This window comes from Saccopteryx bilineata, chromosome 2, assembly GCF_036850765.1.
Source record: "Saccopteryx bilineata isolate mSacBil1 chromosome 2, mSacBil1_pri_phased_curated, whole genome shotgun sequence".
Classification (NCBI taxonomy): Eukaryota; Metazoa; Chordata; class Mammalia; order Chiroptera; family Emballonuridae; genus Saccopteryx; species Saccopteryx bilineata.
The window spans coordinates 347,259,027-347,381,060 of record NC_089491.1 but is presented as its reverse complement, the minus strand read 5'-3'; the positions used below and the strand labels follow the sequence as shown (position 1 = coordinate 347,381,060).

Sequence of the window (122,034 nt, the reverse complement as noted above, 5' to 3'; positions counted from 1 at the left end):
TGAAAAGTTCAGACCAAAGCCTTCAACCGGTCATGGTGGCAACACCGGCTGTGTCACTCCCAGAAGTACAGTCTCAGGGGTTTTGAGAGAATTGCTTTTCAACGGGAAGGCTGCTTCTGATGGGCATTTTCTGCCCCCTAGTGGCTTTGTGGCTAATGACAAGGGCAGGGAATGGACAGAGTTCACTCAGCAGGTGAAAGACCCCTCCTTCCCGCCCCCTCCCAGACTCCAGGGAGGGCGGGCACAGGAGGGCTGGAATTTTAGCAATCCAATAAGCCGGAAAGGCACAAGTTATGGCAGTAAGAAAGAGGCTACCAAGCGCTGCAGTGTATTGACTCAGGGGCTCAAAGACTCACAAGATAAATCCCCCATTCAAGGAGTTTGGTCACATGATGAGAAAAAAGACTAGGCCCTGGCAGCCTTGCTCAGTGACTAGAGCATCAGCATGGTATGTGGATGTTCTGGGTTCAATCCCGGGTCAGGGCACAGAGGAGAAGCAACCATCTGCTTCTCTTCCCCACCCTCTCTTCCTTCTCTTTCTACCCCTCCCAAAGCCAGTGGCTCGATTGGCTTCAGCGTGGTCCACAAGTGCTGAGGATAGCTCAATGGTCTGAACAAAAACCTCAGGTGCCAAAAATAGCTCAGCTGATTCTAGCATCGGCCCCTGACAGGGGTTTACCAGATGAATCCCAATCGGGGCGCATGCGGGAGTCTGTCTATGGTCCTTCCCTCACTTAAAAAAATGTTATTATATGTTGTTTTACTTCATAGACAAAAATATGTGTTTCATACAATTTGGGCAGATGACAGTAACATGTCTGGATTAGGTATAAATATACTTTAATTCTTTTTAGACAGATATACTTTTTATTATGGAAATCTTCCAACACATGACAAGCGTAAAGAGAAGAGGGTATAATGGACTCCAGTCTCCTCCCACCCAAGTTCAAGGTATCCATGCCTAGTTCATGTAGTTTCATCCAGCCCCACCCTTGAGTCCAGTACCATAGACCATGCTTGAGCAAATCCCAGAGATCTGAAAAGGTAAAGGTTCTTTCCTTAGCATAAGCACAATAACTGAAGTCCAAGTAAGAATTAATAATTTTGTATTGCCTGACCAGGCAGTGGCACAGTGGATAGAGCATCAGACTGGGACATGGAGGACCCAAGTTCGAAACCTCAAGATCACTGGTTTTAACATAGGCTCATCCAGCTTGAGTGCAGGCTCACTAGCTTGAACGTGGGATCATAGATATGACCCCATGGTCGCTGGCTTGAGCCCAAAGGTCACTGGCTTGAAGCCCAAGGTCGCTGGCTTGAGCCCAAGGTTGCTGGCTTGAGCAAGGGGTCACTCATTCTGCTGTAGCCCCCCGGTAAATGCACATATGAGAAAGCAATCAATGAACAACTAAGGAGCCGCAACAAAGTATTGGTGCTTCTCATCTCTCTCCCTTCCTGTCTGTCTGTCCCCCTATCTGTCTGTCTCTGTCAAATAATAATAATAAAAATAATTTTGTATTAGCAATCATCTACTAAGTGTCCAAACTCCCCCATCACGTCTTCATTTTGAGGATCTGCTTACAGACGGTGCCCCTAGCTTTCACCACAGTAGCTCTACACCCTCTCTTATCCTGCCCGCGGCTCAGCCAGCACCTCCGGCTTTCTGGCTTCAGGCCTCCTCCCTTGTAGAATGTATTAGGTTTTTGTTGTTGTTGTTGTTTTGTATTTTTTCAAAGTGAGAAGTGGGGGCAGCAAATAGATGGACTCCTGCATGCACCCGACCGGGATCCACCCGGCATGCCCACCAGGGGGCAATGCTCGGCCCATCTGGGGCATAGCTTCACTGCAACCAGAACCATTCTAGCGCCTAAGGCGGAGGCTATAGAGCCATCCTCAGCACCCAGGGCAACTTCGCTCCCATGGAGCCTTGGCTGCTGGAGGGGAAGAGAGAGATAGAGAGGAAGGAGAGGGGGATGGGGTGGAGAACCAGGCACTTCTCCTGTGTACCCTGGCTGGGAATCAAACCCCGGAGTTCCACATGCCAGGCCGACACTCTACCACTGAGCCAACCAGCCAGGGCTATTTTAGGTTTTTTAATGAGCAAACTTTCATTACTAGATTTTTGGCTACTTCTCTTTAAAGAGTTACTCTATATTTCCTCCTATTTCCTCTTGAAACCCAGAAGAAGAAAAAAAACACATGTCGAATTTCTTTGCCTCCAATTTTCTCTTTTCCTCTGTTATTGCCATCGAACTTCTTTCCATTCCTAAGGGAATAATTTATTTATACAAGTCAGCTTTTTCCTACTGACTTCCATAAGGCATTCTGAAAATGATTCTATTTATACCTCCCACAAATATTTACTGGCCATCTGCATGGTCCTTTAGTACACTTTAATATAAAGGTGGCAGGCAGGCCACAGGGTGTGGGAGAACTGCCCTATTACAGTCACTGGACACCAGTTCTCCAAGTGTGCACTAGAGAGCACTACTCCACCACTGCCATTGGTTACAAAAGGTCTTGAGTGACTCATGCAGCCCTTTCAAGTTCTCTTTTTTTTTCTAATAAATAAATTTGATATGGAATGTTGTATAAATGTAAGTGGTGCAACACATTATTTTGAGACATTTGATATATTGTGACATGCTTGTCCAGACTCACTGGCCGCATCAGCTGTGCTGAGAAAATGGAACTCTGTCTGAGGGACGCCGTATAAGGACAGTGACCAATCACGCCAGCATCTGCCTCGGGGGCTCCACATGGGAGAAGACAGAGAGAGGGGTCCAGAGGGCAGGTGGTGAGGAAGCCAAGGGCAGTGTCAGGAAAGAGAAGAGCGGGCATAAGCCCCGAGACATCAGCACTCTGCGTTGACAGGCCATGGGAAGTCCACGGCCAACGGGTCCTGCTTCCTTGCAAGAGGCATGCTGCTCCTTGGGGTCAAAGACAGAGCGCTCCCAGTGCCTAGAACTCCATACAGCCCGTTCTTCCTCAAGGAGCCCCACACCAGTCTCCCCCAGTGATTTCTGGGAGTGCTGGTTTGCTGTGGCAGTCAACTGTCCCCTCCATCTCTGAGTGCCTCTCAGACCCCCATGTGCACAGTCCTGCCACCTGTCTTCAGAGCCCTTTCTGCCCCACCGGTGGACACAGTCCCCACTGCTCCTATAAATAGGATATCTGGAACCCTCATGCTTTAAACTCAGTCTCAGGGACACTGCCTGTCCCCTAGCAGGTTTCCATATGCGGGGGGGGGGGGACCAGCTCAGCCTGTCACAGGGGGGCCCTGGCCCCAGGCACTCCACCTAACATCAGCCTTTTAGAAATGATCGTTGTCAAACACAACAGCTAGCATGCTGGTCTGAATCATTTGCATTTGAAACGCCTTCCAAGTCCAAGGCTGGTTGGAGAGTTACTAAGAATACTGGTGGGTGTCTGTCTGACGCTGGTTTAACAGCAAGGTGGAGATGACCTTCCAGAAACAAGGAGGGTGTGTTCCGAGGTGACTTTCTGTCTCTGCGGCTAGAAACAGCAGTTCTCCAGCCTAAAGGTAAAAACAAACTCCGCTCCAGGTCTCAGAGCGTCTGCTGAAGAGGATGGTCACAGGACCAGCATGGGGAGCAGGGGAGGGGGCAACCAGCTGCACGTGGGGGCTGCCTGAGGCCTTGGACACAGCCCGTCACTGGCCTACGTGTCTCTGCTCGCCACTACCCGAGGGAGCCCACACAAGCAGCCAGGTCTGTAGAATGTCAGACCTGAGAGAAACCTCAGAGCACCGGCGGTCTACACAGCTCACTGCATGATAGGAGAACTGGGCTCCCAAGGGTCAGGACCTTGGCCAAACCCACACAGTCAGGCTAAACCCCAACCCTTGACCCCGAACTAGATTCTGTGCCTGATCTCCAGTTGGCCAGTTGACAGAGGCCTTAGAGCAGCAGGAGGGGGGCTGCCACATGGCACTTAGGTCCCCTCGCCTGGCCTCTCCCAGTGGAGATGGAGACAGAGATGGAGATGCTGTGGCTGTGACGGCAGACCGCTGACCCTGGGCTGTGCTTTGCATTCGCACAGTTCATGCAAATGCGTGCGTGTGACTGCACAACTGCGTGAGGTAGGAGCAGGGCCATTTTCCCGTGTCCATCCGGCGAGGTACGTGACTGGCCGAGACCTCCCAGTGGAGCTGGTCTTGCAATGTGAGGGCTCTTTCCCCCTACCTCTCCAGGATCGATCGGAATCACTGGAAGGATCTCAGCAGGTCTGGGCTTACTGTGGGCTGAGCAAGCCATTGAGGTTACTTCCAGGGGCACCCTCATATCTGTTTTCCAGCTCCAAACAGCAGTCATTACCCAGTGTTGGGGGTGGGGGCTAAGCTGATTAATTGCTGTGCCTCTTGAGCTGGGCTTCCTACAGCCTTTGGACATCATGTTACCCTGAATGTAACCCCTCAAGAAATGACGAAGGTGGATGGAGGCCACGGCCCATTCCCAGCTGAGCCCCACATGACCACTCCTGACATCAACTGGTGTAAACAGAACATTTATTCCACTCGGTCAGCCCCGGTGGGTGTCAGAGACCTCCATCCAGCCTGAGTGACCACTGATGCAGAGTCTTGCACAGCCTTGGGGGTCCCCTCCCATCCCACCGCCCCAAGTACAGATGGGACTTGAGGTCTCGTATGGCCCTTATTGCCCCAGGGGCCAGCCCATAGCCCAGGAAAATGCACCCACTAGTGAACTCACATGCCTTCTCCCCTTTCACACCTCCCATCACCAGCCCCCCATGGCCACGAGTGCTGGGCCCTTCAGCCAATCAGCAAGTATGTGCTCAGTGCCAGAACCTCTTGAGGTTCAAGAAAAAAAAAAAGACATGTCCCTTGCCTTCAGAGAGCTCAGTCTTGTTGGAGATTTAAGATACACGTGCATACGTACACACAAACATACACATGCGCACACGGGAAGCTGGAGTGTAAGACGGTACGCATTACCCGAGGGTGAGCCGGTGTGTTCACATAGACATGGTTCAGAGGAGTGACAGAGGCTGGGCTGGGTGGGCTGGGAAGCCTGTGCTGGTGGAGGAGAGGGCTTAGCAGGGTGGAGGGAAGGCAAGTCCAGGGGAGTCAGAGGCAGGAAGGAAGACACACAGTCACGGGTTGGGGGCGGGATGAGCTGACAGAGAGGAAGGGGTGAGTCCATGAGGTTCCCTCCACGTTGGCCAAGAATCAGGGGGAGCAGAGGCTCTGGGCACCCTGAGTGCTTGCGCTTTCTCTGACCCCCCCAGAGACATGAGTCATCCTAGGACAAGGCACGTGGCCAAGAGGTCTCCCAACAACCCTGACCCACCCCAGCCCAGCCCTGGGACCCCCGCACCCCTCACCTACAGCCAACACCTATGTGCCCCCCCACAACTTACCTCACTGGACTTTGATCTAAATTCCACAACTAAAGGCCTGTACTCACCCCAAAGAGTTTCTCTAATTATGACCAGCTTTGTGAAGTCTGGTTATCATCAAAAACCTACTCAGCTAAGGCTGAATGCCTGGGCGTGGCTGCTGGACGTAGGATTCCTTCTCCCTGGTGCTAAAGCAGCCCAAACTTCTGCTTCGCCCAGCGTCCACGGGAGGTCTGGCTCTCTCCACCTCCTTCACAGCAAGAGCAGAGCCCAGGCCAGGAGCCCAGGGCTGTGCCCGAAGCCAGCAGCCCAATAGCCAGAGCCAGCAACCCCAAACCAGGGAAGAGTGCGGCCAGCCCAGGGCGCCTCCAGCAATGTCTGGGGAAGGACCGAGGTTCCAGAAGGCGGGCACACTGTTCCTTAGGTCTGAAAGAAGAGAGTGACTAACAGGGGCCCCTCCTCAGAATTCTTTATTCCTGAACGAGGGAAGGAGGGCTGGCAGGGCAAGGAGGAATGCTGCCATGTGGTGGACCCTCTGGGTTGGGTAAGGACAAGGTGGCGGGTTGGGTCCCGGAGCTGAGGTTCCAGCCTGGAGTCCGGGAGCTCCTGGGGTTGCTGGCAGATTCTTGCATCTACGTGAGTATATATGTTTTCCAGGGGAGAAGGTTCATAACCGTTTTCAGCTTTTCTAAGGGCTTCATGTCCCCAGGCATGGTAAGAACCTCCGCTGAAAGGCAAGTGAAGCCCACACGTATGGTTGACACCCGGGGAGGTTGCGCCTCAAGAGTCAGGTCTGCTGGCAACATGCCGTGTAGACCAGTCACTTCCCATCACTAGAGGCCCAAGCAGGAGCGGAGACACGGGCTCTCCACACGGGCATGGTCCCTGCTGTCACACGAGAGCGGAGGTCCATGGCCAGGTGGCCAGGTGGCCAGGCATCCAGGATAAGCTGTTCCCGAGTCGTGACTCCCAGCAGGTGTGGGGAGTCTTTCCACCAGGGAGTGGAACCTGCTTCCGGTTCTGAGCTCCACCTGCTGTCACTGCGGGGCATCTCCCGAGGTAGATCTTCTTCAGTTATGTGTTATGCCGCAGTACAGGCCCCAGGGTCCTCATTACTAGTTTCGGTGCTCAGATGTTCCTTATACACTGCCCAGAGGTCCTGCCCACTCCACATCTGTTCACAGAGACAGAGAGACCAGGGTCGGGTCTGGGGCAATGATGTGGCTCTGCCCAGGCCCCCCTTTGCGGCAAGGAGAGGGCAGTCCGCTAGGCCACCCTGTACCTGTCCAGGACTCAGGGGTTACTAATCAATTCACAGAGGGGATGACTTGGCTTCCAGACATTTTGGTGACTGGCCCCAGATGTCCCAGGTCCCAGTTTAATCTCCTAATCTCTGCCACTAAGTACTATACCACATTACCATAGCCACCTGGGGGTGGGGAGCGGAGGGCAGTGGGTCCTAGAGGAGCCAGGAAGTGCTAAGGAAGGGTAGAGGGCAGGGCCAGGTCTCCAGCACCAAGCACAGCACTGGGCACGGAGCCAGGGCTCTGTGAGTGCAGGTCCTGTCCAAGCACCAGGGCCTTCCTCCCAACCCACCACTGTGGATACCACGTCTCCCTCAGGCACTCACACACCCAGTGACTCCCCTGCCCAGGTTCCTGCCACATGGTCCCTGGTCACATTCCCGCATCCTTGCAGCTCCATTTTCCCACCAGGGCAGCCTCTCTAAGGACGGTGTGGTGAGATTAAAGGTTTTGCGGTCCAAAACCCAAAATAGGGCTCAGGCTTGCACTATTGTCCCCTGAAAGTACTAAGTGGTTCGGGACAAGCTTCGATAAGCCTGTTTCCTCATCTGCCCAATGGCTGAAGAAGCCCATGTCTCAGAGCACCAACGTGGATGCAGGGGACCCAGGGCAAGTCCTGGCTCTGCCCTTTCTCACAGCATGACCTTGGTCAAGCCCCTTAGCTCAGGGCCTCATTGTCTCTTCCTCAGATGAGCCCAGAACCCTCCAGGCTCCTGCTCGTCCCACTGTGATGTGTCCTCACAGGGTCTCCAGTTCTTGAATTGCATGTCTGAAGTCACTGTGCTCTTTTTTGGTGTCCCCTCTCCCTGGCCACAGACTCCTCCGCAGGGCAGATTTGAGCCTCCACTATCAGACTTCCACCTCCTTCAACACTGCTCTCCCTAGGGTACCCAGTTAAAACCAACAAAAGGTCCTGGGGGATGCCCATTACTGCCTGCCCCCTGCCAGCTCTTTACAGTTTAGGATAGCCATCCATTACCTTGTGTGAGCACCAGGTGTGGCACCTCATGGGACAAGGCCCGCGTCTGTGCCTCCTCTGGAGAACCCAGCCCAGATCAGCACAGTGCCTGGCACACAGGGGTATTCAAAAGTGGTTCTGGACCAGCAACATCACCCTCTCTTACCAACCATTGCTCACAAAAATTAGGGGATCAGGGAACGTGCAGACCGACAGTATGTGCAGTACTGTCGGCCTTTTGTCTAGTGCATTTTCACTAACGAAATAAAGGTTGGTTTTGCATCTCATTTGCATAATAAAACAACTTTCTTTGACTCATCGTTTGCTTTTCTGATGTTCTTGTTTAACAAAAAAAAATCAAATGCTTCTTTTTTTTATTACTTCATATTCATTTTGAAATATCCCCTAATTTTTTTTTTTTTTTTTTGTATTTTTCTGAAGCTGGAAATGGGGAGGCAGTCAGACAGACTCCCGCATGTGCGCGACCGGGATCCACCCGGCATGCCCACCAGGGGGCGATGCTCTGCCCATCCGGGGCGTCGCTCTATCGCCACTAGAGCCATTCCAGCACCTGGGGCAGAGACCAAGGAGCCATACCCAGCGCCCGGGCCATCTTTTGCTCCAATGGAGCCTCGGCTGCCAGAGGGGAAGAGAGAGACAGAGAGGAAGGAGAGGGGGAGGGGTGGAGAAGCAGATGGGCGCCTCTCCTGTGTGCCCTGGCCGGGAATGGAACCCAGGACTTCCGCACGCCAGGCCGACGCTCTACCACTGAACCAACCGGCCAGGGCCATCCCCTAATTTTTGTGAGCAGTATAGTAAGGGCAGTTATGACCTTCATAATAGCCCTCATTTTTAGCCCCAACTTACAGACGAGCAAACTGAGACATGAAATGAAATGAGTTCTCAAGGATGCCAGGCGGTGAGGGCTGGAGGGGGCCCTGGGCCAGGGGCTTGTGCAGAGGGGTCCTCTCCAGGGTGCTTTCCACTCTGACATTCTAGGAATGAAGATGTAGTGAGACACTGGTCACAGGGAGACCCACACCAACGGCCCAGCATGCCCCGGCACCCCCCACCGCCTTCCCCTAAAGCCTGAGGGCGGCCCTGTCCCTGGGGTCTCACCTGCTTGCTCTAGGCCTGGTGAGCCTGAGGAGGAAAACCATCACAGGGGCCCAAAGCAGCCAAGGGCAGCCAGCCAGAGGGTTCTGGGAGAGGAGCAAAAGGAGGCCACAGAGCAGGACGGAGGCCCACTCCTCCCAAACCCCCAGCCAGCCCTCCTCATCTCTCGGGGTCCTATCCAGAGGGGGATACGCGGCCCCGTGCCACATCCAGGGCTCACGGACGCAGCAGCTCAGGGGCAGGAAACAGCCCGCGGCCAGCCCTGCGGGCATCATAGCACGCGGCCTAAATGGGCCGCAGGGCCCTCGGGCCCGTGGCCGTGGCTGCGCTGGTGGGTCTTGAGCGAGCCCTCGCGCGCAAAGCTCTTGCCGCAACGGGCGCAGAAGTAGGGCCGCCGCTCCCCGAAGACGCCGGGGCGGCGCGGGTGCGGCGCTGGCATGCGCGCGTGGGTGCGCTGGTGGTTTAGCAGAAAGCGGGGCTCGCGGAAGCAGCGGCCACACTGCGCGCACTGGTGCGGCTTCTCGCCGCTGTGGATGCGCTGGTGCGTGAGCAGGTTCTGCTTGAGGCTGAAACACCGCCCGCACTCGGGGCAGGGGAAGGGCCGCTCGCCGGTATGGGTGCGCTGATGCACCTCGAGGTTGTGCTTGACGCTGAAGGCCTTGCCGCACTCGGGGCACACGAAGGCGGCCGCGCGGCCCGCCCCGGCGTGCGCTTTCTGGTGCCGTACCAGGCTGGGCTGTTGCGAGAAGGTTTGGCCACACAGTGGGCAGCGGTGGGGCTGCTCCTCCGCGGGGTGGTGGATCACCAGGCCTCGCTCGTCCCCCAGACCCTCTTCCCCGTCCCCCGTAGGGGACCCGCCCCCGGAGGATGCCAGCTCCGTCATGGGCACTTCCAGCTGCAGTCACCAGCCCCTGGGGAGGCAGAAGCAGAGAGAGGTGTCAGGGGGGACAGGAGGATTAGCCAGCCCCAGCCTCAGGAAGGACACTCCACTGTCCTCACACAACTTCCAGCATCAGCCCCTTTACAGTCTTGTTGAAGCCAGCGTTCCTCTACTACATGCCCATCACATCCTGCCCCTCCTTCAGGGCCTTCTGGAGTGCCACCTCCTCCTGGAAGCTTTCCATGACCCCACGTGGCCCAACCCTATGACCCTCACTGATCACATGCATGCGAGTCAGTCCTGGCACCTTAGGGACAGAGCTGCCTCCATCTTTAATCTCAGCACCAAGCACTGTGCCTGCTGTACAAGGCACTGAACAAATGCTGATGACTAATATTTGGGGGCTCCCAGTGTTGCAAGTTATCCTGCACCTGGATATGTCTCATTTCTCCAACCCGCTTCTCAAGGAGGGGGTGGGGAGGCGCGGCCCCAATCTGGAGGGAAGGGTTGAGGGTGGTCTAAAGACATTTTTGCAAAGCTTAAAAGAAACAAAACAAAAACCCTTAAACTTGCAAGAAGCCCCAGTTAAACACTCAAGACAGGAGCTCTTTGCTTATCAAAACAAGGCATGCTTATAAGAGGTTTGTTTGCAAGTCACTGAACCGAAGTGTGAGCTCCCAGGTGCATCTCAGCTCCGTTCCTCACGGCATCCCCACAGCAAAGCCTGGCCCAGGCTGAGCAGCACTCAGTACCCACAAGCACCCCCAGGTTCAGCTCTGCCCATTCACGCTGTTTCTCCTAGGAACCCTCTTCCCCAGGGCACTGTGTTCCTCTTAAATTGTTTCCCATTGTCCTTACAACAGCCTTGAGGAAAGGGCAGGGTTCACTGAACCCCAGTTCATAGATGGGGATACTGAGGCTCCATGAGGTCAACTTACTTCCCCAAGGTCAGGCAGCAAGGTGAGCCAGGACTAGGCCCTCGTTTCCTGACTCACTGTTGAGAGCTCTTCTCACTGTACTAGCTACTGTTCAACAACTAAATTCCCCTCAATATGCACATACCACATGGCCATCACCAACAGCCAGCCACTGTGGCACCACTGAGACCCCCAGGGCCACTGCTCCTACAGGGCACTGTTTGCTGCCACCACCTCGTGCCCCCAAAAACCTTCGGCTCCTGCTCCTGTGGACCACTGAGGCCTGCTCCAGGGCAGCTGCACTGGCCACTGCCCTGCCTTCCCCCACCCCCATGAGGGAAGCTTGCTAGCCTTTCTCCTGGACCTCCATGCAGGCCTCCTCCACACTTCCAGGTCTCACTCCTTACTGCAACCTCAGTCAATCTGCACCCCCTACCTCCCCAGCCCCCCAGGCCAGGATGGAACACACACTCATCCGGGAGAGGAGGACAAGCACTACTTGCAATAGACCCACCCCACCCACAAGTGTCTGCCCAGGCAGCTGCATTGATATATTTGCAAAGACAGATCATCATAGTCCCCTTGGCCAGTCTCAGCCCGGCCTTATCACTGAGTAGCCTTCCCACCCCCACCCCCCAGTTATACTTCTAACAAAGACCCGCCTGCCGACAGGGTCCAAGGCTACGGCCAACCCTCTCTCCCCCAAGTTTCTGCAACCCATCCCACCACACTCACAGCCCAGGCTGCGCCCCTGTTCCTCCGGCCTCCAGCAGTGGCTCTTTCCTCTCAAATCTTCACTGCCCAACGCAAATACGGTAACTCTCCCGCAGCGACTCCCGCGCTTCTTCTCCCTCGCCCCCATAAAGACGGCCCACCTCCTACAGCCACCGCTGTTATTATCAAATAACTGTATTAATCAGAAGAGCTGACCCCACCTCCTGAGCCCTCGCCCGCCCCCACCATCCCGCGCACAACCTTGCCAACTCTTGGGGCTAGAGTGACCCTGGAGAAATATGGTAAACTCTGCGTCGCAACCCCACCCCTATGGAAAGACGTAGGCCTCGCACCCTGCTACCGCAACCCATCCCACGCCGCTGCAAGTCCTGGTTCCCTTCGGGAATGAATTCAACCCACCCTGCACCCCACTCCCGCAGCGCTCCTGGGGGAATCACGCAACCCAGGATAAATACGTAATTAAGTCGCAGAGCTCCTTACTCCGGAAAGGGTCTGCGCAGCTCCCAGCAAATACGGTAGCGCGCCCGCAGTGACCCGCCCCCAAGGGTCCGGCACTGGCCTAGATAAATACGGTAATCTCCAGCCGCGGCCCCAGCCCCGGCCGGCCCGGGACTCACATGGCGCGGCCTCCGGAGCCCTCCGTCTCCGCCGCAGCGCCGCAGTCGCCAACGTCGCTGCTGCCGCACAGCAGCCCCGTGAGGCTGGGAGGTCTAACTAGCCAATAGCCCGGCTGGCGGAAAAAGGAGGGCTGCGAGCCCTGCACTCGCCGCGCAGGAGAGGGAACCAGGTTGGGGCCGCTTCTGGGCGGGTCACCCCAAGTCCCCCGGGCCCCCTGCCCCAGCCATTTCCATTTCTGGATTCCTGAGGCTCCGATCCAGCAGGTAACGCCTCGTCCTGAAGCCCCAGCGCCTAGGAAACAGGGTCCAGAGGCTGGAGATACAAAGCCTTCCCTTGCAGGCGAAAGAACCGGGTGAAGGCAGGAACCCCCGCTACGTAGCCTTTAGGGTGGGAGCCGCGGTGGTGGGAGAGACTGAATCAGAGCTGCCCCAGAGGACAGCTTTGCCAAAGCCAACCGTCCTGTATGTCCTGGTTATGGCACTAGGGTGACTAAGGGAGTGGAAGAAATTACACCCCTATGGTCCCTTCATTCTCAGAGGTGAACCCACAGCTGTCTCATCAAAGACCGGGTATAACACCCAAGGGAAGCAGCTGGTGTGGACAGGGCCAGACTGAATTCCAGCTTCCAACTGTCATTTTATAATAACACACCTTACCCATACATGACTTGCCTTTTTACAAAGCACTTTCCCATATGTTCCCGTGGGAGCCTTTAATAACCATGTGCCATCTAGGCTATGTAGGTGTTATTATCCCATTTTATAGATGGGAAAATAAAATCAAATGGAAGCACAGAGTGGCTTCCCCACAGCTGAGACCCACAGCTCTGAGTGGCAGAGGCCCAGGTGGGAAGGTAGGCCCACCACCCAGCAGACTCTTCCCCAACCACTTCTGGTAGCTAGACCCCCAAACAGAAACCTGCTGTGATGACCAGGATCAGAAGTAAAACTCTCCTTCAGAGTGAGAAAATGCCTCAGAATTTGCATGTTATAGATAAAGAAACTGAGCCCAGAAGGGAAAGTGGCTTTTTAAAGTTAAAAGTGCTACAGGGGCATGGACTAGCCTTTTCCTCCGTGGCCCCTTGGTAGCTGCCAGGTACAGGAGCAGTTAGGATTCCGCAGGCCCGGGCAGTTGGGATTCCGCCAGGCAGGGCTCCCATAGCAGACAGTGAGGTGGCAGAGCAGGCGGCACTATTCCTGCCTCTGAGAGCCCGGGGAACTGAAGGGTTCCAGGTGGGGTCCACCAGGCAGTAAAATCAATCTCTACTCCCAACACCAGACCAGAAGGTCAGCATTCACAGCTCACTCTGTGGACTGTCTATCCCAGAAGGTCAACCCCAGGTCATTGTCAGCCTCTCAAAGACCTGGACCCCCACCCATGTGTTCCAGAGGCACAGGACTGAGGTATGTGGGACTTCATGAGTTAGACATCACAAGGAGATTAGTATTTCAGATAAACAATAGGAGGCCTGACCTAGCGCAGTGGATAGAGCATTGGACTGGGACGTGGAGGACCCAGGTTCAAGACCCCGAGGTTGCCAGCTTAAGCATGGGCTCATCTGGCTTGAGCAAGGCTCACCAGCTTGAGCCCAAGGTCTCTGGCTTGACCAAGGGGTCCCTCAGTCTGCTGTAGCCCCACCCACCCTGGTCAAGGCACATATGAGAAAGCAATCAATGAACAACTAAGGTGCCACAGTGAAGAATTGATGCTTCTCATCTCTCTCCCTCCTGTCTGCCTATCCCTATCTGTCCCTCTCTGCTTTTTTTTTTCTCTTCACAAAAAAGAAAAAAACAATAGGGAGGGAATTCTTGGAAGCCCTAAGAAATGAATCCAGCAGAATACATGGCACCCTGGACCAAGGGTAGAGTCCCTATGGCATTGACAACAGGACCCCTAACTACTGATGCCACCCCATACCCACCCTCCACCCAGGTGCTGGAGCTCTGCTCATGAGACAGCCACACTTCCCTGTTCCAGCTCCTGCTGCAAAACTAGTCACCTGCCAGAGCCATCAGCTGTCATCTCTTCTCCAGGCTACAGGAAAAAGGGAAACTTATAAATGACCAGGTTTTCAAAAGCAAAATAGATTATATACCTGAGGATGTCACCCATATTTTTAGCAGCATTTTCTAGGTAAGTTATGCCAAAATAAAAAGGAAAGGAATTAAAAAAAAGAAAAGAAAGGAAAGGAAAGGAATGGCAGCTAAGTGAGAGGTAGTGGCTAACAAGACACCGGGAACTCATCCGGTCTCAGTGGGTATGCCCGGGGCCCAGGGCTCCTGGAGGCCTCCGTGCTCTGCATCGCCAGTGCCTGATTTCCACTGCTTCTGTGGTCTCATCCACAGATACCCCCGCCCACATCTCCCCTCTGCCTGTTCACGTGCTGCGGTGAACACAATAGAGCGGCGATGTGGAAACATTCTGCACACGCAGCCATGCTTCTTCCCGTGGGTAGAATCCGGTGTGATGATCACCACCTCTCTGCAAGCCTCATGCAACAGCTGGACTCTGGTCCCTCACAAAGGCGTTGGCGGCTCACAGCCTCAGGGTCCCAAAGAACAGATGGCCCGGGGCCCTGCACTGTATCGGCACCCCACCCCAGGGGCACACTAGATGGCAGGCCATCACCCTATGTGCTCCCCTGGACAGCCCCAGACCACTGCTCTCACAGATACCAGCCTGGCTGCCCTGTCCCAGCTCCTGCTACGTGCACCCCCAAGGCTTCCTTCAGCTGGGCAGCCACCTCCTGTGCCCAGCTCCTCCCATCTCCCCAGATTGGATGGTGATCACTACCATCCTTCTCCAAAGCACCTCGTGCTGACTTCGGATTGGGAGTCAGCACGCCTTTGTTTTTCCACCAGGTTGCGAGTTTCAAAGGGCCTGGGCTATGTTTTCAGCATCTCTGGATCCCAAGTGCCCAGGATACAAGAGGTCCTCAGTCTGTGTCTGATTGAACAAATGAATGGATGTCTGCAAGCGACATCTGAGAGCTGTGGTGGTCAGCCAGGGTGCTGATGCAACGTAAAAAATGATGAGCGGCAGGAAAAACTACACTCAGCTGCAGCTCACGGTGCTTGCCAGGGCACAACCATTTTCCAAGGTCCTAAGTCATTTTTTATTTTAGCTCCCAGCCTGCTCCTAACAATGGAACACAAGAAGGACGTAGGCAATTCTAGGACCCCAGCTCCACCACGCTCCTGTGGCCTGCTGGAAGCTAGGCTGAGGGTCCCCCTGCACACCTGCACTGACCTGGCCAGGGACAGGATATAAGATTTTGATTTCTTTACTCCTGGTAGTTTTCTGTTCCCCTTTGGCCACTCTACTCTCAGCATGCTCCTGAGCAGTCCAAATCATAAACAAGTGGACCCCAAACCCCGGGCCGCGGATCGTACCGGTCCGTGGGCCATTTGGTACTAGTCCGCAGAGAAAGAATAAGTAACTTACATTATTTCCGTTTTATTTATATTTAAGACTGAACGATGTTTTATTTTTAAAAAATGACCAGATTCCCTCAGTTACATCCATCTAAGACTCACTCTTGACGCTTGTCTCGGTCACGTGATATATTTATCCATCCCACCCTAAAGGCCAGTCTGTGAAAATATTTTCTGACATTAAACCGGTCCATGGCCCAAAAAAAGGTTGGGAACTACTGTTATAAACCACTAGTTCGGTCTGACCTTCTTGTCCTTGATTTTATGCTGTGCCTCTTCCTAAATGCTCCCTGACCTAGTTTTATTATGTTAAAATGAAAGGGAATGGAAGTTGAAGTTGACAATGCCCTGCTGCCCTTGGAGAAGCCTGTGATTGTGACCATGGAAGAGGCTTAGGCTAACAGGAGGCCTGGGACCCGCCGTTTATTTTGCAACATGACCTGATGGACTCCCGCGGTCCCCATCCACCTTTCCTATATGACTGTCTGCCTAGGTCACTGGATTGTGGTGAGACTGGACGAGACAAACAGGAAAGCCTCCCTAAGAGAACCGTGACCAGGACAGCTTGTTCAAGAGCTGACCGTATAGATTGTTCCAAGCTGTGTGTATACTAGAGTGATTTTCTGTGAATGTCCACGAGCTCCTCCAGGACAGAGACTGTGATTGCTATTAACTGAATTGGAAATCCATTGAAGCCCCCCACCTTGTGATGGCATTTGGAGACAGGGCTTTGAGACAGGGCAGTTAGGTACAGATGAAGTGGTGTGGCATGCTTCTGATGAGATTAGTGTCTCTATAAGAGGAAGAAACCAGAGCACTGGAGGTTCTTTCTCCCCAGCCCACCCCCAGGTGAAGACACTAGGGAAAAGGTGGCTGTCTACGAGGCAGGAAGCAAGCCCTCACCAGGAACCGCATCTGCCAGCACCTTGCTCTTGGACTCCCCAGCCTCCAGACTGCAGTGTTTAAGCCCCAGTGGTGTTCTGTGATGGCAGCCGGAGCCGGCTACCACAGTGGCTTAGTCACCCCAGCATCCCTGAAGTCAGACACCATGCCTTTCACACAGTAGGCTTGGTTAGTGGGTCTATGCTGTGCCATCCCGACCTGGTCAGTAGTTCTTCACTCTGTTCCCGTTGTGACCCAAAGCAGCCATTTGTGAATCTGTCACGTGGGTCAGTGAACAGGCATTCTCATGACTTTGCTCAAAGGGCAAAGCTGTAGTTAGGCCTCATTGACCCCGAGTCCTACCAACACAGCTGTCTGATCACTGAACATGGGGCACTTGAGGGGAGATAACATAAGCTATGGTACAGAAACGGCCCTTCTGTCTCTGCAGCATCTGCCTGCCCTCCCGTCTGGCACCGGATTCCACAGGCTCCAGTGTTTCTGCAGGTCCGTCCTCGCAGACAGTGGCTTTCTAAATCATGCATGGTATTCCGGGGTGCCTTCTTGGAGGGGGTCGGCTTGCTCGAGTTGCCCTCAGGATTTGCTAAGTGGCAAAGAAGAAGAAGTAAATGACTCTTGAGCCTTCCCCATGATTAAAGTAGGTTTCAATGAGATCCCAGGCCCTTGGCCTCCCTGAGCAGGGCAGGCTGCGGGAGGAGCCAGGTTGGCATTACCGGGAGAGGGGGAGCACCTGGGCCGGTGTGGGTCAGAGAGGGGGCCTAGGAAAAACCCTTCTGATTTGGCTTCCAGCTGGTCCTGAGAGTTGAGTGCTCTGATGGGCACACGTTGCCCATTTGTGAGATTTTGCACAGCATGGTTTGTGATCCAAGACCCGGACCACAAGTAGAGAAACCCTGGCTGAACACTAACCAGTACCAGCGCTGTGTTCCTCAGGTAAGCTGAGTCATCACCCACCCAGCTGTTTCTGTGATGCTAGTTAGAGCTCCTGCTAGATGAAAGGGAGTCAACACGACCTGAAAAGGGGGATGACCAGAACCCAGGGTGAACACAGCAGCTCCTGGAGAAGAAAGCACATCTCTGAGTTCAGAGACCTCCACCTGCCAACTCAAGCCCGGGGGAGGCAGGCAAGCACAGTCATCCTCCTATAAAACCAGGTAGGTCCCCCATTTTCCTCCCACACATCCAACCCTGGTACCCCCACACCCACCCCTCTCTTCAGTTCACTCCCCTCCTATGGGGAGACATAACCCAAGGCCACAGCTGGGCTGGAGCCCTGGGCTCTCTGTCAGCACCAGAGCTCCAACCGAGCCCAGTTCGGAAAAGCAGGAGTGGCCTTTGGGGTCTAGGGGTTGAGGGGGTATGAGGGAAGACACTGAACTGTATTGAAGAGGGGGAAAGAGAACTGGGCACGGGGCGGGCATTGCCATGCTCGTGGCCAGAGCTCCCTGCCCTGCTCCTGGGGCAAATGGAGCCCTCAGCACACACAGACCCCGGAGTTCAGGATGGGGAACTTAAAAAAGACAACGAGACCATGTGAGATCGTCAATCCTTCATTTGTCTCTTCTGCAACCCTGCCATTGGTAAGGAGCCAAGTCAGTGACTGTCAGCCATCATGAGTGCCCCAGACCCATGGAGTAGGAGCAGCATGTTGGCTCTTCCCTGCTGCAGGTCCCTCCCCAAGCCACCAAACCTCAGCTGAGACCACCCACCCTGTGCCCCAGCCCCTAATCATCACACACATACCAGTCCTACGGTCAGGCCAGGCCGGCCACTTGAGGTTGAGAAGAGCCATAAAACCATTCACTCCTTCCAAAACTATGTACTGAAGGGACATTCAGTGCTGGCCACTGCTCTCAACCCTCGGGATATACTTGTCCCTCCCTAAACATGGCTTCTAGCTTCAATCCTCAGTATCACAGTCCACTGAGCCTCGCACAGGGACAACCCCAGCCATTCTGAAGCACAGCCTCAGTGTGACAGGATGATGCTACAGCTGACCAGCCCAAACCTGGACCACTTCACACCAGGGAGCCTCTCCCAGAGCCCCAACAAGCCTCACTCTGCCTGTGGGCTGGGGTCCCACCTCTAAGGAGATATACAACTGGCCCTCAATCCAACAGGGACACCTCCCGGCTCCAGGATGAGGAATGTCTGACCTCACCGCATCCCTCAGCCTACAGGGGCCTTTTGTGGTCCCCCTTTGAGATGTTTCTGAAATTCTGTTCTCAGACCTTTAGTGCCTTTTGACAGGGTCTTACCCCCTGGGGTTCTAAAAGCCACCATTCTGGCCATTCCCCAAAGGAACTCCTGCAAACATCCCCACCAATCAGCTTGGGTCCAGGTGCGCTAAAGCGCCTCGTTCTTGACACTGGATGTGGGTGCCAGGGTCCCTCGGTGCACGCGCTGGTGCTTGAGCAGGTGCTGCTTCTGGGTGAAGCCGCGGCCGCAGGCAGCGCACAGGTAGGGCCGTTCGCCTGTGTGGTTGCGCCGGTGCCGCGTCAGGTTGGGCTTCTGGCTGAAGCGGCGGCCGCACTCCGGGCACGGGTAGGGCCGCTCGCCCGTGTGGATGCGCCGGTGGATGGTGAGCGCCGACCACCACGAGAAACTCTTGCCGCACTCGCTGCAGATGAACTGGCGCTGCTCGCCTGGCCCGGCCAGGCCCGCCGGCGCGCCGCCCCACCTCACATCTCCGGGTCCCCGGGCCGCTGGGGGGCTGCGCGGTAGCGCCGACCGGCCTGGGGGGACCTGGGTCTGCGGCTCAGCGCCCAGCACGGCGGTACCGGGGCGCAGCAGCGGGGCAGTGGAGGCGCCAGCATGCACGCGCTGGTGGGCCCGCAGCGCCGCGCGGCTGGCGCAGTTCTGGCCACAGCTGGGGCAGCGCGCCGCCTGCGCACCTGACAGGTGCGTACGCTGGTGCTTGAGCAGGTGCTGCTTCTGGCGAAAGCTTCGGCCGCAGTGCGGGCAGGGGTGCGGGCGCTCGCCCGTGTGGTTGCGCAGGTGCCGCGTCAGGTTGGGCTTCTGGCTGAAGCGGCGCCCGCATTCCGGGCACGGGTAGGGCCGCTCGCCCGTGTGGATGCGCCGGTGGATGTTCAGCGACGACCACCACGTGAAACTCTTGCCGCACTCGCTGCAGATGAACTGGCGCTGCTCGCCTGGCCCCGCGGCGGCGGCGGCAGACACGGCGGCTTCAGTCCCTGCCTGGCGCCACCAGCCCTGGCAGAACCCCAGCCAGGCCCACTCGGGGCGCCCCCGCGGCAGCCCCGGGCGCAGACGACATCTCCGGCGGGCTGCGGCGTCCCTGAGCAGTTCCGACAGCCCAGCACGGGCACCCTGGCGGTCCCGGGCATGAGCGCGCTGGTGGATACGGAGACCCACCTGGTGGCGGAAGCAGCGCTCGCACTCGGGACAGGAGTGTGTGGCCGGCCGCGAGTGGGTCTTCTGGTGCTTGAGCAGGTGCTGCTTCTGGCTGAAGCGCCTGGCGCACTCGGGGCAGCAGAAGGGCCGCTCGCCCGTGTGTTGTTGCTGGTGGCGCGCCAGGTTGGGCTTCTGGCTAAAGCTCTTGCCGCACTTGCCGCACAGGTATGGCTTCTCCCCGGTGTGGGTGCGCTGGTGGATCTTAAGGGACGACCACCAGCTGAACCTCTTCCCGCAATCCAGGCACACGAAGTGACCCTGGGAGGCAGAAAGGGCAGGGCTCAGGGGGGTGGGAGCTGCCCCTGGAATGCGGCTGGCTAGCCCCTCATCGTGCTCAGTGGGAGGGGTCCACCTGGGACTCCCAGTCTCCTCCTGTACCCCCAAGGAGCGGGGCTTCCCCATGGTCTGGTGTGGCAGAAGGCCCCGGCGTTGCTGGAAAATGTTTTCCTTATCCTTAGAAAGCGCAGCTGGTGGCACCAGTGTCTGTAGCAGTGGCTCAGGCTTCTCTTGCTTGGTCTTCATCGCTGGGCCATCTGCCAGAGGCAAAGGCAGACAGGACGGGAACAGTCAGTCACTGCTCTGGGCGGGGAAGGAAAGGCTTGAGGGAGGGCAGAGCAGAGCAGAAAATAAGACAGGAGAGAAGAATGTAGAAAGCAGAAGTTTAAAAGGGTAGGGGAGGAAGTGGGGAGGAGAAAGAAGAGAGTAGGGAAAGGATAGGACAGTAAAGCAGGGGCAGGTTGGGGTCTGGAGAAGAGCAATCAATGGGAAAACTGCAAGAAAGAAAAGCTAAGTGAAGCCGCTGTGCCTGGGGCTCCTGGCTGCGCCGCTGCCCCACCCAGGGCCCAGGAGACACAGAATCGGTTCAAGACTCCAATCCAGTGAGGTCTTCCCACCCGGACAGCAAGCAGAACATGGCCAAGGGCAAACCTCTCGTTCTTTTTCTAAGGATTCATGTGCTGCAAGCTTGCTAAGAGAGTCTATGCCTAGTCTTTCAGTGGTTGGGTGACCAAGGCTCACAGCACCGCCAGATCCTCTCCAGGACAGCAGCTCACCTGCTTGACCTCAGCTGTTGGGCAACCTCACTTTTACTTCAACAAAACCAAGAGTAAGAAGGTTGGCCAGAAAGGTCTCAGGACCCAGGACAGGTGTCAGCTTGTCCTTGTACTAACCCTAGTCCCCTTGAGCCCCCCAGAGTCCCACACACAGGGCTGCTCAGGTCTATGGGGGCTCCATGTCTCCCTGGTTCATGGACACCTGCCTGGTGGAAAAGGCCTGCTGCAGACACTGAATACAGACTGTATGATTCCATTTATATAAAGTTCAAAAGCTGGCAACACTAACCGGCCCCATTATGGAGGGCACTGCAATTGGAAGGGGACAGGAGGGGACTTCTGGGGTTCTGACGATGGTCTGCTTCTTGATCTGGGTGCTGGTTCCATGGGCATGTTCCCTTCATAAGAATTCATAGAGCTCACCACCTATGCACTTTTCTGTGTGCTACACTTCCATAAAAAGTTTATGTTCAATAAAAAGTAGGTAAAATGAAACAGTTGTGACCAAAGAAGAGAAAGACTCACTAAACAACAGATTCCAATGTTAAAAACACAAGAAAATAAGCCCAAACGAGGTCAGAGGAAGGAATTTAAAAAGCAGAGATTAGACAATAAAGAGAACATAGAGATATTAAAAGGATTCTAAAACCCTAAAATACTGTTATATCAATTTGAAACATCTATATAAAATGGGTGGTTTTGTGGAAAAAAATATATAAATTAACAAAACTGACTCAAGGGGAAGTAGAAAGCACATCTATATAAACAATGAGAAGAGACTGAAAAGAAAGCTCAAGTTCAACCTTGAAAATGGGCGACAGGCCACTCTGCTGTGTGAACAACTTCCACTACAAGTTCAAGGGAAGGATTATTACCAGCTCACATAAACTGTGACAGTGACCAGGAGGAGAGGAAGGGAGGGAGCCTATGAGCTAGCAGGATCCAGGCTCCAAATAAAACAAGGGTGGGGTAGGAAGGGAAATTATAGGTTTATTGTTCTTTGAAAGCAGATGCAAAGAACAAAAAACACAAAATCGTTAGCAAAGCAGGTTCGGCAGTATGAAAAGAACAGGACATGTGACCTCACTGGGATCCCCCCCAGGAAAGCAGAGATGGCTTGATACAATTCATGACATTAAGTTTTAAAAGGTGGGAAAGCTTAGACTATCTTATTAGGTGCCAAAAGAGTCCTATGACAAAGTTCAACAGCATCTCCAGAGGGAGAAAAGGAAGAAGAGGTGGAGGGAGGAGGAAGGCAGGGAGGGGAGGGAGGGAGGAAGGGAGGGAGGGAGGAAGGGAGGGAGGGAGGGAGAGAAGGAGAGAGGGAGGGAAGGAGAGAGGGAGGGAAGGAGAGAGGCAGAAAGAGATTTCTTAGTCATCATAAAAAGGAACATTTTTAAATTACTCTAAATGGTAAATGGTTCAGGCAAAATTTAAGTTTTAAATGGAGAGCTATTGCTTAATGAGTATAGAGTTTCTAGATGACTTTAAAAAGTTGTGGAAATAGTGGTGATGACTGTACAACAATGTGAGTGCACTTAAATGTTGTTCTGTATATTTCACAATTTAAAAAAATTAACAAAAAAGGGGAGAACGGGCTTAAAAGAAGTAAGCTCTCAATTACCTCAAAACTTTGGCCATCTTGAGTCATTCATTCCCTAAGCCTGGCCAGCAGGCAGCAGGAGCCATGGAGGGCCAAGGCTGGCAAGGAAGGGTGGCTGCAGCCCAAGGGCGCTCCCAGTCAGTCTCCAAGAGCCTCCCTCCATGCCCCCAGAGTCTGGGCTGGTGCTTTCCTCCTCTTTCCTAAGACCACAGGGTGCCACAGAAGTTGCTGTAGGGAGGAGAGGGGGGCCTGGCAGGCTCTACCTTCCTGTATGAATTAGGATTCCACTTGGAGGTTACCTGGGGAAAAGGTCCTTCTGTTACAATGTTTGGAACTGTCTGCCCTAGATTTTACTGTAATTACAGTAATGTCTGCTTATGGGTGTGTCTCTCTCTCACATACACACCCAAGTGCACTCGGCAAAGTGACAGGCCTGCACAGTGTGGAGTGGGGATGGAGGCAGACTGGAAGTCTGATGCCTGCATCAGGACCCAGCCCCAGTGTGGTGTCCACAAAGTATGCTGCCCCCTCTTAAGCTGGCTGCTTTGTTTCTTTTTTGCCCTATTGCCTGATTTTTGTTTCTGTCCCAAGGTCCACTGAAAAGATTATCATGGGAGGAGAGGGGCTTCGGGGTTCCCAGAAGAACCCGATAAAGTCTGTGTCAGTGCCAAGAGGTAGGGTCCCTAGGGATGGGCCTTACGCCCTCTCCCAGCCAGAGCCACCCTGCTGCCGGGGTGGCCACACTGGCCAGGGCTATGCCGGAGAGCCGCCCTCAGGCGCCAGGGGCTGCCCCACCATAGAAGCCGTGACTGGAGAGGACACTTCCATTCTCAGCAGCACCTGTCAGGGAGATACACAATGGCAGCTGCACAGGGGGCTCTAACCTCTCAGCTGATACAGACCATGAACTCATGAGTGAGCCCAGCACCAAGTTTGTTTTAACCCCTCATCCTACCCAGAGTGCTGGTTCAGTGTTTGATTGGCATAGCCACTAGGAACACCCTGTCCTAGCACTCACCAAAGGCCTTGCTCTCCGCCTTGTGGGTGTATGTGCGCGCGCATGCGTGCACGTGTGTGCATTCCCTTCTCTGGTGAGTAATGAGCTGCTCTTTGTCATTTTCTTAGCTCCTGTAGCCTGTCTTTGTTCCATTCTTTGATGTGACCTTCAATGTCCTGCAATTTGACACCCTCTAAGCTACTGGTGAGGGCAGCAACTTGGCTGAGCTGCAGAGGGACATGAGACACGGAGCCGGGCGTGGGGAGGGGCTGCGGTTGGCTGGTAACACCCCATTTTTTGTCTTACCTGTGCTGCCGCCAGGCAGGCTGCTCTCCATCCCAGGGGCCCCACGGCATCGACAGGGCACCCCCAATTCCGTCTGTGGGGGGGTGGGAGCAAAGGAAACAGTTGGCCTGGGGGACAAGGACGAAAGTGTTTCCAAGTCTGTGCACTACCTCACAGAATGCATTCCTTCTTTTTCAAGAGCTTTTACATCTATGACCTCAGATGAAATGTGCAGGATTTTTTTTTTTTTTTTAGGATTTTTTAATTGTACCCACACCTGCTAGACGGTAAAACAGACATAATTCCCATTTTATGAAGAGGAGCCTAAGATCAGGCAGGGCCACTGACATCCCCAAGTCACAGAGGTGGCTGAATGGTGAGCAAAGCAAGATCCCAGGCCTTCTAGCTCCCAGACCACAGGCTCAGGGCCAGGTGCTCAACATCTGTGGGTCAGGGTGTGAAGGACGCTGCACGGAGAAACTCAAATGAGTTAGAAGCCAGAGAGGTTAAGCACACACCCTGGAAGGCAGAACTGTCCCTGCAAGTCACAGCCCACCTCTCTCTAAGCCCGTCTTTGTCCCAACACAAAACCTCCCAGAGAGTGCTCCATGCAAGAACACACAGGCTGACTGGGCTACCAGTCCACCAATCTGGGGCTCACCTTGTGTTTTAATGCTCAAGTTGTTAGAACATTTCCTGATGGGCTTACTTCCTGCCCAGAACATGAGTGGGAACAGGTCGTGCTGCTCTGGTGCCTCGGGCTTTGTGCTGGCCGCCCCTCTGCATGGGGTGCTCTGTCTCAGATCTCTGCACGGCCCCCCTCGCCTCTTTTAGGTGGCCTTCTCTGGCAACCCCAGGTAAAATCACAACCCTAACTCCATCTCCCACTCCTCTGTGACACTTTGCCACCTGACGTGGTGTTTACCTGCCTGCTTATTCCCTGTCATCTGGAGGACAGGAACTTCTTGTGCCCACTGAGGAATGCCCGGGACCTGGGACATAGCCCCCCCACAGAGAATACCTGACAGCGGTGTGTGGCACCCAGAGGAGGACTGTAGGCAGCCTGGGGTTCCCTTTCTCCACCCCAGCGACCCAGCGCCATGGACTGCCTCTGCTAAGGAGGGGATCTTGTTTCACGGGCCCGTACCCCCGCAGCCTCCACACTCCCCAAGAGGTCCAGGGAGGACCTGTGGCTCTCAGCTCGGCTCCAGCAACTGCCACCAAGGGGCTTTTCCAGCCGTCAGCTGCAGCCTCTCCCAGAGTGCCACCCTCACAAGGAGCTCCGTCATATCTTGCTCCCCATCTGGGGCCCCCGAGAGTCCCCCAGAGTCCCCATCCTAAGGATCCTCCCACCCCTCTCCCAGGTCCCCTTCTCAGGCTGGGAATCTGGATCCCACCGAGGGGTGAAGGGAGCGTGGGGGGGGTAAATACAAATCCAAAATGTGGAAGTCTTTTCCCCTAAGGCAGAAAAGAAAAGAGGGCCGTCCCCTTTCTTTTAGAGCATTTTCTTTGGAAAACTTCTCGTTGTAAGTTCTTTCCCTGTCTGAGATATATGTACATCATTTAAAAAGCAAAATAAGCCTATTGCTAGCTGTGCAGCCCAGGAGGGGTCTCTCTCAAGGACCTGGGAGCTATCTCTTTGAAATGTAAATATCAAGGGACCAAGGGCCCTCTCTCCCAGTCCCCAAGGGAGGGTGGCGGCCTAACCTGGGTGGACACCTGGCTCCAAGCTGCAAAACTACCTCCTGTCATAAAGATAGGAGAAGTGTGCCTTCCCTCTGGATAAGGGCAGTTAACAAACCCAGGTAATTGGCCACCCCAATTATCAGGTGAATCCAGGATGAACTCTGTAAGGTCGGTAGATAATGGGGGATGGTCACGTGGGGAACCCAGACCCACGAACTTTGGCTAGGACCGTCCACAACCAAGTGCGCCAAAAGAGAGTTCACAGGAACCCTTTGGAAAAAAGCGACCGTCTGCCAGCCAGTGAGATTTCACCACCACGTCATATTAGCTCAACTTCCCTAGAGGGACCCTTTAAATATCTCCCACGCGACTTTCCTGGCCTATATCTTTCTTTCTTCTGGGCCAGGGAACCTTGCCGGGCGGGATGCTTGCTCTGTACTCAATAAAGCCTTTTGTTATTCCACACTTGGTGGCTCTAGCCCCCTTCCTTCCTTCTTGGTGGGGAAAAATACCTTACAAACTCTGTGACAAATGGACAAGTCCACTGACCTGAGGACTGGTGACAGTTTATTTCGAGAACATGTATAACAACATGCACCTGCTGGGCTCTATAATGGGAGATTTCTCTCCGTCTTTGCAATCTCTTGGTGATTGCCTATGAAGCGCATCTCTCTGTGGTGTAATGCTTAGCCAATTAAAAAATAATAATAACTGTTGTTTCTCTCCTACTTTCATGAGGAGCTTTTCTGAGTTTAAGGGAAAAAGCCCTCCTGAACCAGGAAGCTTTTCTTCCTGTTGGAAAGAAGCTTCAAGGAAATTTTACGTTTTGGGCAAAGTGCTCAGAGCGACTCTGTGAAGGGCACCTTTGTAATTGTTGAAACTGTATGACTTGTACTGTTACTGTAATTTGTTTGTATGTACATCATTCCCTGCTCAGGAATGCCTGTGGTATGGATTGCAAAACGAGCAAAAGGGGTAGAATGTTAGCCAAGGAAGTTTGTAAAACATGATTTTTATGTCTGCTCGCTTCTAGTTTGCAATGGGGGCTGAGCATCCCCAGCTAAATGTGGTCTGTGAAATTGCAAATTACCTTCCTGCTTGGGAAGGGCCATTATTTTGCTAATGTAGAGGTATTCTCACCAGAAAGTTTTGAAGAGAGAAGGAAGGAGAAGCAAGGAGGAATGCAGGGGGAAGGAAGCCAGCAGGGGATTAACGGCTTCAGATGGTTCTCTGAAAAAGTGCATGGGATGGCCCTGGCCAGTTGGCTCAGCGGTAGAGCGTCGGCCTGGCATGCGGGGGACCCGGGTTCGATTCCCGGCCAGGGCACATAGGAGAAGCGCCCATTTGCTTCTCCACCCCCCCTCCTTCCTCTCTGTCTCTCTCTTCCCCTCCCGCAGCCAAGGCTCCATTGGAGCAAAGATGGCCCGGGATGGCTCCTTGGCCTCTGCCCCAGGCGCTAGAGTGGCTCTGGTCTCGGCAGAGTGCCCCCCCCCCCGGAGGGGCGCCCCCTGGTGGGCAGAGCGTTGCCCCTGGTGGGCGTGTCGGGAGCATGCGGGAGTCTGTCTGATTGTCTCTCCCGGTTTCCAGCTTCAGAAAAAAAATACAAAAAAAAAAAAAAGAAAAAGAAAAAGTGCATGGGACAACTTGCTACACAGAGAAAGGAAGATAGAACTTATCTGAAAACCCCTTCCTCTCTCCTTTTCTTAAAAGTTTTTAAGACCTTAACTTGCTATTTCCAACGCTTATTCTCTGACCTCATCTAAACTCACCACCCCCCATCCTGGAGTCATGAGAGTGACGTACACCTCAAGAAAAGGGATCATGAGCCCTTTGCATGAAAACCTGTGTTCTGTAAAGGGGATATAACTTGTAAGGAGATCAACTTCGGGGAACACGTGTCTTTGGAGCTACTAGCCCCAGATGCTCCACCGGCTTTTTAATAAATTCTCTTTTCCTCTAATAAAGTTATCTGAGTGTCTATCCTCCGTTGGGTCGCTTTCCTGCAACAAGTTGGCAGGTGATTTTGTTTGTAGTTTTTTTTTTTTAATGTTTTCTCCGTTTTTTTTTTTTTAACTTTTTTTTTAATTTATTCATTTTTTTAAAGAGAGAGAGAGAAGGGGGGAGGAGCAGGAAGCATCAACTCCCATCTGTGCCTTGACCAGGCAAGCCTAGAGTTTTGAACCAGCAACCTCAGCGTTCCAGGTCGCCGTTTGATCACTGCACCACCACAGGTCAGGCCTGTTTGTAGTTCTATTTCCCCAGCAGGGCCGGATCTGCACCCCTACTATGTTAGAGACATAAAGCCAGCCCGTGGTTCAGAGAAAGGGGAGCCTTGAGAAGAGGGGCAGAGAGGCCACTGTGGGGGCCTTGATGGGCTCTGTGTCCCACGCCTTGGGGAAGTCTCTCACCGACGTCCGCCTGAAGAGGCTCAGGGGGCTGGAGAACAGGGAAGCCACCTAAACGAGGGGGAACTCATACTCATTCAGGGCGCAGGAGCCACAATTCAGGGAGAGGCCAGAGGGCGGGGCTTGGCCTTATTCACAAAACCCCAACACAACACAGAGAGGCCCCTTGAGCCTAATCAAATCAAATCAGTCCTACTTGACCTATTCTGTCTTTCAAGAGGTATTAGGACCTAAAAAATAGCCTTGGGTGGCAGAGAGCCTTCAATTCTTGGTGAACAGTTCACAATAAATGACCAGGGCAGCCCGTCCCGCGTCACACGTCTGTCCCGCGTCCCTGGGTGCTTCTGTCTTGTCACACCTGGGCGCACAGGGGCGTGTGGTCTGAGCAAGACAGAAATAGACACAGAAGGAAGGGGACTGTCATGGGCCCTAGGGGAAGAAATAAGAACGAGAGGGAAGGGGTAGGAGGAGAGGCACGGAGATGGGGATGGGAGGCAGGCAGGACATGTCTTGTGTGCCCACCTCCACCTGTGTGCTCAGGTGGGACATCTGGAAAACAGGCCGGCAGGGGTCCTGACATAAACAAACCTAGCGAAGTCCCTCCTCATGGCCACGTCTCTCCAGGTCAGCCAGGCCACCAGGTACACCCTGCCCCGGGCTGTGCCCTTTCCATCCTTCTCTCTTATCTGCCACCCACCCGTCTCAGCCCACTTACCACATCACTCAGCTGACATAAGAGGTGCCCAGGAACCCACCCAGCAAGCTGCCTAGCAGCCAGAAAACAGAGGCAGAAGGGGTCGATCTGCCGCCACCCCCCCCCCAATGCCCCAGTGCCCACATCAAGTTTCTGAAGGCCCCCTGGCCCACACTCCGCTCTCTAACGACCCTTCCCCTGCCCATCCAGCAAGTTCTGTGCAGATTGGGTCTCAGGACAGGACCCTGATCACTGCCCCGGCTCCAGCCCAGCCGTCCACATGTGGGGTCAGAGTGCAGTCGGGATGAGAGCCCCCTTTACCAGAAGACCTCTGCGGGGGCAGCTGCCATGACAACTGCCAGACCGCACAAAGCAGGGATTGTGGCCTGCGGCAGGTGGTGAGATCTGGGGCAGCGGAAGGTAACAAAGGAGCTTCGGTCTTAGCAGAAACTTGGGGGCAGGAAGGGGGTGGATAGCAGCTGGGGTGAGGAGAAAGGCCACAGTGTGAGGACATGGCCAGGTCTCCCACATCCTCCCAAGCTCAGGGCCCAAAAACCTGTCCACCAGCCAAGCGTATCTTTCTTCACAGACTCAGGCCCCAAATGGGGAAGAAGTGGATGGAGCCTCATGCATCCTTTGTCACCAGTGGAGCAGGGACCAGCCACATGCCCTCCACCAGGAGCTGAAGCTTCGAGGGGCAGTATCTCCCTGAGCCCCAGCCAAAGGCCCAGCTCCTAGGCACTGCTCAGCCTTGAGCCCCCACCCAGTGCTGCATCCAGATCCGTGCTTCCTTACCTTCTCTTAACCATATCTTTCCCAACCCTCAGCCAGTTTAGCCCCACCTGGCCCTCAGTGCCTTGCCCGCCCCACCCAGAGGTCCCCAAACTTTTTACACAGGGGGCCAGTTCACTGTCCCTCAGACCGTTGGAGGGCCGAACTATAAAAAAACTATGAACAAATCCCTATGCACACTGCACATATCTTATTTTAAAGTAAAAAAACAAAACGGGAACAAATACAATATTTAAAATAAAGAACAAGTAAATTTAAATCAACAAACTGACCAGTATTTCAATGGGAACTATGGGCCTGCTTTTGGCTAATGAGATGGTCAATGTGCTCCTCTCACTGACCACCAATGAAAGAGGTGCCCCTTCCGGAAGTGCGGTGGGGGCCGGATAAATGGCCTGAGGGGGCCGCATGCAGCCCGCGGGCCGTAGTTTGGGGACCCCTGCTCTACCCTGTGCCACATGCTCTAGTCTGGCTGGCCCACTCTCAGCCTTATTTCCTCAGTGGTAACGGTTTCCCTTCTAGCAGGCCCCACTTGTCCTCTCCTGGCCCTCATCTATCATGTGAGCTCACGGATCAGACCCCCGAGGCGCGGGTCCAGACTGTGGCCAGGACCTATATGGGCGACCTGAGGGGGTATCTCAGATGCTCCCTGGGAATGGGAGTTCCGCTCTCCTACCTCATTTACCGAGGGGAGTGGGGCTTCCCTGAGCTCCCTGATGTTGAGCTGGCTATGGAAAGAGGCGGTGATCTGCCAAGACTCCAAGAGGGACAGGGAGAACCACCACCTGCTGAGCAGCAGCTATGTGCCAAGCACTAGCAAGCTTAGCTGTTTCATCCCTCACAGCCCTCGTGGTGAAGGACCATGGCTGTTTGCTCAAGGTCACACCATTGGTGAGGTGCTAGAGCCAGGGCTGAATGGGGCTCCTGCAAACTCGATTTTCAGGAGTTTGGTTTCTATTCCCCCGTGTGGTAATTTGAATTTATATAAGTTACAGTAAAAATTCAGATTCCCAGTCACACTGGCCACACTTCAAGTCCTCAGCAGCTACATGTGGTTAGAGCTACATGTCCACATTCATGAAGTTCTACTGGGTGGCCTTGCACCAGCCGTGCACTCCACAAGGTAGGGACCTTGCCCTACCCGATCCCTAATATGCAGAAGGTGCTCAGCTTATACTGAATGAATGAATCAATCAATCAATCAATCAAATGAACTGAAGAGGGCCAGGGCGGGGGGGGGGGGGGGGGGGGGGGGGGCCAGGGGGGAGGAGCTCAGGGTTCCCTGGCCCCAGTACTTTGTCACTAAAAACACACCTCTGCAGGAGTTGATGGTGAGCTCTGCCTAGGAAACCAACTCCAGTTAATATTTGCGGATGTTGCATTTAAAATAGACTATCACAGGCATGTGAAAAGAAATGCCACAGACACAAAATCACACATAAACACACCCAGGGATGTTCATACCTAACAGCTAGCACGCACAGCTAAGTAAACAAACATCAAAGATGCACAGATACAGAGGAACCCACACCTGAGAACAGCTCCACAACTGTGTATACAAAGTCCAAGAAACTGAGAACTCTAACAACCCACAGAGCCACAGACACAGAACGCCATGTGAGCCAGGGAAGCATAAATCCCTGCACAGTGCACTGGCGGAAAGAAATGCGAATCTACACTGACAAGGAGCTCTCACGGGGCCTTGACCATCGCAACCAGCCCACAGCTCCAAGGAACGAACTCAGGGAGACGGGAGATGGGAATGGAAGCGAAGCGCCCACAGTGAGCCAGGAAACTGCAAAAACTCAAAGCAGTTTTCCTAAAACTACAACTTGGACATTACTACTTTGCTTAAAAGACTTCAGTGGGTCCTCAACACGTTCCGGTTCAGCTAAAAATTTCTTGGCAAGAGCATTTTAAACTCTGGCCTCTGCTCTCCTTACTACACCCCAAGCTGCCTCACTGTCCCACGCTGCAGCCCCTGACCTGGCCATGTCGTGGCATGCCTGTGACCAGTCCTGGCATATTCTTGCCCAACTCTTCCCTGCCCAACCCAGATCAGGGATCACCGTTACCAGGAAGCTTTTCAGATGTGTCAGGCTCAGGTTACTGGCCCTTCTCAGTTTAACCTGTACACCCACCCAACCTCACAACAAGACTGTAAACATCTTAACACAGAAAGTGTTTCTCTCTCCCCAACACCCAGCTGTAAACCATTGGTAACAACTTTAATAAAGGAACATTTAAATAAAAGAAACAAGTCCAAAACGTTACAGAATCACAGAACCTTAAGAATCAAAAGGAGACTAATACCTTCTAATGTCTTCGTTTTACAGATGAACACAGGGACCCAAAAAAGAACAACCTAGAGGGTTCTGACCCCTCTGCTCCTCCTCTCTCCCCAACCCCCCAACCTCTGAGGCTTTGACCACACGCAACCTGGACTCTGGCTGGCCAAGACCCAACTCCAGGTTCCATCCTGCCCAAAGGGCTGCAGGGGCATCATCCCTAGCCCTCCACCTTTACAGGGGAAGAAGCCCTCAGCTCCTCCCTCACCCCCACTGAGATCTTGGCTCCTGTGCCCATTTTCCTGGAATGGGAAGACCCCAGGCTCTGGGTGCTTCGCTCTCATTGTTCTCACCCCAACCCTTATCCCCACTCCTGTAATGATTTATTAGGCACCCATGGGTCACTCTGCAGCGAGCACAGGGGCTCCTACCCTCCAGAAGGTCGGTCTTTCTGGGAGACTATCATAGCTCCTGACCGTCGGGACAGTACCTCCCCCCACACACACTCACCACCCGGTTCCTCCCCTTCTCACCGACCCCCTCCTGCTCTCTGCCCCTTCCTGCAGCCCCTCCCACGCACGACCCAGTCCCAGTCCCCACGGGTTGTGTGGGGGTGGGGAAAGTTCAGAGCCGGGGCGCGGGGGGCTCAGGAGACCCCGAGGCCCCCGAGGCCGCCTCGAGCCCGCGGCTGGGTGGAGGCAGCGCGGGAGGAGCGGGCTGGGCGCCGGCTCCACGCACAGTCCGTCCCTCCGCACGCCCCTCCCCGCCCTGATTCAGAAGGACTCGGAGGGAGGGGACGGGAATAAATACCTTTGACTTTGAGGCTAAGGTTAACGAGAACTGCCACCCCCGGGGCGACTTGGGCTCTGGGCACCCCGGCCCCTCCGGTCCCGGGGCAGGCGGGGCGGGCGTGCATCCGATTGGCTGGCGGGTCTGGCCATCCCCAGGGCCGCCCCGCCATCTGATTGGCTGTAGCTCTCAGATGACCAGTTCGGCCCTATCGGAGAAGCCCGTGGGGCGGCCCTTTGTTCTCTGGAGCCAATAGCCAGGGTGGGCGGGCTGACCTCGCCTCCAGCGGGGCACCGCTTGGTCCAGAACGGCTCTAACGCGTTAGCTGCCCGGCCCTGGACCCGGGTCCTGGGCTTCGAAGGAAGGAGGGGGGAGCGGGGCGGGGCCAGGCTGTAGCCAGCGACCCGATGGGCAGCCGCTTCTGGCCTCTCCCGGCTCTCCCGCCCGGCCCGGGCCCCGCAGACCCGCGCTCTGAAATCCATCCAGTCCATCCGGTGCCTAAGACACGCCCGCGCTGGGCGCCGCTCTGGGTTCGGGGATCCCACGCTCACACTCGAGTGTGCATGTGACATAGTGTGGTGCTCGGCACGACAGCACACCAGGTGTTAGAGTGAGACGTGCGTGCCTCGAGTGACAGGAGAAAAAAACCTCCCTGCGCACCGGCGCGGCCCCGCACGCCATGGGCGCGTGACGAGCGGTTCCGAGGTCTCCACGAGACTCAGACAAACAGCATTCGCCCCAACCCCTCGCCTTCTCGTCGAGGAAAAGCAGCCTGCGCAGGTCACGTTCCTGAATCTAGTGTCACTGCTGATGTAGAGGCAGGGTCCAGATGGCCAAGGAGGGTCTCCTGTTCCCAGAAACCTTCAGGAAGGAGAACTTCCTCTTCTGCCCACCCTGATTGGAAGGTAGCGCTCCTTTATGTCAATAAAACTCCTCACACGGCCACCCTACAGGGAGCTGGCTATGTCAGCTTCCATTGGCAGGATGCCCTCTGGAGCCGCTTAGAAACCGCCTTTGGAACAGGAGGTTGATACAAACAGAAGCTGGGCCTTATTCTAATGAACGCCAGCATTTGCCCTGGGCCCAGCGGCTGTTTAGCCTCTTCACACAGTAGAAACGGGGGACGGGGATTCTAGCAGTTCAACCACAAAGTTTTTGTGCACTTTTTACAAAAGGTACTTTCTGTATCTGGGCTTTGACATACTTGTCTGTAAAAGATTTGCATACGTACCTTACTGGACAATTGCGGGATCCTAATTGGTTCTATTGTCTGTAGCAGCCATTTTCAACCTTGTTCATCTCATGGCACGCACAAACTAATCGCTAAAGTTCTGTGGCGCACTGAGAAATATCCTTTTTTTATGATGTGACCAAAAAAACCACAACAGGTCTAGTTTTGATTGATTTACAAAAAAAAAAAATTAGTAATCTCTTACCCTTTTTGCTCCAAAGTGACTTTTTTAAAAAATCAGGTGCCTATACTTATATAATGCAGATTTCTGGTACCAAGAATTAACCAATCAGACACAACCTTATTATGTGATGTGACCAATAAGATGCAACTCTATTATGTGACCTATATATTTGTGGTTCAAGACACAGCATTCACACCAGACAGCTATTGTTGTGTTGACTGTCATGTTTTTTATTTGGAAAAGAGGTCAGTGCCCCTGACTAAATAGTCAGGTATTGCATGTTTTAAAAATTCTTGCGACACACTGGTTGAAAATTGTCAGTTTGTGGAAGCATTTGTAAAGTAACCCTACCCGGAAACCAGATGTCACTAAGCATCAACTCTTTAAAAGTCTGTCATCTATTTTTGTGTGTGTGACAGAGACAGAGAGAGGGACAGATGGGGACAGACAGACAGGGAGAGAGATGAGAAGCATCAATTCTTCATTGTGGCACTTTAGTTTCTCGTTGATTGCTTTCTCATATGTGTCTTGATGGGGGTGGGGGGGTACAGCAGACCGAGTGACCCCTTGCTCAAGCCAGTGACCTTGGGCTTAAGCTGGTGAGCCTTGCTCAAACCAGATGAGCCCACACTCAAGCTGGTGACCTCAGGGTTTCGAACCTGGGTCCTCTGTGTCCCAGTACCACACTCTATCCACTGTGCCACTGCCTGGTCAGGCTCAGTCATTTATTTTCTAGAGTACCTACCGGAGGCTCATGTTCTAGTTCCAGATTTGCCCCTGGTTTCAAGTGGGGAAGTCACTGTCCCTCTTTGGGCCTGTTTCCTCCTCCACAGAGTGAGACTTCCTCCAGATTGACAATTCATGACCAAGGTCATCTCAAGGGTGGAAAGAATGAAACATAGCTGGGATCCTATTTCCATAACATATAGAAGGTGTAGGTTATATATGCAGGTCTGAAAATGCATGGAAAAAACCATCTCTGGAAGGACACCACCCTCCGATTCCCCACATGGAGTAAAGAGAATCAATATGGGGGAGGGGAGGGACATGAAGGACTTCCACATTAAACTATACATCTTAGTGTATCTGCATTAATTTTGACAAGAAAATTTAATACTTATGTAATTATAGGGGGGAAAGCCCAGGGTTCTTCAGAACAGGGCAGCTGCTGTCAGCAGAACGCTAACCCATCCAACTTCAGGCTTAGTTTGTGCCATACTGAGTGAGCAAGGGCTTGGGACCCACGAGGCCCCCTGCGGCACTCAGGAACCATGGGCAAGTTCACTCTGTCCTGCCTTACCAGTCCCCTCAAGGCAACTTCTGTGGCTTTCCCTGAAACCTGGTCCTCTCCTCACCATCTCTACACCCAGAAGCAGTGGGCAGCACAGCAGTAGAGGACACTCAACACCTGCCTTCTGTCCATACCAGGCATTTAAATCCTTTAAAGGTGATTTTTCAAAGTTAGGACCCCTTGGTCAGATTCCTCCTCTCTCATCCTTCTCCCTGATCTCCCCCCACAATAGTAACCCTAGATGCCCGAGGACCCGTCTCCTGCTCCCTGACCATCAGTCCAATGTCTGCCTACTCTCATGATATACCTTCCCTGCTTCCCCAATAAAGCTTGGCTCTCTTGGACACATCTGAGTGAGGCATTCTTGACACGATGCCCCCAGGCTCTGAAAGCTAATTTGTCACCTACTGCACTGGCTTTTAAGAGGCTGCGTAATCCCACAAACCAATATGAAGCTTTGACGCTGCCTGCTTCCTTCCTACACACTTGGAGCCCCGTGTATCCCTGTCCATCTCCCTCTACTCATGATTTGTGGACACATATATCTGTCCACCCAGCTTAGGCCTCCTAAGGGGAAGGATTGGGCCTTATTTTTGTAAACCCCAGTTTCCATCCTGACATTGGGCACACAGAAGTCACTGAACACTCATCTTCACCATGGAGCAGTGCACACCATGGTGGCAGTCAAAAGCACAGGTTCCAGCCCTGGCCGGTTGGCTCAGTGGTAGAGCGTCAGCTGGCGTGCAGAAGTCCCGGTCCTGGGTTCAATTCCCAGCCAGGGCACACAGGAGAAGCGCCCATTTGCTTCTCCACCCCTCCCCCTCTCCTTCCTCTCTGTCTCTCTCTTCCCCTCCCGCAGCCGAGGCTCTATTGGAGCAAAGATGGCCCGGGCGCTGGGGATGGCTCCTTGGCCTCTGCCCCAGGCGCTCTGGTCGCAACAGAGCGACGCCCAGAGGGGCAGAGCATTGCCCCCTGGTGGGCGTGCCGGGTGGATCCCGGTCGGGCGCATGCGGGAGTCTGTCTGTCTCTCCCCGTTTCCAGCTTCAGAGAAATACAAACCCCCCCCCCAAAAAAAAAAAAAACAACACTGGTTCCAGGAGCCAGACAAACCTTTGGTCATTACCAGGGACATGACCTTGAACAAATGTATTCATCTATAAGAGTGCTTACAACACAAAGACTATGTGAGATAATTTAGGAAAACTTCTTTACAAGTTACCACTCACATAAACAATTCGTGGCTGTTATTATGCATCGGACTATGCCAGGTGCTGGTGACCTATGCAGAGATCACTAAAACTGGTAGGGGAAGGGTCTATTGAAACCCGTCAAAAATAGGCAGCGCGCTACTCCTCCCTCCAACACCACAGCTCCCTGGGAGAAAGGAACACTTCTCAGCCACCAGTTCTAAAACCAAATCTTTATTCTCTAATTTGAAAAGGAATGGGTAAGTGGTGGTTCTGTTTAGTTCCAGAGAACAGAACAAGGCCCAAAAGGTAGAAATGATAGGAGAGCTGATTTCACTCATTATAAGGAAGAACTTCTAAAGATTAGAAAGATCCTACAATAGAGCCAGGGCGCCAGGAGGTGGGGACTCCCTGTCACCTAAGTGTTCAAGTGGAGGCTGGGCATCCAAACACTAGAAATGCTGAAAAGGAAACTCACCCCTGTCTTCTTGTCAGCTGACCCTCCATTCTCAATGGGGCAGTCATTTCCACACATGTGGGGTTCTGTAAGGTGTGGAGGCTTGGGGTGTCCAGACAAAAGCCTAGACACAGGACTGCTGACAGCCAGGGGGTGCTCTAAGCACAGGGAGGGCGGTGGATAAAGCAAGTCAGACCAGGGGGAACACCCTTGGGCTGATATTCAGGGAGGAAGGAGAAGCCGAGACTCTCAGTAGACGGGTCTCCCCAAGTCTGGGTGCCAGTGAAGGGGCAGGCAGAAGGGACGGGGTGGGACAGGTCAGAGCAGCTCGGCTTCCCCTCCCAGGGCTGCCTAACAAGGCCAGCAGGTTCTCCCAGCTGTATCCAGCTGGTTGGCTTTACCTCCCAAGCACGCTTTACTAAGGACTGTACCATACCTACTTCCAAAACGAGCTAAAGGAGCTCATATTAAAAGACAAGGACATTAAGGCGTTAACACCAGAGAAGGGTCATCCTGCCCACTGGTGGCCCCTTCAGCGAGGACAGACACTAAGGGGTGGGTGCAGGTGCTATTGCTACTCTTCCAGAGCACAGGACAGCGAGGACAGTACCTTAGTGAACTCCAGCTGGAGGTCTAGTCCCCACACTCTGCAGGGGGTACCCTGGCCTGGGGTTGGGAGATCACTTCCCTCTCTAACAGGAACCAATCACTCCCTGCTTCTCCAGCCCTCGCTCCACCAGCAGCAGCCCAGGGCCCCCCCACCCCACAGCCCCACTGCAGTGCTCCCATGTGAATGCCAACCCGCCCTCAGACATCATGCTTCTTCTGATGGGCCAGGAGCTTCTCCTCGTCGTCAAAGGTCTGGCCACAGATGGCGCAGCAGAAGGCGCCATCCCGGATGTGGCTCTTGCGGTGGGTGATGAGGTTGGACTTCTGGCTGAAGCTCCTGTCACAGTCGGGGCAGGCATAGGGGCGCTCACCCGTGTGGATGCGTCGATGGGAAACCAGGTTGGACTTCTGGCTGAAGGCTTTGCCACAGTCGGGGCAGACGTAGGGCTTCTCACCGGTGTGGATGCGCCGGTGGGCAGCCAGGTAGGGCTTGTGGCGAAAGGCCTTGCCACAGTCTGGGCAGACGAAAGGCCGCTCGGGGGCGTGGTCACGCCGGTGCGCTGCCAGGTGGCTGCCCTGGGAGAAGCGGCGCCCGCACTCCTCGCAGGCGAAGGGCCGTTCCCCGGAGTGGACCCGCGAGTGGGCCACCAGGTGGGTCTTCTTGCCAAAGTTCTTCCCACACTCGGTACAGGTGAAGGGCCGCTCTCCAGTGTGCTGCCTCTGGTGGGCCCGCAGGAAGCGCTCCAGCCGGAAGCTCCTGCCACAGTCATCACAGCTGTAGAGGGATGGGGGGGCTTCTGCCTGGTCCCGGGGGGCTTCTTGGGGGGCCTCCAGCAGAGGCTCTGGGGCAGGCTCCTGGGCAGGTCTCAATGGGGCCTCTGGGGTAGGCTCTGCTGAGGGCTCCAGGGGGCCTGCTGAAAGCTGGGGGCTCGCTGAGCCCGGGGCACCCTGGGCAGACCCCTCAGACCGCTTGTGGATCTTGCTGTGGGACAGAAGGTTGGGTTTGTGGCGGAAGCGGCGCCCGCACTCAGTGCAGGGATAGGGCTTCTCGCCAGTGTGGATGCGCCGGTGGGAGGTCAGGTAGGGCTTGTTGGTGAAGCGCTTCCCGCACTCGGGGCACTGGTGGGGCCGCTCGCCGGTGTGCACGCGGCGGTGGGCGATCAGGTTGGGTTTGTGGCGGAAGCGCTTGCCACAGCAGGCACACTGGAAGGGCCTGTCCACAGCGTCTCCCCCGGGCCGGGGGGCAGCCACTGCTGGCCGGCCCCTGGGCCGAGGCCCAACAGCCTTGGCTGCTGCCTCCTCTAGGGCCTCAGCTATGTGAACCCGCTTGTGAGCAACCAGCTGGTCCCATTGGGCAAAGCTGCGGCCACAGTTGCCACATATGAAGGGCCGGGCCTCTGGGGCAGGAGGATGGCACCGCCGCACATGCACTTGAAGCTGTTTTCGTCGCCAGAAACGTCTCTCACATTCAGGGCAGGCGATGGGCCGCCTGGCAGCCGAGTGGGCCCGCAGATGCAGAACAAGGGCCACCCAGCCTTGGAAGCTCTGCCTGCAGAGGTGGCAGGTGAAGCCCAGGTCAGGGGTGGCAGCAGCATGGACCTGGCAGTGCAGTGCCAAGAAGGGCGCGTGTCGGAAGCGACGGTCACATTCTGGGCAGGCCAAGGGCAACCGCGCCTGGCAGTGTCGGGCATGAAGCCACAGGGTCACCCAACCCGGGAAGTGCCTTCGACAGTGGGCACAGCGATGGACCCGACCTGGAGCTTGGCTGCCTGACTGGGCCACTGAGGTGCCTTGTAACCTCTGCCCACGGGACTTCTTCTCCAGGGTCTGAGGCAACTCCTGGGAGGGCCCAGAAAGGAGCTGGGGTTGGGGCTGGGGCTGGGGCTGGGGTTGGGGCTGGGCCGGGCCCATGGCCAGGGGACCCCTGCAGCGACGTTCCAGCATGGGTCCTTCCTCTGCTGCGGGCAGAAAAGCACAGTCACACCAGATGTCCATTCACCCCGCCCCGTCCCTTTCCTGCCACCCCCCAGCCAAAGGAGCTCAGACTGCTGAACTCAAGAGCCCCTGAATCTAGGCTATTCTTCTGTATCAGTTCCGTCTTGGGCTCCTAGACATACATTTTAAGTGTATCTGTCATGAGTCCTTCTTGACTCTGACACTTCTTGGAATCCCCCTCCAGGCTGCCGTGGGTTCAGCACGGAGTCAACATTCAGTGTTGGCTGCACAAACATTCCTGCCTCGTCAGAAAATGCATCGCCTCTCCCTGTGGTGCTTCATGCTTTTTCCAAGAGCCGCCTTGCTGTCTTCTCCTGTCCCTACCATTTCCTGCTGCCACATCTGCACTTCACGGCAGCTCTGTGGGACTGGCCGAGCCAATGTCAGGCTCCCCATTTGATAGATGAAGCAACTGGAAGGCATAGGAGGTGACAGGACTCGCCAAGGGGACACAGTAAACCAACAGATGAACTGGGACTAGAGAACAGGTCCTCTGCACTCCCAGGCCAGCGTTCTTTCCTCTTACACAGCTGGGTTTATAAATCTCTCAAGAGATTTCTATAGCCTTTCATTCCTATTATCTTCACCCAGGCATTAACCACAGCCGGGGGACGGGGGTGGTGGTTCAGACTCCCTAACACAGTCTCTCAGGATAGAAGCCAGGAGAGTGAATGAGAACAGCCCCAGTAGATGCTACTCCCAGCACCAAGCCAGGCCACCGCCTGTCCAGACTGTGCCCACATTCTGCCCGCCTGCCCCCCTCCACCCACACATGCATGATTAGGACATCACAAGAAGGAAAGCAATCCCAGATCTAAAGGACACCCACAGCACACGGCCCTCAGGGGCCTGTGGCCCTGGCACTGCCTCCCTCTGCCTCCCTCGGGGTGGAAGGGATTAGTGGGGCAAGAGAAGGGGAGGAAAGAAGAGATTATGTCCGCCCCTCTCTGGTCTTGCCCCAACTTCGCCAGGGGCTGCCCCACATTCAGCAACTCTGAAGCCCCAGGGTGCCCAGATTCCCACAGGAGGGCCCTCACTAAAGGGTGGGTTGGCAGTTAAGACTTGTAAGGGACCCTCACTCCAGACACATTCTCAATTCCCTCTACTCTGCACTCCTCTGAGGAGCACAGATATGACTCATTCCCAACGGACGGACTGGACTGAACGCAGGGAAGGTTCCAGGATAAGAGAGTGGGGTCCTTCCCCACGGGTGCCTTCCTTCCCAGGGAAGGGGAGGCTTGAGCACTGGAATGGATTGCGAACCCAACAAAGAAGGCCAGACTCTACCCTGGAGGCTGTGGAGCTGGACACGAGGCCTCTTCCAGCTCCCTCGGGGGATGCTCCTGGGGATACTCCGGCGGCCGCAGCGCCTGCTTCGGTCCACACTCTGGTAGCCCCCAGACGTCAGAGAAAACTGCAGGAGTAAAGACACCCCTACCCCCATGGCAGAGCTCAGGCCTCCGGCTGCAGAGAGGCCAGCCTTACCTGTGGGGAGGGGAGAGAAAATAGGTATGAGGCTCTGCGCTCCTCCAGAGCAGTCATCTTTGTGTCCTCGTCAGCCACCACCCCCTCCCCCACCCAAGCCCCATACCGGCAGGCAGAGTGACCTTAACAGCTATTACATTAATAAGTAAATGTGTCCCCTGCACCAAGGAAGCACACAGCTGCGTTTGGGGGGTCATTTCCTCCACTGGTAAGGTCACAACACGAATTCTCCATGCTGATGGCCAAAGGCCAGACTCCGGCAGCAACTCTGGAATCCCCGCTGGCTCCCCTTCCCCCCACCCTCCTCCCAACAGGAATTCCAGGACCGTTTCCCAGAGGGCTGCGCAGGCGAGCTAGTGTGACCAGGTCTCGGTCAAAAGCTCCTTGCACGCCCTGGACGGCAAAGGGCCGTGGAGACCCCCACACCCCCCTCTTGTATTCGCTCGTGTCCCGCCTCCGTCCGCGGACGCACAGCTCTGCGCTCCTGGTTCCCCGAGTAGGCCCTTTCAGGTCCCGGCGCAGAGCGCACCTCGCGGAGCCTGTGCGCAGGTGCGTGCGTTCACCCCCCACTCGAGTCGGCATGTGCCCCCCACACGGTGCGCACACGGTCACGCGCCTGGCAGGTAGGGCCTCCCCCGCCGCGGGCCCGCATGGAACCCCGCGCCCTGCCCGGGACGAACCTCTCCGGCGGGGTGCGCGGAGGCGCGTCGCGCGTCCATGAGGCCGGAAAGCCGGAGCCGGTGGCTGCGCTCCCCACCCCGCCGGCCTTGGAGACAGCGACAGCGGCAGGTTCGAGTTCACCACTGCCAGGCCCGTGCCCAGCCCCCCCACCGGTTCCCAGCGCCACGTGACTACAGAAGCTGCCGAGGGTCAGTCACGGCTCCGGCCGGCAGCTGCGGCCAGCGAGGCGGGCCGGACAGTGGGGCCAGTGGAGCGAGGTCCCTAGCTGCCCCCAGCGCCCCCTCGCGGGCTGGGCTGGGGGAGACGGCGGAGGGCCCGACTCTGTTGCCATGGCGACCACAGCCCGGCTTTTCCGGCACAGGCCAGGCTCAAGTTTCCCAACCCTTTGTCCTTATGGAGGACGCCCGCGTCCCTGGGCGACCGCGTGGTCAGACTTGTCACTCGGCCAGACCCGACCTCGTGGGCTTCCTAAAGGCTCCAAGCTCGCCCGAGCCTTCTGAGAGGGCTCTCCATCCCCTGGGCCGTCTGTGGGCCGCACCCACCACTCTCTGGCCACTTTGACCTTGTCCGAGCTGCAGAATCAGTGCTGTGGGGTCAGAACCACGCTGACATCCACCGGCCGTGGGCAGCGTGCCGGACCCAAGAGTCCGGCTTCTGGTTCGCTCAGAAGTGGAGACAGAAGAGGTCCATCGCGTGACCTTTGCAAGGGGAATGACCTCGATTCCATAAATTAGCAAAGATGTCTGTCCACGGCCCCGGGGCATAGGGTAGTTCTCGCTCGGGGGCATTTTGCTTGGAAACGCGGCAGCCAGTTAGCGAGTGCGGAGGCAAGTGTGAGCCTGCGCCAGTGACTCACCCGCTAGCAGGTGGCCTTGACTTTACAAGTGAAACACTTCCTGGGCTTCCTAGGCTCATACAGTTTCATGTCGTTTTATGCTTTACAACAAAGGCCATTTTAAAACTGTACAAATATTTTTAAAACACTTTTAAAATCTATTCCATAAATATGAAGTAGAATATAAAAATCTCTCCTAGTTTTACCTCCTGGCATGAATTACATTTAATATTTTGGTGTGTGTCTTCCGATGTTTTTTCCTGTGCTAATCTATGCATATTGGATATAATGGGTATAATGCCTAGCAAAGATGTATTCTGCCCTTTTCACTTAACACTACTGTGAATTTTCCCGCATTTTATTAGATATTCTTTTACAACATGATTCTTAATGGCAGCCTAAGTGTACAAATGATTTGTTCCAATTTTTCTTTTTCTATATCATTATAGATTTACCTTTCCTGTCTCCAGAAATCCTCTGTGAAGATGCCCAAGTATTGTTTAGAAGCAACTCTGTATCTTCAAAAGGGAAAACTCCATCCATCTCTTACAGATAGACTGCCCCAGCCCCACCCCTTCCCCCAGCTCATACAGCCAACAAATATTTAATCAGTGTCCACCATCTGCCACTGTGCCAGGTGCTGGCCTGATCATGAGCCAGGCAGAAATGGTCCATGCTGTTTTTCCACAATGCCTCCTTACCCTGGTTTAGCGATGGCAATATCTCTTGGGTTAGGACTTAATATGAAATAAAACTCAATGCTTGTTAACCATTTATGAGTGGCTGGTTGTTGAACAACTGGAGGAGACTAGGGAGCAGAGAGAAGAAAGGAAAACATCATCCTAATAGAACTTTATGGTTAACTCCTGCTGCAGACAGCATCCTGAAGGCAGATGTGCAAAACTCAAGCTTCTTCTGTGCGTTTGCGGGCAGTGTGGGAAGGAGGCAGGAGGCGCATGCCCCACTCACCTTGATCTGCTCATCTGCTGGGAGGGACTCACACTGGCACAGTCACTGGCAACTGCTCACACAGCCCTGGTTTCATAAGCCCTCCAGCATCGGGACCTGGAGAGACAGCAGCTGAGGCCCATACTGAGCGAGGCCCTGACTGCCCAAGGCTAGCAGCTCAGGTGAGAGCAGTCTTGCTAGGTCATGTGGAAACTCTTCAGGAAAAACTACAGCTGCAGTTCTAAAAATACTCTTAAAGGCACAACACATGCAGAGTGCTTGGTGAGAACAGACAGTGTAAGAGCAGCCCTAGACTGGGATCGAATGTCACCCCTGACTCTGCGGCACCCGCACAGGATACTTTGCTTCTGCATATCATATCTAGTTCCAGGAGTCCATTTTTTCTAAAACAAAATGTAATTGGTCGAAAGGAAAGCAGGTGGGGATCTCAGCTATCCTGTGCGGGCACTAGGGCTGTGAGGCCCTGCTCAATCCTTCTCACCTCTCCCTATGGCACCGCCCACTAGCCTCTGCTCAGCCACCCTGGAGCCCAGTCTCCAGAGCCAGATTGACCCTTTTAAACATAGACCAGGTGGCACATGTTGAAAGCATCACGAACCACTGCCGCCGCCTCTCAGGCTCTCTCTGAGCTGACCACACCTGCCTCTCTAGCTCCATGTCAGCTGGGGTCCTGCTGGCCACTGCCCCAGCCAACACATCGTGCCTGCCCTTTGGAGCTGCTATTCTGTCTGCCTAGGAGGCTCTCCCTCCAGAACTGTATTGAGTCCCTCTTTCACTGTATTCACACTGGAGCCCGAGTATCCTCTCCTCAAAACACGCTTCCCCGTGGACCTCTCTGCACCTCCCACCTCTACACTCATTTACTCATTTATTCCTGCGGCTGCCGTGACAGATGCCCACAAACTTGCTCGCAGAAGACAATACACGTTCATTCCCTTGCGGTTCCAGAGGTCAGACAACCAAAATCAATTTCACTGGGCTGAAATCAAGGTGTAGGCAGGGCTGCGTTCCTTCCGGAGAGTCTAATGGAGACTCAGTCCCCTTGCCTTTTCCAGCCTCCAGAGCTGCATTCCCTGAAGGACCTGGCGCCCTGTGTCCCTCTTCAAAGCCAGCAGGGTAGCCACATCGCCTTTTGTCTCTGCTGCGCTCAAATCTCTGGCTGCCTCCCTCTTATCAGGACACCTGTGGTTACATCCAGGCACTGCCCAGATAATCCAGGACAGTTGTAAGGGCAAATCCCAATTAAAACTAACAAAGGTGAGCTTTCATTCTCCCTGGGGCAGAAAAGACACACTTTCCCCACAACCACCACCCTTTCCTTAGAAAACTGGCCATTGTGAATTTTTCTCTGTCTCTTTGAGATGTATGGGTAATTAAGCCTCTTGTTAGCTTTGCAGCCCAGGACAGTCTCTCTCAAGGACCTGGGAGCTATCTCTTTGAAATGTAAATATCAAGGGACTGAGGGCCCTGTCTCCCAGTCCCCAAGGGAGGGTGGCGGCCTAACCTGGGTGGACACCTGGCTGCAAGCTGCAAAACTATCTTCTGTCATATAGATAGGAAAAGTGTGTTTTCCTCTGGATGAGGGTAGTTAACAAACACAGGTAATTGGCTACCCCAATTACCAGGTGAATCCAGGGTGAATGAACTCTGTGTGATAATGGTCAAGTCCTCTGACCTAAGGATTGATGACAGTTTATCTCAGAACGTGTGTAACAGGACGCACCTGCTGGGCTCTATAACAGGAGATTTCTTTCTGTCTCTGCAATCTCATGGCGACTGCTTATGATGCGTATCTCATTCTGTTGAAATGCTTATTCAGTAAAACTGCTCTTTCTCTTCTACCTTTGTTGGGAGATTTTCTGGATGGGCAGAAGATTTTGTGTTTTTTTTTTAATTTTATTTCCCCAAGGTAATTTTCCCATCCCAAAATCCTTAGCTTAATTACATCTGCAGTCCCTTTTGCCATATAAGGTAACATTCACAGGTTCCAGGGATTAGGATGTGGGGAAGCCCACCTGCCCTGTCACCTTCAAGCCCCTCTACTTGGTCTTACTGTTCTTCATAGCCCTTATCATCTACTTGAAATTATGTAGGTTTTTATTCGTTTAGATGGCTTTCATCTAGATGCCTACTATAAAGCCAGTAGCCGCAGCCTGACCTGTGGTGGCGCAGTGGATAAAGCGTTGACCTGGAACGCTGAGGTCGCCAGTTCAAAACCCTGGGCTTGCCTGGTCAAGGCACATATGGGAAATAATGCTTCCTGCTCCTTCCCCTTTCTCTCTCTCTCTCTCTTCCTATCTCCTCTCTCTAAAAATTAATAAATAAATAAAAAATCTAAAGCCAGTAGCCGCAGCCACCATCACAGCCACCTGGCCCGTGCAGGTTCGCATTTGATTTGGACAGACAGTAATGAAAAAATAGAGCCAAGAACTGGTGGGCCATTACATTTAATCCTAGTTTGCACCAGGCTGGCAAGAAATACACACAGTGGAAAAACACTTCCCTTTTCATTCAGGGCTCCCAAAGGCACTGACTTATCCAAGTATTCCTAGAATCAAATGTTTCTACCTCACCAGCCTTATTCACCTCTGTTCCCCATCTCCTTCTCTCTGCACAAACTCTGCACAAACTGGCTTCTCCTTCAGCACTCAGCCATTTTGGCTGCTTCTCCTCTCCTCCACATGGCCTTCCTCTGCTCTCTCTCTCTAATGCTAATCTCAGGAACCGAGAGAGATCAAGCTCCTGGTCTGACCCATTTTATAGTGTAGAAATCAAAACCTTAAATCCAGTATACAAACAAGGAAGTCTCTGATACAAAATCACTTAGGGTGGGAAAGGCTTAGTCTTAAAACTAAGCCTTAGGGTATAACAACCCTGCCTGCTTACAGCCTGTCCCCCACACCCAATGCAAACTATAAGCGAGCAAACCTATATATCATATTTACAAACTTATTTGACCAACACCTACCACAACATAAGTCACACAAAGGCAGGGATTTGTCCTGTCTTTTTTTTTTTTTGTATTTTTCTGAAGTTGGAAACGGGGAGGCAGTCAGACAGAGTCCCGCATGCGCCTGACCAGGATCCACCCAGCACGCCCACCAGGGGGCGATGCTCTGCCCATCTGGGGCATCGCTCTGTTGCAACCAGAGCCATTCTAGCGCCTGAGGCAGAGGCCACAGAGCCATCCTCAGTGCCCGGGCCAACTTTGCTCCAATGGAGCCTTGGCTGCGGGAGGGGAAGAGAGAGAGAGAGAGGAAGGAGAGGGGGAGGGGTGGAGAAGCAGATGGACGCTTCTCCTGTGTGCCCTGGCCGGGAATCAAACCTGGGACTCCTGCACGCCAGGCCGACACTCTACCACTGAGCCAACCAGCCAAGGCTGTCCTGTCTTTTTAACCACCTCCTAGACAGCCCCTAGAAAGGTGTCAAACCCAAAGTAGGTGCTCAGTTAGTGTTTGTGGACCAAATGAGTGAGGACATGTAAAAGCCTGACGCCTTGGTTAAGCGAATTTGATTAGACCATGCTGAGGGTGAACTTGAACCTCTCTCCCTTTGCTACTGTTCATTGCGCAGGTGTTGGGAACCCAGCAGGACTTATTTTATTTATTTATTTTTTTTATTTATTCATTATAGAGAGGAGAGGGAGAGATAAAGAGAGGGACAGAGAGAGAGAGAGGAGAGACAGAAGGGGGGAGGAGCTGGAAGCATCAACTCCCATATGTGCCTTGACCAGGCAAGCCCAGGGTTTCGAACCGGTGACCTCAGCATTTCCAGGTTGATGCTTTATCCACTGCGCCACCACAGGTCAGGCCCAGCAGGACTTATAGTGAAAGAAAAATACCACTTTTTCTTATAGGAAAATTCAAATCAGTATGTGAGTGAGATAAAGAATGGAAACTCAAAAGAAAACTTGACTCTGTAACCCATTTGAAGAAGTCGTTGTTGGAGGCAGTGCCTTAAACGTATTCTTTTACATCTGGAACATTATCCTAGAATAAATGCAGTGCGGGCCCCTTCAGGGAACTGTGGTCCCTCCAGGGAAGCAGGATGCCCCGCTCCCTGGCCACCACGTCTACCACCCCCTTGGTGATGTGGTCTTAGGACCAGGCACTACCAGAAGACGCTGGAACATATCATCTTGGTGTCTCAGCCAGGAAACAAAAGTAATTGGCTTTACCTAGAAATCTACATGTCTGCCCTTTCAAGGTCAAATCCCATCTGTTGTTATAATGCTATACCTTTTTCTATTCCAGACTGGGATTGGATTCTATCTTCTTCAATTTAATTCAAAGGACAGGAGTCAGAAGTCAGTGTGTGTCCTTTCGTGGTTTAAAATCAACTAAAAAGCTCGAGCTCAATTTGGAAACATGAGGAAATTCTAAACAGAATCCCTGCAGTCTTTGCAGTCTAGCAGAAGCACGTGTATTTTCAGGTGCTTTGTTTCCTGTGAGCAGCATGTGCTGTTGTTTGAAAAAGCCACCTGTTCGTGCTCACCAATAACACAAAAGTGCTACTCTGACCTCAGCATGTTCCTACCTGGATGCCTCTCCAAGAAAACCATGGGTGACTTGGGGGGATCAGTGTGAACCTGGCTTCAGCTCTGTTCCTTCTAACCAGATTGGGGTCCTGGTTACATTGGGTGCCTTCAGCGTTGGCCAGTGAAGTCTCAGCTGTTGTCAGAACTGGTTTGCCTTCACTGTCTTAAAACATGGTTTCCGGTACAGCATTGGCCTGGCGTGCAGGAGTCCTGGGTTCGATTCCTGGCCAGGGCACACAGGAGAAGTACCCATCTGCTTCTCTACCCCTCCCCCTCTCCTTCCTCTCTGTCTCTCTCTCTTCCCCTCCAGCAGCCAAGGCTCCACTGGAACAAAGTTGGCCCGGGCGCTGAGGATGGCTCCATGGCCTCTGCCTCAGGTGCTAGAATGGCTCTGGTTGCAACAGAGCAATGCCCCAGATGGGCAGAGCATCGCCCCCTGGTGGGCATGCCAGGTGGATCCCAGTTGGGTGCATGCGGGAGTCTGTCTGACTGCTTCCCTGTTTCCAACTTCAGAAAAATACACACAAAAAAACCCCAAAACAGGCCCTGGCCGGTTGGCTCAGCGGTAGAGTATCGGCCTGGCGTGCGGGGGACCCGGGTTCGATTCCCGGCCAGGGCACATAGGAGAAGCGCCCATTTGCTTCTCCACCCACCCCCACCCCCTCCTTCCTCTCTGTCTCTCTCTTCCCCTCCCGCAGCCAAGGCTCCATTGGAGCAAAGATGGCCCAGGCGCTGGGGATGGCTCCTTGGCCTCTGCCCCAGGCGCTAGAGTGGCTCTGGTCACGGCAAAGCGACCCCCCGGAGGGGCAGAGCATCGCCCCCTGGTGGGCAGAGCGTCACCCCTGGTGGGCGTGCCAGGTGGATCCTGGTCGGGCGCATGCGGGAGTCTGTCTGACTGTCTCTCCCCGTTTCCAGCTTCAGAAAAAAATAAAAAAATAAAAATAAAAAAAAATAAAAAAAAAAACCCAAAACAAAAAACAAAACACATGGGTTTCCTCTGAACAGGATTTAAGGTTTATTTGTGGCTGTTATTAGAAATTGCAACAGCCCTGACTGGGTAACTCGGTTGGTTAGAGCATTATCCAGATACGCCAAGGTTGGGAGTTCAATCCCAGGTCAGGGCACATACAAGAATTAATCATGAGGAATCCATGAACAATGTGAACTGAGGAACGGAACAGAGGCAGAGGCAGGATCAAAGGGACCAGAGGGAAAGTGGTCAGAGGGAAGTGGAAGAGAAGATGGGATCAGAGAAGGGAAAGAGATTAGTGAAATTATATATACATAACTCAGCATTATAGAGAATAGGATAGCAAATCCTGGAGGGAAAGTGAGAATGCATTAGAAGAAGGGGCAAAGTAGGGGGGGTAAAGGGAACACAGGGAGGGGGAGATATATTCAGTGGGACACTTGAATCTATGTAAACACAATAAATTAAAATCATAAATAAAAAAGAGCAACTGTCTCTAAAAAAAAAGAATTAATGAATGCACACATAATTGTAACAACAAAACAGTGTTTCTCTTTCTCCCTTCCTCTCTCTCTAAAATCAATAAATTTTTAAAAATACAATATAGCATGTTGACTACATAGTAAGTCTATTAAACCGCTACATTCAACAAATAATATACTAGATAAAATTTTTTAAATCTTGAGAAGTATTTCATTTCATAGGCCCTCAGTGCCTTCTCCCAACGGGCTAAGGTGCCACAGGCTGAGGTGTCCTGTCTGCTGGTTTTCAGTTCTAACAAATATGCATCTGGGATATAAAACTGTTGCAACAAATTGGCATGAGTGACGGGTCTAATGGAGGTAAGATAAGTCCTTAGGGTAAAACCAGGAATTGGAAAAAAAAAAAAAAGATCAGACCACAAGGATGTATGAAAAAGCAATTACAAAGCCTTGTTATTTGAAAAAATAGGGAACTCCTAAATTTCAAAAAGCTAGATCTTGCTCACCGTCTCCATCTAGTGGTAGGTCCCTTGAGTGAGGTTTGATGAGTTTATAGGGGATCTACCTCACTTTCAGCCTGGTATCTGTCTGCCTCCTGGTCACTCTGATTTGGGAAAATATTTTTCACTCATGAAAGTGACTCTTTAAATCTATGTAATAAATGTGCAACTTTGTCTGGTTAGTTTGCTGAATTTCCCTGAAAGAGTAATTACAAGTTTGAAAATGTTAATGGCACATTATGAGATCCTTCAGGTGAGTCCACTGACTGAAATCCAAGTTCCGGTTTCTGCCACGCTAAAACATTAACAGTGGCATCCTGATTTCTTTCTTTCTTTTTTCTTTTCTTTTCTTTCCTTTTTTTTAAAGATAAATGATAGAGTTCATATGTTTATTCTCAATAAGGCAATTTTTTTGGCTTAGTCATCCTAACTTTATTCTTTTTTTTTTATAAGTAAATTTTTTTTTTAATTTATTCATTTTAGAGAGGAGATAGAGAGAGTCAGAGAGAGAGAGAGAGAGGAGAGAGAGACAGGGGGAAGGAGCTGGAAGCATCAACTCCCATATGTGCCTTGACCAGGCAAGCCCAGGGTTTCGAATGGCGACCTCAGCATTTCCAGGTCAATGCTTTATCCACTGCGCCACCACAGGTCAGGCCCCTAACTTTATTCTTTTGCTCACGAAGCACCTGATTACTTACTGCAGTGGTCCCTAACTTTTTTTGGGCCACGGACCGATTTAATGTCAGAAAATACTTTCACGGACTGGCTTTTAGGGTGGGACAGATAAATGTATCATGTGACCGAGACAAGCGTCAAGAGTGAGTCTTAGACAGATGTAACAGAGGGAATCTGGTCATTTTTAAAAAATAAAACATCGTTCAGACTTAAACATAAATAAAACAGAAATGATGCAAGTTATTTATTCTTTCTCTGCAGACCGGTACCAAATGGCCCACGGACCGGTACCGGTCCGCGGCCTGGGGGTTGGGGACCACTGACTTACTGTATCATACAGACAAAAACATGGCTTTTCAAATAAGCAGATTGAGTGTATAGCACCAGTCTTGGGAAAGGATTCCTTGTGTGAGTGTGAGTGTGTGTGTGTGTAAGTTTGCTAGGGCTGCCGTTACAAAGGATCACACACTGGGTAGCTTAAACAGAAACTTATTCTCTTACAATTTGGGGGGCCAGAGGTCAGTGAGGTTGGTCCTCCTGAGACCTTTCTCCTCAGCTTGTTAACTGTGGAGTTCTCCCTGTGATCTCCCGTGGTCTTCCCTCTGTGTCCTAATCTCTTCTTATAAGGACACCAGTCATGTTGGTTTGGGACCCATCCATAGGACCTTGTTTTATCTTAATTGCCTCTTTGAAGTCGATGGCTCTGAATGCAGTCACATTCTGAGATACTGGGGGTTGTTAGACTTCAACATATGGTTTTTCTTTTAAAGTAATTCACAGACTCTGATTAAATACACACATGCTTACCCCTACTCCCTTCCAAAACTCCATTAAAAGACAGTAAAAGCATGAAAAACTACACCTTCACAAGGAGAAAGAAGATGGGAGAGGAGACATTAGAGGGTGAGACACGTGACATGTTTTATCAGATGGAGCGGAAGGCACGGTGATCACTGACTGAGTGGAGTTCCTACGGGGGCGAGGGTGACCAGTGGGAGCAGGAGACTCAATCCTCTGAGCAGTGAGGAGGCTCTGGACCAGATGGCACTAGGGGCATGGGAGACAGGGATGAGGCTGGGGACACGGGAGGAACATCCCAGCCCTCCACCACCGCTGGAGTCCAGAGCCTTTATGGTGTGGAAGGGCATTCAGGTGACGGCACTGGCACAAAAGAAAGCATGAGGGTAAAGTCAAGGTCCCACGCTGATGTTATTCTCACGTGCACCCAGAACACAAGCAGCCACTTTCCATATATTCCCTCATTTCTTCCTCATGACAGGACAACCCCCTGGATAGGGTTTCCGATCCCCCGCTGCAAAGAAGGAAGCAAGAGTTTCAGGGGTTGGAAGTTCAATGAAGTCGTCTTTGTCCTGACATTAGGACAGGGCTGGGAGCAGACAAATGATCGCCTGGGGTACTGACAGGCAAAGTACCAGAGCTGGTTCAGATCTGCTCAAATGTGCAAGATTTGAACCAATGTTCTTCCAGAGTCCCTACTGACGCTATGAATTCCCCCACAGCATCCTGCCAGGCTCCCCACATCCCACGTGAGACCCTGTACTCTGGCCACCAAGGATAGGATATGCAGGATCAAGACTGGACTGGTGAGCTGGTGCTAGAGGTGGTCACACACCAGAGTCATTGCAAAAAAAGATGCCTTCCTTCCAAGTATGGTTTTAGGGATGGGAGGTGGGGAAGGGATCAAATGACATGAAATGGGTGTCTGAGGACTGGTAACCCAGAGGGGCCCCAAAGAAGGGCCGCACCATCTGGAGGCAGGGTATGGGGCAGGACAGTGACATTTGCTGCGGAGACGGGGAAGAAGAGGGACTTGGGCTCCTCTGGAGGTGAGAGGAGGGCAGCCTCACCACACTTCTTCCTAGGCTCCAGGACACCCAGCTCTCTGGCCCTGCCTGGGTGAGCGGCCAGGGTGAGGGTCAGGGTCAGGCGGCAGGACGGAGGGGGGCGGGAGGGGGGGACAGAAAGGCTCCAGGAGGGCACACTGCCCGGAGGCTGGTCCTAACGGGATGGGGCGGAGCCTCGGGCGGGCGCTGGGCGCTGGAGAGAGCCCAGGACCTGGGAATGGGAGGAGATGGGGCCAGCCCCTGGAGGGAGGGCGCGGCGGGGCAGGGGGCTGGAGGAGGCTGACTGCCTGGTAACCTCGCTGTGGGAAGCTAGGAGAGACCCCAAGGCGAAGAGAAGGTGAGGAGAGAGAGGGGGCTGGAGGCAGCTGGATGAGCTTGGGAAGGGGCAGGGAGGAGAGGGGCAGGCAGAGGGAGCTGCTCCAAGGGCCATGCTCCAAGGGCCAAACTTGTCACCTTGTACTCGAGCCCTTGCTTTAAAGCAACAACACCCTGGGGCTGGGAGAGGGGTGGTGTGGAAGGCCCGGAAAAAATGGCCAGGGAGGGAGGGTCTGCCTGAAGAAGACAGCCAAGTGTGTTTCCCAGGCGAGACCTCGTTTCTGGTTTAGGGGTGGAGCCATGGCAACAGGCAGCCAGTGCTGGGAGGGTTAAGCATCCTCCTTGGTTCCCACCCTGCCCTGGCCCCTCCATTGCTGACATCCTTCCAGCAATATCCAGCCCCCTTTTCATGCCCCAGTGTGCCCCCCACCCCGCCATTATCCTGGCGGGGATGGTGGTGGTAAGGGTCCTTGGAGGCTAGGACCTGGGAGCCAGAAGACCCAGGGTGGGAAGGGGAAGCGGAGAGGGGCTCTTGGGGCTGCTGGGGCTGCTGGGGCTGCTGGGGTAGAGGAGAGAGAGAAGAGCCAGAAACGGTGGGGAGGGAAGGACGGAGGGGGGAGCGCTCCTCTGGCTGTTGGCCAAGGACAAAAGCCGACTCAGCATCTACCCAGGACAGGGCCAAACCACACTAAGCTGGACCCAGGGAACAGCGGAAGGCAGGATGGGGAGGAGTGAAGAACAGGGGAATACCAGGGGGATTTCGGCCAAGGCCATTTCCTGTCCCTCTACCCCTGCCCAGAGCTCTGCCAGGCATGCCCCCCCCATCTCCCGAGAGCGGGGCCAAGGCGCTGGTGGCTCCACTGGCCAGTGTGAAAAACTGAGGATCACACACACGCTTTGCAGGACCAGGTGACAGAGGTGGAGTCATGTGGCGGTTGCTGATCCTGCTGGCCCTTTGGCTGGGCACAGTGGGCTTGGGCAGGGCGGAGCTCACAGCAGCCCAGCACCAGGGCCTGCGGGTGGCCCTGGAGGAATTCCACAAGCACCCGCGTGTGCAGTGGGCCTTCCAGAAGACCAGTGTGGACAATGCCACGGAGACGGTTAGTAGCATGACCAGTGGAAGGGAGGGCGTTAGGGCCACACTCCAGGCAACCAGCACATTTCCAGGAAGCAGGTGCAAAGTGCTTGGGCTCAGAGCACCCAGCTCTCTGGAGAAAGGCCACCACCCCAGCCGCCACTGGATGTGCTGTTTCACAGTGGGGAGGAGGGACTGGTCCCCTCCAGGAGTTGCTCTGCACACTCAACTGGCTGCTGGCCTTCCTGTGTGTGTGTGTGTGTGTGTGTGTGTCTGTGTCTGTGTGTCTGTCTGTCTGTCGATAGGTCTTCCCGAAGGGGACCTTTGTGAAGATAGAATTTAAGCTCCAGCAGACAGACTGCTGGAAGAAGGACTGGAAAAAAACCGAGTGCAAGGCCAAGCCCACTGGGGTGAGTACAGACACATGTGTGTGCCAGGCCTAGGGCACGCACTTGGGTGTCGGTGTATGGGATTGGGATTTGTCAGAGATCCAGCAAGAAGCCCTGAGGTCGGAGACCCCTCCCCTGTAGAGCCTGTGGTTATGACTGGGATGGAGGGGAGGGGTGGCCTGGGCCTGGACAGGCGGCCAAGAGAGGGGCCACTGGGACAACTTTCCATCCCTCTCCCAGGCTTCAGGTCACTGGTGGAAACCCATGGGGTGGGGTGGCTCTGGCCCCAGGCCTGGTGAATTCTGTTTTCTGAGTCTGCAAGTGGAGATGGCCCAGCCTAGGCTGATCCATAACAGGGCTTAACTGTAAACAGCCACCTTGGGGACAAAACCTGCTATGGGGGAGACCCCCGGGCTGGGAATGAAACCGTGCGGCTCTGGACCCGGCTCTGCCAAGCACCAGCCCTATGGCTCTGTAGGTTCTCTGAAGGCCTCAGTTCCCCAACATCTGTTCAAAGAGGGATTGCGTTGTACCCTTCGTTTTCCAGACTCTGCCAGAATCCTGGTGTTCAAATAAAATCTTACAAGAAAATGCAAATAAATATGAGATGATAATACATAAATAAAAGTTCCATGGTTTTGAAAACTGCAGGATGGTCTGAATTCTGGAATTCCCCAAGCCCAGGGTGGGCTGTGCCCGAGACAGGCTTTACTCCAGGGCCTGCAGGGGAAAGGACCCCATTGCGGGCAGCCCTCCCACCACAGCCTCCACCCCTGTGAGGCCACAGGCGTCCCCTCATCCCTTTCCTCCCCTGGCCCCACACCCCTCTCCCCAGAGGAAGCGGAAATGCCTGGCCTGCATCAAGCTGGACCCTGACTCTAAAGTCCTGGGACGGATGGTCCACTGTCCCTTAGAGACACAGGTTCAACAGGTAAGAGTGGGCAGAGGAAGCAGAGAGGTGGGGAGGTGGCTGGACCTGTCGGGGAGGTCTAGAGGCAGAAACCTGGATGGAGGAGGAGCAGGGAAGGAAAAGGCGCTGAGGGATGGAGGAAGAGTGAAGAGGGGTGAGGATGAGGAAGGGGTGAGACAGCTTGGAGTGGGGAGGAAAGGTGAGGTGAAGGGGGCGAGGAGGATAAGGAGGTATTCCCTAGGGGCTGAGAAGGTAGATGGGGGTGGGGAGCAAAGGGGGCAGAGGCAGACCCAGCGCATCTGTCCGGGCACTGCCCTGGCCCTGAGCAAAGCTGGCGCCAGCAGGAGTCCACGGAGCACCAGGAGACGCAGTGCAGCAGGGTGGCGCAGGCCGGCGAGGACCCGCACAGACCCTACTACCCAGGACAATTTGCCTTCCTCAGGTCCCCCTAGCTGAGGTGGACAGGTAGGTGGCCAGGGGCCGGGAGGCCTGTGGAGCAGGGACAGCCCTGGGTGAGGTCCGGGTGGAACAGAGGGCCCTTGCCAGGCTGCTGGTCTGGGGGTGGAGGCAGGCAGGGACTCGGGAACCTGGAAGGAAGCTGGGGCCAGGGCCGAACAGCCTCCTCACACCCGAACCTTGTTTCTTTTCCCTCTCCTCTAGAACCCCATTTGCTCTCTGCAGAGCGGTGTGAGGTAGCCAGGAGCGCCAGCCCTCGTTCCGGGGAACCCGGACTGATGACTCGTGATCCCCGAGCAAATAAAGCTGCTCTCAAAGCTGTGCTCTCCTCCATTGCTTCGCGCACTCCTCCCCTCACTGACTGTGGGGACCCCCAGCAAGGAAAGGCTGGGAAAGCCTCACAGGAGAAAGCAAAGCTCCGGGGGAGCAGAGCACCCAAGATAGGGGCCGGGGCCTCCCACATGCTCCTCCTCCCCACAGGGGAGGCCAGAGGGGGCAGGGACCCCGTCCTGCTCTCAGGAGCTCATGCTCACGTGAAATGACAAGCAGTGATGCAAATTAAAACACAAGTATTTAATGGGGATTAGTGTGGGTGGGAATGGGCAATAAAGGCTCCAGGGGGCTGGGGGCCAGGGCAGAGGGCCATCTGGACGGGCAGATCTGGAAGGGGGTCAACGCCGGCTTCCGTATTTCGCTCTGCTCATGTGCTCCTCCAGGATCACGGGCACAGGAGGCTTCCCGGCCTTGCCTTGGCCGCTGTCGCCTCAAGGAGAAGCCGCTCTCCCACTAAGTCTCAGCAGGGATGGCAGCCAAGGCGCAGGCCCCTTCCCCAGGCGCACGTCCTGGGCGGAGAACAGCCTCCCAGGGCCTGCTGCTCCTGGAGCATGCTCCCAAGGCCCTTGCACCTGGGAGCAGCTTCGCTGGGGAATGCAGAGCCAAGTTTGCTTGCGGTAGGAGTGGGCGGGAGCCTGCTCTCAGGAATGGAGATACACGAAGAGACAGTTTGGAGGGACAGTGACCGGCGTGATGAAACCACGAAGACAAGTGCAGAAGCAGGACGGGAGATGTGGGCAGCTGGGCCACAGACAGCCAACCCGGCAGCCATGTGCCCGGCAGCCATGTGCCCGGCAGCCCTGGGCCATGGGGTGCATTCAAAACACAAAGGACGACGCAGCGCCCATGGGGCTGAGCGCTTGCGCAGCCCGAGCCAGGCTGTCCCGGGCCTGCCGGTCCAGCTCATGGCACTCCTGCAGAGTGTCCTGGAACTGCCGGCAGGCCTCCTCCAGGATGGAGCTGCTCCGCACCGGCTGGGACTCCCAGTAGCCTGGCTCCACCCAGGGCTGGGCCTTGTGGGCACCAGGGCCTGCACTGGAGCTGGGGCCCAGGCTGGAGTTGGGCCACAGGGAGCGGTCCAGGTCACGGCACAGCTGGTAGAGCTCGCTGCCGCGGCCTGTCACACGCTCCCCGTCGATGACCTTCAGGCCAGGCAGCAGCTCAAGGACCGCAGCCCCGTAGGAGGGGCTGGCGCAGAGTGGGTTGCTGAGCCGGGCCAGAGGGTCACGGAGCCGCAGGTGCTCCAGGCTGCGCAGCCCACCCAGGCACTGCAGCTGGCTGGGCGTAGCCAGCAGGTTGCCAGCCACATTGAGACTCTGCAGGTTCTCACAGGCGGCCAGCGGCTCCAGCCCCCTCAGCCGGTTGTTGGCAACGTTGAGGACCGCCAGCTGGCGCAGAGAGGCCAGGGGGCCCAGCTGGGCAAGTGCATTGCCCGACAGGTCCAGCCACTCGAGGCCCAGGCACTGGCCCAGGCAGCCCAGGTCCACCAGCCCCAGGCCACGCAGCTTCAGCAACAGGATGGACTCCAGGGCGAACTCGCCCGAGCGCGACCTGAGCATCTGGGGTGTGACACGCACCCCTTCGGCCTCTGCTGGCTTCTCGCAGTCCGGCTCCATATGATGGAGTGGGGCCAGGTGACCTGGGATTGATTGTCTGTCGTAGGGACACGGGCAGCACTGGGGGCCAGCTGGCTGTTCACCCCAGAAGAGCCATCACTGACCCTGACTGGGCCGGTACCAGACGCCTGTTTCCAACACCACTGCTCACAGTCCAGCAGGTCCCTAAGGAGAAACAATTAGACAGTCAGCAGGCCTCTCCTACACCTCTGTGACCCTGAAGCAGGTGACAGTACAAAGTGCCACCCTGCCTCCACCACGAGGGCCAGACACCCAGGTGGCCCAGCAAGACCTTAGGACTAGGATGCAAGTCTAAGACGCAGGAGTACAAAAGGCCCCTCAGAGGAGGCGGGGTCAGGCCCAGACCCCACCCCAGAGGACTCTGGACAGAATTCAGGCCCAGTGTTGCCAATTCTTCCTATTTCCAAACCTGCACTGGGGGCAAGATCTCATCAGTTTATTTTTTTCACAACCACTCATGAGCTCTCTGTTTTACCCATCTAAATATATTTTGAATAGATAACAGGTCACCATATCACCAATCCCTTTTGTCCCCCCTGGAGAGCCTTGCACAGGTGACCACTAACAGGATCACCTGGGCCTGGCTATTCACTCAACGATGTTCTTGACATAATTTTTAAAAATTATTAGCAGTAAGCCCTGGCCGGTTGGCTCAGTGGTAGAGTGTCGGCCTGGCGTGCAGGAGTCCCAGGTTCGATTCCCGGCCAGGGCACACAGGAGAGGCGCCCATCTGCTTCTCCACCCCTCCCCCTCTCCTTCCTCTCTGTCTCTCTCTTCCCCTCCTGCAGCCAAGGCTCCATTGGAGCAAAGTTGGCCCGGGCGCTGAGGATGGCTCTGTGGCCTCTGCCTCAGGCGCTAGAATGGCTCTGGTTGCAACAGAGCAACGCCCCAGATGGGCAGAGCATCACCCCCTGGTGGCCGTGCCGGGTGGATCCCAGTCAGGTGCATGAGGGAGTCTGTCTTGACTGCCTCCCTATTTGCAACTTCAGAAAAATACAAAAAAATAAAAATAAAAATTATTAGCAGTAAATTCAAAATGGCTTCTAGATTAGATTAGGTGGGCCAGTTTGTAACCTCTGGTCCTTCAGGGGACTAGCCTTCCGTCCTAGAAGAGGAAACAGGCTGAAGGCGGGGACAAGGACACCTGGGGATAAGAGGCAGCACTGCCAGACCCCTCCCCCCCACACCAGGACTCTCCACCCCCTCCCCCACACCACCCATTCAAACTAGCTCTTCACTCTGGTGTCAACAGAACAGCCTCAACCACTGTTCCAGCTGCAAACATGATGTCATTTCTAAAGAAAGCAACTGGGCTGGAGAGGTGGGGACCATCCTGGAGGGAGGGGTAGGGTGACACCACAGTTGGTTCCAGGAAGGCAGGGGAGGGGCCTTTCAAATTACCAGTGGCTATGGGACAGCAGAAGCCCAAGTGCCAGTGCAGGACAGGACGAGCACGAGGGAGGTGGGAGGGTGGGAGGGTGGGAGGCTGCCGCCTAAAGGGGTCAATGTTTCCCCAGAGTGGAACACAAGAAGGCACCTCTGCTCCAAGTGGCAGCGTCCCAACTCTGCAGACTGGTCAGGCCCGGGCCAGGCGGGGTGACGCCTGCAAAGAACCATGGGACTATTCACTGCTGTTGACAAAACCTGGGACTCCAGAGTGTCGGCAGTCCCAAGTCCAAGCCTGCATTTCCATAATCAAGGCCACTTTGTACTCCCCCCCCCCCAGGAAACCAGGCCAAGAAACTCCTCCCACGCCCCTTACAGGAGAACTGGGGAGGCTGCTTACAGCTCAACCCCAGCCCCATCTCTGAGAAGGGGGTCCCTATGTCTCTATCTAGCTCCCACGTGGTCTGCAACAGTCCAGCAATTTCTCGTTTAGATCTCATTTCTTTCCAAGAGACTGGAGGCATCTAAGTCTGGGTCACTATGTGAATAAAGCTACTAGGGTCAGTCAGCGGGGATTGGGGCAGTCCCCTGTACATCTAGTTAAAACTGCTCTGGCCCGGGGGGGTGGCAAAGGGCACTAGACACCTGCTACAAATGCACTAGCAGACAAGGACCCCACCGAGGGCAATGGAGTGATGCAGAGGGAGGAGAGTCTAGAACAACGTGCAGGGACCTGGCCATGTGACTGCATGAAGATGCTCCCTTCTCTAACAGTTGGGACACAGATGGGACAAGCTGGGGAGCAAGACCTCCAGTTTGAGGTGGTCCTGTGGCGTCAAGCTTAGGAGACAGATGACATTCTAAGCTGAAGGGATCCAGGCATGGCCTGCAGAGGTGCCTGGTGAAAGCGTGTGGCACAACAGCCCAGAGTTTTGGGGGACACAGAGCTCTTTCATTATCTGTAGGCCTCTCGGCAGGAATATGCATATCCTCCCCAGAAAGGCACTATTTGAGGGTGAAAGTGGCCACTATCTGAGTGGTGTACAGTGGAAAGGTCAAAGGTGGAAGTCAGGAAAACACAACCTTGACAAGGCTGAATGAGGATATGGCTGAGCAGCCAGAGGGGGAAGTTGTGATCTATAAGGAGAACTATCAGCACTGTGTTCAAATGCCCCGCTGGGCTCAGGGGCACTCTCAGGTGAAGGGGAGGCTGCAGCAGCCCATGAGGGTGAGGGCCCAATGCCCTGAGGAGCTGGGTGACTGTTTAGATGGACATGTTAGCTGTGAAGAGTGGGAGAGATTAAGGGGAGCAGGCAGAGCAAAGGAGCAACGGAGAGAACCTTGAGAACTGTGTGTGCTCCCCACTTGAAAGCTAGGAGGAACTCCTTTTGCAAAAAAGGAAACAGTGGAGCCCTGGCCGGTTGGCTCAGTGGTGGAGCGTTGGCCTGGCATGCAGGAGTCCTGGGTTCAATTCCCGGCCAGGGCACACAGGAGAAGCGCCCATCTGCTTCTCCACCCCTCCCCCTCTCCTTCCTCTCTGTCTCTCTCTTCCCCTCCCACAGCCAAGGCTCCATTGGAGCAAAGTTGGCCAGGGCGTTGAGGATGGCTCCATGGCCTCTGCCTCAGGCGCTAGAATGGCTCTGGTTGCTGCAGAGCAACGCCCCAGATGGGCAGAGCATCGCCCCCTGGTGGGCATGCCGGGTGGATCCCGGTCGCGCACATGCAGGAGGCTGTCTGACTGCCTCCCCGTTTCCAACTTCAGAAAAATACAAAAAAAAAAAAAAAAGAAAAAAAAAAGAAAATGAAACAGTAGAGAAGAGAGATCACGAGGAAGCTGAAACCAGGCCCTCCAAGCCCGAGGTCCCATGCTCTCCAGCAGCCGTGGGTCTCGTGCCCTCGCCTGCAGTTACATGAACAGCACCACGTAGTCTTGGAGGCAAAATGCTGAACCTCCTGTGCAACAATGACCTCCGCTCTTCTCATGGTCCCGTCTCACCACAAAGCCATACACCTCAACCAGGCAGGTCTGGGCACAGCCTGTGCCCACCCACCCATGCAAACACACCTACTGTAACGCACAGGCCAGGAGTGGGCTCTGCGTGATGAGAGAATGGCTCATCCTCATCCACACCCACATGTCAGCATTTCTCTAAAAATAGGAGTCTTCCTGGTCCTGTTATGCAAATGAGCCGACAGAGACTAATGGCCCAAAGTGTGAGTTTGAGACAAGGACTTGGTTGCATAGATGAGACAGTGACTATGACACAGTGGACACTTGGGTGTCAGGAAGGCTCATGTGTCCTGTGCATTCACCCTTTGCTGACTGTCAGTTTACCTGTGGAGGAAGTGGGCCGAAAACAATGCCCAGGAGTCAACCAGTAAAAAGTTTACTGTGACACTTCTCACAACAGATGACAAATGCACATTTGAGGACAACTACCAGATGGAGACCCTTGGGCTACACCCTGGGGGGCAGTCAAAAAGGCACCAGTGGGCTCACATTGACAGGCACGGCACTGGGAAGCAAGAGGTAAGGAGGGCTGGAGCAAGTGACAAGTGGGGGCAGCAGATACTTGCAGTGTCGGGAGTAGGTGGAAAGGGCTGAGCTTTGGGATGGGAGGGAAAAGGCTGGGCTGTGTCTCTAAACAGAGAAACAGGTGCAGCGGGAAGAAGGGTAAGGTACAAACACAGGAGAGAGACGGATGGCAGGACCTTCCGGAGGGAAGGGTGCCAGAGCACCTGTGGTGGGCAGGTTTATCCCCAAAGATGAGAAAGAATCTATCATATTTCCCCATGTATAAGACACACCCTTTTTCAAGAAACTCAGGGTCTAAAAACTGGGTGCGTCTTATACAGTGGTTGTGGCATTTCAAATGCTATAGATCGGTGTTTCTCAACGTGGGGCCCACGCCCCACAGGGGGGCAATTCCATAGTTAAAGGGGGCAATTTGAAAATGGACTCGACACGACTTTAACTCTTTCGCCCCGGGCCATTTAAATGCAATGCTAGATATTGGTGCCAAATTTAACAAAAAATGCAATTCTTAAATAATTGTGGTAAATAACTATTAAGTATAATTTCATTTGACGAGACCAAAATATCAACTGGGTGATTGGCGTCGTCAAGTAAACTTCGTCCTGGGTTCACTGCGGAGCGTGCCGTCTGCCGCGGGGAACCCTGGACGTTTTAAAAACTCGCTAAACAACGCAGTTAATCTCACCTAATTGGCCCATCGCAACTTCTGTAGTGTTTCACATCATTCAGTTGGTGTTAATTTGAAATAAGTGTCAGTCATAACTGTTGTAAAAGCTCGTTGATTTAATAAATATACATATATATATAGTATAGATATAATTGGTAAGTATTTGATTTTATTTTTATCAATATTAAACTCTTTATTAAGTATTTCTTGCATCGGGGCTAGAAAGCACTAATATTTTATAAATATTATTGGGGCTATAATAGTGCATGCACGACAATTTTAATTTTAGAAGCATAACTTTCCAGAAAATTTTGTCAAGTGGAAAAAATATAGATACCTTTTGATTTGCAGTGGTAGTGTAGTAAATGTGTTATATACATTTAAATAAATATGAATTTTTAGTATATGTTTACTCTGTCACATTGAATATATTTTAAGACATATTTTAATATTAGTTTTTAATTGATCTTATTTTTATTTCTTATAGCCCATAGTAAAATGAGTGGTGCAAGCAAGAAAAAACCTCGTCAATATTCGGAGGAATATTTAAAATTTGGGTTCATACCCGCTGTTCACGATGAGCGGATTTCTTTTTGTCTTTTATGCCAGCAATGCTTGACCAACGAATCAATGAAACGAGGTCGTCTTGAGGTGCATTTGAGGGCGAAACATAGTGCTCATATTAATTCAGATTTGAGTTACTTTAAAACTTTAAAGAAAAATTTTGAAAAAAGAACATTAAAGTCTCTATTTATTGCTCATACTTCAACTAATAATCGTGTTCTTGAGGCTAGTTATCAAATTTCTTTATTCATCGCTAAAACTGGAGAAAATCACACTATAGGAGAGAATTTAATAAAACCGTCAATATCAGCATTTCTTAAAACGGTTCTTGAAAAAGATGACAAAGATGTAAAAGCTATGCCACTCAGTGACAATACTGTTAGCAGAAGAATAGACGAAATGAGTGAGGATATTGAAAAACAACTTATTGAAAAGCTGAAAACAAGAAAATTCTCCTTGCAAATGGATGAATCAACTTTGTGAGACAGTGAGGCAGTATTGATAACTTTAGTAAGATATATTGATAAAGGACATTTTGCTGAAGAAATGTTGTTCTGTAAAAGATTAGAAAGCACCACTACCTCCAAAGATATATATAATAAGCTAAAAAACTACTTAGATGTCAATGATATACCAATGAAAAATAGAACATCTTGTGCTGCAGATGGTGCTCCCAATATGATGGGCAAGAAAAATGGCTGCTTAAAATTGATGAAAAATGCGAATCCAGAAATGATTCTTGTGCATTGTTATTCATAGGAAAAACTTGGTAGCTAAAAACATCTCGCCTGTTCTGAATGAAGTATGACATACAGTAATAAAGTGTGTTAATGCTATTAAAGCTAGTGCCAAATGTGAGCGTCTTTTCAAGCTATTTTGTGAAGAACAAAATGAAGACCATGTGAGACTTTTACTTCATACTGAAGTAAGATGGCTATCTAAAGGAAACTGTTTGAAAAGATTTATGGAACTGTTTGATGCTCTTAGTGATTTTTTAAGCTACAAACCTGAAATGAAGTATCTGTTAACAATAGATGGTAAAGCATTTGTGAGTTATTTAGCCGATATCTTTGAAAAACTAAATATATTAAATAAGCAACTTCAAGGAACAAATAAAATTCTTGTCGATGCAAAAGCAAAGATATTTGGTTTCATTACCAATATTGAGTTATGTCAGAAACATATTAACAACAAAAACTTTAAACAGTTTCATTGGCTCCAAAAATGTGAAGTAACTGATACCGCTTTACTTGTTATTGTCAATCATTTGAATATTCTATCGGCTGATTTAAAAGAAAGATTTTCTGATTTAAAACAAATTGATTTCCCAACATGGATGATGCAGCCAATGTTAGTGGATTTGTCTGATATATCAAATATGCAGTATCAAGAAGAACTCACAGAATTGCAAAATGATGAGTCAGTTAAAGCTTTATTTAATATCAAAGGAGCGCCTGACCTGTGGTGGCGCAGTGGATAAAGCATCAACCTAGAAACACTGAGGTTGCCGGTTCAAAACCCTGGGCTTGCCTGGTCAAGGCACATATGGGAGTTGATGCTTCCTGCTCCTCCCCCTTCTCTCTCTCTCTCTCTCTCTCTCTCTCAATCTCTCTCAATCTCTCTCTCTCTATCTATCTTCCCCCTCCTCTCTAAAATGAATAAATAAATAAAAATTAAAAAAAAAAAAAGAAAGATTCACAGATAAGGAAAATGAGTTAATATCAAAGGAGCGATGGCATGGCTTTGTGAGGAAACAGAAATCAAATACCCAAATTCAACCAAATGTGCAAGAAAACTATTGCTACCGTTTCCATCTTCATTTTTAGCTGAATGTGGATTTAGTGCTGTAAATGATTTACTGGTAAAAAAAAGAAATCGGCTGGATATAACACAACGTGGAGACTTGAGACTAAAGCTAACCAAATTGGAACCTAATATAAAATCTCTGTGCAGCAAGCATCAAGCACAAGGATCACACTAAATTAAAATAATAAATTAATATAGAAAAATCTGTATTAAAATTATTTGGAATTTAAATTTGTTTTTCATTATATGTTTTGAAATTTTACTTACTGTGTTTTGTTAACAATTTCATAGTGATTTCTTCCTAGAACCTATCATTTATGTTTATTAAGTGAACAAATCAATTTTTTAATGTTAAAAATTATGTATGTTACATAGGGGGGACATAAAAATTTTAGAAAGGTTAAGGTGGGGCATGGCACAAAAAAGGTTGGGAAACACTGCTATAGATGGAACTGAGGACGAGGCAATATACAAAGACAGTAATTCATCATCAGACACAGATGAGGACAAACTAATGGATGGGAGTTTTGACAGCATTGAGGACTTGTATCAATTTTATGATGAATAAAACTTGAGTTCAATAACTTTATGTAATTTTTTTTTCAAATTTCGCGCCCCAAAACTTAGGTGTGTCTTATACATGGGGAAATACGGTATTTCTTCTGATAGAGCAAAGAGGGAAGGATGCCTGTGGTGGCAGCAAGTCCTTGGGCGTGGACAGAAGGAACTGAGGCACTTTATGGGCAGGAGCCTAGATTCCCAAGGGGAAACCATGTGCTCACAGAGGCACCAACCTGCTGGCTGAGCCCCGGACTGGGGGGCAGGACGAGGCGGGGCGGGGGGGGGGGGGGGCGGGACTCAGCGCTTCACCATGTGCTGGCTCCGAGGATTAGAGACTTCCAACCACCATTACCAGGACTTTCCCACGTGCATGGCCAGAAGGAAAAGGGCCACTTTTCCATTTTCTTGTGCCTGCTGCACCCCAGGGGCCTCGTGCAGAGCTCAGCCCGCCCTGGGCATTTGGTAAGTATGATCGACCTCTCTCTGGGTCTTCACTCGGGCCAGTCCCACTGGCCGCCTCTTCTCTCAGCTCCTGAGCTGGGGGAAAGGCAGGTGTCTGTCCCGCAGGCCCTAGGAGATTTCAAAGCAGTAACCAGGCCCTCAAACCTTCGGGGTCTCATCCCCCACCCACTCACCTGTGAGGAGATGGACAGGTGCTGAGGAAAAGGACGGGAGAAATGTGTGGGAGAGCAGAGCAAGCCACTGCATATTTTTGGGTTTTGTCCCACATGCAAATGTGGCTACGTGCAAATCCTAAGAAAGATGTTTCAAATAATCGTGCTTTAGATTTCACATTATGCAAAAGTGACATAAAATGAGATCCGTTTTAAAACTGCACACCAGCAAGAAGAATCCTTTGCTCTCTCCTGCAGCCTTTCTTTCCCTAACGGGTTAAGAGCGGGAAGTCCAGAGCCAGCCCACGTGTCCAGAGCCAGCTCACGTGGGTCTAAAGCCTGGCTGCTATACCCATCAGCTATGACCGTGCACGCGTGTGCTTGGGTTTCCTTAAGCAGCTCCCCCCCCCCCCCGCCCCAGGTTTGCTAAGGACTGAGTTCATGTACATAACAGAGTGATTAATGGACATGGGTACATTCTGGCCTCACCTGGCGTTTGTTTTAGGCACCGGGAAGGGGTGGCCAGCCTGAGAGGGGGACACCTGGGCAAGCTGCCTCCGCCCTCCCCAGCCCCGCCTCAGCGTCCACTTCTGTGAAGCAGGACCACCACGCCCTGTCCCCGGCTTACCTAAAGCCAGAGGTCCGGGATCTGGCCAGCCGCCCGCTAAAACTAGGCTGGCGAAACTATATAGCCGGGCGCAGCTCCCACAGTAGCCACCCCGAACCTAGTGGCGAGCCGCCAGCGAAGCCCAACAACGCCTAGGCAACCGCAGAAGCCACCGGAAACGCCCAGCAGAACCTGAGGGAGCTTCCACTTCCGGGCGCGCAAGGGCCTACTTCCGGGATCAACAGCCCCTGCCTGACCCCGCCTGCGGTTGGTGAAATTTCTCAGCCCGGCTCGCACCGAATGCGCAGGCGAGGGCGATTGAAGCCGGAAATGATGGGGAATCTCACCGTCTCCTCGCAGGAAGTCGTGTCCTGCTCTATTACCCGGATTGTTTCTTACTATTAAGGTGACCAACTTTTTTCCAATGAAAAAGAGGACAAAAATAAATTGAAGAAGACAATATCCTAAATAAAAGAAACATTTTATTCATTGCACCAATAATACACTGTAATATGATAAATGCATAATAAAAACATTTGTAATATTTTATATTGTAATTATGCTTACATGTCCATTAATTTTTAATAATAATTGTAAGAAAAAAGTACTTATTTAGATACAAATACATCACATCACACACAATGGATCAGCTCTGCATGGATCAAGTACATTTACAGATTTGTCTTCCAATATCAAAAAGGAGGACATGTAGGAGGACATTTTTTGAGGGAGAACGGAACTTACAAAAGAAGAACTATTCTCCCTAAAGGAGGAGGATTGGTTAACTTATATAAGTTACTACTTCCGTACTGCTAGTTAGCAGTATGGCCTTGGAGAATGCAGTCACACGTGCTCCTGGCTAATGGTGGCCTAGTCTTCCCCATCTGCTAAGCAGTCCCCAGCTCCTTCGACTCGAAGCTCTCTGCACCGCAAACCTACGGAGCGCAACCCCGGTCTTGTGCGCATGTGCAGGCATATAATCTCAAGAACGATGGTGATAGGCATTGTCTGGGTCTCTTCTTGGCATGAGGATTTACTCAGGATGTCAGGAAACCTACCCAGTATCTCGGGACAAATTCCCATGCCTAGCGATGCCCTGAAGGCCAAATGTGAATGTATGTGATCATGACCACTGAGCACTCCAGCACCTTCCCACATTGTACCGTCCAGGGGCCAAAGAGCTGCCTCAGGTGGCCAGATGGAAAGTGCTCTCACTCCCACTGTGGTCCTAACTAGGCACCACGGTGCCCGACTGTCTCACAGGCTACCCTGAGCTGCTTTCTAGAGTCAGACAAATTCTAGGACCTTCGCCAGTCAGCTGTGTTCTTTAGCAAGCGTGGTCTGTTTTTTACCGTCTCCTTCCAGTGCTCCTTCTCTGTTCTCAAGTAAATCAACTCTAGGTCTAACCCTTCAGCTTAGGCTAAAACTAGGACCCCTGCAACAAAAGTATACATCTTTACACTTTATCCAAGTTATTTTATATATTACTTTAATTTCTCTATGCCTCAGAGATGGGTGTATTGGTTTCTCTGACATATAGATGAGGACACAGTCGCATGGCATGTTGAAAGGAGGAGATGGAAGGAGCACACATTTTTTAATTGTGTTGGTACATAGCGGTCCATACAGAATGGACTCAGAGCTGGTCTTTTTGCAGTGTTAACCCACAGGCACTCTAAAACCAGGGGTGATTTGATTGCAGAGCTAGGATAGAATTTAGTAAGTTGGCTGGGTTTAATAGTAATATATAGAAATCAAAATCTTCCACATATGAAAAAGCAATATAAAGGAAGGAAAGATTACATTTTATTAGCAATTTTAAAAAAGATTAAACATCATGGAAAAAACTTAACAAGAAATGCAAAAAATCGGTGTTTAAAAAAAATCTTTAGACCTCACTAAGGACTGCCTGACCAGGTGGCAGCACAGTGGATAGAGTGTCAGACTGGGACGCGGAGGACCCAGGTTCAAAACCCCGAGGTTGCCAGCTTGAGCACGGGCTTATCTGGTTTGAGCAAGGCTCACCAGCTTGAGCCCAAGGTCATTAATGTGAGCAAGGGGTCACTTGCCCTGCTGTAGCTCGCCAGTCAAAGCACATATGAGAAAGCAATCAATGAACAACTAAGGTGCTGCAACAAAGAATTGATGCTTCTCATCTCCCTTCCTGTCTGTCTGTCTCTCCCTATCTGTCCCTCTCTCTGTCTCTGTCTAAAACAAAAAACAAAAACAAAATAAAAAAAACCCTCACTAAGGACTATAGAAAGAATACCCGAACATATAAGGCATATAATGTTCAGGGTTATCTTACCACAATTTTTTTATTTTTATTTTACAGAGACAGAGAGAGAGTCAGAGAAAGGGATAGATAGGGACAGACAGACAGAACCGAAGAGATGAGAAACATCAATTATTAGTTTTTTCGTTGCGACACCTTAGTTGTTCATTGACTGCTTTCTCATATGTGCCTTGACCGTGGGCCTTCAGCAGACCGAGCAACCCATTGCTTGAGCCAGCGACCTTGGGTCCAAGCTGGTGAGCTTTGCTCAAACCAGACAAGCCCACGCTCAAGCTGGAGACCTCGAGGTCTCGAACCCGGGTCCTTCCACATCCCAGTCCGACGCTCTACCCACTGCGCCACCGCCTGGTCAGGCAAATGTTCAGGGTTAGATTTAACATTGTAAAGATATCAGTTCTCTCTAAAATAATCTACAAATTTGAGTAAATCCCAATAAAAATTCTAACAAGTTTTTTTGAACAGACTAGGCAATTCCAAAGTTCAAAAGGAAAAATAAACAAGAAAAGGCAAAAAAAAAAAAAAAAGCCAAGATCCTGGCAGAATGAAAGTGGCATAGAATTGAAGAGTTAATATGTAAAAGTAATGTGATTAATAGCTGGCATTTATTGACAAGCCAGGCACTTTAATCCATTCTCTCAGCTCATACTCGCCACCTCTAAGACATGGGCGTTACTATTCTACCAACTCGGCAATAAAGCTGAAGCTCAGAAAATATTAAGTAACTTTCACTCAACTACTCATCAGTGGAGCTGGAATTTGAACCCAAGCAGCTCAATTCTCAGTTCTGCAGCTCAGTTCCGAAGCTAAGCTGAGCTGCTCAGGCAAGGCAAACGGCTTTGGGAAGCTGGGAGAAAGACAGAAGAGACAAATATGTTTACCAAATCAATTGCTGTGGACCAAGTGCACAGCTGTAGCAGCTGGTATCACAACCGGTCAAGGTTGCAGCCTCTGCAGGGGTTCATCAGGGCCATGCACCCCTGCTGCATGAGACACAGAATGAGCAGGGAAGGAAAAACACCATCCTAACGTCTTCCAGTTCTTTGTCAGGGGGGCAAAAGGCTGATCTTTTCAGCAGGGAGGAAAAACTTTGCTGCCATCATGGTCCCTGATCCTGAGGTTAGGAAGTTGAGGTAGGGGTTCTGTGGCTTTCTGATAACATCCATCCCAGCCATACCCACTGCCCCTTTTCAGGGAAGATGCCTGCAGGGTAAGCTCAAGGTACTACTGGGCTAGGTGTGACGCCAGAGCTCCCTCCCTCACCTGGTCTCCAATGAGCTTCCAGCTTATTGCTGGACCAGATGGTGCTGGGATTAAAGAACATTCAGACACCCAATAATCTTCTAAAGCACGGGCACTTCCATCTCTCCAGGACGTGGCCCAGGTCAGAAGGCTTCATGCCTGCTGGGGAAGGTTCACAGGGCACCCTGGCACTCAGGATACCAACTCTCACCAAGGTTTCCTAATCTCTTTTGCAGGAGTGCTGGGTTGATAAACTGATTAAATTTTTAGCAATCACTTGAGAGGTCAAATCTAGAGTAGTAATTCCCCATGTTGAAGGGGACCTGGCCCCTCAGGGAACACTTTTCAATGGCTGGAGACCTATATGGTTGTCACAGGTGGGAGCAGAGAGAACAGTTCTATTGGCATCTGGTGACTAGAGGTGTGGGCGCTGCTAAACATCTTACAATGCACAGGACAGTGCCCGAGCCCCCAACAAAGAATTATGCAGCCTAAAGTGTCCAGTGCCCAGGCTGGTAAACCCTGTCTAGAGGGTTTCAGCTAGCATAAAAACCCTGAGGACACTTGTTTAAGTTGCAAAACCTTGAGTCCCAACTGTGACATGCTGATCCAGCAGGGTCTGGAGTGGGCCCCAGGAATCTGCATTTTTATGCACTCCAGGTAATTCTAGTGTAGGTGGACCATAGTCCTCCCTGAGAAATTCCACTTCTTGATTTCAAAACTCTGGTCCCTGGACCTGTGCCGGCCTAATATCACCTAGAGCACTTGTGAAAAGTCTGGGACTTGGACCTGGCCGGTTGGCTCAGTAGTAGAGCACTGGTCCGGCGTGTGGAAGTCCCAGGTTCAATTCCTGGCCAGGGCACACAGGAGAAGCACCCATCTACTTCTCCACCCTTCCCTCTCTCCTTTCTCTCTATCCCTTTCTTCCCTTCCCACAGCCAAGGCTCCACTGGAGCAAAGTTGGCCTGGGTGCTGAGGATGGCTGCATGGCCTCTGCCTCAGGTGCTAGAATGGCTCCAGCCACAACAGAGCATCTCCCCCTGGTGGGCATGCTGGGTGGATCCCAGTTGGGCGTATGCAGGAGTCTGTCTGACTGCTTCCTGGCTTCTAACTTCAGAAAAATACAAAAAAAAAAAAGTCTGGGACTCTTGCTCCAACCCTAGAGAGGCTATCGTAATTGACCTGGCCCCAGCATTCTGTGGGTCTATTTAGTTCCAAGTGATTCACATGCTGGTTTGTTAACACACACACAGGGTGGGCTGTTAGTGTAGACACTTTGGTCATCTGCCCTCACTTTTCAGGTGTCACAAGTCTAGCAAAATTGTGGTGGTCATCAACTGTTTTCATTCCTGGAAACCCCAAGGTTTATAAACAAAGGTCACTTCCAGCCCATAGAGGTGATTATCAGGAGCAACCATAACCACCCCCAGGCTCCACGCCCCCTTCTCACACTCTCATTTTATCAAGGATCCTATTTCTGTTTGAAGCAACAGACATGCATCAAGAGGCCTTGCTTTAGGGGCTTCATCAAGTAGGGTGATGTCGTGGTGTTCAGTCATCTGTATGTACCTCCCCTACCCCACTGAGAGTCTGGGCTAGTTGATCTATCAGGATGTTGAGGAGAATGTCAGAGATTGTTGGGAAGCCTGGCATCAGAGCAAGAAGTTGGCAAGGCACCTTATCTCTTTGCCCTTTGGAGTCGCCAGGCAGTGCCTGGCACCTGGTAACGGCTTGGTAAGTATTAGCCATGGTGATTGTTGTTACATATGGAATCATCTGAGAACTGACCCTGCTTCCCGCTAAGAGCTGCACCCTAAAGCCACTAGGGCAACCCGACCTAACATCATGCTTCCCTGGTGGCACTGCATCAACGGGTCTCTGGAGGTCTCCACCCTGTTTGAGTACTGCCCTCTGTTGTCCACCCTGTGTGTGTGCAGCTTAGCTTGTAGCCTTTGTCTTTTCCTGGGTCCACTGCCCAGAGCTGGCCCCATCCATCCTAGCCTCTTTCTCTCCCACAACCGACACACTAATCACCTTAGCTCCTATGAAGACCTTCAATCCGCCCACTTGTCATCACCACCCGTGACCTGGGGCCCTATCACCAGGCTCCTGTTTATTCTTCAACCTGTAAAGTTCATCCTAGAAATCAAATTGGGTCATGTCCGTCTCTGGCTTTCAAGCCCTTTTGTGATTTCACATTGCCCTTTGGATCAACCCAAGTTCTCCAGCCGTGGTCAGGCCCTCTGAGGTCTGGTCCCTCCTCTATGCACCTCCCCACCCTAACCTTCTTGCAGCTGGCTCCTCCCTGACCTTGAAGTGCCAGCTCCTTGTGCTGGCTGTCCCCCTGCCCCACGCAGGACATGGATCCTTGCCTGGGCCAAGTCAGGCGTGCAGCAGGTAGATTCGGGCCCACAGGTATTCAGGAATGAGGCAGGCTACGCTCCAAGAAGGTTGGGGACCAGCTTTATTGCACAGCCCGTGAGCTGCTCACTGTGTAATCAGGGGCCCAGGTGACTGGTGGTCCACATTCCACTCGAGCAAGTTCTCCACTCCTCCTTCTCCTGCCAGGCTGGTTCTGGCAGGATCCCGAACAGCTGCATGGCCCTTCAGGCTCAGGAAAATGTAGTTCAGTGTTCAGGTCCCAGAGCTGCAGCTTCAAGCAGCTGCCAGTCCCCTTTCCTGTCCCCCAAACCCCCAGCTGAGGACATAGGAATCCAGTGGGCAGGGGGGAGAAAGCCAGCTAATGTGGACCGAGCCAAGCCTCTGCCACCAAACAGTGATTTCCTGCCATTCATGAGTCACTAGACACAGATTGGGTTTTCTGTACAACAGACATACAACACTCCCACTCCGGGAGGGCCATAGAGGTCAGACGGGAAGGGAATTTGAAAGAGGGGAAGTGGGATGTCACAGAGACCCTAGCCTGAGCCCTGAGCAACAGGCCAAGCCCAGACCAAGAAATCTGGGTCCAACGCCTCACATTCTACCACCGATCAGTCCAAAAACGACACCCACCAAGTGGAAGGAAGGCCAATCAAACAAATAACCAATAAATACACGAGATTGGCTTCTTCCTCCAGGGAGGCAATGCAGCCGAGAGGGGACCCCGATTAGCTCTAGAACTGAGGTCAAGTGTCTGAGATCTCAGCCTCAGCTCTCCTGCAAGGTGAGGGCATGGACAGGGGGTCCCGGGACCCCTCTAGTCTGCTGCCTGCACAGCCAGTTAGGCCGATATCCCTCCGTCCCCCACCATCCCAGCCCACCCGGGGCACACAGGTTGGTGCTGGCCCCAGGAGCCCACAGTGCCTCCCAGACCTTACCGACACCTGTCTTCTTTCACTGTCCCAGCTCAGGTGACCTAGAAGCCGCTGGGAGGGGCTCTGAAATCTGCCCTCGCTGTGGCTGAATGAGGCAGAGTCCAGAGCCCAGCCAGGAGCTGCCTCCTCTGCGCCTCTGGGGAGGAGGGTGCTATCCACACGGGGAGGGGCAGGTATGGAAGCAGAGTGGAACAGGCGATTTTGAGGAGGACCAACTTTTTGAGCAGGCCAATTTAAGTGACTTAATAACTATAAAGGATGCTAAACATACAAGTTTCAGTCTGGACCCAAATTGCTATGGGTTTTTTGTTTTGTTTTGTTTTTTGGGGGAGGTTGGTGTGAATGTTTTCCCTTTACTTCAACATTTTCAGAAATTTCACATCTAAATGTGTCAGAAAATAAAATTCCAAGAAAGGCCTTGGCTGCTCCCCAATGAGCCCCTCCCTCTACTTCCCGGGTGACGGGGCCCTGGAGGCAGAGGCGCTTCCTAGGTCCCATGGCAGGACGGGGACAGAGCTTTCACTGCCCCCAACTCCCACCCGGCTCGGAGCTCCCCGGGCTAGTTGCCCTTCTTCCCGGGACACAGGGTCTTCTTGGGCTGCCCCGCTGGCAAAGGCCAATCGCAGCCTTGCCCACTCCCGCCCAGGTTCTGCTTGGGAAGCGGCGGTGGGAACATGAGGGTGGATCTCTCCGGCTCCAGCCTGACTCTGAGCTCAGGCTGACGGGCTGGGGATGGGGGTACCTCCGGGAACCGGGCAGGCCCTGAGGGAGGGAAACAGAGGGACCAGGACACAGCGGTGGAAGTGGCGACGAAGGGGTCTCCAGGGACAGCTGAGCCAAGGTCCTCCAGAGAGCTGAGGCACCTGAAAAGCACATCAAATGAAGGGTCACCCCCTCGCTGTGGAGACCCCTCTCTATCACCCCCTCCTCGCCTCTGCCCATGCCACAGGGCTTATCTCAACCCTTCCTCTGTCCAGTTCTGCCTCGACACTCCTGGGCCCCAGGCCCCCTCTCAGGACAGATTCTGTGTCCCCGGCCACCCCTTACAGGGCCCCCTGGGGAAGCACCCGAGGACCTTGGTTAGCTGCCTATCCTGGTGCCCAGCACAGCACAAGGTGGGCAGAGAGAAGGTGCTCAGCACTTTTTTTTTTCCTAAATAAATGAACACCTGGATCCAAAAGTGAACTCTCACCATGGCCCTGCCTCTTCTCTGCCTCCAGGCAGAGAAAACCCACAGCCTCACCCACAGCCCGAGCCCCAGTACCTGGGCTGAAGTGGAGCGGTCACTCCCACAGGAAGCGCACGTACCAGATGGTCTCGTTCTTCAGCTGTGGCCCAAACAGGGGGTTCAGCTGGGCCAGGATGGCGATGAGCCAGCTGCCAGGGACAGTAGAGTGGGGTGAGCCTGGACACAGCAGGCACCTACCCAGTGTGCCTCATGCCAGGCTTGTGGTCACATGGCCAACCTAGCAGCCCACCGCCAGGCCTGTGTTCCAGAGTGAGGGGCCCACAGAGCCACCCACACTCCAACCAGCAGATGGGCTGGGCCTGGGGTTTGTGGGTTTTGGTTTGATGTTCTGTAGATTTATAAGGTCCCTGAGTTGAGGCTGGACCCTAGGATGATGGGAGAGGTAAGATAGTCTCCTGGGGCACAATGGGAGCAACTCCCAGCTGTGCCCACATACATCCCTGGTCTGAGCCATCCCAGTCTACACCTGGAAGCAGGACAAGGCTGGTCTGATGACAGCATGTCAGAATTGCACCCTTTTAGGAGCAAGATGATGGAACTAGCACAATATAAGGAAGTGATGACCAGAACGCCCCACTCCCAGGACAGCTGGGATAGGACAGTGCCTGTCCTTCAGGCCAGTGAGCACCCCAGGACCATTGGCAGGCTACACATGTCTGTGGGGAGGATCAAGCCCTGTCATCATGACTTCGTTTGCCCAGAGAAGCAGGCCCCCAAAGACCCAAGAGGTGCACAACTTTGTGTGCCTCAAATGACGGTACCAACGATGCTCTGTCTGGTTCTGGTGGAAGGTTCCAGCACTTCTGCCTCTGAATGCCCATAGCCGCCAGTCACCTGCCTGATGCCCAGGGCGCTGTCAGAAATCACTGCTACTACCCCGAGGTTATGTGTCAGTCTGGTGTTTGTAATTACCCACATCCTGCCTGTACTCTGTCTCCCCTATGTTCCCAGTCACCATTCTCTACCCTATCCCTGAGCCTTCAAACCCAAGCCCCTCAGAGGCCCTGCCTGGGAGAGATGAGGACATCTGTAAAGCCCTGAAAGAACAAGAAACAGCACAGAGAAAGGACCTTAGAGATGCTCTGTGCAGGGAGAATTCTGAAAAATCATATGCTCCATGAATTTAAACTAACAACTGAGAGTCATCATTATTAACAAGTTTTATTTTTTTATTTGTTATGTGAGAGGAGAGACAGTGAGATAGACCCCTGCATGTGCCCCAACCAGGATCCACCTGCTAACCCTGTCTGGGGCTGATGCTCAAGTACAGAGCTATTTTTAGCACCTGAGGCTGATGCTTGGACCAACCAAGCCATCCTCAGCACCCAGGGCCAAGCTCGAATCAACTGAACCACTGGCTGCAGGAGGGGAAGAGGGAGTGAAGGGGGAGAGGGAGGGAAAGAAAGGTAGACAGTCGCTTCTCCTGTGTGCCCTGAACAGGAACCAAACCTGAGACTTTCATATGCCAGGCCAACACTATCCACTGAGCCACTGGCCAGGGACCAAGTTTTATTTTTTTGTTAATAGGAGGTGAAATATTAAACATCATATAAAGTAAAATTACAACTGATCTATAGGAATAAATAGCTCATGATATAATTAGATAAGACAGGTTCTAACTATGTAACCAGTTCCACATCTGAAGTCAATCATGCAAATTTTTTTGAATGTAGATATTATCCTATGTCTTTAAAAAATTTGGCAGTCCTGAGAAATATTCCAGGTACTTAAAAAAAATCTATTAACTTTTAAAGAATTGGTATTTCTTCATGTTACCTGTCCTATTTTGATTGTTCTGAAATCACAACGCCCAACTATGCCAAACTTAACCCATAAAAATGGTGTATGAGACCCAGGAAAATAAAATGGGAAGCCATATAGACCTCGCATGGCTTGATTGATCCTGGGAGAGGCCACCCTCAACACCGGAAGGTAGACTTACCCCTCAGTTTGGCAGCCAGGATGATTTAAACATAGAACAATAAAACAGAAAAACTGAGGATGAATCGAGGGGTGGGGTGCCTTTTTTATTTTTAAAGAGGGAAGGGCTATCATGAATGGCAGTTTTAGAAAGACACCATCTAGATGTTGAGGACCTCAAAATTGACTCCCTTGCTCTGTCTAGGTCAGGGGTCTCAAACTCAACTCAGCATGTGGGCCGCAGAGCAAGATCACAGCCGTTCGGCGGGCCGCACTAGGTCTACAAAAGGCAACTGTTACGCAACACTTTTCTCACTGCAGTTGAAAACAAAAAAAAATCAGTACAACAAGCACAATTGTACATGCAGTTTACTCAGTGTCACAAAACGACCAGAAACTGTAGTTCACATCACAACTGCTGTTAACTAAGCTAATATCTAGCAAGGATGCTAGAGAAATGAAAAATACAAGTAGGCCCCTAGGCTTACTTAATTTTATCCAAAATATTTTGAACTTTGTGGATTAGTCTGTGGGCCGCACAAAATTGTTCGGCGGGCCGCGAGTTTGAAACCCCTGGTCTAGGTTCTCAAATCCCTCAGAATGCCCTTCTGTGTCTCCAGGGCCCCCTTGCCAAGTTTAGAGACTGCCCGACATGTGGCTCTAGCTGGCTACCTCACAACGACCCAGGGGGTATGTGCTATAAACACAAATTCCCGAGTGCAAACCTTGAGCACTGTGATTTCGTGGGTTGAGAGTGCAGCTCTCAAAGCTGTACAGTACTGCATTGTGACGCCAAATCACGCATGAAAAGCACTGAGCTGGCCTAACTCACTCACTGCACAGATGAGAGAGCTGCAGCCTGGAGACATTACAAAGCTTGTCTGGGTGACATGTTTAGAACCAGAAGAGGAATTCATGCTTTCGAGCCCATTGCTCTCTTTGCTATTCCAAACCGTCTCCACTCCTGTGTTCTACAGACTTAACCTTTCATGAACTGAACCTGTCACTGTGGGGACAGAAGAGAGGGCAGGGCGAGAGAGAGGAGGGAGGAAAGGAGGAAGGGAGAAGAAAGGCACTCACTGATTTTGAGCTGGGGAGAGAGGTACTTACAAGAGGTAACAGCAGACGGCAGTGGCTACCAGCATGGTGATGATCACTCTGCAATGGAAGAGGATGTCAGGTCAGTACCATGGGTGGAACCAGGCCAGGGCCGGAGAAAGAGCTCCTGGAGTCAGCCCCTTTCTATTGGTCTTCCCAGTGCCACTAAAACACAGGAGACGGAGTTCTTCTCAGATGGAAAATAAAAGGGCTAAGTGTCACCTTATAGGAAGGCCTACCTTGACCATACCCAAGTCATGTTATGATTCCTTCCCTTCATCTCCTCTCTCACCCCCACAACATCTCCATCTTCATGCAGCCATGCTGGGAAAAGATACCCACAGAGCTGCATTTGCAGCAACCCACTGTGGAGGGGGTCTCCAGAATTCAAAATTCACTGGGCAAAAAGAAGGAGAGGAGAAGACACGACAAGAAGCAAGGAGACTGTGAGCCATCTCTGAGGCAGAATGAGCAGCTCTAAAGAGCACAGAGAACAAAACAAAAAGGCAACCAACTGAATCGGAGATGATGTTTGCAAACAACAGCTCCAACATGGGGTTAATATCCAAAATACTTAAATAATTCATATAACTCAACACCGAACAAACAAACAATCCAATTAAAAGATGGGTAGAGGACCTGAACAGGTACTTATACCAAGAAGACATACAAATGGCCAACGGATATATGAAAAGATGCTCAACTCATTAGCTATGAGGGAAATGCAAATCAAAACCACAATGAGCCTGACCAGGCGGTGGCGCAGTAGATAGAGCATCGGACTGGGATGCTGAGGACCCAGGTTCGAGACCCCAAGGTCGCCAGCTTGAGTGTGGGCTCATCTGGCTTGAGCAAAAGCTCACCAGCTTGGACCCAAGGTCGCTGGTTCAAGCAAGGGGTTACTCGGTTTGCTGAAGGCCCACGGTCAAGGCACATATGAGAAAGCAATCAATGAACAACTAAGGTGTCGCAATGCACAACGAAAAACTAATGATTGATGCTTCTCATCTCTCTCCGTTCCTGTCTGTCCCTGTCTATCCCTCTCTCTGACTCTCTCTCTGTCTCTGTAAAAAATAATAATAATAAATAAATAATTTTTAAAAAACCACAATGAGAGACTACCTTATACCTGTTAGATTGGCTATTACCAACAAGACAGGTAATAACAAGTGTTGGAGAGGTTGTGGAGAAAAAGGAACCCTCATTCATTGCTGGTAGGAATGTAAACTCATAAAGCCATTGTGGAAAACAGCATGGCAGTTCCTCAAAAAATTAAGACTAGAGTTACCATATGACCCAGCAATCCCTCTTTTGAGTATCTACCCAAAAAACTCAATAACATTTATTTGCAAAGATATATGCACCCTTCTGTTCATTGCAGCATTATTCACAGTGGCCAAGACCTGGACAACCATAGATAGATGTCCTTTGATAGATGATTGGATAAAGAAGGTGTGTGTGTGTGTGTGTGTGTGTGTGTGTGTGTGTATAATGGAATACTACTCAGCCATAAGAAAAAGTACTGCCATTTGCAACAACATGGATGGACCTTGAGAATATTATGCTAAGTGAAAGAAGTCAGTCAGAAAAAGCTAAGAACCATATGATTTCACTTATATGTGGGATATAAAACTGAATCTCAGTCACAGACAACAGTATGGTGGTTACCAAAGGGAAGGGGGTGGGAAGGTAGTAAAGGGTAAAGGGGGCCAATTCTATGGTAACAGAAGATGATGTGACTGTGTGGTGGGCACACAATGCAATTTACAGATCATGTACCATAGAAACGTACACCTGAAATCCGTCTGATCCTATTAACCAATGTCACCTCAATCAATTTATTAAAAAAGAATCACAGGGACTGGCCACCTTGTGTCCACTCAGATGACTGAAGACAGAAGCTTACAATGCAGCAAGGGTGATGAGACACTAAGATGTTTTACAAGGTGAACTGTGGGTCCTGCAGATCTTAAAGAACAAAAACAGCACTCATCTGTCCAAGAGGCCTCAAGCCAGAGCTAACCGAATCCAAACTAAACCCTGTAACCTCTGACCCAAAGCACTTGCAGTCTGCGCCAGAGAAATGAGCACTTGACCCATTCTTTCAGCATTCCCAAGCACTGTGGGCTGGTCCTGTGCTGAGCACTGGGCTCTACAGTGGCCAACAAGCCCATGTCGGTCTTCGAGGAACTTGTAATCAAGGGGGGACGGCACTTTACAAACGAGAACATGAAAAAGCAGAAACTGGTGAATGGTATAACAGTCCCAGAAATCTGTTCAGGGACCTCCAAAAGCCAACGACGCCGGCTAAAGCATTATTCAATACATAATACGAGTCACGCACTGGTAAGAGTTTTGTATGCGTTATTTCGCGTAATCCTCAACTGGCTTAAAAATTAAAAGGCAGCCATCATCACCATCCTCATTTTACCTATGAAGAAAGGGAAGCCTGAACGGGTGGCATTCGCTCAAGGTCACAGGCGGTGTGGTGTGAACAGGCTGCCCCAGCGGCTAACCCAGCAGTGACAGGCAGGAAGGGTGGCCCTCAACCGTCTCCCGCGCCAGTCGTCTCTCTGCCTCTCTAAAGACACTCTCTCCGCCCTTTGGCCCCCACCATCGGCCATCTCCCTACTGAACGGGGTCCAGCGCAGACCGAGCAGAAGGCGCGGGGCACCGGTCGTGTTCGTGCATTTGCCCAGGAGGGGTCCGCAGGAGGCTGAGCCCTTGCGCATCCCTTACCCGCGGTTGGGTCCTTTCGGCACGAACCAGGGCCCGGCGATGCCGATGAGGCCCCAGAACGTGGTGAAGATGATGACCGGGAGGGCAAAGGAGTGCGCCGTCATGGCGGGGCGTGGGACGCCCAGACTCGGGTGCAAGACCAGCTGCAGATGTTCCAAGGTCCGCGGGTCCCGGCCGGGCAGTGGACGTGGAGCGTGCGCAGCAGGGCGGGGCCGCCCAGGGGAGCGCGCTCGGCCAGCCTAATCCGCGCACGCGCGCTCGCGTACGCGCAGCCTCAGAGGAGAAGGGCAGGGGCGAGGGGATAAAAGTGAGCTAGCTCTTCTAGGATCCAGATCTAGCTAGCTTTGATCAGCTTCTCCAGTTTCCTCATTCTGGCTAAAAGAATTTAGAGGGCAGAGATACATGACAAAATAAACTGCACTATTTAGATAACAAAATGTTGAGAATCAATCGTAGCTTTATAAACCTCATTTGCACGTCTTGGAAACCAGAAGCGGAGAGCACGTCCCTGCCCTACCCCCAGCTTGCCTGCCAGGGAGTCTGGCTGGCAGACACCTGAATGAGGAACTAGCCAATCTTCACATTGTCTTGTTAAACATTTGGCACGCCAGGGACCCAACCTGGCCTTAAAAGAAGCAATAGGTCTGGAGCACCTTGTGCTCTTTAACGGGTCTGGCAGCAGGGTGGGGGACTGAGGTCTCTCCCTCCCAGCTGACTCTACGGCTATCACCAACATGTCACTTAGAATGCTGGTTACTCAGAGGGTCAGTCATGGGGCGTGGTGGGCCGGATGGATGCCAGGGTACAGATAGGGAAGGAGAGTGGAGGCTTGGCCAGTACTCTGGACAACGGCAGAGAGCTTGCTGCTTCTGTTTCAATGCCCTTCAGCTTGTTTTCTTGTGAGGCAAACAAGGGAATAATCGAGGTTGAAACACTACCTGCAGTAGAGTGGGGGCCAGATCCCAGTCTCCCCAAGGCAACTTGGGCTAGTATCCTCCTTAGGAAACCACCTGAGCATGAGGCAGGTCAGCCACCAGTGGTGTGACCAAGAGGGCACATAGGCTCACTCCAGGAAGACACTTTCCTGTATTGGCCCAGAGCTGCAGGAAGAGAAGTGCTCTGGAGCACTCTGTGCAGAGCTTTTGCTTGTCTCACCCTAAAGGAAGGCCCTGGGGGGAGGTAGAGAGATTCTCTTATGTTTCCTATTTGAAGTCAGAGTGTAGCTGCTTCTGCCATGAAGCTAAGGTGACATCCCAGAGCCCAGCTAGCTGTCCCTGGAGCCTGGTCATCTCCTGCCCCTCCCCCCAGGGCCTTCCCCAGGCCATGGAGGCTGTGGGCAGCCTCCCTAGGATGCTCCCCACCTTTCCAGGGGGCTGGGGTGCTCCTTTAAACCCCCACCCCTGACAGTCTCTCCCACTTCAGAAAAAGTCCTCTTGCCACCAGAACATGGGGTGAAATCTTTCATTAAGGGATTACTTCCTGAAGCACCTTTAAAATAAACTTGAGATAACCTTTCTGCATATTTCAGTGCTGAGGCCCTGCTCTGCTCAGAAAGGTAAACAGGTAGTTCATCTCCGTCTGGGATGTGGGCTAACTACCTTGTCACTGCCCAGTTCCTGTGCTTCGAGAGTCCCCACCAAAGGGAGATGCTAGAGCAGCGGAGGATCTGCAGAGAGCCTGTTGGCACAACCACAGGGAACGGGGAAGCATGGGGGTCTCCAAGGCAATCCTAGGGTTCCTGCTCCTGCAGAGCCTGTATCAGGACAGTGTGGGTGCTGCCTGGCCGGTGTGGTGGTAAAGGAGCCTGTCGGGAGCGTCCATAAGACAGTCCTTCAGATCTTCACCGGCTCCCCATACAATAGAATGGGTGGCTTCTGGGTCACAGCTTCCTACATATAGAGCACTCCCATCTTCTCCCTCCTGAGCACCGCCCCTCAAGTAGCAGGAAACAGAAGGTACCACCAGACCTGGGGAAAACAGGACCCCTGCCCGCAGCCAACTGTGCCCTGAGGTGTGTTCAGTGAAAAAACCACAGACTGGAAACATGATTAGGGCTGTAGGATGATCTGTGAAATTTCAGACTCTCAAATTATATTTAATTATACTTTCTCCAGTATTATTTCATCTTAATGATTTATGTTTGTATTAATGTCTACTAGATGCAGATGATATTGCCTCTGGAGTTTTTTAAGGTTTATTGCACTTAAAGAGTTCTCTGTTGATTTGTATCTCCCTATCTTTCTATCTATCTAATTGGCTTACTCTTACTTCTGTGAAAAAAGTCTTGGCCTCTACTTTCTGTTTATATATAAAGAAGTTACATTCTTTAGAATAGTATTAATATCAAAATGAACATCAAGTAAGAAATCATCATGTCAAGTAAATTACTTAACTATCTCCTGGTGAACTGAAGAATGCTCATGCACTGCTGGTGGAAATGCAGACTAGTGCAGCCACTGTGGAAAACAGTATGGAGATTCCTCAAAAAATTAAAAATAGAAATGCCTTTTGACCCAGCTATCCCACTCTTAGGAATATATCCGGCTAAGAATACCAAATCACTGATTCAAAAGAAGACATGCACCCCCATGTTTACTGCAGCATTGTTTACAATAGCCAAGATCTGGAAACAGCCCGAGTGTCCATCAGTGGATGAGTGGATTAAATACTATGATTGACGATAAGTGGATTACACAATGGAATACTATGCAGCTGTGAAAAAGAAGGAAACCTTACCTTTTGCGACAACATGGATGGACCTGGAAACTATTATGTTAAGTGAAATAAGCTGGGTGTAGAAAGAAAAATATCATATGCCCTCACTCATTTGAGGAAACCAAGGAACAATGTGAACTGAGGAGAACAGAGACAGAGATGGGATCAAAGGAACCAGAGGGAAAGTGGACAGAGGGAAAGGGGATGAGAGGATGGGATCAGAGAGGGGAAAGAGATTGGTGAAATTATATAGACATAACACAGCGTTATAGAGAGCAGGACAGCAAATCCTGGAGGGAAGGGGGAAAGGCATTGGGGGAAGGGGGCAAAGGGGATGTTGAGGGGAACACGGGGGTGGGGGGCTGCATTTGGGGGACACTAGAATCTATGCAAACACAATAAGTTAAAGTAAAAAAATGTAAAGAGAAAAAATATGAACATTCAGGACCATTTATAAATAAAATCATTGAAAAAAGAAAAAAAAATGTGTTTTGATCATAAGATTCTCACACAGGATCTTACCCGGGGGCCCTCTGCCCCTCCCTCGAGACATCCAGCAATGTCTGAAGACACTTCCAGTTGTGGCAGCCGGGAGGGGACCACTGGTATCCAGTGGGCATGTCACAGGGATGCTGCTGAAGACCCCACCACACACAGGACTGGCCCCCACAGAGATTTGTTTGACCCCAGATGTCAACAGTGCTGAGGCTGAGAAAGCCTGCCCGGGAAGGAGGGCTTTATTGTATAACATCGGGTAGCATTCGCTATTTGCTTCAGATGTACAAGTCCCCTTGTCCCCAGGAAAACAACCTACAAAAGGGCACAACTGGCAGCATCTTTGTCTCCTCCTCCACCACAGGGCTGGACACGGGACAGCAAACGCTGGGGAGAGGACTGGCTGTCTTGGCCCCTCTCTTGGTGCTTCCTGTCTCTTTCTTCTCTGGGCCCCTCCCCTCCGCCCAATTACAGCTCAGGGCCACCCTGCTTCCTACAGAGTCTCTGTCACTCCTGAGACCCTATCCCCTGCTGACAACCACAGACTCAGAGGGGACAAACAAGAGCAGAAGGAACAGGAAGGAGACCAGCTAGAAGATGACAAGAGAGATCACAACTGTCTCCATCATTAAACCACGAGGGATGTGGGGAACCTTGTGACTATCCCATTCACTTTGGTTTCCAGTAACCGCCTGCAGAGTGAGCACTGAAATTTCTTGCTTCAGACTTTCAGTAAGTTGACTTCCTATAACATGATGCCCCCCTCAAGCCTTGTCCCCGCCTGGTCCCCCAGGCCAGTAAGCAATACCCTCAGGACTCTTCCCCTGCCTGGACCACACCTACCTTCTCCACTAGCATCCCGGTCACAGCCCTCTTGCACTGACCTCCTCCCTCTCCACCCCTCCAAGTCTGCACAGCCCCACTTAGGATGTGACATCGCTGCCCCAACTGGTCCAGTCATCTAGTTATTCCCAGTGGTGGTCGGCTCTGCTTGCCAGTCACTGTTCTAAGCACGTTACATGTATTAATTCACTTTACAGATTAAAAAAAAAAAAGCATGTAACGATTAACTTGCCCAAAGTCACACTTGTCAGCAGTCCCCACGTTTGTGCTCTCGGCAGTATGCCCTGTGCCTGCAGTGTATGCACCCTGCCTCTCTAGCTGGGTCAGAGGCACCTTGAGGGGAGGTGTCATGTCTTGGGAGCCACTGGTCAGTAGATGGCTGGGCACAGTACCCAAGCTCAACAGATAGTGCAGACCAAACCCACTGTGATGGCTCACTTCATTAGCTCTCAGACTTCGAGTTCACGTGGGACTGGGGAGATGAGCCTCCCTTCCTTCGTGTTCCCACATCCAGGAACTCCGCCATGTGGACTTACTTGTATGAGAGTGGGGTGACACCGGGGCACAGGTGTGGACGTGGCTGAAGCGCCGGCCTGAGGAGGTCAGGTACCAGTGCTGGATGGCGGGCTGGGGGTCGTACTCGGTGACTGCCACCCCATTCACCGCTGTCATCATGAGCATGTTGATCACCTCATTGGACAGCTTGGTCCTATCATCGGTCCTGATCCGGCTCATGGCACTGAACCCCCGCTCACAGCAGGAGGTGGAGATGGGCATACAGACCACCACTGCCACCAGCCTGCTCAGCATGGGGAAGCGGCCGGGCTGGCCCAGGGCCCTCTTACACAGCGTAGAGAACGGCCGGTTCTTGGCCAAGGTTTTCAGGCCCAGCCATTCCTCCTGGAGGGCTTGCTCACTGTACCCTGGGGGCAGGGAGAGCTCAAAGTACCTGGCAAGGGCAAGGATGTCATCGTTCCCAAAACTGGCCAGCTCGATGCCACTTGGCCAGGCCATGGTGTCAAACACCTCCATTTTCTTGAGCTGTAGGGGACGGTCTGTGTCAAACCTCTGCTGGAGGTACTCCGTCCCGGTCATGATCACTCTCTCCCTGTCTGCCTGGAAGCGCTGCTCTGCCCTCTCCACCCTGTCCAAGGAAATGCCATGGAGCTGCCCGTCCTTGAAACCTGCATTGAATTCTTCCTCTTTGGGCCCTGCCTGGCGGAGGAGGGCCTCCAGCGCCACATACGCATGGCTGAGCGTAGAGTTCACCTCCGTCATCAGCACCAGCTCTTTCCCGCACACCTCGGACAACGGCCCGTAGATGCTCAGGAAGTCCAACAGGAAGTGGCAGAACTTGATGAAATGGAAGCTCTTCGCGAGCTTGAGCAGGCTGCGGGCCCTGTGCCCAGTCTGGCCCCCTGCCTCCACCAGGCTCTGGAGGTGCCTGGTCAGGGCAGGCCAGCTGGCAATGAGCACCGTCAGGGTGTGCTTCCTGCTGGCCACCCACTGGATGGCGTTCAGGTCCTTCAGGCTGATGATTTCCTGCCCCAGCGCTGCAGCACCTGCCTGCAGCTCGGTCAGCCTTCTTTTTGAGGCCTGATAGAACTTGAAGATTGTGCGGATGTGCCGGTCACACCTCTTCATCAGGTCGATGCCCCCACAGGCATCCACCACGGACAGGGGCAGCTGGTGGGCCACACAGTGGACAGGCAGCAGCTGGGGGATGAGCTCCCGGAACTTTTCCACGAGGCCTCCTCTGCAGCTCAGCACAGAGGAGCCATCGGTCCCCAGGCCCACCATCCAACCGGGCCTACGGAAGGGAATGTCCAGCTCATCTAGGGCAGAGACGATGGTCTCAAAGTACCCATCCACCGTCTCACTGAAGAGCGGGGCCAGTGTGATGTAAGACTCTTTCACCTCCAGCCCCTTAACGTAGCGGATGTAAATGCCCACGCAGGCCTGGTCAGCGGCGTGGCTAGGGTTGTCCAGCAGCATGCTTACACAGGGCGAGCCCCGCACGTCCTCCAGGATCTCCTTCTGCAGCGTCTCAGATATGTACTTGACGAACTTGGTGCACGCGGTGCGGTTCTGGTACTTGCCCAAGATCATGGTCCCAGTGCTCTGGAGGAGCTGCAGGACCTTCTCAAAGTCATTCAGGGGCCTCAGGTGGTACGCGATGGAGTAGGCGGCATTGAAGAAGTGCTCCATGTTGGCCAGCAGGTCACTGGAGATCTCTGGAAAGAGGGGGGCCGGAGGGGTGTCCTCCTTGATTTCAACGGTGTTGACGCAGAGCTTGTGTGCTTTGCTGACCTCGTGGTATTTTAAAGTTTCCACTTTAAAAGGCCCCGTGTAACCTCGGACCAACGGCGATGATCTGTTGCGGAGACTTGGTCTTTCTTTGCAAGCTGAGCAGAAGAGCTTGGTCTCTTCTGAGTCAATGGCTAGCCATGGGAACTGCCCAAACCACGACCTCTGAATTGAGCGCGGTCTGCAAGTCCTCTGGACTTTCCCAGGCCTGTCCACTTTGGCGTCACAGAGGCTGAAACCACAGTAGGAGGCATGCGTCTCCACAGGAGGTGCTGGAAGCCGTTCCACAGCCAAGGCCTGTGTCTCTCTCTCTCTCGCAGCTGCCATCTTCTTTTTCCCTTTGGAGGAAATCAAACTATGCTTGGTTTTTCTGCCCAGAACTCTGCAGTCTCCTATCAGCTAAACACCCCAGTGCGGTAAATACCTCAGCTGCAAGGGGGTAGGATGAATGTGACCCACCTCTCCAGAAATCATTAATGGCTGCCCCATGATCAGCTATAGAATCAATCTGGCTCCCTAAGAGTTGTCCACTGATCCCTGTGGGCTTTTTAGCCAGCCGCCCCCTCTCTATCCACACAGCAACCCAGGATCACATGACATCAGCTGCGAATAAACTTAGTTACCCACCCTTGCCATAGATGCTACTGGATCAACAGGTGGCTGTAATTCTCTTCTGAAGCACCACAAAGAAATGAGGTTAAATATCCATCCATAAGTCCTTAAGAGCCTTCCAAAGAAGGGAGGCACAGAAATATAAACAGTAGCTACTAGCCAAAAAGTTACTGCCTAAGATGTACAAAGTAACTGTCACAGACCAGCAGTGCTAAAGACCAGAGGAGAAGGGAAGGAGTGGAGGCCCACAGGCCTGGTGGCATATGGTTCCTCATAACCAATGCTCCCACGCCCTCCTCCCACCAGCTCGATCACAGGTCCTTTTAGAGCTCCTGCTCATCAAAAGCTCCTTATCTTTCCCATACTGTCCCTGTTTCCCAGGTGATCCTACATGCTGAGGGCAGGGTTAATTTTTAAATTTTTATTAATTTTTAATTTATTTACATGGATTCAAGTGTCCCACTGAATATAACTCTGTAATATACCCCCTTTTGTCCCCCCTCCCCTCTAGGATTTGCTATCCTGTTATCTATATCTCTGTGTTATGTATATATAGTTTCACTAATTCCTTTACCTTCTCTGATCCCATCGCCTCATCCCCCTTCCCTCTGACTGCTGTCCCTCTGGTCCCTGTGACTCCACCTCTGCCTCTATTTTTGTTCCTCAGTTCACTTTGTTCATTAGATTCCACATATGATATTTTTCTTTCTCTGCCTGGCTTATTTCGCTTAGCATAATAATCTCCAGGTCCATCCATGGTGTCACAAAAGGTAAGATTTCCTTCCTTTTCATGGTCACATAGTATTCCATTGTGTATATGTACCACAGCTTTTTAATCCACTTGTCCACTGACAGACACTTGGCCTGTTTCCAGATCTTGGCTATTGTCAACAATGCTGCAATAAACATGGGGGTGCGTATCTTATTTTGAATCAGTGATTGGGTATTCTTAGGATATATTCCTAATAGTGGGATAGCTGGGTCAAAAGGCAGTTCCATTTTTAGTTTTTTGAGGAAACCCCATACAATTCTCCATAGTGGCTGCACAAGTCTGTATTCCCACCAGCAGTGCAGAAGGGTTCCTTTCTCTCCACAACCTCACCAGCACTTACTGTGTATTGTTTTGTTAATGAGCGCCATTCTGACAGGTGTGAGGTGGTATCTCATTGTGGTTTTAATTCACATTTCTCTGATGATTAGTGACATAGAACATTTTTTCATATGCCTATTGGCCATTTGATTTGTTGCTTTTTAAAAATTTATTTACTTATTTATTTTTTATCCTTGCTTTCTCTTTTTTTGTGACAGAGACAGAGAAAGACAGAGAGAGGGACAGATAGGAAGGGATCAGTTCTTTGTTGCACCACCTTAGTTGTTCATCGATTGCCTTCTCACATGTGCCTTGACCACGGGGCTACAGCAGAGTAAGTTGAACCCCTGCTCAAACCAGTGACCTTGGGCTCAAGCTGGTGAGCCTTGCTCAAACCAGATGAGCCCACGCTCAAGCTAGCGACCTCGGGGTTTTGATCCTGGGTTCTTCACACCCCAGTCCAACGCTCTATCCATAGTGCCACCACCTGGTCAGGCTGCCTATTGGCCATTTGTATGTCCTCTTTGGAGAAGTGTCTATTCAGTTCTTTTGCCGATTTTTTAATGGAATTGTTTACCTTACTGGTGTTGAGTTTTAGAAGTTCTTTATAAATTTTGGTTAACCCCTTATCAGACATATTGATGTTCTCCCATTGTGTGGGTTTTTTTATTTTGTTCGTAGTGTCTTTTGCTGTGCAAAAGCTTTTTAGTTTGATATAGTCCCATTTGTGCACCCTGTCCTTTATTTCACTTGCCTGTGGAGATAAATCAGCAAAAACATTGATACGAGAGATATCGGAGAGTTTGCTGCCTATGTTTTCTTCCAAGATGTTTATGGTTTCATGACTTACATTTAAGTCTTTTATCCATTTTGAGTTTATTTTTTGTAAATGGTGTAAGTTGGTGGTCTAGTTTCATTTCTTTGCATGTACCTGTCCAAATTTCCCAACACATTATTTAAAAGATTGTCTTTACCCCATTGTATACTCTTACCTTCTTTGTCAAATATCAATTGACCATAAAGACGTGGGTTTATTTCTGGGTTCTCTGTTCTGTTCCATTGATCTGTATGCTTGTTCTTATGCCAATACCAAACTGTTTTGAGTACAGTGGCCTTGTAGTATAACTTGATATCAGAAAGTGTGATACTTCCCACTTTATTCTTCATTTTCAAGATTGCTAAGGCTATTTGTGTTCTTTTTTGGTTCCATATAAATTTTTGGAATATTTGTTCTATATCTTTGAAGTATGCCACTGGTATTTTAATAGGAATTCCATTAATTTATAGACTGCTTTGGGTAATATAGACATTTTGATGTTTGTTCTTCCTATCCATGAACATGGTATATGCTTCCACTTGTTTGTATCTTCCTTGATTTCTTTTATTAATGTTTTATAATTTTGCAAATACAAGTCCTTTACCTCCTTGATTAAATTTACTCCTAGAAACTTTACTTTTTTTGTTGCAATAGTGAAGGGGATTGTTTCCTTAATTTCTCTTTCATACAGTTTATTGTTGGTGTATAAAAATGCCACTGATTTCTGAATATTAATTTTATATTCTTCCACCTTGCCAAATTAATTTATCAGGTCTAGTAGTTTTTTGACTGAGACTTTAGGGTTTTCTATGCACAGTATCATGTCATCAGCAAATAATGAGTTTTATTTCTTCATTTCCAATTTGAATGCCTTTTATTTCTTCTTCCTGTCTGACTGCTGTGGCTAGGACTTCCAGAACTATTGAGTATGATGTTGGCTGTGGGTTTGTCATAGATGGCCTTTAGCATGTTGAGGTATGTTCCCTGTATTCCCACTTTACTGTGAGTTTTGATCATAAATGGGTGCCAGATTTTATCAAATGCATTTTCTGCATGTATTGATATTATCATGTGATTTTTATCCTTCCTTTTGTTTATGTGTTAAATCACATTGATTGATTTGTGAATACTGTACCAGCCTTGCCTCCCCAGAATAAATCCCACATGAATCATGATATATATTTTTTTCATGTATTGCTGGATCCGGTTTGCTAATATTTTGTTGAGAATTTCAGCATCTAAGTCAGGCATGGCCAACATAGGGCCCGCGGGCCCCAAGCAATGAGCTCATGCAGCCCGCGATTAAATTTTTAATATTCTCTGCACGATGCACTGTGGAAATGAAATAAGTGGTACTTTTAAATTATTATACATAAACTATGATATCTAACCATTGTCATTGTACAACAATGAAAGATAAAATCTCAGCTACTCAGAAGCAGAAGCATATTTGATTATTGGAAATCGAGACATTTAAGAAGATAGTGATACGCAGAAAAGAATTCCGCATGTGACGAATCTAGGGTTAACTTCCGATAATTGGTCGAAAGGATTCGCGATACTTATTTTTTTTTTTAATTCCATTAAAAGACTTACAACTTTTGTACTGGTCTGTATTCATTATGAACTGTTTGACATTTAGCAGCGATGTGAAACCCACATTCTTTTAGGCGGAGTTTGCCAGTGCGCACCCAAGGTCAAACAATTCATTATTTTTGTGGTCAAGTGTGCTGAATCAAGTGGCATTGTAGCATAGACATTAACTGCAGCTGATAACTGAAAACGTGTCCAGGCTGCTTGCAAAACAAAATAATTGTTTTATTTGCGATATAACCAACCCCCTCAAGCTCATTCTATTAATTAAATATTGTTTCAATTGGTTGCCATACAGTTTGGATATTTATATGGTATGTAATTATATTTTTATTAAAATAATATTGTATATTAAAATTTTTTTTCACTCTAGGGATGGCTTCCAGAAAATGCAAAATTGATCTTGAATGCCGTATATTTAATGATGAATGGAAGTGGAAATATTTTTTTACTATATACAATAAGGCGGTTTATCTTATTTGCAATTCGAGTGTAACTGTTTTAAAAGAATACAACTTGAGAAGACATTTTGAAACGAAACATTCAAGTTACACACACAAAAAAATTTTTTTTTGTATTTTTCTAAAGCTGGAAACAGGGAGGCAGTCAGACTCCCGCACACGCCCTACTGGGATCCACCCGGCACGCCCACCAGGGGGCGATGCTCTGCCCATCTGGGGCATTGCTCTGCTGCAACCAGAGCCATTCTAGCACCTGAGGCAGAGGCCATAGAGCCATCCCCAGCGCCCGGGCCAACCTTGCTCCAATGGAGCCTTGGCTTCGGGAGGGGAAGAGAGAGACAGAGAGGAAGGAGGGGGGAGGGTGGAGATGGGCACTTCTCCTGTGTGCCCTGGCCGGGAATCAAACCCAGGTCTCCTGCACGCCAGGCCGATGCTTTACCACTGAGCCACAGGCCAGGGCTTACACACAAAATTTAAATGAAGAAAGCTGCAAAAACCAAGCTGCAGATCTCATAGTAAAATTGACCTGGCAGCAAAATGTATTTACACAGCAAAATGGGACTACAAGAATCTGCTACTGAAGCAAGTTTTCTAGTAGCAAAATGGATTGCTCAATGTGGAAAACCTTTTGCCGAAGGAGAATTTGTAAAAGAGTGCATGTTGGATGTTTGTGAAGTAATGTGTCCAGAAGCTAAACATAAAATTGAAAATATAAGCCTGTCTCGGCAAACTATTGCTTGAAGAATAGAAGATATAAATGCTAATTTAAATGATCAGTTACTGAATAATTTAGAATCGGCCAATTTTCATGCAACAGTTCTTGACGAAAGTTGCGATGTAAAGGATACTGCCCAGTTATTAATTTTCGTCAGAGCTATCACTGAAGATTTTCAAATTTCGGAAGAACTTTTGTCAATTGTTCCTATGAAAGACACAACAAAGAAAGAAGATCTTTTCCAAGAGGTTGAAAATATTTTTTTTAAATACAATATTGACTGGAAAAAAATGGTGAATGTAACAACAGATGGATCACCAAATATGATTGGAAAAAATACTGGTCTCATAAGACAAATTGAAGACAAAATTTCTTAAATTAATCCAAATCATAAAATTATACCCATACACTGCATTATTTATCAACATGCATTATGCAAAAATATTTAAAAAATCAATCATGTTACAAACATAGTTGTGAAAATAGTGAATTTCCTTCGATCAAAAGGATTAAAACACTGGCAATGTATTGTACTCCTTGAAGAATTAAATACCAGTTATGTATTATATCACAATAAAATCTGTTGGTTAAGCTTGGGAAAAGTTTTACATGTGTGGGATCTTCAAGAGTAAATAAAAATATTTTTAACACTTAAAGAAAATGAGGGCCCTGGCCGGTTGGCTCAGCGGTAGAACGTCGGCCTGGCGTGCGGGGGACCCAGGTTCAATTCCCGGCCAGGGCACATAGGAGAAGCGCCCATTTGCTTCTCCACCCCCACCCCCCTCCTTCCTCTCTGTCTCTCTCTTCCCCTCCCGCAGCAAAGGCTCCATTGGAGCAAAGATGGCCCGGGTGCTGGGGATGGCTCCTTGGCCTCTGCCCCAGGCGCTAGAGTGGCTCTGGTTGCGGCAGAGCGACGCCCCGGAGAGGCAGAGCTTCGCCCCCTGGTGGGCAGAGCGTCACCCCTGGTGGGCGTGCCGGGTGGATCCTGGTCGGGCGCATGCGGGAGTCTGTCTGACTGTCTCTCCCCGTTTCCAGCTTCAGAAAAAAATAAAAATAAATAAAAAAAAGGAAAAAAAAAGAAAATGAGGATTTTCCTGAATTATCAGAACCAAATTGGATTTGTGATTTAGCATTTCCTTTGGATATTCTCACACATTTCAATGGATTTAATGTATGTTTACAGGAAAAAATTTATATGCTCATGATTTAATACAAAGGTTAAAATCTTTTCAAATAAAGCCTAGAAATCTGGCTGAATGCAAATTTGATCATTTTCCAATGTTAGTGACCATATCTTTAAATATTTCAAGAGAAAAGGTTCAAGAATTTAATAACAATATCCTTGCATTAATGACAGATTTTGAGCAGCGATTTGATTGCTTCAAGAAAACGGATAAAACTTTATCTATTATCCAAAATCTATCTTCTGTACATGTAGATGATGTTCCTGTTGATATACAATTAGAAATAATTAATTTACAATGTGATGAATTATAAAATGAGAAATATTGAGAAGAGCAAGAAAATTTGTGCAATTTTTATAATCAATTAAATAATGAAAAATATGAAAATTTAAAAAAACTTGCCAGGCGCCTGACCAGGCAGTGTCGCAATGGATAAAGCATCGAACTGGGATGTCGAAGACCCAGGTTCAAGACCCCGAGGTCACCAGCTTGAGCGCAGGCTCATCTGCTTTGAGCAAAAGCTCACCAGCTTGAGCCCAAGATCGCTGACTCAAGCAAGGGGTTACTCGGTCTGCTGAAGGCCCGCGGTCAAGGCACATATGAGAAAGCAATCAATGAACAACTAAGGTGTTGCAACGCACAATGAAAAACTAATAATTGATGCTTCTTATCTCGCCATTCCTGTCTGTCTGTCCCTGTCTATCCCTCTCTCTGACTCTGTCAAAAAAAAAGAAAAAAAAAAGAAAAACAAACTTGTCAGGAAATATTTAGTAATCTTCAGCTCAACTTATATTTGTGAACAAACTTTTTCTTTAATGCATCTAAAAAAAGTACAAGATCAAGATTGAACGATTTACATTTGGAGACTGTGTTAAGAATAGCTACTACAAGTATAGAACCAGATATTGAAAAAATAATAGGCGATGCAAAGCGCCTCAACACATCACATTAGTTTTTTTGTTAATTTGTTGTACTAAATTACTTACATTTATTCCTAAACAAATTACATAATAAAATTTTATTTAAATGAATAGTTTTTTATTTAACATTTTTTAATTTTAATATTTTGTCCGGCCCGTGAAAAAAGTTTTCTTTCTAATCTGGCCCGGGGGCAAAAACTGTTGGCCATGCCTGATCTAAGTTCATCAGGGATATTAGCCTATAGTTTTCTTTCTTTGTAGTGTCTTTATCTGGTTTTGGAATGAGGATTATGCTTGCCTCATAAAAGGAGCTTGGAAGTCTTCCTTCCTCTTGAATATTTTGAAATAGCTTGAAGATAGATGTTAGTTCTTCTTTCAATATTTGGTAAAATTTGCCTGTGAAGCCATCTGATCCAGGTCATACGTTTGCTGGGAGTTTTTTTTGATAACTTTCAATTTCATTGGTTATAATTGGTCTGTTTAGGTTTTCTGATTCTTCCAGATTGAGTTTTGGAAGATTATATGTTTCAAGGAATTTATCCATTTTTCCTAGGTTGTCCAACTTCTTGGCATACAGATCTTCATAGTATTTTCTTACAATCCTTTGTATTTCTGTGGTGTCGGTTGTTACTTCTCCACTTTCATTTCTAATTTTATTTGAGTCTTCTCTCTTCCTTTCTTGATGAGTCTGGTTAAAAGTTCATCAATCTTGTTTACCTTTTCAAAAAAACAGCTCTTAATTTCATTGACCTTCTGTATTATTTTTTTAGCTTCTATGTCATTTATTTCCACTCTAATCTTTATTACTTCCTTCCTTCTACTTCCTCTGGGCTTTATTTGTTGTTCTTTTCTAGTTCTTTTAGATGCAGAGTTAAGATGCTTATTTGAGCTTTTTCTTGCTTCTTAGGGTATGCCTGTAATACTATGAACTTCCCTCTCAGGACTGTTTTTGCTGTGTCTCATAAATTTTGAGTTGTTGTATGTTCATTTTCATTTGTTTCAAGGAAATTTTTTATTTTTTCCTTGATCTCGTTAACCCATTTGTTATTTAATAACATGCTATTTAGCCTCCAAGTGTTTGAATGTTTCTCAGTTTTTCTACTGTAGTTGATTTCTAGTTTCATGCCATTGTGATAAGAGAAGATGCTTGATATGACTTCAATCTTCTTAAATTTATTGAGACTTTTTTTTTTTGTATTTTTCTGAAGCCCGAAACGGGGAGAGACAGACAGACAGACTCCCGCATGCGCCCGACCAGGATCCACCTGGCACGCCCACCAGGGGCGACGCTCTGCCCACCAGGGGGCGATGCTCTGCCCCTCTGGGGCGTCGCTCTGCCGTGACCAGAGCCACTCTAGCGCCTGGGGCAGAGGCCAAGGAGCCATCCCCAGTGCCCGGGCCATCTTTGCTCCAATGGAGCCTTGCCTGCGGGAGGGGAAGAGAGAGACAGAGAGGAAGGGGGGGTGGAGAAGCAAATGGGCGCTTCTCCTATGTGCCCTGGCCGGGAATCGAACCTGGGTCCCCTGCACGCCAGGCCGACGCTCTACCGCTGAGCCAACCAGCCAGGGCCTATTGAGACTTATTTTGTGTCCTAACATGTGGTCTATCCTAGAGAATGTACCATGAACACTTGAAAAGAATGTATATTCTGCTGCTTTGGGGTGAAAGGTTCTGAAGATATCAGTTAAATCCAGTTGATAATGTGTCATTTAAGGCCACTGTTTTTTTGTTAATTTTCTGTCTGGAGGACCTATCAATTGATGTTAGTGGCATATTAAAATCCCCTATTATAGTATTGCTGTTGATCTCACCCTTTATGTCCATCAAAATCTGCTTTATATATTTAGGTGCTCCTATATTAGGTTCATAGATATTTATAATGGTTATATCCTTCTGTTGGACTGCTCCCTTTATCATTATATAAGTGACCTTCTTTATCCCTTACTATATAGTCTTTGTTTTAAATTCTATTTTGTCAGATATAAGTATTGCACCCCAGCTTTCTTTTCATTTTCATTTGCATGAAATAATTTTTTTCGTCCCTTCACTTTTAGTCTATGTGTATCTTTTTTCTGAGGTGGGTCTCTTGTAGACAGCATACGTATGGGTCCTGTTTTCTTATCCATGCAGCTACCCTATGTCTTTTGATTAGAGCATTTAATCCACTAACATTTAAGGTTATTTGTAGTTGTTTATTGCCATTTTATTTTTTACATCTACAACTTTCTTTTTCTCAATTTTTTTTCCCCTTAGCTCTTTTAACAGAAGGCCCTTTAACATTTCTTGCAGTACTGGTTTGGTTTTAATGAATTACTTGAGGTTTTGGGGTTTTTTTGGAAGCTTTTTATTTCTCCTTCAATTTTTTTTTTTTTTTTGTATTTTTCTGAAGCTGGAAACGGGGAGAGACAGTCAGACAGACACCCGCATGTGCCCGACCGGGATCCACCCGGCACGCCCACCAGGGGCAACACTCTGCCCACCAGGGGGTGATGCTCTGCCCCTCCGGGGCGTCTCTCTGCCGCGACCAGAGCCACTCTAGCGCCTGGGGCAGAGACCAAGGAGCCATCCCCAGCGCCCGGGCCATCTTTGCTCCAATGGAGCCTTGGCTGCGGGAGGGGAAGAGAGAGACAGAGAGGAAGGAGGGGGGGTGGAGAAGCAAATGGGCGCTTCTCCTATGTGCCCTGGCTGGGAATCGAACCCGGGTCCCCCGCACACCAGGCCGACGCTCTACCGCTGAGCCAGCCGGCCAGGGCCTCTCCTTCAATTTTAAACGACAGCCTTGCTGGATAAAGAAGTCTTGGTTGTAGGTTCTTGCTTTGCATCAGTTTGAATATTTCTTGTCAATCCCTGTGGCCTCATGTGTTTCTGTTGAGAAGTCAGATGTCATCGTTATAGGGGCTCCTCTGTAAGTAATTAACTGCTTTTCTCTTGCAGCTTTTAGTATTCTTTCTTTGTCTCTTAACATTGACACTTTAATTATGATGTGTCTTGCTATAGGCCTCCTTGGGTTCCTCTTAATGAAACTCTCTATGCTTCTTGAACTTGTGTGACTTTTTCCTTCATCAATTTAGGGAAATTTTCAGCTATGAGTTCTCCAAACAGGTTCTCTATTCCTTTTTTGTTCTCTTCTCCTTCAGGAACGCCAATGATGCAGATGTTGTTTCTCTTCATGTTGTCACAGAGCTCTCTTAGAGTTTCCTCAAACATTTTGAGCCTCTTTTGTTTTTGCTGCTCTGCTTTGGTGCTTTCGTTTATGTCTTCTAAATCGCTGATTCAATCCTCTGCTTCATCCAGCCTGCTATTAATTCCTTCTAGTGCAGTTTTCATTTATGATATTGTATTTGTCGTTTCTGACTGGTTCTTTTTTTTATTTCAATGTCCTTTTTGATGCTTGCTATCTCTTTATAGGTGCTCATTATGTCCATCCATTGTTGCTCTAAGATCCTTGAGCATCCTAAAAATCACTGTTTTAAACTCTACATCTGGTATTTTAGTTACATCTCATTCAGTTCTTTTTCTGGAGATTTGTTGATTCATTTGGGTTGTATTTCTCTGTCTGCCCATTTTATCTGTGTATTAGGTAGCGCTGTCTTTGAAATTTTTGTGTGGTCTTCATGAAGAAGATGGGCTCAGTGGAACTGTCCTCCAGGCCACTTGGTTTTTCCTTGTTCTAGGAATGCTTCTTGATAGTACTATTATCCCTTTGTTGTATATATTAGATGCAGTTGGTCTTTTTGTAGGTACATTTATCCCTTCAGGCTAACTAGCTCTAAGAATCAACCTTGATCATGTGTATTACACACTGTGTGATGTCTGTCCCGTTGGGCGTATTTATTCTCCAGTGTCTGCTGCCTGCTAGACTCCTCTTTTCGGCATGCTGTTTGTGTAGCTAGCTGAGTCTAGGGTTGGTGCTGTCTGCTACCCACTACCAGTTGTGTTGGTTCTAGATCTTCTTGGGTTGGCATCAGCTGTTGTTTGTAACCCACTGTGGGCTACCTGTCTGAAGCTACTGCTCTTTTCATTGTTTGTGTCTGTGTTTTCTATGCCTGGGTAGTGTGGGGGGCCAACCCTTATATAAGGATCTGCTTCTTCCTGCTTAGAGATGACAACAGCTGTGTAAAAGCCCCAAGCTCTGTAAGATTTGCCTCCATTTTTCAGCTTCTCCTCCTCCTCTTTCAGCTGCCTGGTCTTCCCACAGAGTCATCTGTAGAAAGACTGTAGTGTGGGCTCAGATTGGCCTCACTCAGCCAACCCCTCTACAGGTTGCACACTTGGTGGGTTAGGGCAGCTGAGGTTGGGAATACAATGTTTGTGGGACCCCCTACTTCAGGAGTCTCTTGGTCAGGAGCTCAGTACAGGAAATGTGGCCCCTACTCCAGAGCTTGATTCCTCAACCACTGCTGGATACTCAAATTTTATTTCTCCCCAACAAGGTGAGCAGCTGGTTTAGACCAAGTGTAGCCCCCATTCCCCTCTGCAGAAGTTCTTTCAGCTGCTAAAACCCCGGTCTCAGGGAGGAAGACAGAGAGAGTCCTCTCCTGGGGCTGACTATGCCCCTCCCAAAGGTGGCTAAGCCTCTTGACTAGATCCAACAATAGATTCACAGGGACCTATACTTTAAATGTCCATGTTCCAAGTCTCTCTCCCTTTTCCCTATGGAATCAAGCCTAGCAGGACAGAATATCCAGTGCCCAGGCCGGCTGTCTATGAAGCTCCACCCTATCCAATGCACATGAGCCGCTGTGCCAGTGCTGATCTCACCTCAGCTGGGCAAGGTGTGAGGAGATTTTCCTTAGGATACCACTCTAGTAAGGGTTGTTAGGTCCTGAACCAATGCTTTCTGCAGCTGGCCCCTGGATGTGCCAGCCCTGGGCCTCCCAAGCAGGAACCCAGCGCAGACCAGTGGGAGACACTAACCTTGACAGGCCCTCAGCAACCTTCTTGGGAGCTATAAGCAATTCAGAGTTTACAGCTGCCTTTGCTGGGCCCAGGTGTTCATAGAAATACCAACTGCATTCCTAGGCTGGCTTTTACCCACTCTGGGCCTGGGGGAAAGTCCGCTCAAATGGCCAACTTTCCCTGAGTCTCATCTCCTGCAACCTGTCTGCTGGTTGCTTGTTGGGCTTAGCTGCTAAAAAAATCTCTGCAAGAGTCTAGAGTCTGTGGCAATTCAGCAATTATGAAGGGTGGTGGGTATGGCTCCACCCCTTGGCCCCAGATATCAGTCTGTCCAGACTTTTTTCACAGACATCAGTAGGGTGTGGCCCCAGGAGTCCAGTGGGTGTGGCCTCTGAGACCCAGAGGTGAGGTCTGCCATCACTCTGGACAGTTTCAGCTGAGTCTCTTGTGAGGTAGAAGCACCAGTCATAGACCTGGGAGAGTAGAGGGAGGAGCTCCGGCCTCAACACCAGAAAACTGAGTCACTGACATGCTCCCTGCTTCCTGGTCTCTCAGAATGATCTGTCACCATCCTTGGGGATAGGAGAGAGACTCCTGAGGGTGGAACAGCTGCTTTTCCCCAGGCTGATGCCACTCAGAGGGGATTGCTCCACCCAAAAAAGATGGCGACTGCAGTACTGGAGAATGATTCAGCACAGGGGTTCCAGTGGCCATCCCCCAGTGTCTCTCCCTGGCCCTCCAACTTTATACTCTCCTCCTGCAACTCCAGTACTCTCAGCTCTCCCCCTCCAGAGCCCCGGGTAAGTGGTTGTGAACGAGGTTTTCTGCATGGTCCTTTTAAAACAGAATCTGTGTCCAAGAGGTGTGTCTTTCTTGCAGACAGAAACCCAGCTCCTTTCATAGTTAAATGCTGTCTGGGCGCATCTGCTAGGCTCTGGAGCTCTAGTCTGGGGCTCTGGGCCTGGGGCTGAAGACCCACACCTCTCAGGGCAACCCAACCCACCGTGAGAGTCCCTCTAGGCTGCCGCTCGCTCCTGGGAGTGGAGCAGCCCTTTCCACATCTCCACCCTTCCTACCAGTCTCGGTGTGGCTTCTTTAGTGATTCTTGGTTATAGATTCCTCTTAGTTTAGTCCAAAGTTGGTTTTTCAAGATGATTGTTCTTAAATTAAGTTGTAACCCAATTTGGTCCTGGGAGGTGACAGTTAGAACGTCTGCCTACTCCATCGCCATCTTTCTTCCCCAGGGTCAATTTCTTATTCATCTCTGTCTACTCAGAGCCTAATACAGGGCCTGATGTACAAGAGGTTCAAGCTGAGGGTGGCAGGACTACCATGTGTGACCTGCAACAGCGACATGGACCCCCAGACGTGCCCTCCAGAACTCAGCAGGTCAAGACTCACCTGGAGAACGACCTTTTCCCCTCTTTGTCCTCCTTGGATCCTTGATCCAGGGGGCAGCTCTGCGTTCCAGCTTTGAAATCAAGTCTGGTTTGGTAGCCACAGGCCCTATTGCAAGGACAAAGAGTCACATTGATGTCTCTGCTATGGACCATCAAGCCAAGAAGCCTACCTAAAGCTATTTGTGGTGCCTGAAATATTCAGGGATGCCTCTGAGTCTATCTCTTAATAGTCTATTCATCCAGGGGCATGATGAATACATACTCATCTATGGTGCCAATTTATTCTTAAACCCCAAGAGGCAGCCAGATTAGGGTGTGATCGTCAGCCAGGATAAGTAACTTCCTTAGATCCATGGGCCAGGCATGCAAGCCACAAGTCAGCCAAATGCATCTAGAGTGAGTGGAAAGCTTGAAAATAGGAAGAAACATGGGGGGATAAAGACAAGGATGATAAGCCATATGAGAAGTGGAAGAGTGCCATCAACAACTGTCCCATGTGTGTGCCCCTGGGTGACATGCACAGCTGGACTTGGTGCAGGTGGCTGGCTGTATGTATTATTTTAAGGGGCACTTGAAAGGCCCCATACAAATGACCTGCCACCGGCCACGACACCTGCAATCTGACAGTTGAGGCTCATGTCTTTCAAGCACTGCCCTTTCCTTCAAATATAAGCATTCCTCAGGGGTATGCAAAGAACTCACTTTCTTGATTGCAAATAAAATCCTTTAGTATCCACTTACATGCTTTGGTAGGTGTCTGTGTGACTATGTGTATAAACTTTCTTTGGAAGGATATATAAGCAACTGGTGACTGTAGGAGCTACTGGGAAGGGACTCAAGGGTGAGGTCAAAGGGAGAGTGCTAGAGTGCTTTCACAGTTCACCTTTTGGAAACTTGGATATATGTATATTTATTACATGTGTGTATGTATCCATGTATTTACTACTAATAAAAAGATAATAAACTGTTAAAGTATGGTGGATTGAACACATACCTTTCTTTTTTTAACACTTTATTTATTTTAGAGAGGCTGGGGTAGGGGGTAAAGAGGGAAAGGGAGGGGGGAGAGAGAGAGAGAGAGAAGGGGGAAAGAGCAGGAAGCATCAACTTCCATATGTGCCTTGACCAGGCAAGCCCAGGGTTTTGAACCAGCGACCTCAGCGTTCCAGGTTGACACTTTATCCACTGTGCCACCACAGGTCAGGCTGTATATCCTTCTTAAAACAAAGCATAAGCCCAAGAGAAACACTGGACTAAAAACATGAATACATTTTTCGAAGAAACAAAGAGAAAAGAGCAAGAAGAAATAACAGACTGAATACCAAGTGCCGGCAGAGGAGGTGAAGGAGAAGGATGTGAATCTGGTCGCAGAATCCCGAGCAGGTCCAGGACCAGGAGGCCCTAGGAGCAGTCGACGGTGGTGGAGAAGGGATGAGAGGACACAGGGCCAGCTCAGAGTCGGCTCAGACCAGCTCCACCCCCAGGTCCTCTCACCTGTGCCAGGAAACCAGAACACACGACTGCCCTCACCCAAGAAAAATAGATATCAAGTCTACGGCACACTTACCCAGAAAGGCTGGGACCCTGGGATAGTGGGGTCAGTGAGAGCAAGAGAAAGGGCTGCAATACAGAGATGAAGAACAGCCTAGATTCCGGAAGGCGTGTCACTTGGCTCCAAGACCACTGGCTCGGCTTATACCCTCCAAGCAGGGTACTGGCAGAGTTTTCTTTGGAGAAACTAAATTAACCTTCGTTACACCCTTCCCCCACAAAACCTATAAAGACTGATGTTTGTAGGCTCTTCAGTGAGATGTCCAGGTTTCCATCTGGTCCCCCTACAGTGAACCCCCCAGCCATGCGCACAGAGCTTTTCATCCAGTTTTATTTTAAGGATTTATTCTTAACTATGTATGAACCTAACAATATTTATTTAAGACAAGCCTCTAACATAAAACAGAGAAAAGGATGGAAGATAGTAGAGATAACACAAAAAGCAAAACAGAACTTCAAAAACACAAAGTAGAATTAATAATCCCAGGCCCTGGCCATTCGGCTCAGTGGTAAAGCATTGGCCCAGAGTGTGGAAGTCCTGGGTTCGATTTCCAGTTAGGGCACACAGGAGAACCAACCATCTGCTTCTCCACCCCTCCCCCTCCCACTCTCTCTCTTTGCCTCCCACAACCATGGCTCAAATGATTCAAGCAAGTTGGCCCTAGGTGCCAAGGATGGCTCCATGGCCTTGCCTCAGGCACTAAAATAGCTCAGAGCAGTGACCCCAGATGGACAGAGCATAGCCCGATAGGGGGCTTGCCGGGTGGATCACAGTTGGGGTGCATGTGGGAGTCTGTCTCTGCCTCCCTGCCTCTCACTTAATTTTTTAAAAAATTAATAACCACAGAGAGAAATGTCATGATAGTCATCCATGGAGAGAGCAATAAGGGCTCTTAAATTTAAAATATGATTGAGGAAGTTTTTAAAAAAAGTTAAATAGGATGGTTAGAAAATAAAATTGAGGAAATCTCTAAAAATAAAAAGAAGCAGAAAATAGGAGAAAAAGAAAAATATGAAACTAGAGGCTTAACTTAGGAAGAGGCTTAACTAGTATCTAACAGGGCATTTTGATAGAAGGAAGAGAGAAAATAGGTAGGAAGAAATAATTTTTTCCCCAAACCAGAAAAGGTTAGTTGCCATACTTCAGAACCCTGGAATAGATTTTAAATCCTTTCAGAGTGGAAAAACAGTCTGTGTTCAAACATTTACAAATAAAAATGCATTATGCTTCTCAATAGCACCTGTAAAACCTAAAAGCAATGCTTTGAAAATGCTGAGAAAAATTATTTCCAACCTGAAATTCTATACCCACCCAAATGAGGGCATTTTTGGAATATGCAGAGTCTTAAAAACATGCCTTCCCATGAACCCTTTCTTAGAAAGTTACTGGAAGATGTGCTCCAAATAAAACAAGATATAGACCTGAAAGAAGAGACACATCGAAGAGCTAAGGGAAAGACAAAGGACGGCATGAGGCCACAGCTGGGCAGCAGGCCTGCAGGGTCACTATTCAGACAGAGCAGAGGCAAATGAAAGACCTGACACCTCCGGACTCAGAGTGACGCCAACAGTCCCGAGTCTGATCCCGTGGAAGAGACTCTTCAGAGGAGCTGTGGAATTTCACAGGAGAGTTTCAGAAAAACTGGTGATAGGACAGAAAACTAGCAAAAGAAAAAATAAGAAAATAATTCAATTCCAGGGGGAAATTTTACAACAAAAGAAATATATTACTTTGATTAGTAGTAAATAATACAGCCCCTGGCTGGTTTGCTCAGTGGATAGAACACTGGCCCAGCGTGCAGACGTCCCAAGTTTGATCCCTGCACTTGAGAAGCGACCATCTGCTTCTCTTCCCCTCCCTCTCCCCCTTCTCTCTCTTTTCTCCTCCCGCAGCCAGTGGCTCGATTGGTTCAAGTGTTGGTCTGGGCGCTGAGTATAGCTTGGTTGATTCCAACATCAGCCCCAAATTGGTTGCCGGGTAGATCCCGGTCAGGATGTATGCGGGAGTCTGCCTCACTATCTCCCCTCCTGTCACTAAAATTTAGAATAGAATAGAACAGAATAGATTAAATAAATAAATAAATAAATAGGTAAATAATAATCATAAAAAGTTTACATTGAATTAACCAAAAAGAGTGGTGTACCTGTTCTGAGAAGATGGAGACAAGAGAAGTGGGGACCAGGGGTGAGGAAAGAGAACCTTTTTTTTTTTTTTTTTACAGAGCCAGAGAGCCAGAGAGAAGGACAGATAGGGACAGACAGACAGGAATGGAGAGAAATGAGAAGCATCAATCATTAGTTTTTCGTTGCGACACCTTAGTTGTTCATTGATTGTTTTCTCATATGTGCCTTGACCATGGTTCCTTCAGGAGACCAAGTAACCCCTTGCTTGAGCCAGCGACCTTGGGTCCAAGCTGGTAAGCTTTGCTCAAACCAAATGAGCCTGCGCTCAAGCTGGCGACCTCGGGGTCTCGAACCTGGGTCCTCTGTATCTCAGTCTGATGCTCTATCCACTGTGCCACCGCCTGGTCAGACAAGAGAGCCTTATCTTCATCTTCCACAGTAGGAATTAATAGATAATATCAAAAATCAATAAATCAAGAATAGCAGTAAACATATGCAGCAGGATGTTAAAGTGTGATTCTATTTGCCTGTTTTGGCTGAAGGCCCCCAAAATAGGAGCCAACTATCCCCATTCCAAAGTCAGACAGAGAAGCCTGACTTGGAAGGAGGCTAAAACTCTGGGCTGTAACCCAAACCTCGCCTTGAAGAGGGAGTATAAGAACTGGGAATTCTGCGATCAGGAAGTTGGATAATAGAGATGTTTGTTGGAAAGAGCTGTCAAGTGCAGTGAGAGCCCCTCCCCCCAATGACTATGACTTACCACGGGAAGGGGTGGGTTACTTTCCCCCCCGAAATTAAGCCTAATGGGAATGACAACCTGAACTGTATCTCTCGGGCACTGTGGGTTACTCATGAATCAGGCCTGAAAAAGACTAAAGGCAGAAATTGGCTGATGGGCTCCTTCCTAGCGGCCATGCTAGGAAGAACCCATCTTCCCAGGGTTCATTGAAGCAAAGGATATGAATGTTTTCCATGGTCCCTGCAGACGTGGGCCCCACAGGAAAAGAGAAGAGACTGAGACATTTAAAGGGATTCTGCCCATGACTGTTTATGGAGGAGCCAGGTAAAACCTTTCTTGCACCTCCCCTCCCCACCCCACCCCCACTGCGTGCCCGCCCAGGATGTGGCGCAGGTCCTGGAACCAGCCAGGCTAGGAGAACCCCTTTCTTCCCACTGCAAGATTCAGGCTCTGATCTGAAGCAGGTTCAAGTGGCAGAGGCAAGAACTTTTAGCTTTAAATGAAGGCTAGATATTTTACTCCCACACCAGGACTGGGCTTTTGTTTCCTCATTGTGTCTTTTTTGTAAAATGTTGGTATCATTTAAAAACTTAAAGAAAAGTTCAACAACAATAACACAAGGGACTCTAGTCATTAATTTTGTCCCGTTTGCTTTATCGTGCTCGTGCCTCACAGCTCAGCTGAGCCTATTTAGAGGTGCTCAGACACAATACCCAGAACACTGGCAATGCGGGACCGAGGGCATCCGCTGTTTCCCCTCCTGACAGGCGGCTGGTTGGGAGATGGGGCTGCCCAACATCACGAGAGAGCATCATTCCGAATGTCACTCGCCCAGGAAAAAATCAAAACTCAAAATTCAAAGTAGTTTCTACTAAATGCATATTGCTTTTGCACCACCATAAAGTCAAAAAATCGTAAGTCGAGAACCATCATCTGTACATGGATAATATATAAATACTATTTTATATATATAATGTTTTGAACCACTGAGAATAAATTGGTTTTCACACACACACACCCCTTTATCCCTAAATACTTCCAGGTGTATTACTCAAGAAAAAGGACATCCTCTTATGGGATAGGCAAAATTCTAACAGGAGCTTCAGTGGCCCCTGCCCCTTGCCTAACCCCTGCCCCTTAAAGTGTGGGTGGAGTCTGTGAACATAGTATTACACCCATGATTATGTTACATTACATGGCAAAAGGCAGGCCATCTGGGAGACCTACCCTAATCACATCAGCCCTTTACACACAGAGGAGCTTCAAGGCACCAAGAGGATTCAAAATGGTGTTGCTGGCCCGAGGATGGAGGCCACATGCAAAGTACCTAAGAGCAGCCTCTAGAAGCTGAGAATAATCCCTGGACAGAATCCAGCAAGAAAACAGGAACCTCAGTCCTACAACCACAAGGGACTGGATTCTGCTAGCTCGCGAGACCGGAAGCGGAGAGCCCAGCTGAGCCCGTGTGCACTTCTGACTTACACAGCTGTGAGTCAGTCAAGGAAGGAAAAGAGAATAACAAGAAGCAGATGGAGGAGATAGCATTCTTCTGGGACGGTAAGAAGTACTACGACCTTCATCATTCTCCAGTGCCCAGACTAGTGCCACCGAGGCCAAGACCACCAAACCTTGCTGGCCCCTGGAAAGATAAGGTAGCCTGGGCACAGACAAAGAGGAAGGTCCAATCTGCCTGGAGGCCCTTTCTCGCCTCCATGCCTTTGCTCAGGCTCTCCCATCCTGTCATGTCTAGGTGCCCTTCCCCTCCCTGTCCAGCTAGTTTGTAACTCAGTGAAAACATTTCATGCTCAGTAAAGACTTGGCTTCTCACGTCCTCTGGTGCCCAACCAAGTCAAACTGCGCCTCTTCAGTCACCCTAGGGCACTTTTCCTGAACCATTACATTATCTGTCTCTCTCACAAACCTGGTGGCCCTTGAAAGCAGAACGAGGCCCTGGCTAGTTGGTTCAGTGGTAGAGCATCAGCCTGGCATGTGTATGTCCCAGGTTCAATTCCTGGTCAGGGCACACAAGAGAAGCACCCATCTGCTTCTCCACCCCTCCCTCTCTTTTCTCTCTCTCTCCCCCTCCTGCAGCCATGGCTCAATTGGAATGAGTTGGCTCCGAGTGCTGAGGATGGCTCCATGGCCTCCACCTCAGGTGCTAAAAAGAGCTCAGTTGCTGAACAATGGAGCAGCAGCCCCAGATGGGCAGAGCACTGCCCCCTAGCAGGCTTGCCTTGTGAATCCCCGACAGAGCACATGCAGGAGTGCCTCCTCTCCTCTCACTGAATTAAAAAATAAAAAAGCAGAATGAGTTCAGGTTCACCTGGCACACAGTAGTTACTCAGTAAATGTCTGGTAGAGGACGGGGGACAGACGGGTGAATGAAGAGGGAATAAAGCACAGTATTCCAAAGCAGGGCAAGTTCTGAGGTGCAGAAGATGGACGTGCTCTTTGCCTATGTACAGAGAGAGGGCAGAAATGGGATGGTGACCGCAGCCACAGCTGCCCTTGTGGGTATCCTACATCAAATGATGGTGGTAAACAAAGGTCTGTGTGAATCTTTACCCAGGGAGGCCAACAGCTCATAATTCGTCCACATCATGTCTCTGTACAGCTTCTTCTGCCGCTTGTCTAACATGCCCCACTCCTCCTGGGTGAAATACACTGCCACCTCCTCAAACTCCACTGGGAACGCCTCCAACAGCCCCTGTCCGAGAGGACCCTGCAACAGAGAGCGGCAGTCACTCAGAGCGCCTCCTGTGTCAGACACCCGCATGACACTCTCGGGTGCTTCTCGAGGCCTGTGTCTCCTGGGAAGCTTGCCAAGAGGGCCAGGTGTACTCTGAGGAACTTATTTATCCGTCGAAAGTCAAAGAAGCCAATTTCTGAGGTCCAGTATTAGTGGGCAAAACCCAAATGAGCCTCAGTGGGATCCTAGGGTCTCCTGGGAGGAAAGAGGAATGTGCTGGAAGGACAAGGGCCTCCGGGCTGCACCCTGTCTCCTCTGGTCCTGAGTCATTCATGACTACAAAGGTGACCCCTGCCTGCCTCTAGGAGCACCTGCTGATTTCCCACTAGGATGGAAAGGAAATAGAAAAAGAGAACTAGAGATGCTACGTCCAGCAACTGGTTTACCCATGCCATATTGCCACAGGAATTCAGATTATAAAAGGCCAGACCTGTTTCTCAGCTTCTAACACTAAGAACTAGAAGGAATATGAACATGAAAAGACATTAGCCTTGTCACTTTTGGGGATCCTGGAAGAATTCAAGCTTACTAACTTTAGCTGGGCCCTTCCAATGTCAGGTATGAGGAACATCTGACCTATTCTCCTTGGGATACTAGAGGGGATACTCAAAAAAGATTTGTCATTCATCGGATCATTTACAATAACATGGATGGACCTTGATAACATTATACAGAGTGAAATAAGTAAATCAGAAAGAACTAAGAACTATATGAATCCATACATAGATGGGACATAAAAATAAGACTCAGAGACATGGACAAGAATGTGATGGTAACAGGGGTTGGGGGTAGGGGGGGTGGGGGGGATGGGGCGAGGAAGGAGAGAGAGGGGGTGGGGGGAGGGGAGGGGCACAAAGAAAACCAGATAGAAGGTGACGGAAGACAATTTGACTTTGGGTGAGGGGTATGCAGTATAATCAAATGTCAAAATAATCTGGAGAAGTTTTCTCTCAACATATGTACCCTGATTTATCAATGTCACTGCATTAAATTTTTTTTTTCTTTTTTTTCTTTTTCTTTTTTTCTGAAGCTGGAAACGGGGAGAGACAGTCAGACTCCCGCATGCGCCCGACCGGGATCCACCCGGCACGCCCACCAGGGGCAACGCTCTGCCCACCAGGGGGCGATGCTCTGCCCCTCCGGGGCGTCGCTCTGCCACGACCAGAGCCACTCTAGCGCCTGGGGCAGAGGCCAAGGAGCCATCCCCAGAGCCCAGGCCATCTTTGCTCCAATGGAGCCTTGGCTGAGGGAGGGGAAGAGAGAGACAGAGAGGAAGGAGGGGGTGGGGGTGGAGAAGCAAATGGGCGCTTCTCCTATGTGCCCTGGCCAGGAATCGAACCCAGGTCCCCCGCACGCCAGGCCGACGCTCTACCGCTGAGCCAACCAGCCAGGGCCCACTGCATTAAATTTAATAATAAAAAAAAATTAAAAAATAAAAATAAAAAAAAATATCTGTCGTTAAAATCCTAATTCTATGGAATAGAAATGGGGAGGGTTCTAGTGACTGAAAAAGTCCAGTTAACACAGTTTCCTCACAGGCCAATTTTCCAAAGCCTTAGACCATTACAAAATAAACCTAAAATGAGAACTAGAGTCTTCTAGGCCCCACCAGAGCTGCAGGGAGTGGAAGGAAAGCACTGAGCTGGCAGTCAAGGCCTAGGAGGAGGTCAACACCATGACAGTCCTTGGACTCTGGAGGTGTCACTCCTAACAAGATGAGTTCAATTGGGCTGTTCCAACAGTCTCAGAGCAGCATTACACTGGGTCCTCAGGTTACGATAGTCTCAACATAAGACGTTTCGAGTTTACGAGGCTCGCTCCCATAAAAATTTAAAATAATTGGGATGTGAGTGTTATGGCTTACGCCGTTAGCGTTGGACTTATGGACTACATGGGTGAACCTAGTTTGGTTGCACGTGGCAGAAGAACACACAGTATTCTTTTTCTGGAGCTTGTGTTTTTGTGTTCTAGATTATTTCACAACCTTGTTAGGATTGTGAATGACTTAGGCTAGGGTGTGTTTCAACTTACACCAAAATTCGGGTTACGTCACTGTCACAGGACCAAAACTGTTGTAACCCAAGGATCCCCTGTAGAGTCAATCACTACGCAAAAGAATGTGTGTGAAGAAAACTGGCCATGTTTAAAGTGCTACGTGAGTCCACAGTTAAAGTTGAAAGAACGATTTTAGTTTGATCAGTTAAGCACGCTGTAGTTGTTTTGTGGTTGTGGATTACTGATTGAGTTCTTTGCTTGTTTTGGATTCTGGGTAAAGATTACTGTTCTGAATTTAGGAACTTCCCTTATAGAAGTTAGTTAATTAGTGGGAGAGAAGTTAGAATGTTCTGTCCCACTAATTGTTTCGTTATCTGTAAAAAGGAGATGATAACGATAGGGCCACTGTCTTAAATAAATAAGACAATATATGTAAAGCACGTAAAACAATGCCTAAATGAAGACAAGCATGTTAACTTATGACAACATTAGCAGCAGGTAAGCTAATGTGACTGTTCCAGCTTCATCAGGCAATATATGTTGTTCTCAGCACAGAATCCTCCCCCACCCCGGGGGTACGGCAACCATTATAAACACATTACCTGACTGCGGGGCTCAGCAGAGTCGTTACACACCATGTTAGAGTTTGAGGAGCTGTAGACGTCATTCGAGGTTTCTTCATGCCTCAAATCAGAAATGCAGTCTAGATACAAAGCAGGATGTGCTCCATCCCCCCCAGGGTCCTCCAGTTCAGCTCGTGAGCTGGGCAGGGGCCGGGCCACATGACCATAGGCTCCTGGAGGCCCTGGGGGGTACAGGATGGGATAATCTGCAGGGAAGAGGTGCTCCAGGCTGACCTCTTGGATGCTCTGGAAACGGGCTGCCCAGACGGGGTCCCGTGCTGCCAAGGCATCAACGCAGAACAGGTGACCTTTGCTCTTGGCGTGATATTTGAGCGTCTCCACCTTGAACGGGCCTGTATAACCTTTTATCAGTCTGGACCGTCTGGACCGACCGTCCCTGATGGACGGGTATTTTTGGCAAGGAAAGCAAAGGAGAGCCGTCTGCTCCTCATTCATGACCAGCCACGGGAACTGCGCAAACCAGGACCTCTGGACGGACCGGGCCTTCAAGGGGTGTTTGCATTTTCCTGTGCAGTCTCCCTCGGTGGTGTCACTCTTTGTACTGCAGCGGGAAAGGCAGGCCTTCTTCTGAGGTGGCAGGTATGGCCCAGCTTCTCTGGCTGGCCCATGCACATCCATTTCTTCCATCTTTTTTTTTCCTGAAGCGAAACGAGACAGACAGAATTGCGCTGAAGTCCTACAGTTAGAGCCATGGCCACTCGGAGTTTCTCAGATAGGTCAATTATGAAGGCTGGAGGTCACACAAACAGAAGTGACACAGCCTCCGCCCAAAGTCCCCCCAGCACGCCAGGCCCACCTTACCTCACCCAGAAGGAAATCAAGTGGGCTTTAAGCAAACTTTTTTTTTTTAATTTGAAGTACAGACACACAGCCGAAGCAGATCAGTGCAATTTGATCTCTACAACGTGAGATAGTGACACAATCGTCAGGACTCAAATTGGAAATGCAGTCTAGATACAAAGCAGGATGTGCTCCATCCCCCCCAAGGTCCATCCCCCCCAAGGTCCTCCATCAGGACTTCAAACTCATTTATAGATAAGAAACTGAACTAATAGAACATAGGGTTAAAAAAAAAGATTAAAAAGGTTAATTAATTAGTCCCTGGCCAGTTGGCTCAGTGACAGAGTGTCAGCCTGGCGTGTGGATATCCCAGGTTTGATTCCCAGTCAGGGCACACAGAAGAAGCACACATCTGCTTCTCTATCTCTATCCCTTCTCTCTCTCCTGCAGCCATAGCTCAAGTGGAGTGAATTGGCCCTGGGCACTGAGGATGGCTCCATAGCCTCTGCCTCAGGGACTAAGAAGAGCTTGGTTGCTGAGTAACACAGCAACAGCCCAGATGGGCAGAGCATTGCCCCCTAGTGGGCTTGCTGCATGGATCCCAGTCGAGATGCATGTAGGAGTCTGTCTCTTTGCCTTTCCTCCTCTCACTGAATTAAAAAAAAAAAAAAGGTTAATTAAAGCCAAATACAGGTGTACCTCAGAGATACTGTGGGTTCAGTTCCAGACCACCACAATAAAGTGAGTATAGCAATAGAGCGAAGTTACACGAAGTTTTTGGTTTCCCAGTGTATATAAGAGTTATGTTTATAGTATACTGTAGTTTACTGAGTGTGCAATAGCATAGATCTAAGACATATACAGACCTCAATGAAAGAATAGTTTATTACTAAAAAATGCCAACCATCACCTGAGCCCATTGAAAAAATGGCACAGACAGATTTGTTCAATGCAGGATTGCTATAAGACTACAATTACCGTATTTTTTGCTCCATAAGACGCAGTTCCCCCCCTCCAAAAGTAGAGGGGAAAATGCCCATGTATCTTATAGAGCAAAAAATACAGTATTTTATTAAATATTTTAACATACCATTTGGTTGAGAATATTTTTTTTCTTATTTCCTCCTTAAAACCCTAGGTGTGTCTTATGGTCCGGTGTGTCTTAGGGAGTAAAAATGCGGTAGTAAAAAAAAAAAAAAAAAAAAGACCCGCAGCATCTGCGAAGTCCAATAGGAGGAGGTCTGCCTGTACTGCAGCCCCACACTCAGTGGATGCCCTTCCACAGTCCTCTCCTCTCCGACAGGCATGTGCTTTGCCCAAGGACCTCTGGGGCAAGAGAATGAACAGCCTCCTGGGCAGACAGCTTTGGTCCCAGAGTTTCCTTAAGCTACAATCCATCCTTGTGTAACTTCCACCTGGGGGGCGGGGGGCTACATCAGCCTTCGAGAGAAACAAAGTCCATTCCGCTGTCACACCACTACCCTTCGAGGGGGTGAAAACCCTCACAACCTCACTAAGGTGCTTCTTCTTTTAGCTGAACTAGAAGTTTCTTTATTTGCTCCCTAGTTGCAACGCAGCTGAGCCAACTCAAACTCCTCTGGAGCTATATCTTACGCATCAGTGTGAGTTCTGAGGCTGAGGGGTTCTTCACCTCTGCTCCAGGTGAAGAGACCAGCCTCCAGAGTCACAGCCAGCCCAGGATCACAAAGACACTAAGAGAGTCAGGCACAGAAGAACAGAGCAAATTCAAATTCATATCAAGAAGCCCAGGGCTCCTTGAGTCCATCTCCAACAGATCACAAGGGACAGCAAACTTCTGTGATTCGGTTCAGATGGGAGCTTGTTCCCACCCCCTTTTCCTCCCATGGCAGGGGCTGGATTAACTCGGGTCTCTTACCCAGTGACCAGATGCCATCTGGCCTGGCCCTGCCCCAGCCAAGCCAGTCCCTGGACAGGACAGGCTTATCAAAGAAGGGAGGCAAAGCTAAATCCCTATAACTTAGGAGGTGGCTGTTCACTCACCCATCCATCCGTCTATCCGTTCTAATAGTGATTACCTATTATGCAACTCCTATGTGCCAGGCATTGTGCCTGGCACTGAAAATATAGTAATAAAGAAAGCAGAGTCATGCCTTCCTAGAACGTATGTTGGGGCATGTGTGTATATTTCAGTTAAGGTGAAGTTGAGGGAAAGATAGCATTCCTGTGTAAGCTGGTAGAGAACAGGGAGAATCAGCGGATGAGATCAGGAGTCCACTCTCCCGCTAAGCTCGCCTACCATAAATAGAGGTCCACACTCACCTGGGTGGCAGCTCAGGACACTCCTCTGGCCCCGGACATTTTCTAGCCATGATCCTGACCCTTGCTCAAACTTATAGAGCAGCTCTGGTTTGGCAATAGTTGGTCCTGAGTCAGGGAAAGAGAGAAGCACTATGAGATCTTGGATCTAGATCATGACATTAAGGAAAGATCTGTCTGTGACATTTTCTCAGCATTGTGGGATAACTGGTTAAGGAGGCAGGTAGAAATCTCAATGGTTAGCATAGTAGTTTAGAAACGCAGGTATCCGTGAGGCCACTAACAGAATGGGAGACTAGTGACAGCAATGATGGTACAGCAAGGTATGAAAACTATTTGTTCAGAGCAGAGGCTCCAACTTAAAAGCTGAGAGGGGCCAGACTGATAAGACAGCTGAGGAAACTGTGGCCACTCATGCATCAGGACAGCTGCTCCTCCACTTCAGGAGGAGGCCACCATGTGGAACACAGGCTCAGCATCACCTGACTGTCCCATTTTTCAAGAGAAGCCTGAAATCTGTATTTTTATGTGAAGACTCCCAATGGTTAAATATTGATAACTTATACAGTGTTTTTAAGAAGCCAAACAAAAGTGTTGAAAGAAAAATAAATTCTGCAGGCCAAATCTACCTTTGCAATTTCTGGTTTAAAAGAACGAGTGGTTTTCAAACCGTTTTTACACAGGAAGAAGACCCAACCCAGCTATACAATCCCTCTACCTACACAGAGCGGAGACCATCATTCTCATAGCCCTTAGACAAGGACCAAGATGAAAAGAAGAAAGGATAGCAATGGCAGATAGTCATCAAGCTGAAATCAGAAAACAGTACATATTCATGTGCACATGCTGAATCACAATCACCACCGTCCATGGTAGGAGAGTCTACCTGTAGAAGCAGAGAAAGGGCACTCAGACATAGAAAAGATAAAAAGTACTTACATGGGCACAAAGTTTTAAGTTTTTTTACCCTGTTCAACCTCTATGAAGGAGGCTGAAAAAGGCTGAAGGGCTTGGTCAAGGGCTCACCAGCATCACATGGGAGAGCTGGGACTCACACCAGATTTCCACACTCCAGGTCTGGTGCTCTTTCTACCTCGTGTCCTGCGGGCACCGGAAACGGAATCCACCTTGCAGCCCAACACATCACTGGTGGGGCTTCCCACCTGGCCCCCTGGAGATTCTGAGGCATCACAGTCTGCCCCTGACCTACTCGATTTTCCCCTCTTCTCTTGGCCAAGTCAAAGGGGGAAGAGAAAAAGTGGCGATGATCATGTCCAGTTAAGTTAGAAATGAGACCGAACGGGTGCACAGTATAAAGATGCCTGGGAAAACAATGGTAGGATTCCAGAAAATTCTCAAGTATGTCATAGATACAGTTGGGAATGCTGATCCAGACTCACTCAGGTGGGGGCAGGGGGGTGAACAGGAGCGCATACCCATTGGTGCTCCCAGCTTGTCTAGACCACAGATCTTCTGTTGCTGACTCAGCAGCATCCATTCCTCCTGAAGCAAGTAGAGCGTGATGTCATCAAACGCCACAGGAGCCTGAAAGGAAAAACAACACCAGGTAAGGGCCAAGTTCTTCCTTAGATTAGTCTTCCACACCTGTGTTCATGACTACCTGTGGGGACCCTGCCATAGGAGTGGATCAGACTGGGGGAGGGGCCACTGTCCATACCAACATACAAGACTACACCCCAGGTCTCTCTCTGCCTGAGTGCAAGTCACAGTAGCAAATGAGGCTCATTCTTCTAGGGAGGGCCACACACTGAAACAAGAGGCATAAAGAAGGCTGAGTCAGGAGTTTCATAATCCTTTCCCTGTGTGCTCTTCAAAGGCTCCCGTGGGACCTATTGCTTCTCAGCCCCAGCAACAACTCGGGGCACCTTCTTTCGCAAAATCTTCAACAATGTAGATCTTCCCTTAGGAAGATGTACATGATTCCTAGAAACAGTTGAAAGTCAAGCAGAACTATGTCTGAATGAAGTTGATGATCGGGACGGGCAAAGCTTTAGAGCTGAGAACAACATCCCATCAGTTTATAAAGCAGGTCTGTTCTACCATAAAGCAGTGGCGGGGAGGGGGGGCTCAGACAATGATTTGGGGAGTTCTGGATTAAGACGGCAGGCTGAACAAGTACAGTGAATTTTGCTTCCTCCCTGTGAATTTAAAAGACACCCTCCTCTCTCCAAAAAAGAAAAACTCAGAAACAAAACACCCACTAGGATAGTGAACACGAGGGGACAACAGCAATACAACTTGAGCAACTGAGAAGCAGATGAATGAGCAATAGCTGAGCCAATCCAAGAAAACTGAATTCTCACCCAGCAGGGGGCAAACTGAGAAACACCCAATTTATACCACTAACTCCTCACAAGGCTCAGGATCTGGCAGCCCTGGGACTGCTGCCCTGGGAATGAAGGAAGTAAGGGTAAAATTACAACAATTTGGGGGAGATTAGTTCGCCTACAAATACCTACCCAGAGTCCCCTACAAGAGACAGTAAGCTGACGAAGCTGGTCCTTCCCCGTACTCAAGGGTTTCCAAGGTAGAATTTTGTTTTTCCAGTGTTAAGTGTTAGCCAACAACTGCAGTTCGGACTTCTGGGATCAAGTTCTAACAAAGCAGACAGAGATCAAAACAAGTTGGGGGAAGGGGAGAGAAGGAGCGGAGAGTAGGAGAAAGAGGAGCAGGAGAGAACCAAGGAAATGGAGGTGAGGTATGGAGAAGAAAACTTTACAAAACTAGCATTTAGCTTGGTGGGTTAGAGCAGTGATTTTCAACCTTTTTTGAGCCGCGGCACATTTTTTACATTTACAAAATCCTGGGGCACACCACCTATCAAAATGACACTCTGTTAGAATTTATTTAAAGTTTAAATAAATTACATTTATTTTAAAAAAAGTTAAATAAAAAAGGATAACCCCCTCATATATACAGTCCCACGCAACATCCCCTTATAAATACAGTCCCACGTAACATCCCCTCATATACAGTCCCACATAACATCCCCTCATATACAGTCCCACATAACATCCCCTCATATACAGTCCCATGTACTCATATATACAGTCCCATATATCCCCTCATATATACAGTCCCGCTAATAGATACTGGAGCTTTCATCAAGGTTGTGGGTTCAAATCAATTTGGCAAATACTCTCTCTATATAGAGACTGGTCAAAATCAATTTTAGAAAATGTTGGGTACTTGTGTAACATCATAAGTCCTCAGAGCATCCCTACTGTCAGATTGAGAAATTTGCTTTCTAGGTAAGGATTCTGATAAGTACTAGAGTTCTCCCTGAGGTTGTGGGTTCAAATCCCATGGTCAGCTGGGTGCAGGGGCCTTGGTTCTGTCTGTTTTGATGGTGTATATAGAGATTTGAGCTCTTTAAGAAGATGACCCTTCAGGAGGCCATATACAATATAGATAATATTGTGATGCATTGTATATCACCCTCTGCAGGGCTTCTTTTAAAAAGAAAAAGGTCAAATATCTATATACACCATCAGGATAGACATAACCAGCTGAGGCTGAGGCTTCATCGAGTGGTGGCAACATTTACCTCCAGTCCTGACCAGGATTAGAAATCGGGACCATGGGGAGGAGTAGCAGCTTCAACTACTCCCTGCAGCCACACAATGACAAGTGTGCGGCAGCCCCAGCAGGGACCTTCCTGGGATGTGGATGAGAGGCGGCCTACTATTGGTTCATCGCTAGTGGTTGGGATGAATCTTTGAAGGTGATTGGTCAGTGAGCGTTTGCTGTGCCTCCACTCTTCCTGTCGCTGATAGCTGGAGGGATTGTGAGGGGAATGTTTATGTTCGGATGGAGGCGGCTGGCGGCGGGCCGGATAAATAGCCTCCACAGGCCGTATCCGGCAAGCAGGTCGTAGTTTGGGGACCCATGTTTAATTTCCCCACGGCACACTGGTTGAAAAACACTGGGTTAGAGCATTGCCCCGAAGCACAGAGGTTGCCGGTCAATCCCCAGTCAATGCACATACAGGAACAGATCAATGTTTCTATCTCTCTCTCTCTCAAATAAATCAATAAAAAATAAAAATAAAATAAACCTTTGTTAATACCCTCAGCGAGGTAAGATATTGCAGCCATAAAACAAAATTATAAAAGAAATAATCAGAAAAGGAAACAGAAAAACTTGCTGTTTATTCTTCTAAATGTCATATCAAGAATATTGATCACCTAGTCAAGATATAAAAATAAAATTATCAACAGAAAATAAATTCCCACCCCCAAAGAAAAAGAGCATTTTGGGAAACAGTATCCATGGTAAAGGTCCCTCCAAAGTGACAACTCTGAGGGGGACACACATGCATTTCCATTTACAGTATAACAAGTTCTAATGGGCTTTAAATTGCCTTGGAACTTTATACTCAAATTTCAAACACATGAAATATCTATTTTAACTTCAAAAGTAGAAGCTTTTTAAGAAACATAATACTGATAATTCTTATTGGTCACTATTGACTTGTATATTTAAAAAATAATTTGAGTATTTTTCTTATGAGTCAATACATGTTCATTGTAAATTTAAAAATAAACAGAAAAAGTGTTTTCAGACCACCCACAATCCCCTTGCTAAAAAAAATTTTTTTAATTACTATTAACATTTGGTATGTCACCTTCCAGACTTTTGTCTATGACTATGTAGGAGTGAACAGTTTTAACAACAAAAATTAAATTGTACTGCCAAATGTGTGTTTTAAATAACTATTTGCACTCCGAGTGTCTTCTCAAAGCAAAATGTGATTATATTTCTAAAAACCTGCCGGAGGATGGGCTACACTACCAGATAATAGTCTTACAGGAAACGGACACACAGATATGGTCTAAGGAGAGCCAGCTCCCCACGAGGTGGGGAAGGGGAGGGGGAAGGGAACCCTCAGGATTATCCTTGGATGGTTACTGTACACCAGGATTAGAGGGCAAACTGTCCTGATTGGGGCAGATTAAAAACTTTATTATGACCAAGGACAGCAGGGCTCCCTTTTCATCCCCACCCACCCTTTCTTCCTGAGTGAACAAGGAGGGCATGGTGAAAGCCCATTATGAACTCCACATGGATGAAGAGTATGGCCAGGACTGAACATTTGAATAATGATCTTGCCTGGAAGAGAAATTACCCTAACACTGGTACCACTCTTTTACCAATATTATGGCAAGAACCTGCTGATTCCAGTTGACTGCAATGTAAAGAAAACAAATCTGCTTACCTACACATTAAGCAAAGAGTATCTCTGGATGTTCTATTTTAGTGATTCTGCCGTTTGTAGGGTAGGGCTCTGATTTCTCAGCCCAGCACAAGTTCTCTCAAGCAGAACCTAACCCACTTTCTTAAACTCAGCTCCATGGATCGTCCTACCTAGAACCTATACTTCAGCTAGATTAGTATAATAGCAACCACTTAACAACAGATCTTGTACCTTGCCTCCTTTCACACACCCACCTTCGGATGACCTGACTCCGCCCACTTCCTCCCAACCTACTCAAGTCCTACCCCCTTATCAAGTTTCTATTCACGTTAAACCTCTATCCTGAGGGAGTTCCCAACCTCTTATCCAAGCACTTCTGCTTCCCCTGAGCATGGAACCCTTCCTATACCTCATGGAGCCTGGCTCTCACCACCACCCTGTCACACAGAAAGTATTTCATAGGCACTAAATTCATTTTTCGTTCAACATACATTTATTATTATTTTTGTTTCTAAGTGCTTGGTACATGGTGAGTCTACGATATGGAAGACTCTCTCTATTGTCAAGATTAAAATCTATCAGTTGACAGACAACTCTAAGTGCAATAATAGAACTGTGTCCAGAGGAGGATGAGATGGGCATGATGACTTCTATGAGAAAGTCCGTGTAAAGCCAGTAGCCGCGGCCACCATCACAGCCACCTGGCCCATGAAGGTTTGCATGTGATTCAGACAGATGGTAGTGAAACAACCGAGCCAAGAACTGGTGGGCCATAAGCTTTAATCCTAGCTTGCACCTGGCGGGCAAGAAATACACACAGTGGGAAAACACTTCCTTTTCCATTCAGAGCTCCCAAAGCCACTGACTTATCCAAGTTTCCTAGAATCAAATGTTTGTACCTCATTAGCCTTATTCACCTCTGTTCCCCATCTCCTTCTCTCTGCTCAAACTCTACATAAACTTGCTTCTCCTTCAGCACTCTGCCATCTTGGCTGCTTCTCCTCTCCATGTGGCCTTTCTCTGCTCTCCTCCAGCATGGGCTCCTCGGCCCCATTTTATAGTGTAGAAATCAAAACCTTTAATCCAATATACAAATAAGAAAGTCTCTGATGCAAAGCCATTTATCTGAGGCATAAATGGGATTCCTCATAAGAATGCATCACCCCACATCATACAACAGTCAAGGGTAAAGGGAACAAGTCTTAAAACTAAGCCTTAGGCTATAACAGGGGTTGGGAACCTAAGGCTTGCGAACCAGATGTGGCTCTTTTGATGGCTGCATCTGGCTCGCAGACAAATCTTTAATAAAAAAATAATAACGTTAAAAAATATAAAACATTCTCATGTATTACAATCCTTTTATTTCCTACCACTCATGTTCACGGTTGCGGGTGGTTGGAGCGAATCACAGCTGTCCTCTGGGACAACACCAAGTTTTTATTGGATAATGCATAAGGTACACGAGTCGTTGTATGGCTCTCACGGAATTACATTTTAAAATATGTGGCGTTCACGGCTCTCTCAGCCAAAAAGGTTCCCAACCCCTGGACTATAACGATCCTGCCTGCTTACAGCCTGTCCCCCACACCCAATGCAAACTATAAGCAAACAAACAGATATATCATATTTACAAACTTATTAGACCAACAGCAAGGAATCAGAAACGCCGACGCACTAAGCACACTTTTCCATCACTACACTGAGAAGTTAACCCACTCCCAGCATCACCGAGCGGCCACCTGGCAGGGGTAGTCTGGCCAGAGGAGATGGCAGATGTGTCCGCCAATCCCTGGGCCATCCGCCCAGGGGCACAAGCCCCCGTGCAGAGGAAGAGGCGGCAGGCAAGCTGGCAAGTCCTCCCCTGCAAGGCTGGCCCATCAGCAGGGACTCCGCCCTGCCCGCCCGCCTCCCCAGAGACCAGATCAGGGGTCCACGGGACGGGAGTGGGCGGCCCCGGGGGCCCTTCCACACCTACCTTCCCCGACTCCCTGGGCTCAATGACCCTGGTTTCCGTGGCCCGTGCTGACCTCCGCTACTGCCTCTAGGCCGCCCCTTCCCCCCCACGCAAACTGGTCGCCGCGACCACCTTGGGGACTGGACCCGCAGACGGGATGACTCCCGGGCGAGGATGGAGCTCGTGCTTCCCCCACGTCTGGAGAGCGGGAGCGCTCTAGGATCCCGGAGAGGCGCGCAGCTGGGTCCAGCGTCGTGCTGGGCGGACCACTGTACGGCAGCCGCTTAGTCCGAGGCGGCGGGGCATCACGGGAAGCATAGTCGGGCCTCGGATATGCAGCTCTCAGAGCTGCTATTGGCTCCCAGAATGCGGAGTCCTGATTGGACGCCGAGCAGCTTGCTCTCTGCCTCTCCCGCCTTCCTCAGGCGTGGTGGTTACCAGGTGACATCCCCTAGACGCTTTCTTGAACCCTGCAGTAAAGGCCAAGCGCTCTGAGCTAAGAGATTTTCTGTTCTTGTGCCTGTTTCCCTCGCATATTTAGGGCCAGGGTCAACCTTGAAGGTTCCAGATCTTCCTAATCAAGGAGGGCAATACTTTGTCTTATATTCATTCAAGAAACATCATTGGTTGCCTCCCTTCTGCCAGGCTCTGAGGTTTGGGAATGCATAGTTGAATGAAACAAAACTCATAACCAATTGGAGAAACAGACCAGAAACAGATAATTAAAAAATAAAGAGACAATTGCAATGAAAGATGGTAAGCAGAGGACCCTAAAAAGCATGCTTGGTCAGCTTAGAGCAGGGGTCCCCAAACTTTTTACACAAACCGAGGGCCAGTTCACTGTCCCTCAGACCGTTGGAGGGCCGGACTTTAAAAAAAAACTATGAACAAATCCCTATGCACACTGCACATATCTTATTTTAAAGTAAAAAAACAAAACGAGAACAAATACAATATTTAAAATAAAGAACAAGTAAATTTAAGTCAACAAACTGACCAGAATTTCAATGGGAACTATGGGCCTGCTTTTGGCTAATGAGATGGTCAATGTCTGGTTCCATATTTGTCACTGCTAGCTGTAACAAGTGATATGACGTGCTTCCGGAGCCCTGACACCTGCGTCTCGCGTCACCGGAAGCAGTACTATATGTGAGTGACATTGTGCTTTGCCTCTCACTGACCACCAATGAAAGAGGTGCCCCTTCCGGAAGTGCGGCGGGGCCAGATAAATAGCCTCAGGAGGCCGCATGCGGCCTGCAAGCCATAGTTTGGGGACCCCTGCCTTAGAGTGTAATGATGAGGAGATATGGGTGGTAAGTCAGAGATTCCTGAGGAAGTGATACCCAAGCTGAATTAAAACAAGAGGTAGGAATGAGCCAAGTAAAGGAGATGCTATGGATGGATTTGTGCTCCCTGCCCCATTCATATGTTGAAGCCCTAACTCCAATATAATGGTATTTAGATGTGGTACCCTTGAGAATTAAGTTTAAAGAGGTCATGATGGTGGGTTCACAATGATGGAATTAGTGCCCTTATAAGAAGAGATACCAAAGACCTTGCTCTCTTTGTCATGAGAGGCAATAGTGAGAAGGCAGCTGAATGATGACTAAAAACATTAAAAAGGCATTGCAGGGGTTGGAGAGGATGTGGAGAAACTGGAACCCTCGTACACAGCTCGGGGGCCGTGAGGGTGTAACATGGTGCAGCCACTTTGGGAAACAGTTTGGAAGTTTCTAACAAAGTTAAACGTGCACTTACCATATGTCCCAGCAATCTCTACTCCCATGTAGAAACCCAAAAGAAAAAGAAATATGCCCCCACAAAAGAATGTTTGTACAACTTTATTCACAATAGACAAAAAAGAAACTACTCAAATGTCCTCATCCACTGGCAAATGGATAGACAAATGTGGTCTACCCACGCAAAAGATAACTATTCAGCAACTAAAAGGAACAAGCTGCTGTCCATGCTACAATATGGATGAACCTCAGAATCATCGTAATAATCAAAAGAAG

At 50.2% G+C, this 122,034-nt stretch overlaps 7 protein-coding genes across 32 annotated transcripts; 1 reads left to right on the top strand and 6 right to left on the bottom strand.

Annotated features, from left to right (window-relative positions):
• Positions 1–5,833: 5,833 nt before the first annotated feature.
• LOC136326523 (gastrula zinc finger protein XlCGF7.1) lies at positions 5,834–12,324 on the bottom strand. 3 transcript variants are annotated; one of them, XM_066262608.1, is made up of 4 exons: positions 11,907–12,324; positions 8,761–9,668; positions 8,509–8,636; positions 5,834–6,553 (listed from the first exon to the last, which is right to left on the bottom strand). In XM_066262608.1, the coding sequence occupies exon 2, from the start codon at positions 9,638–9,640 to the stop codon at positions 9,029–9,031; it is 612 nt and encodes a 203-aa protein (XP_066118705.1). In that variant the 5' UTR covers positions 9,641–9,668; positions 11,907–12,324; the 3' UTR covers positions 5,834–6,553; positions 8,509–8,636; positions 8,761–9,028. The 3 variants fall into 3 exon arrangements, with proteins under 3 accessions (XP_066118705.1, XP_066118704.1, XP_066118706.1); XM_066262607.1 differs by lacking the exon at positions 11,907–12,324 and adding an exon at positions 11,770–11,900; XM_066262609.1 differs by lacking the exon at positions 11,907–12,324 and adding an exon at positions 11,290–11,450.
• Positions 12,325–17,778: 5,454 nt separating this feature from the next.
• Positions 17,779–32,364, bottom strand: ZNF775 (zinc finger protein 775). Of its 8 annotated transcripts, none has more exons than XM_066262599.1 (4): positions 32,271–32,334; positions 23,617–23,689; positions 21,000–21,900; positions 17,779–20,191 (listed from the first exon to the last, which is right to left on the bottom strand). In XM_066262599.1, exons 3-4 carry the CDS (start codon positions 21,112–21,114, stop codon positions 18,591–18,593), a joined length of 1,716 nt encoding a protein of 571 aa, XP_066118696.1. In that variant the 5' UTR covers positions 21,115–21,900; positions 23,617–23,689; positions 32,271–32,334; the 3' UTR covers positions 17,779–18,590. The 8 variants fall into 8 exon arrangements, with proteins under 8 accessions (XP_066118696.1, XP_066118695.1, XP_066118702.1 ...); XM_066262598.1 differs by having other exon boundaries at positions 21,000–21,922; positions 32,271–32,330; XM_066262605.1 differs by lacking the exon at positions 21,000–21,900 and adding an exon at positions 22,335–22,612 and having other exon boundaries at positions 32,271–32,291.
• A 3,996-nt stretch (positions 32,365–36,360) lies between these two features.
• On the bottom strand, positions 36,361–43,320 carry REPIN1 (replication initiator 1). Of its 8 annotated transcripts, none has more exons than XM_066262593.1 (3): positions 43,174–43,320; positions 40,491–40,688; positions 36,361–39,166 (listed from the first exon to the last, which is right to left on the bottom strand). In XM_066262593.1, the coding sequence occupies exons 2-3, from the start codon at positions 40,645–40,647 to the stop codon at positions 37,407–37,409; spliced, it is 1,917 nt and encodes a 638-aa protein (XP_066118690.1). In that variant the 5' UTR covers positions 40,648–40,688; positions 43,174–43,320; the 3' UTR covers positions 36,361–37,406. The 8 variants fall into 8 exon arrangements, with proteins under 8 accessions (XP_066118690.1, XP_066118687.1, XP_066118688.1 ...); XM_066262590.1 differs by lacking the exon at positions 43,174–43,320 and adding an exon at positions 41,369–41,545 and having other exon boundaries at positions 40,491–40,617; XM_066262591.1 differs by lacking the exon at positions 43,174–43,320 and adding an exon at positions 41,369–41,545 and having other exon boundaries at positions 36,361–39,163; positions 40,491–40,617.
• Positions 43,321–52,413: 9,093 nt separating this feature from the next.
• RARRES2 (retinoic acid receptor responder 2) lies at positions 52,414–55,668 on the top strand. 2 transcript variants are annotated; one of them, XM_066255310.1, is made up of 6 exons: positions 52,414–52,539; positions 53,421–53,617; positions 53,898–54,002; positions 54,817–54,912; positions 55,236–55,356; positions 55,552–55,668. In XM_066255310.1, exons 2-5 carry the CDS (start codon positions 53,444–53,446, stop codon positions 55,341–55,343), a joined length of 483 nt encoding a protein of 160 aa, XP_066111407.1. In that variant the 5' UTR covers positions 52,414–52,539; positions 53,421–53,443; the 3' UTR covers positions 55,344–55,356; positions 55,552–55,668. The 2 variants fall into 2 exon arrangements, with proteins under 2 accessions (XP_066111407.1, XP_066111406.1); XM_066255309.1 differs by having other exon boundaries at positions 55,223–55,356.
• Positions 55,669–55,919: 251 nt separating this feature from the next.
• LRRC61 (leucine rich repeat containing 61) lies at positions 55,920–66,451 on the bottom strand. Of its 3 annotated transcripts, none has more exons than XM_066262611.1 (3): positions 66,080–66,451; positions 65,473–65,590; positions 55,920–57,461 (listed from the first exon to the last, which is right to left on the bottom strand). In XM_066262611.1, the coding sequence occupies exon 3, from the start codon at positions 57,294–57,296 to the stop codon at positions 56,499–56,501; it is 798 nt and encodes a 265-aa protein (XP_066118708.1). In that variant the 5' UTR covers positions 57,297–57,461; positions 65,473–65,590; positions 66,080–66,451; the 3' UTR covers positions 55,920–56,498. The 3 variants fall into 3 exon arrangements, with proteins under 3 accessions (XP_066118708.1, XP_066118709.1, XP_066118707.1); XM_066262612.1 differs by lacking the exon at positions 65,473–65,590 and adding an exon at positions 58,855–58,920; XM_066262610.1 differs by lacking the exon at positions 65,473–65,590.
• Positions 66,452–72,039: 5,588 nt separating this feature from the next.
• Positions 72,040–80,141, bottom strand: ATP6V0E2 (ATPase H+ transporting V0 subunit e2). The gene is made up of 4 exons (XM_066262589.1): positions 79,917–80,141; positions 77,190–77,237; positions 74,175–74,287; positions 72,040–73,773 (listed from the first exon to the last, which is right to left on the bottom strand). Exons 1-3 carry the CDS (start codon positions 80,018–80,020, stop codon positions 74,194–74,196), a joined length of 246 nt encoding a protein of 81 aa, XP_066118686.1. The 5' UTR covers positions 80,021–80,141; the 3' UTR covers positions 72,040–73,773; positions 74,175–74,193.
• A 2,857-nt stretch (positions 80,142–82,998) lies between these two features.
• ZNF862 (zinc finger protein 862) lies at positions 82,999–120,288 on the bottom strand. 7 transcript variants are annotated; one of them, XM_066262582.1, is made up of 8 exons: positions 120,041–120,288; positions 115,328–115,463; positions 114,284–114,392; positions 112,851–112,955; positions 109,728–110,407; positions 106,947–107,103; positions 99,969–100,073; positions 82,999–86,614 (listed from the first exon to the last, which is right to left on the bottom strand). In XM_066262582.1, exons 3-8 carry the CDS (start codon positions 114,339–114,341, stop codon positions 84,432–84,434), a joined length of 3,288 nt encoding a protein of 1,095 aa, XP_066118679.1. In that variant the 5' UTR covers positions 114,342–114,392; positions 115,328–115,463; positions 120,041–120,288; the 3' UTR covers positions 82,999–84,431. The 7 variants fall into 7 exon arrangements, with proteins under 7 accessions (XP_066118679.1, XP_066118678.1, XP_066118682.1 ...); XM_066262581.1 differs by having other exon boundaries at positions 120,152–120,288; XM_066262585.1 differs by lacking the exon at positions 112,851–112,955 and having other exon boundaries at positions 120,152–120,288.
• Positions 120,289–122,034: the final 1,746 nt, after the last annotated feature.

Excerpts from the sequence above, each read along its gene's own strand:
- ATP6V0E2 (XM_066262589.1), bottom strand. The coding sequence starts at position 80,020 with ATGACGGCGCACTCCTTTGCCCTCCCGGTCATCATCTTCACCACGTTC. Across the intron at positions 77,238-79,916 it reads CCGAAAGGACCCAACCGCGG|AGTGATCATCACCATGCTGG; the intron begins GTAAGGGATGCG and ends CTTCCATTGCAG. Across the intron at positions 74,288-77,189 it reads GCCGTCTGCTGTTACCTCTT|CTGGCTCATCGCCATCCTGG; the intron begins GTAAGTACCTCT and ends TGTCCCTGGCAG.
- ZNF775 (XM_066262599.1), bottom strand. The coding sequence starts at position 21,114 with ATGAAGGGAACATGCCCATGGAACCAGCACCCAGATCAAGAAGCAGAC. Across the intron at positions 20,192-20,999 it reads TGCCCTCCATAATGGGGCCG|ATGGCCCAGCGATGAAGACC; the intron begins GTTAGTGTTGCC and ends TGCCTCTGGCAG.
- LOC136326523 (XM_066262608.1), bottom strand. The coding sequence starts at position 9,640 with ATGACGGAGCTGGCATCCTCCGGGGGCGGGTCCCCTACGGGGGACGGG.
- RARRES2 (XM_066255309.1), top strand. The coding sequence starts at position 53,444 with ATGTGGCGGTTGCTGATCCTGCTGGCCCTTTGGCTGGGCACAGTGGGC. Across the intron at positions 54,913-55,222 it reads TAGAGACACAGGTTCAACAG|CTGGCGCCAGCAGGAGTCCA; the intron begins GTAAGAGTGGGC and ends CCCTGAGCAAAG. Across the intron at positions 55,357-55,551 it reads CCCCTAGCTGAGGTGGACAG|AACCCCATTTGCTCTCTGCA; the intron begins GTAGGTGGCCAG and ends CCTCTCCTCTAG.
- LRRC61 (XM_066262611.1), bottom strand. The coding sequence starts at position 57,296 with ATGGAGCCGGACTGCGAGAAGCCAGCAGAGGCCGAAGGGGTGCGTGTC.
- REPIN1 (XM_066262590.1), bottom strand. The coding sequence starts at position 41,407 with ATGGACGCGCGACGCGCCTCCGCGCACCCCGCCGGAGAG. Across the intron at positions 40,618-41,368 it reads CCGCGCACCCCGCCGGAGAG|TTTTCTCTGACGTCTGGGGG; the intron begins GTTCGTCCCGGG and ends TTACTCCTGCAG. Across the intron at positions 39,167-40,490 it reads CCAGCTCCACAGCCTCCAGG|CAGAGGAAGGACCCATGCTG; the intron begins GTAGAGTCTGGC and ends TTCTGCCCGCAG.
- ZNF862 (XM_066262582.1), bottom strand. The coding sequence starts at position 114,341 with ATGCTGCTGAGTCAGCAACAGAAGATCTGTGGTCTAGACAAGCTGGGA. Across the intron at positions 112,956-114,283 it reads CAAGCTGGGAGCACCAATGG|GACCAACTATTGCCAAACCA; the intron begins GTATGCGCTCCT and ends TCCCTGACTCAG. Across the intron at positions 100,074-106,946 it reads TGAGCTGTTGGCCTCCCTGG|GGCCTGTGGCTACCAAACCA; the intron begins GTAAAGATTCAC and ends TCCTTGCAATAG.